Here is a 144,179-nt window from a genome sequence, read left to right as displayed (position 1 = left end):
ACTTTCTCAGACCTGCATCCCATAGAAAACCTATGGGATCAGCTGAGTCACCGTGTAGAGGCTCGGAGCTCTGTACCCCAGAACCTCAATGTTCTGAGGGCCGCCCTTCAAGAAGAGTGGGATGCCATGCCTCAGCAGACAATAAGTCGACTTGTGAACAGCAGGAGACGTCGTTGTCAAGCTGTAATTGATGCTCAAGGGCACATGACAAGTTATTGACACTGACATTTTTTGTTGTGGTATATCCACCACTGTTGTTGGCTTTTGTTTCAAGAAGTTTGAGATGAGGAAATCACCAGTGTATGCTTCTACTTAAATGCCCTACTTTCATGATATAATATCACGGTAGCATGAACTTTTTATATTTTCCATAAATTTCACCCAAAAGCCAAATATCCCTAACTTTTTGTGAGTAGTGTATAACAATTGGACTAAAAAAAAAAAAGAGAGAAAATGGAAAACTGAAAAGGAATGTTGCTGATTGGACTAAAGATGTCATAGCATATAATCAAAATACCTCAGTTTTCACATTTTTAATTTGGTTGAAACACCCACGTTATAATGCTCTGCTTATGCAGCTAAAGAAGTCATCACCATTCAGACCATGTGCTGTTTACTGAGTTGATTTCTGTGTGGAGCATGTTGGTTTAAATGAAACGCTGTCTGTCGCCACAAAGAAACAGATGCACAATAAGAAGATCAAGATCAGGAGCATCACAGGCATGCTATGAAAAAGAATATCTTTAGTTATTATGCGATACATAAAAAGTCAACCAATATGTGAGAAATAAAGCCCTTGAATTTAGCATTTCTGGAGGAAGACAGATCCTAGATCCTCAGTTTGGCGTTTGAAAATCTCCCTTCTGAACTGTCAAGGTTGGCAAGTGTGCCAAGTTACATCACCTGAGAGCCCTCTGTTCTTTGTGCATGTGATAGTGAGAGATGAGAGAGATCTATAGAGGCAAAGTGTGGGATATAGTGTCAGTGAACTTCAACAGAAGGAGTCACCAGGTTCTGGATTCGAAAACAGCACTTCGGTGTTGAACAACTTGGAAACGGATGAAAGCATGACACTTTGTACAGCATAAGATATTGCACTCATCAGACTTTCTTTTCAAGAGGCTAGAGCACTTTATATAATGAAAGGTGCACAATGTGCACTCACACTCTGGAACGCTAAGATGGGTGAGAAAGATGTGTGTGTTTGTGAAGAACAAGAGCCACCTGATATGGTGGATATTTGCAGTAACTGACATCCCTGGTCTGTTTGATCAAGTACAGACGCTGTCAGTGTGTGGGCTTTTTGGCTACAGATGATTTGTGGATTGTTTGTTTGCCTTCACAAGGCATGCATTTGATGGGCTTTACAGTTAGGATGGGTTTTGTGTGAAGGCATTGTGTCAGTCTGGTATAACACCATTGTTTTTGTACATTAAATATTTGCATTTATCGAAAAGTGTGAGACATTCTCAAACAGAAAAAAAGGAGTTCTCTCTCCCATACAATTTTCCATAATGTCTGCAATTAAATCATGTAGGAAGCTGATTTTTATATGCAGTCTGAGTAACATGCAGGATTTCTTTGGCTGGTGAAAGCTACATTTGTTCAGGTTCAGTGCTAAGTTAACTATTCAGTTGATATTGATTGTGGCCGTTTTTTGTAATAACAATAATAGTGCATTCCATTTGAACTGGGAAGTTGGAATTTCCGAGTTGGAAATTTCAACTGCAATGCCCTCGATATCAGATTTTTGACTTGGAAAGTTGGAGGAAGATGGCTGCACTGCACATCAACATTAGTGAAAGCTGTAATAATATACTGTTTATTAGAACTTCTGTCATATTTATGTCTTACTGAATCAGTTGTACACACAATACTGTCCAGCTCCTGTCTGTGGACAAGTTGCAACAATGTTTGTCTGAGCAAAATACCATGTAATGCATTGTTAGTAATTGGTATTGCTAACAATGGTTAACAGTGGCTAACCTGGGTAGGATCTAGCAAACCTAATGCTGCAATCCATTGCAAGTTGGAAGCCAATGGTTCCAAGTTTGTATTTACAATGTCCGATCTAAATGTACCCCAGTGCATCTGCTTGGGAAAACATGGACGCCCACAGCAAACCCCTGTTTATTTATACAGATTAGCAGGAGGAGTAGGCTAGTTCTGAATGCTCACAAAGACCTCTATCAAGCACAAAGCAACTGAATGGAGATGGCAACTACAGAGGTGTTACAGCACATTTCACAACACAAACACTATATAATGTGAAAAATAAATTAATAAATAAAACTGATGAAAAAGTAATTCTGCTTCTGGTTAGGGTTAGGGTTCACTATGTGTGCCGCCATATTACTGTGATGTCGTTTACTCGGGCTAGATGGATCTTGCCCAAATTTCTGAGTTGGAGTTCTGAATTGAAAGACTGTTCCATTACATTTTTCTGTGTTGGAGGAATTTTTTTTTTCCTGAGTTTTGAGTACCATGGATCATAGCATAATCTCTGCCTCGTTCCTGGAGACAAGCACCTTGGTTTTGCTTGGGTATGACATCATTCCCAGCTCCGACTTCTAACTTCTAACTCCTTCTAACTTTCTGATGTCAATGGAACGCGGCATAAGTTAAGTACATTGACCTTAATGACTCAGAGATAAATTGATACTTGATCTAGTCATCCAAAATAACCATGTATTTTGAACAAACAACCTAGGTAGATAGATATAAAAAGATTTCAGTCTGTTCAGTCAAACAGCCTTGACAGAAGTGAAGGTTTCCTTCTGGTGGCAACTGGCCATATGTTTTAAATCTTTCCTCTGTGTCCATGACAAAGTCTGTCACCACCAATACCACCTCCCTACCCTTGTTTGACCAACCACTCGCACATTCCATCCTTCACATGTCAACAGGCTGACACTTGATCCTAATTGGCCACTACTGCACCGAGGGTGTCTAGTCTCTCAGGCAGAAGTGTTTAAATGCCTGCTGTGAAACCTGAACCGGCCCATAGGCTCTTTTCTCCGTGGGTGGGAAATCAAAAAATGGCAAACGCAAACAACAAGAGTCCCTGTTTTGGCCCTGGCCATCAGGCATTGTGCTATTATGGTGGCCACATCGAACAGAATCACTGGTCTGTTCCTGCTGCACGCTCTATTCCTGATGGAGAGGCCTGCTCCACTTTGTCCAACGCCACCCCCTTCTAGCTTGTCAACAAATTTAGTGAACAAGGAACAGCGTGTGTGTCCTGACATAAACACTCACACTCATAAGACAAGGCTGCCCAAATTCTAACAGGCTCTCCTGATTCCAGTTGTCTGATGATATTGTTGATATTGATATTGATTGCTGCTGGCCTGGGTAATAAAAGTAAGCTCTGGGTCTATTGCTGGCATGTGTTAAGTGTCTTTAGCATTTAATACGTACAAAGACCAAGTTGATCTATTCAGATGTTCATCCATCCAACCAAGTTGCTTTGTTTACACAGTAATTTACTAGATTAAAGACATTTTCACTGTGATATGTAGCCTTTAGTTTAGATACAAGGACTACTGAGAGCAAGATGAAAGTTTAGTAAAACATTTGTATATGTTCTTGGGCTCTACATACATCTCTGAGCGACACTGTGGTTCCCCAGGAGTTCCACCATAGAACACCGAGCTCCTGTTTTCCTCTCAAAAACATAATTCCAGCTAAAATATGACTACTACATTAAGAGTATCAAATAAGGAAGTCGTGGTCTAATGTCTTGGATATAAATGCTTGAATAAGAAAGTAGATCCAACACACTGGTCTGTCACCTAGTCTACTTTGTCATTCAGTAAGTTAGATTATGAAACTTCCATTTCGCTTTAATATGAATTTAGTATTTGTTCAGGGCGCATAGAATTTTTTTTTTTTTTTACATCTGTAATGTTTGCAAACCCTTGAATTACAGTTTTTGAATATGAATTGATGACTAAAAATTGCCATCTACGTGTCAAACTGCTAATTCAATAGCATATGTAAAAATACCGCCAATTCAGTTCAAAACTAGGTCAGCTAAATTCAGCAGTGTGTCTCTGAAGCAGAGAAACAGCACTGGACGCAATGCTTGCTAGTCAGAGCATCATTCACTGTGTGATAAGACCTCTTTGTTTAAGAGCAGAGAAGAATAGCCTGTAAGTGGTGCCACAGGAAGTGCTAGTGACCTTGCAGCGGCCTACAATAACATGGGAGCAAATTGCCATAAATTACAGGTGGCAGCTGGTAATTTACGACTCAAAGGAAAAAAAAAAAAAAAAAAACAGGCCGGATCTGGACACAAACACAGAGGTTGTCGGAATTGCCATAAAGGCAAGCGTAGACGCCTTACATACAGTGTTTCTATATAACTGTTCTATCAGGACACAGGAGCAGCTACACCGTTATTATCAGCCATACTGTCCACGTAAATTATACTCTCGGCTCTGTCAGGTTACACGCAGTCTGGCCATTACATGATGGCAGATATGTGGGAATGCACATTCTTCCACTGGGAAAGGCATTTTTTCTTGTTTTTTTTTTAATTTAAGAACGATCTGCTGAGCATGCATGCTCTGTAACAGGAACATTCATTTGCACAGTAACGTGTTGACATGCACAGCCACATTCTTGTGCTGTCCACAGTGCACCTCCACTGCAGCTTCTGCTGATGGATGTCCTTTAATTGCTTAAGGTCTTAAGGCCTCAGCAGTACATTTTGAGGGAAGATGCACCATTATGGATTCTCTAACCTTTCAGTTTAATCTTGTAATGCTCTTTGTCACCTGGTTTTTGATACTGTACAGGAGGTCACATGTTAAAGGGGAAAAAAAAGGCAATAATAATAATAATAATAATAATAATAATAATAATGACAATAACGTCACTAAGCGAGCCAGCGGGCAACCAGAGTAACTTGATCATTAGGTTACACCCAATATGGGCTGCTGCGGACTCTTTTTATGGTGCATTAGGGAGGATAACCCTAACCCTAACCCTAATACAAGTCAGAAATGACCAAAAAATGGAGTATAAAAACCAAGGAAAGATAGTAAAAGATTGTTCTAAGAAAATTAACTCAAGTAGGAAAGGAAAGTATGTTTGAAGAAGGGACAGAAACACTGACTCAGCCGAGCTGATTTCCTCTGGCTTTTTCAAAATGACTTTACTCTATTTGGAACAAAAACTCTCAACTGGACAGCCCCTAATCTCTGTGAGTCCACAAAACAGCGCTTTCTGTCAGCATACAGAATGTTAAGTAATCGTAGACAACAGAAATACAAAATGAGATTGTAAGCAGCTCTAAGGCTGTATGGCTAGTTAATTTTAATGACACACATCTAAATCCACCAGGCTTGTTCAAGGGATTAGTCAAGTAGACATGAGAGGATGCACTGAAGATTTGTCTTCCTACCAGACTTCCAGTGCAACTTGAGTTTAATGGAATTCACTCTTGATGAAGACTGAAATGTTGTTTTCAGAAGTTCTAAATCTACGGACCTTGGAGTAAAAAGTGGCTCTAACCTTTCTTACTGAAAGGTTTATCCACACACTTAAGACAGTGCTAGTCGCCAAAAATTATTTATTAAGAGCTTAGCTGACATGTGTATCTGTAGTGATGCACAAGTTCACAGCTCAAAGCTCAGTTCACACAGTTCTGTTAAAATGAACTTTTTTTAATGAGTTCCACTGAGCTGTTCTTTTTCAGCAAAACCTCCTCCTACCATCCAGCCGCAACCACCAGTCACTGATATTATATGTTTTACCTCTTCAACAATGTGTCATATAATAGGACAACTCAAAACAGATCATGGTCTTACCCTTTGGTAATGATTTCTTTATTATCATTCACATGTAAAGTAAAGTAAATTTGCCAAGACCTGTCAGATGTTGTGTCTTTCGAAATTCAGTGCCAATGTGACTGACATTCTGATGTGTTTTTTCAGACCTGATGGGCACAGTTTTCACAAAAATCTGTGCTGATTTGTTAATGAAACGCATTCAAATATTCATATGGATGGGCTTCAGCAGTGCCTTTTGCTGCGCTGTCTGAACTTGAACTAGTTGAACTAGTTATGCTGCAGTGTTAAATGAACGGCATTCATTTAACACATTCATGCACAACATTGCATATCTGGAGCAACTTACAACTCATTGTTGCCTCATTTACCCCACCCCTGCCAACTGTCCCACAACTCTGCACCTTTCTGATGTCTGTGAGTGACAGCACAATCCCCGCATGCACTTCTAATGATCACCTCAGCACTCTGGCTGGCTCAGCTTAAATATTGTGTGTTGGGAGTGTCCACAACGTCAGTCACTCAACTGCAGTCACACTGACAAGGACGAATTAAACATTTATCCTAATGGAGAAGGAATAAAAACTGGACGATGGGTGACTGTACGGTAATGTATGTCACATCCAAGTAAATGTCTGATGGAAGGCTCTCATGCAAAGATGATTATGAGATGATGATGAGAATGTACCAAGAGTGTCAGTGGTTTTTGCCTGGGTAGAGGCCTTGAAAAAAGTCATGTCTGCCAACATCGGTCATTAGCTCCCTTTCTAAAAGCCTGGTGCGCAACATCAAAACACCTGACAACATGAGTAGTTACATGACAACAGTGCCCATTGAAGAAAATCTACCACTGATGAATAATGTAATGGGATGAATAATTAAATAATGTGTCCTGGTTTCAGGGCTTTTTGAAAGTATGTTTCCTTGCATCTCAGGAGTGCCTGGAGCCAGAGTGACTTTCAAGCACAGCTGGAATGTGTTGGTGAGCACATGCATGTGTCCTGTGATTGACTGCCCATCTATATTTTATCCTCACGACATTCCGAAGTATTGCTGCGGTGCATTTCTGCCGGCTTGTGCAAATCATTCTGAAACAGAAAGGACAAATGTTTGAGGTGGGCTGAGAGGCACGTTCTCTGTTAGTGTCCTCTTTAGGCCTGACCCTGCCTCCCCCACTTCATTCCTCTCTACTACCTCTCTCACTTACTCTCTCTCTCACCTTCTCTGTATGGCAGGGGGAGCTCTGAGTCAGAGGGGACTGAAGGCCACAGAACTAGAACAGTGAAATGGGTCACTTTCTCCACACTCGTCCACCTCATGAGTAATTCAGATGAGCTGTGCTCCGCTCTGCCGATTGACAAGCAAACAGACGACATGTTCTCCTCCAAGCAAGTCTTGGATACCAAAACACAAAAAAACATGTATTCAAATACTGCTGCCTTCCAAAGGCAAAAACACTCTGTCTGCCCCATCACCCGTGGATGACAAATTAGCATTCAGGCTGGCTAGACTTGTTGTAAGAGTGAAACGCTACGCCCATACTAATTCATCTGGAAAATGTTCAGCTTTCCTAAGTGGACCTCAAAATGTTAAAAAATAAATGTGGCGAATGAGCCTTCAATCGCACCCAGGCAAATCCATACTGCTGTCGTCAAGCATATTATGGGGTGTCTGAGACAGCTCATGTTTTGACACAGTTGCCTAACATGTTAAAAGGTGAAAATCAAAGTCTTCGCTATAGCAACATGGTCAACTGTCACCAGCCTGATTAAAATGCTCTGTTTACCTTGGAGAGCGGGGCGCATATATCAACTGCAATCATTAGTAGCGACAAAAGCGCTGAGGTGCCAAACAGTTTTGCAAGGCTCTCATATTTGTTCTGCTCTGCTTTAAGTCCCACAATCTGAATTAGTTCAGCCAAACTAAACTCTCGCAGGCCAACTTGTTCTCCTAACATCGAGCCTTTATTCAGGCGGCTGCAGCTGCATCATGACATCAGAATATTCAAAGAACCGCCTCATAATAAGTCACCGCAGGTGCAGTGTACACACTCATACAGAGACATTATACAGTAACATGGAAATGTTTAACTCTCAGAAACTATATGTTCTGGCAAGTGGAAGACGATTGATTGAATGATTGAGACACTTAAATGTCCAATGTCCAAAATGCACTACATTCCAAAAGAGGGAGCATTACTTCAGAGAATCACTAAAATAACTTTCAAGACTAGAATAAAACTCGTCCATTTTATGTAAGTAATAAGTGCTGGTGTCTTTTTGATAGTCATTAAATCTCAATGATATCAACTGAAAAGTCGTACTCTGGACCTCAAGCTAGAACCAAATGCTCACTTTCTGAGAATGTCATTAGTCTGCCTCCCTTCCTTGATGTCCCCATTTTATCTTAATGGTGCTTGGCACACTGATACTAAGAGCGTGATTGGATTATTAGCCACAATTAAGGACAGGGTAGCAAATGGCTTTCAATGAGGCATAAACTATCGGAGGAGAGCAGACAGTCTGTGTGAAAGGACGATGCCATCTTTAGAAGGATGACGACAGATGTGCCTGTCTGGAACATTTCTGGTTTGAGCCCTTACATATACTGTATGTGGCTCCACACGTGCCTGAGCGCACACCCTCACACGTACAGTACAAACACACCCGTACACACTCACACACACACACACACACACACACACACACACAAGTTCTCTGGTATCCACCTGAGTGTTCCAAGATGGATATTTAGAGAAGTTGATGATTAATGGCGACTGCAGATATCCATGCCAAATCTTCAAGACTTGACTTTCAGACAGGCTAGAATGCAACTTTGTGAAATGAACACACACATACACACAAAAAAAAAAAAAAAAATATATATATATATATATATATATATATATATATATATATATGAAACAATCTGCCTGTTTTCTCTGTAGTCCTGGTTCATAATCTTTAATACATTTCTTTTTTCCTCTGGAGAAGAACGTAGCTATTGTACAACATTCAGACATATTCAATCACATGGCTTACATTTGATATACAGCACACATCACGGTGACTTAAGTGAAGAAATAAAATGTTCCAGACCGTTAGCGAGCCAGCGGGCAACCAGAGTAACTTGATCATTAGGTTACACCCAATATGGGCTGCTGCGGACTCTTTTTATGGTGCATTAGGGAGGATATATTCGTGCTTATAAAGCATAGGAAGATATCACTGGTTGAGTCTTTCAATTGAAATCGAAGATCATATTCTGAGCGGAGAATAATTGGGTATAGCCTGACAAACACTGGATTTAAAACATACATGCTATAAAGACGATCAAATTAAGACTGACTTCATGTCATGCACACATAGATGTAGAGCATGTGTCCTTTTGACTGTTGGCGTATATCATCGCGGATAATCAAATTATGTCTGACAGATACTGTAAAGATTTCTGGTGAGGGTTTCCAATTCATCTGATAAAGGTCGGATTTTCTTAAAATACAGCACATAGCACACATTTTTCTGTGAGCCATGATACAGAATTATATCCATACATGTTTCTGTTATCTGTGTCTGTCAGATCACGTTGCATGGGATAATTGCATCCCATAATCCTTGCTGAACTATGATGTTGAATGCAGTAAGACATTGGCATTAGGATGCACAAACACTTGCACTTAACTGTTAATGGCAGCGGCGTTTTTCCATACAAGAGGGATAGCTTATAGCTTATGGAAGCAATTTGAGTACCACTGTACTGATCTGAAACACTTAAGTATTAAGAAAAAAGAAAAAGTGCAGTTTTACCTTGAGCATATTTTGAAATGAGGCAATCTTACTACCAGAACAAGAAGATTAAATATTTAAATATTTTTATAAACAAATTATCTCATCCTGCTGGGCTTTTTTTTTTTTTTTTACTTCTTTTAAGAAAAATAAGATAATAATAACTGCTTGTTGAAATAGATATTTCTTGTGGTATAGGTATCCAAAAGCAAGTCAAAAGTCCTAGTTTCAGGTTTAGATTTATGTAGCATATGTTACATGTCACTTACATCATTCTTTTGACAAGGTCAGATATCACCACACCTTTGTTAACGTTACTTTTATGAACCATCTTAGCATATACATACATTTCCATAAATATGCATAATGCATATCATACCAATGTTAAGGGGCACTGTGGCAGTGTTGCAAGGGATTAAACCAGCAAACTCCTTATAAGATGGAGCAAACATTATTGGAGAGAAACTAACAGACAACAGAATGTTACTGCCTCTACTGAAGCTTTCGAATTTCCTGTAATACAAAAATTCAGAGGATAAAAGTGAAAAAAAAAAAACAACAGCAACAATGAAAAATGAGACTGGCATAAGTGAAGATGAAATAAGATAATGTGCATGATCAATTAAGAAGCAATTGCCCGGAAAGCCACAGGAACTTCAGTCTTTCACATAGTGTGGAACTACTAGACATTCTCACCCACACTTTAGCAGATTAATAATGCATTTGGCAAAAAGAGGTCTGGCTAAAGTGATGATTTGGAAGATGCAACAAAGTTATACACCATTACAGATGGATGATCGACAAATGCGCCACGGTTTGATGCTCCACTGAAATGTACAATGCGGCTCATAAGCGTGTGGTGAGTCTGTCCGGGGAAAGGTTAAGTGTTTTCTGATGATGTTTTTTTCAGCATAGTCATTTGTGGCAGTGTGAGGCAGGGTCTCAAGTAGCCACTCAGCAGGCAAATGCCGTATTGTGAGACACACAATGAGGTCTTTGTATTGCGGGTGCCTTTGAGAGGAAGAGTGGCAGTGACACACAGAGCCCAGCAGAGGTGATAGGAAAGAGTGACACCTGAGGCTGTTATGTCTCCTGGGAGAAACAGGTACGGAGAGGGGTGGGGCGTGGGGAGGGCATTAAACCCCACTGATTGACAGACTAAAGACGGATGAAAACGGAGACAGCAGTTAGAGTCAGAATGGCAGAGCAGGACGAGGGAACTGCATTTACATTTGACATTTCAGGCACTTAGCTGTCGCTCGTATCCAGAGCAACTTGCAATGATTGCAGCAGTGGAGAAAGCTTAACCCTGCACAAGGCAAGGTTTTTATGAAAAAATATACCCATGTTACTAGACTAGAATCACAAACTGGGGCTGCAATTAAAGGAGAGCATCCCATCCCCCCAAATGAGATGTCATAGATTCCCTGTTTGCCCAAATTTATTTCAGTTGTCAGACGTGATCACTCAAAGGAAATCTTCATTGCATGCAGGAAGTGACAAATCAAAACTTCAGGACAAAACGCAAAACGAAATGCACGGCAAGCATGCACCCCACCCAGAGGGAACTGGATACAGCAGTGATGCATGCCCCTGTTGCAAAGAGAGTGTGTTAAGCAGTTTAGCAGTGCTTTGGTGTGTACTTTAGTGTGTACATCACATTACGCGACTCCTGGATGAAGTTCCTCACACATTCAAAAGTTCAAAGAGCCACCATTGGTGGCCACTTGGGGTCGCCAAAATGCAAAACTGCCTTGTGCAGCTTTAAATTCCCAGAGCGCTAGCATTATATGACGAAGTGCAAAGCCACAGAAAACAGATGTAACAAATGTACTGCAGCTATTAGACCTGCCTGCAGCGCCCGAAGGAACGGCTGAAAAGAAGGCACTGCATGTTAGTAAAGCAATGGATTATTAGAGCAACTATCAAACCTGGGTTTATAGTTTTTTTTTCAATCGCTTTACCTCCTCTGTCAACTCAGAAATGCTGGTATCAAAACAGTTAATCCATCGGCCTAATGAGAGGCGCACTTCCCAAAATAACACATTTTGTTTGCAAAAGGCTCTCACCATGACAAAACATATCAGACATGCAGCAAAATTTTACAGTTGAGAGTTGAGAAAAAAAAAATACAGAATACAATTTATAAGCCCCTTTTTTGTAGGTGCATACTGATTGATTGGTGAATGGTGATTTGTGGAAAGGGTAGTGATGCAGGTGCACTAGTGATTTCACAGTGATGCAGCTCATTTCTATCAGCTGTGAGCAGATGTTTTGCTTTTGACTACCACAGTGAAGTCAATGGAGTCAGGGCCGTGTAAATGACACATGTGAGAAGTGTTGTGCAAAAGAGAGTGAAAAATGTGTGAATCCAATGAAAAGGTATGAACACATTTGCAAAAGAAAAGTTCTGCTGTGGTTTGGAGGTGAAGATGACGACAAAGTGGATCCCAGTTTCATTATACTGGAAAAAGCGAATGAAAAAAACTGTAATAGTAATTTTAAAAAAATTCAAGGTTTGCTTGAGGTGCTGGATGAGCACAGTTTACAGCCATGGGATTATTCGGATGTCAGTTTTCGAGAAAAGTATATTAAATTGCTTTCAAAATAATGTCACTTAATATATTATCCTAACTAATCCCAGTGCTTCCGGGTAAGTAGACTGAAACAAAACATTAAATGTAATAGGAAACACAATTTGTGTCCGATCTGTAAAGTGCATTGTTTGGTCCATTTCTGATATCAGTGTCACATGTGCAGTTTATTGATTAGCATGCAGATTATGAATTATTTATCGCAGTTGTTTCTACCAAGCCCATGGATCATAGATCTAGCGTCAACAGAATCTGGACAATACTAACATTGTTGAGCTACCTTTCCAATTTACCACCATTTATGTTTGTTTCTCCAGAGAGGGGAGAGCAATCTTTTTGTTCTGTTCTCTAAGACTATCTTTGGTTATGAGGGTGTGTGTGTGTGTTTGAGAGAGAGAGAGAGAGAGAGAGAGAGAGAGAGAGAGTTAGAGAGAGAGAGAGAGCATGTCTGTTGAGTTTTCTTTTCTCCTCCTGGCTCTTGGTTGTTCTCCAGCCGTGTGTTGGCAGGAGGACGTGGCAGGAACCATTAGGATGAGAAATGACAGTGAAGCCTGGGCCAACCTTCAGGGCTTGCACAGAGGAGAGTCTTAACAACCACATGCATTCAAACACACACGTATATGCACACACACACACGCAATATAGACTCGCACAGAGTACATGCACACTTCCCATACGGCGCCCCGCAACTGCAGCCATCACCCTCTTCCCCACCACACACACATCACTACAAACATCCTCGCTGTCCTCGCGCTCTTTTGATGTAACCTTCACTGTACCTATGGCAGGTAAATTCATCCATGAACAGTAAGAAGAAAGGGTTGACCTTTATTTGTCTGGACCTCTGTCTGTGGCTCTCTGTGTGATACAATGAGAGCAGAGCTGTGCGGACAAAAAAAGAGCGAAGCACTTAGGGTAACAACCGCGGCAGACTCCCGACTTCACAGCTGTTTCACCGCTGTGATGAATTATTTCCAGCCCATGGTGATTCACCATAAAGCAGACAATGAATCCACCCTGACAGCCTCTTGCAGTCCCGTGCACTGTAAGCCCGCACGCCGCAGCGCTCCTCATGGAAACGCGGAGAGCATCATTACAAATGAGCGCTCAAATTGCAAATGGCCGCGCTGAAAAATCATTTGGAATATTTAACTAGGAGTAAAAGTTAAAGCAACATAGCATTCTTCCCCTGCGAAAGACATTTCACTAAAGGTATAAAAAATATGTGTGTGGCCAACAATATCACGTCAGTCTTCTGTGTTTCCTGGAATATGTGTGTGTGGATGTCACAGATGAGCTGGATTGATGTTATATTCTCTGAAACTTGCATTTTGTTCCACTTGAGCTGGCATAACACCATCAAATGGATGAAGGATTTTTTTTTATACGTGCAGCTCAGAGTGATCGGCAGCCAACTGACTTAATATCTATGGAATCTCTTACTCCTTTGCTGTGCACCGCTGCCAACTTTGTACCACTGTAATATCTCACAAAGTGGATGCTTTGACGGTTCACAAATCCATCACAATAGTTGGTAAGCACTGTGCAAACATTTTTTTTTTATTTTTTTTTATCTCTGTGGTAAGAGAGCTGTCCCGCTCCTGATGCCAGCTTCATGATATCGGGCTACAGATGCATGCTGCTTCCCTACAAGTCAGTGTGATATGTTTGGCCATCTGACGGCATGGTGTTCAGCAGGATTTTTTTTTTTTTTGTGGTTTTTGCACTCTGGGCACTGAAGCTCACTCAACTTCACATCATGAATAGGGCCTCAACCCACAAGCAGAGATGGGGTGTGTGTGTGGGGAGGTGACAGGGCCTCTGCTCTGTCAGCTGCAGCCCTGCAGGAGCTCCGTCCAGGGAATCTCCGAAAGCCACAGATGCAGAGAGAGGCAAGGTTCTGTGGCCGTTCACCCCACACGGTGCTGGGGCCGTGGGACTTGGGGCGTCTGTGCGTCCGGGATCAGAGGGCTTTGGCAGCTCCAGTGGGTAGAAGGTGTGAGGGTGTGATGGACTTAGTTCAGTTCATGCAGCTTTGCTGATACTTTGTCCAGACATAGTCACACACTGGTTCACACAGAGACACAGACAAACTCAGACTGCAGATTCGTTTTGCATGTTTGATCTTTACATCTGTAAGTACTAAACTTTCCAGGTCTGTGTGATTTGTCTCCCTCTTGTGGCAGAAAATTAAATACTGCTTGAAAAATAGACTTGCATGTCGCTCGGGGGGGTTGCCGCTCGATATTCAGGTGCAAAAAAAAAAAAAAAAAAAAAGACGAAATAAACCTTTGAGTGAGTCATGAAATCATCAGACGGGATAATTCACCATGTTACAATTGTAGTGGCACAACACCAGTAGAAATAAGATCACATAACATCAGCTGTGCACCAGCGCAAAGAATGTGAGCACAGAGAGCAGCTTTCCAATGTCGCTGATGAAGCAAAACGCAGTGAGTTTCTCCTTCACGTTACTGACCAGCTGTGAGCAGAGGGACAGCGTGTCCAAAACTGTCAACCCCTACAACAGTTGTCCTCAAATGCCCCTTTTCCACCAAAAAGCACCTGGTGCTAGTTCGGAGCTGGTGCTAGAGCCGGTGCTTAACTGGTGCCAACAAAGAACCGGTTTGCTTTTCCACCGGCCAAGAGCCAAGCGGAGCAAAGTCAGAGCCACGTCATGACATCATCGTAAAACGTGATCACGTGGCTGTGCAACACGCTCGCTCGGAATCACAACAACAAACATGGACGACCCACCGCAGCGATGCAAATACTGCTCGTGTCTTTACAAGCCTACATTGCGGTCCAGAGGCGAAAAACGCAATTATTGCCGGCCAACTGTTGTATTCGTGGTCGGAACAAACGGTGACTATGTTTAGCTTTACGTTTATAGCGTTCGCTGTTCCCGTTTGGGTCTGTAAGTCCGCCCACCAATGACGCGGTGGGCTGTGTCATCAGTTCTTTCTCTGGCTCTTGTTTAGCCCCTGCTTGCCGTTGGTGCTTGCTTAGAACCAATTTGGAACCAGTTTGGCCCGTGCTTGGGCGGTGGAAAACCAAAAAAATGGTGCTAAGTCAGGCACGGGCTCCGAACCAGCCCTGGAACCGCTTTGGTGGAAAAGGGGTAAGACAGGGATACACATGCCCCTAGAGGTATTTTGGAGTACTGCAGGCAGTACATGAGAATTTTAAAAGATGTTAATTTTTAAAAATCAGCCATGCACAATTCCTAAAATAACTGAACTGAAGGTGACAAATGTGTGTGTTTGTGGTTTAAATCTGCTGCCGTGGTGGCTGAGCAAGGACGTTTGTTCACTATGACCAGGAAGACAAGACAAAAATCAGGAAAATGGATCAGTGGTTGAAACGTAGCAGCGATACAGCCGAAAACAAGGAGGAAGAAGAGAAACAGAAACTGAGCCGACAAAATCTGCTCAGTATCATATTTCTATACCAAATTTTCTTGCACTGGTCAGGGAGTACCTGGCTGAAAAAATATTTCAAAGGGGGCTCATCATTGAAAAGAGTTCTAGAGGGCAGTGCAGCAGAGCTTTCGTGCCCTAGGTGGTTTAATGTTGAGTTACGCTGGAAGTGTAAGGGCCTTCTGACTTCCACTCCATAAACACACTGGGGGTATTTTGGGGACTTTTTGTGGGGGGATCATCTGGAATATGTTACAGTGGTCCCTCGTTAATCGTGGGAGTTACGCTCTAAAAATAACCCACAATAGGCGTAATCCGCGAAGTAGTCAGCTTTATTTTTTACAATTATTCTAGATGTTTTAAGGCTGTAAAACCCCTCACTACACACTTTATACACAGACAGGCATTAACATTTTCTCACTTTTCTCTCTTGTTTAAACACTCAAAGTTCAAACCTTCGTAGAAAAATAAGGACGCAGAACACAATGCGCTGTAAAAAAAAAAAAAAAAAAAAGCATGCAAAATGGCACTAAAAAAATCCGCGAAACTGCGAGGCCGCGAAAGGTGAAACGCATTATAGCGAGGGACCACTGTATATTCAACATTCATGCTTTTTTGTTGTTGTTCAATGAAAGAATTGATCAAAATACCTAACCTGTCATTTTTAAAATTTCTATTAGTTTGCACACATCTGCATATGACAAAACAAAATGTTTATATTTATGTTTGTATTTGACACAGTTTGTATAAATTAGCCCAAATTTCCATTTAATTCCCATAAATTCCTGTTAATTCCTGTAAAATCCCATTAATTCTCATATATTCCTCTTTGCAGCCCTACTTGTGTCGTTTCACAGTTTTTTGCTTATTTTAGCATAAATGAGAGTGAATTGGGCAATGGCAAAGTTGGCCTTAACCTCTAAGCTACCAAAGCAGATTCTGTACACACTGATATTTGTGGAGGACAGAATTCAAAATATGACTGATGCAGTCCTTTAACTGTCCACATTGGAAGTGACAAGCGAGCAGGCTGGGTTTGTGTACTCAGACAGCCATTTGCTGTCATCATGACATTGGCTCCTGCAGGCTTGTTGTCTGGTGCTGCAACACGCTACAAGCAGGAGAGTTCAACAAGTTATTCTGACTGTTTTTATGACTCCTATTTCAAGTCGCGGTGCAGAACATATTCATTATGAAACCTCATCATTTGTCAAGACACTGGTATTCTCCTGCTGGCTGTCCTCCATGTTTGTTGGTCTCTGCTCCCCTTGTCACAACATCTGATGTCAATTAAATGTCGCGTGGGGAATGACAGGAAAAAAAATAAATAAATATGTAGTTGGACCAAAGTGCAGTTGTGTAAATCGTACATGAAGAGGTTGCTTTCTGGAGGGGTTGTTTTTTTCTTGCTGCTCAGACTTAAGGAAAGAAATGATACAAAAAAATCAGATTTGAGCCACCTGTCTGAACAGAACCAGACACACACATACATGGTCTTGGGATGATTAACGGGCGAGACGCAGCTCCCCATCCATCTTTCCCTCTATGCAGTCTCTCTCTCTCTCTGTCTCACTCTGTCGCTCCATGGCTCATCTGTGACCTGTTGCTGACCCCGCTCCTCTCCTTGACCCCGCCTTCAGACCCTGTCCTCACTCTTTCCACAGCCTATAGTCAGGAATTCGCAATGATCTATGTTTCCGTGCATGTGTGGCTCTCTGTGTTGTGTGTATGTTATGGAGCTTTGCCATGAGCAGAGTCGGGTCTGGGAATGACATTGGCTAAGCTGCAGAGTCAAACGCAGCAGCCTCTTTCAAAGTGCCAGCATGACTGGAACTGGAGCACAGAAACTCGAAAATGGACTTTTCACTGGTGCTTGTGCTCAACAGTACTTTTACTGTGGCAGTCCTTGAAACAGTGAATGATGTAGGCATTTCACACAAGAGTCCATTCTATCCTGATGGATCTTTGATGTTTGCTTTTTGTTCACTCCTTCTCCTGCTTATATTTGGATTGTTGAAAAAAAAAATCTTGACAGTGATATTTATGGTGGGTTTATTGCACCACATAAGTGCTATTTTGGAATGTTATTTCACTACATGGCACTCTTTTGAGAGGACTGCAGGCTTTTGCATCTTCTCGTGTGTATCCCTACAGTGACCAGCTGTTTGTATAATGGATTGAGTGGAGACACTCACTCACTGTTCTTCCTGTTAGCTGACAGGCTTCTGTCAGTGCACTTCTTGAAAGCTTTATGGAAAGACATCGAATTTATGCTGATGTGGGTCTGAGAGCTGAGAAATCCACTTTACCTTTCTCCCATGTAAAGAAATCACTTTTATTCTTGCACTTGAAGAGCCTCCTTGTCTGCGTGTGGGCGTTTTTTCATGTACCTTAAACAATATCCATATACATAGGAGGGATAACATGAAGCCACACTGCTGTTTCTCAAACCTTTGGCATAACTAGGAGTCTCAAGTAGCTTCATCTGAGGGAGAGAAATTTCATTATTGTCCAAGCTTGTTAGAGTTGATTTGCAGTGATGCTTAGCATCCATTTATACTTCAGACATAATGTCATTTTGTAATATCCTTACCGGTAAGCCTAAGTAGAAAAAGTGCAGCAAGAAGTTAATTAAATCGAGAACATTCCAGATTTTAATCACTGACTTGAGAGGTAACAGACAAGAAAAAAGCTAAACAGTGATTTTCTGCTCATGTCTACCTAAATAGAAAGAGAGAAATGCATGTATTTAATTTCCTGGAAAGGTCTTCATACGAGAGGTTCAAAGTAAAAGCTGAGGCATTTTAAATTAGACACAGGGCCCTCTACCTCTTGAATAGTTTTATCAGTAATTACATTACTCATCTCTAAATCACACTCCCATCATGCTTAATCAACTGAAAATTGGCCACATAAGGAAAAATAATTAAGGTGCCCTTTTCCGTCAAATAAATTCATTTATAAACACGGGAGAAATGTTCTAGGATTCTTTCCCACTGAGAACACTGAGCACTGTTCATCTCAGGCAATTTTGAACATTCTTCCTCCAAGGACATATTATGCCCAAGAGCCAACTTTTATCAAGCTATAAGCTACTATTTGGTGACTAAATTTACTAGAGATGCTATACAGTGCATTAGAGGAAAATTGTCATTTACTTTTTCTGTGTAACCTTTGTCCGTGAGCCTGTCTCATCTACTTGTGCTTCAGTTAAAGGTATCATTCGTTTCCAAAAATGTGTTTCTGGACATCCCGTTGGGAGGCTGCCTGAAGCTGTTGCATCCAGCTGTTTTTTTGGAGGCGGAGAAAGAGCAGCAAATATGGTGATAGTGAGAGCTTGACAGTGAGGTTTTTCCACATGAGGAAAAGTGAGAGTGGCACCTCTTAACACAACATGTCTTGTGGCTGCATTGTGTTCTGGTCGATGGAGAAATTGGTGTTTCTGCCTCTTCTTATTTGATTTCTCCCAGCCTGACTTTTGAACACCAAAACTGTGGCTGCAGGAGGACGTCCCTGTTGAAAGTTGACTTTTACTGTTCGTATTTTAGATAGCTGAAACATTTTCTCCTATCCAACAGGATGTTATGCCACCACCATTCAACGAATTTGGCATGGGAATAAGACAAATGCGCAACCAAATGACAAAAAAGACAGAGAGAAAGCAACATATATAGAAATAGCTGTTATCTTTAACAGTGATGAGGGGTTAGGCTGGATTTTCCCTCTGCTGGAATACTCCAATGTTTTGGGCAAAATACCTTTTTACCAAGCTGTTCGATACCATTTTCACCTCTTGGCATCCAGTGGTTTGGTTCTTATGGGTAGCATGACATGTTAGCTTGGCATAAGTCAAGCCTAGCACGTATGCTTCCATCTAGCACAGTGATCTGTATCATGCAAGTACAGTGCAAGAACCTTTATAGTCTAGTCATTTTATGAACAAACCTAGGACAAATTGCAAGAGAAGCAAACTCAACTGATTTTTTATCCTCAGTTTGTCCTGAGTGAGAGAAAAAAAGTCCCAAGAAATCCCATTGGTGGAAAGAGCTAATAAGGAATATAAGGAATAAATGCCAGAACAGATATTTAAACAGTGAATTAAAAGGTTACTATATATATAGTAACCTTTTAATTCACTGTTATATAGTAACCTTTTAATTCACTGTTTAAATATCTGTTCTGGCATTTATTCCAATTAGCGTATATCAAGATAAGATAACATATTCCTTTATTAGTCCCACAATGGGGAAATTTCAATATGAATATGTAAACAGAATAATTCAAATAACTTGTAATTGAATGTTTTTCTTGTCTTTATGTGTGTAATCAACTTATGAATTTTTATAGTGATATCTGAAAGTAAAATTTTGGACCCCTTTCACCTGTGTGTTAAAAACAGTGTTTTTTGATATTATATATATATATATATATATAGGTGATTTTCAAAACTTTCCACCAATGGGATTTCTTGGGACTTTTTCCCCCTCACTCAGGACAAACTGAGGATACAAAATCAGTTGAGATTGCTTCTGTTACAATTTGTCCTAGGTTGACCCCAATTTTGGCCTAAAATTACTGGACTATTAGCAGTGTGTGGATCACTGCACTAGATGTGTTCAGTGGTTATAGTTCCACCATTGAACTTCTCCTAAAACAACTAAAATTAAAAAAAAAAAAAAAAAATCCAAGACTTTTATTTCAAATATACATGATACATTGTGTCAATAGGACAGCTTTGGAGTTGCTGTAAGGTTTATTTTTTCACTTGACGGAGTTAGGCTAACGACTCCCGACTTCAAGTCTTTATTCTAAACTAACACAAAATGCTACCCACAGGAACTGAACCCCTGGACGTATACAGGTGAAAATGGGGAAGGAACATCTTGTCTCAGTCTGGGTAAGTCACAAAAAAGGGGATTTTGCCCAAAACATTGGAATATTCCTTTAGAGAGAAAATCCAGCCTAACCTTTCACCACTGCTAAAAAACAAAACTAATTCCATATACCTTGCTTTCCTGGGTCCACTGTGTTATTTGGTTGTGCATTTGTCTTATTCTCATGTCCAGTTGAACGTTGGTGACATGACATGACATCATGTTGGATAGGAGAAAGTGTTTTGTCAGAAAAAGAGGATTTTACACAAAGTGTTGGAGTATTCCTTTAAAGGGAACACAAACTCCAGTCTGAACAGGCAAATCTCAAACCTCCTCCTTTTACAGTACCCATGCTGCACCTCTCCCACGGAGCTATATCACACATTACCGTATGTATTTGACCACATGCCACAGCTTGCCTCTTGCAAGTGTCGATCCCTGTCTGTTGAGGCACATCATCAAAAAAGGGAGAATGGTGGCGACCACGACTCAGCGGGCAGCATGTTTAGCCTTGCCTGTCTGTAAATAAACCAGGGGACAAGAGAGCATAGCTGTTTCCATGACAACAGATTATCAGAGGAAAAGGGGGGAAAAAAAGGAAAAAGACAAACTTGAGCCGAGCGCCGCGGCACACTTCCTGGGCAGAGCGACGGATGGAGTGGCTCGTTTAGCATCAAAGGCCATTCAACACAGCCCCAGCACCCCCTCCCAGGCACAGCAGAGAGGGGGGAAAGGCAACTTTAGCCGTCATTTCTCCCATATTTCAGCAAAATGTGGAAGGAGCAGAAAAACGGGGGGAAAAGGAAGTTTCAATTTAACAGCTTTTCTCGCCTCTAATAATTGCCTTTCTTTATACAAGCAGCATTAGTGTCTTTCATCTCTCAAACGCAGCCTGAGTGTGAGGTTTTTATCATCTTTTCTTTGTTTTGCTATTAATTAGCAGGCCTTCATCCACATACACTGAGGTTGGAGGAGCACAGTAGTCTATTAATTCAACCCTGACGTTAATTCATCCACTCCCCTCTGCCCTCAAAGCCACCGAATCCACTTCATTATTCTGCTCCTGCTTCGAGTAACGCTGGGTACAGTGTGGCTTCAAACCCAGCGGTCCTCTAATGGTGTCAAGAAAACTGTCTGCTCCTCCATTCAGCGAGGGGTTTGAAGCACTCTGTATGAGGAAAGCGAACAGGAAACGTACGCATATTTAAGTGCCTGGTGCATCAAACCAATTTCAACTCCATTACAGTGATTCTGCAATGACTTTTTGCATTTTTTTTTGTGTGTGTAATAGTTTCACATGCAGCCTTGCTTCCTCTGTGACTGCCTGGAGCCCCCACACTGATCGCAATAACTGATGCAAGGAAACCCCAGCAAGAGCTGCCCCACAACAAAAGAACAATTTGACTAGTCACCTCCGGGCCTCAGGAAGACAGGTAATTTCACAGAGGTTATTACTCCTGTATTTGCCAGATAAACCTGTGTTGTTTTACTGGGGTACATTATCAACAGACGCCCCAGCGCTGCAATCTTCTCCCTTGGTAAATTACAGCTTCCTATCGTCCGGCATCTGCATTCATCTGAGTGGGGTGTGCGGCATGAGCGGTGGATTTGCATGGCCAATGGTAGGCGCATGCAGGGACCTTGTCTCCTTCGCTCTCTCCCGCCCTCCAGTAATTCATCTCTGTAAACTTTCCTCAGCATTTTGGATTTAAACAGTCCAGAAACCATATGCCACATTACACCTGGATGCTCCTTTCAAAACTGACAGAGAATTGTTTCAGTGTAATCCAAATACAAATGTAACCAAGTCACATGTTTTTTGTACCTCCTTGCTGCAGCTGCAAGTGCGCTGTTGCCAACCTGCCAAAAGGAATTATTTGGAAAATCCTCAGGCTTCATGCAAGGTGGAGTGCTCTCTACAGTGTTGAACACTACATGAGCCCAGGAGAAAAAAACATTCTCAATATTTTGGTACAGATTCTAACAAACAGTAATAGACCATTAACAGAAAATCTATATTATTTTCTTTCATTAAGGTGTTCTACAGCTTTCTGTGTAATACAATGAGTGTGTTTAAATAATGCATTAGACAGTCTGTCTTAATTATTACTTAAGAGCAGTACCATCCTATCAATAATCAGGCAACTTTAATACAGGACTAACATTCCTAGTTTAATGTAATGAATTCTGACTTAGGTGACCCAAATTAAAAATGCAGTAAGGATAATTTAGTTCTACGAATGAAATAATTGACCAAATGTCATATGCCATGTTATATGAAATAACAAGGCATTTTCTTTTTTGCCTTGTCACACATCAAGCAAAATGTGACCTATTTTAATTTTTTCTTGGTGGCGAAATGATTAAAATATTTAAAACTGTTCCCCTCCTCCAACAGCACTGCACACTGACCTGCATAGCTCAGTAGATTACAGAGACTTGTAGTACACAGGAGGCTGGCTGGGCATTGACATGTATTAACGCATGAGCAATAAGTGTCACTTTTGTCTATATTTGTCTCCTTTTTCAGTCTAACTAACCTTTATGTAGCCAGGCTGCTGTGCTGAGCATGTCTGCTGGTTTTCAGCACCGTCCTGCTCCAGTTCAGTTCCACATCCACACCTGGGAGCTGCCCAGTACCGCCACAGTCTTCACTGCTGGCACTGGAGCACTTGGTCTGGGGTTAAGTGCCTTGCTCAAGGGCAAATAAGAGTGTTGAGGGAGGGGAGAGTGCTATCCATCCACTCTCCCCACAACCCACATTTTACTGCCGTTCTGGGAATCAAACCAGTGACCTTCAGGTCACAGGCTCACATCTCCGACCTTTAGACCAGAGATGTCAGAGATACAGCCCATGGGCCAAATCCAGCCCACAAGCTCGTCTCATCTGGCCCTCAAGATGTCTTGGACAGAAAGGGGAAAAAACAAACACACATAATATTAAATCAAATTTTTGTTTTGAATTTGAAATATTTGCCTCCAGTTATTATAAGCTATGTGTAATGAGCAAAATAAGAGGTTTCTATGATAAACTTATGAATTAATGTTATAATGATAAATTATGATACATTAATTCAGCCTCGCACTACAAACTATCCATCAGCTGAAGTAAAGGAAAAACCAGCAGGCGCTGGCCATTGCTCCGTTACGTTCAAAATCAAGAAAAGGTTGACACGGAATATAGAATTTTTCAAGACAGATGGAAGGAGCAGTTATTTTCTTCTGGGAGGGAAAATGGACAACCTGTTGCTGTGTATTTGTTCCATTTCTCTTCTGCTTGATATAATTCTACTGCATGTGTTAGTTTCATGGACTAACATAAAATTTCTCAATGATTGGTGGGCTACAAAAGTGACTGATTTAAAATAATAAATCAGAAAGTAGCCTGAAGTATCCATGTGTTGACATGAGCCATATTGAGAATAATCCGGCTCCCAGGAGGTCTAATGTGAGTCTGTCACCCCTGCTTTAGACCATGGCTGCCCCTCCATCTGTCTGCTGGAGTGTTACTTGCAGGTCTGTCTCTGCAATGCACGAAATGAATACTAACATGCTTGTGCTAACGTGCTCGCACCACTCTTGCATTGCACAATACCAGCAATATTTTTTCCATACACCTTTTTTTTTTTGGAGAGGGGGGTCAGTTGTCTGTACAGTTGGGAGCATTGTTGTGTGTTTGAGTTTGTTTGCCATGGTTCCACTGGGACAGACAAGCGCTCTGATTGGTTTGCTTGGGTCGTCGCGTCTGCACGTCATAGCACATTTGCAACATTTTTCATCCTGACTTTGCTGCCTCGCTTAGACTTGCCCTGCTGCTATTTGTAGCTGTTGCCTGTGTCTTCTTGTGTGACCGCCTGCCGCTGGAAACTGCTGATTTTCTGCGGCATGTGTCACTTTTGCAGAAATAGATGTGAACACGGGGTGAGGTGAACACGCGCTCAGTGAGAAGATGCATAAGTCTGAGACACGCTCTTTCATTCTCGCTCAATATCAGACAACATAATGACAAACACATAGAGAATTCACATTTTTTCTCGCTATTGTCGGTTCTGCATGGCTTGTAAATTGACAAGCAGGGTGTTTATAGTGTGATGGTGTAAAAAAAATATAATTAGTGTTTATTTTCTCTCAGCAGTGAACTCTTAGCCGTCTCCTTGGCTACAGCTTAGCAGTAGACAGTGATTAGAGAGCAAACTAGTTTGGTTCAAAGGCTGGTTTGACTCAATGTGCCACCAAATATACTGAAATTCAGGTACAGCCAGTTGATTGCGAGCACTGCTGCAGTACAGCTACTTGAGGTAAAACCTAACAAAGGCTTCCATGTATGACAACACACACACACACTCTCTGTTCCATTAAGCAAACCAACTTACACGCAGAGAACTAAGAACTCTACATAAGAAGTAGATGAGGAAAGACGAATATGGGCGTTAATTGGAGACAAACTCTAAAACCTCCAGCACAATTTGTGCCGTAGCAGATGGTACGTTCATGCCTTGGTTTCTGCTTTAGTTGATGTTAAATAAATATCAGCATGCACGCACCTCCTTATGCCATTAACTATCGTTACTGCTAGCTGCTAAAATATATTACCAGTACAGATTCTGATCAGAGTCACTAATTAGCACACAGTAGGCAAACTATGTGGCAGCCAAAACAAGCTCAGTTAGATTGATTTCTTTTCTTTAAATTTAACTTGCAGTAATCAGCACTTCACTATAAGCTTGACTGAAGTTAACGTTATCTGCTAACTTTCACAACAGTAGTTGAAAACAGTCTCATCATTGCCTCCCAAAATTAGGTTTGAAGAATTATCATTTAGAGTGAAAACACCCAATACATTAGCAAGTAAACCAAATGCAAACAAGAAGTGCTGACCTCTGCCAAGGTTGCAGCAGGACGTTATGGCCCTGATTTTGCTAAGTGCCGACACTTGTTGTCTGAGAACACACCACTTTGAGTCAATCAGCTTGGAAAGTTGGCCAGTGCCTCCTTAACCCATGACCAACCGCCACCCTAAGTTTTGTGATGTCAAGTGAATGCATGTTGAAACTATGGCCCTGTTTGTGCTAAGTCCCACCCATGGCCAGACCCCCTTCAGGCTAACAGGCCTATAAAGTCACTTCTTTTCTGGCCCATGACCAACCCTCCTACCAAATTACAAGCAAATCTACTCAATACTTTTTGAGTTATGCTGCTGATAGACAGTATGCTGGATGGACAGGAGCGATCAAACAACCCCTGCCTGAGGTTTCGCCTCCTTGGTGGAGTGATTATGGAAATTATTATTATGATTTGACGCTATATAAATAACGTTTGATTGATTGATTGACTGATTGATTATTGTGCCCCAATAGAATGCATTTGAGGCTCAAGCTGCAAAAACTAATGTTTGGACCTCCAATCTGCTGAACTGGGAGGATATAGATTTCTACACTAGACAGGAGGTCTATTCAGTGTCTATATGTAGAAGTAGTTGTTGTACTTAGATCTTATTCAGTTGTACTTAGATCTTATTCTTTATTTTTTATTTATTTAATCTGTAATCTGTGGATACTGCTGAAAAACTGCGACTTTCCTTCGGGATGAATAAAGTATCTATCTATCTATCTATCTATCTATCTAGTCTGTAGGTTATTGCAGTGTGCGGATTTTGACCAAGTGCTGATGTATTTATTACCACAGCTCTGAGAAAATACATTTTTATTGACACTTTATTTATTCACAATCAATTAATACCTTTTTTTGTTACTTTTTTGTCATGTGTTCCTCTGCTGGTCGAAATCTGCAACATTTGCCTCACCCAGACCTCACTGGTAAGAATCCCACCAATCACTGACAGTGGCCCACAGGGAACGGTAGTTGGTTTCACATGTGAATAATTGGTAAAGTAATGAAAAAAGTCACAAAGACGTCAAAATAAAAAAGAACTTCCTCATGTTTGACATACCTGCCCCCTCAGTTTTAATCTCACAAGTATTTTATGACCTCAGAAATGCACTTCTGTCCTGAGGCACCATCCAATTCTGACCCTGGCATGATCACACATACGTCTTCCTTTTCCCCACGCGTGCAAAACATCTCAAATAAACAGTCCTGCATTGTAGCAACTCTATGGTGACATACTATGATCTCTCACTCCTCTTGTAGCACTCAGAACTCTACATACCATAACCTATCCCTTTAAGAGTAGGCTTTCGTTGATACAAACCTTGTAAAGCCACGCAGTGTGCCAGACATTCTTTGCTGCCTGCGCTGTTCCCATTTCTCAACACCTGCAGCCTCCTCTCAGCGTCACCATTAAGATGAAGCTCTTGGTGCTGAGGAGAGGAGCGATGAGTGAGAGGGCTGGGAGAGGGCAGGGTTGGAGATGACGACAGGGTCCCTAGCCACACGCTGACTTGGACCCCCAGGGAAATAACCTCACAGAGACAGGGCCCTGGACCTCCTGAGGCCCCAGATGCTGGTGCTGATGGACATCCAGGTGGCTGACCGTGAGCAAAGCAGGGCCCCATTAGCAGAAGGACGATGGACCCCAAGGCCGACAAGGTTAGTATGAGACACAACACAGCTGAAAGGGGCAATGGGCACAGGAGCTGTCATCATCACTAGGAAGGCCTCAAATGGACCCCCATCCCCATGCTAATTACTATGAGACCATAGACAGAATTACAATTAAGAGATGTTGTTGACACTGTAGTCCTCTTTTGCTTTTCCTTGGCGGTCCATTGCTCCCATTATGTAGCAGGAGTGTGCATTTTGCATTCGCCCTTCTAATTTGGCTCAGTCAGTTCAATTATGTAAAGGAGTTGAATGTAAAGCTGGAACATTGGAAAATATGGCTTATTCTTCGTAGTATTAGCTGCCTTGACATCTTTGCTCCCAAAATAGCAACATTTTAGGAAATGCAATCATCTGTATATTTAAGATGTTTCTCCAAAATGGCCATATAGTGTAGGCAGAGGTGTTTTTCAGTGCCAAGCCGGCGTTTTTCAGAGATGAGTTGGTGCTGCCAATCCTGGAAATAAATCATCCTGGAAACTTTATAGAAGATCCAAGAAATCACATGGCATACTTAATGCATGCAGATAAAAGGCCAGCATTGAATTTTAACTATGTGTGGCAAGTTAATGCGCTCCATCTCACTTCTTGGATAGTATCTGAAGCTTCCAAGAAGACTTATTTGGATAAATCATCTTGGAATGAAAGCCCTCCAATATTTCCTAAGAGACACAACTGCACAGCTGGAGCAACTGTGGGACTTCCCTCTTTCTCACTGCTAAGTGCTGCTCAGCGGTGACAGGTCACAGAGTCTTGGCTGAATGTAAACATATTTGACTACAGCAGCTCCCATCAGTAAAATGATACCAGCAACAGGGGGAGTCTCAAAGCCCCTAAATCCCTCCACGGAGACAGTCTATTCACACCTGCAGGCCATGAGCAGCACCACCGTGGCAGCTATCCATCCACTCCACTCCACTCCGGGGCCAAGGTTAAAGATCTGAGAGGACGGGGAAGCCATCACTCAGTCCCAGGTCAGGCCTCCTGGGTTGAGACGACATGGGTTGGTTTGAATTTTCTCCTGAGGGCACTGGGCTCTTCCAGTTTGGCTAATGCTTTAAACACCTGCTTCCTTATTGTGAGGGGATGAACTAGGTTTTAGACAGTGTGTCTCAGGGCTGCTATAAAACAGACCTGGGTCTGACAGAATTTGCAAATAATTCTTTGTGTTTTGTTACAAACTGCTGGGAGAACAACACGGTTGGGATTTACTGCATTAGAATAATTCAGAGTTGTCAATCACTGGCTGGGTGTGCAAAATTGATTTGTCTGTGTTTTTGTATGTGGTGAACCTCTAGCCATCAGGTATTCCTACAAAGTTCCACAGATGCCATGTGGGACTTGCAAATAGTCTACTGAAGATGTAAGTTCACCATGATATATATATATATATATATATATGTGTGTGTGTGTGTGTGTGTGTGTGTTGTCCCTCAGGTTTTAGGTTATTTTCTTCTATTGTTTAAATTGTTCATATAGTATTTTTCTACATTCCTTGTTTATAATGTTTATATTGCTCTTTGGTACTTATTATCTGTTTATACTGTTTATAGTGTAAATTATGCTTCATATCTTGCTATCCACTTTGCTGCTGTAATACGTGAAATTTCCCCACCGCGGGACTAATAAAGGAATACCTTATCTTATCTTATATATATTCAAGTCTAATGTTTGCTTACAAACACTTTTGTTACAAATTTTAAACGATGCACAGCTGCAAAAGAGAATCCTAAATGCTGTACTGATCAAGTCTTTGTTTAAGAAGAAACAATAGACTCAAGACCCAAGACAACTGGCAATATTGATTCAGAAAACAAGCCTCAGCTCAAATGGTTCTAGTAAAGTACACACAATTATATCCACACTAAGCCCTGCATGTTACTCTCAAAGTGTCAGTTTAGCAACTTCCCCTTGAATTCCATGTGTTATGCTGCTTCTTAAGGGTTGCTTGCGAAAGTAGACAGTATTTCAATATTACTATTGCAGATGAAAATTATTGTTCAGATAAAATACTGGACAATTTTTAAGCTATTATTTTCTGTCACAAATAATCCCCAAGGCTGGTTTCCATAGGGATAGAATTAACTTTTTTTTTTTTTCTACGCATCATCACAAAAGGAAAACAAACAGTGAAAGAGCCTTCATCAGATATGGCTCCCTAGCCTCGGGTATGTTTCATTGTCACCCAAGTGCTCAGCAAAAGCTAAAAGAATCCAGAGGTCCTCCCATCACACAAAAAAGACATGCCAAACAACTTACTACAGATACAGAACAAGAGTGCATTTCATTTTGCCTCTAATTACACTAATGGAAGTCCCTTTGTAGGCCTCAGTGCTTCCAAACTGTGGAGCTAAAAGAGGATAGGCACTCTGCTAAAGGCCCCATTGTGCTAGGTAAGCCCTGGCTTAGACAGGGAGGGAGACGGGACCAGCTGTAATTAGTTTAGGCCCCTCTCTGCTTCACATCTTGCCAGGAGAGGGCTTTGCCCAGTGAAAGGTGTCTCCACAGGGCTCTCCAGCTAAAATAGAGGGTGTATCGCCAACTAAAGGTCCAACAGAAGGGGCAAGGGACCCCTAACCTACAACCAGACATGCAGCGAGTAAATTAGACAAGGGCGAGTCATAAAATATGGCTGGTTAGATGAGTAAAGGGACCTAATTACAAAGGTAGTGAGAGTGGACAGTGAGGCATTGACTCCCCACTGAGACCAGTAACCCACTTGTATAACCACTGAAAAAAAAAAAAAGGTCAAGAATCCCTTAATAGAAACTGCACTGTACTCAGGCCTGGGGCATATGGTATTTGAAAATAATTCTTGTTTTATAATCAGCACCAAGTACCAGATAGATGTGGATTACCGCATCAAGTTTTCAAAGAACAGTTCGCCACATGCATTTCAAATACTGTGATTGTGATATGAACTTTCTGCGGTAAACAAAATGCAGTGACAAATCCCACTCATCTGACACCAAAACAGACTAAAACTACCTCTAAAAGTATTTGCACATACTATTAGAGACAAGACAGACTGGAGTGTATCCCCACAGAAAACAGACAAGACTATAATCATGCAAAAAAAGAACTCTTGACAAGGCAAAGTATTCATGCCGTATAATTAGATGTCATGGGAAATAACCAAAATATCGCAACAGTTTTATAGCGTAGGTTAGTATTTCCCGTTATTCGCCTTAACCCTCACTATCAAAGTTGTTTTCCATTTTCATTAAGATTTTTTTTTCTGTCACTGTGGATGTTGTCTTTGGGAGGTGGGCTGTTCACGCATCAGTGAGCAGCCTCAATGGTTCCCAACCCAATGTCGGCCATTTTTCCCAGCCCTTTGCCCTGTTTGAAAGGATACCCTCTCCCCTTCCGTACCCTCGCCATGAAAGAGAGGGGTCTAAATAATCTCCCCTTGCTCTAATCAGGGGAGCTCAGGAGATTGTACGGAGCCAGGAGGTTCATGCCTTTGTGCCGGCCTTGACCATCTTGATTCCGTTGGTGTTTTCTGGCGAGGTCTAGCACCCAGGGGCTTTTTAATTTGCTCTCTATTGACTCCCTGTTAATTGGGTTGGGGAGAGATGCATCCAGATCTCAACCCCAAGTTCAGTCGTTTTAAACCCACATTGTGTTTCTCACACGCTCACAAAAGATGCCCATCCCGCTGGGACGCAAGCAGAGCAAGAGAAGGCGCTGGGTGGGAGAATGTTAAAAAAAAAAATTAAAAGGGAGGAGGGAGTTTTAGGAAGGGATTGAACTTTATGTTTGAGAAAGGGGTTGGTGGGGTTAGTGGCCCACTGGATCTCTTAGCAATTAATCAACACCCTCTTGCTTTTGGCATTATACTCAAAGAGTGATCTCATAGGTTAATAGGGGCAGAAGTAATAATGCCCTTTACCCCTATGGTAATGTTTAGCATTCACCCTTTGTCTCCACATAAGATGAAGAGGATCTATCTATCTATCTATCTAAAGTCCCAAAATTCCAGTTGACATCTTGTTCCTTGTCATAGAGTCCCTCTGTGCAAAAAGCTGTAAAGTTAATAATAAAATGAGAGCACACCATAGAGTATTACCGAGCCCATTTGGAGCAGAGCTGCCTGTATGTGCCTCTTGCTCTCTCTTTCCTTGGGTGGGGAGGTGGGGAGGGTGACTAGCACAAATGAAGTGTCCTGGTCTGAGCACTAGGGTGTTTAAGTGTGTAATCATTTGTTGCTTCTCTGGAGACCCATTGGCCAGACGGAGGGAAGTCGGCGCTAGCAAATTCATGAAATCCCAGCAATTCAAGAATGCGCCCCAAGGAATCTCATTAAAGAGCTCCACACGTCGATGGTGCTGTCTCACACCGCTGTTTTTCTAACAGAGCAGGAGCAGTCCATGGCGGATTTAACTGGATAATGGCATTGGTTTCACATCAAGTAGGGAGCAGGAAGACCACAGTGGATAAGCAAGGAGGACAGCCTCTCTTCCCTGTCTCCCTCTCCTCGACTGAGTAATTATTCCTTAAGCCCACCTACCCAGGCAACAAAAATAGAATTGATTTCCCATTATGTGAGGCATCACTCCTGCTGGGGAGGTCCTGTCAGGGTGACCAGGCAGCGAGCAGGCATGTCTAACCTGAGAGTCTGGGACTGACTGTGTGCTGCTGCATAGGGCTATCAATGAGATCCTGTGCTTCATTTCGCAAAACAAAGCAGACATGGCACTATTACACCTCTGTGCCCCAGAATGGTCACCAGGACAGAGTCAGAGGAGGCGGTTTAAGAGTGGGCCACATGCTTCTAGCCTACAATGGACAGTTTTCAAAAGTGATACTATCATGAAATTATGTTTAATGCATGGGTGCAGTCAAAGGGCAGTGAAAATTATGCAGTCAATGAATAATCTGTAGTCTATGATAAGTAAAGTATAATACAGAGTTTATGATGCTTACAATTTCAAAGGCATAGGCATAAATCACATGCAAACTATCACTGCACTGCAAAAAGTCAAAATCTTACCAGGATTATTTGTCTTATTTCAAGTAAAAATGTCTTATTTCTAGTCAAAATATCTCATTACACTTAAAATAAGACATGATCAGCTCAGAAATAACTTGTTTTTAGACAATTTTCACTTGTTTCAAGTGAAAATTTACTTGAAACAAGAAACAAATTCTGCCAATGGAACAAGCAAATTTTTACTAGTGACACAAGTGAACAAGTAAAAACTTGCTTGTTCATTTGGCAGAATTTGTTTTTTTGTTTCAAGCAAATTTTTACTTGTTTCAAGTAAATTTTCACTTAAAACAAGTGAAAATTGTCTAAAGACAAGTTACTTCTGAGGTGATCATGTCTTATTTTAAGTGTAATGAGATATTTTGACTAGAAATAAGACATTTTGACTTGAAATAAGACAAATAATCTTGGTAAGATTTGGACTTTTTGCAGTGTGGTCTCAAAACTGACCAGCTATATTTTTTACAGACAACTTGGTTACTGCAGATTCCGATGTGAGTTATATTACCATGTTGTAGAGAGCATAAAGATATCTGCCATATCAAATGCAGTCAGCAGGCAGCTTGCTGGCTAACTGTAGAGGTAGCTGCAGCCAGCGTGTTAGCGGTCTATGTAAACATGACCCGTAGGCCACAATGATATCCCCTGTGTCCCAAATGCAGGGCTGTAAATCCTCCACGCTGAGCTGGAAAATGTCCACAGTCTGCTGGAGGAGTAATAGAGAGGTCAGAGGTCAGCAAGGATGATTAACATAACCTTACCTAGCTTTAAGCTACAATCAGGGAGGATGTGTCTTCAGCCATGAACCCTTCTCTGCTCAGAGAAGTAAATCAAATCACTTGTGCTACTGTGTAACATTTTAACAGTCAGTTAGATATGACACTATTTCCCAAGATCCCCCTTGGTTTCTGGTCAGTTGCTGTAGAATGACATAGGCACTTGGAAAGCCCATGTGTAAATGAGTAGGAAAAACCAACCTGTGGCGACAACTGATAAACAAAGTCGATAAACAGACGAGGAAAGGCATGTGTTCCACCAGACTGAGCAGGTCAGTATCTACAGCTTATGTAAGGAACAAGCCACTTCAAGGCGGTCTTCTATCAAAAATGATGGCCGACGTGTGGGTGAAGAACCACCTGATGCAAAGAGGAGGGGTTTCCCTCCACAAAGGTCATTATTTTTCAATAGAAGACCACCTCGGAGTGGATTATGCCCTTTGTTGCATGGCTTAAAGAGCTGCCGCCATGCAAACACCAGTAGTGAAGGCAGAGAAAATTACAAGAAAAACACTGTTGAGAATGTGAAGTGCCACCTTGTGTATGTTTCAAGGTTGCAAAGTTGCACGAATTAGAGGAAAGCACCTCAACAGATTCAGCAGACTTCTTTCTGTATATGTAGCTAGCTTGCTAACCCACAACACTGCAAAAACGCAAAATCTTAACAAGATTATTTGTCTTATTTCAAGTCAAAAATGTCTTATTTCTAGTCAAAATATCTCATTACACTTAAAATAAGACATGATCACCTCATAAGCAAATTGTTTTTATACCATTTTCTCTTGTTTCAAGTGAAAATTCACTTGTTTCAAGTGAAAATTTGCCAGTGGAAAAAGTGAAAATTCACTTGAAATAAGTGAAAATGAGCTAGAAACAAGAAACAAATTTTGCCAATGAAACAAGCAAATTTTCACTTGTTTCAAGCAAATTTTCACTTGAAACAAGAGACAATTGTCTAAAAACAAGTTACTTCTGAGGTGATAATGTCTTATTTTAAGTGTAATGAGATATTTTGACTAGAAATAAGACATTTTTGACTTAAAATAAGACAAATAATCTTGGTAAGATTTTGAGTTTTTACAGTGAACACACAGCAGCAAGACTGCCTTTGTTGACCGCAGAATGCTTTAAATGACCAAGCAGAACCAAGTATTCAACATAGCTGTGCAATAAAGAATCTTAACATGTTGCTCAGTTGAAATGTGCAAGGATGTGTTTTATTGCCTATACAGTATTTTCAGTTTGATGGTCCAGGTTAAGCTTTTTATTCTAAAACATTACACACTTTAAAGATCAAGTGAGCAGCCTGTTCAGAGAAAGCTGGATTCTCCCATGTTAGATCTGTTGCCTGTCATTTCCTTGCTGTTCTTTGGTGTGAAGCACAGACCAGTTGGTAGACATGAGCATGCTGGGTGCAGTTTACTGATGTCATGTTACATGATCACTGAGTATTGACGTTTGGAACCACCAACTTGCAAAGGCCCCCATGGCCTCATGCAGCTTCAACTACATACATTTTGTAACATCAAAGTTTGTCTTTGCCAAAATTCTTGGCACTCAAACACAACCTCCACTCCAACTTGACTGTTGTGGGGTGTTCTCTCTGCTAAAGCTTGCATTCATTCCATCCCCTCGCCTCACTGTCCTCTTAAGCAGGTGCCAATCACAGCAGGCTGACTCGCCTAGAGCCCTGAGCGGCTGGAACTCATTAGAAAAAGCCAGGCATGTTTTGGTGCCGATGCAGCCCGTATTCATCCAGAACCCAATGTGAGACATTCCTCGGGGCAGGGAGAGGTTAATCAGCAGGGCGAAAACAATGGGCTCAGATCCTGGAGGTAGGGAGGGGAAAAGGAAGAAGAGGAAGAGGAAGAGGAGAAGGGATGATAGTTGGTGTCCGAGGGAGTACGAAGGACATGGTGGTGGGCCGACTGTGAAATGAGGAAATGCATCAGAAAATGCACAAGGACATCCAAGACGCTACGAGTTTCTGTGTATGCAGCAGATTTTTTTTGAACGCATGCAAAGTCAAAGCACATCAGGTTGAACCGTATTATGGACATGGAATTTCTAAGGACATGGAATTAGAATTCAGCATCTCTTACTCTTAAGGTTTCTGTGTTTCAGTGAAACAACACAAAATTCTATGGTGCAATCTGACCCTTTTACATGTATTTGCCACTATTCATTTTCATTCCTCCCCGTGTATTCCAAGGCTATCATTAGGCAAGGGAATGCATCTGTCGAGAGCAGCACACTCCTCATTATTGGCTGCCAAGTTGTAATGGCATAAAACAGAAATGTAGAAACTAAAGCTGCCTTTGCAGAAATAGAAATCACCATGCCCCGAGAAAAAAAAAAAAAAAAAAACTCAGAAAAGAAGTGAAATTGAGTGAAAACCCGAGGAAATCGAGGAAACATGCTTTAGCCACGCTTTGTTTTCTTGTTTGCTTTTAGAGCAATTTTATTTCTCTCCATTTCCAACGGGAGGCTCCATCCGTGTAATGTGGGAGCAAATCTAAAATATAATGGAGAGTGGATAGCTGCACGGTTGGATATGTGCACCACAGCCCATTTTAACCACTAATGGCGCGGGCCTAGTGTCGATTCAGGTCTGGTCCGGCTGTAAGACCCACTGCGGCCGGCGTGCGGTCGGCTTTTTATGAGATGGTCAGTGGACAAGCCTTTGGCCCTGGGCCTCGCCAGAGTCACCACATTTCCAAGCATTGCCACACATATGGGACAAAAATATATTGACCAGCAAACATGGTTATGGGAGTGAATGACTAAAATTGGACGCTGGAGACTGATCTCAGCGATTCTGACTCCATTTGACTACTAAAGGGAAGATCACATGCTTCCAAGGACTTAGGGATCATGTATTTATGTGCTATTTATTTATTTATCATCTGTTTATACTGTAAAGTTGCACATTGCCCTCATCTATGCACATTGTATACATCAGTGCACACTGGTTTTATTGGTTTTTTGCACATTGTTTTTTTTGCACATTGGGTACTTAGATCTTTAGAACTCGAGGGTCATCTTTTATTCTTTATTTTTGATTTACTTAATCTTGTACTCTGTGGATACTGCTGAAAATCTGTGAATTTCCTTCGGGATGAATAAAGTATCTATCTATCTATCTATCTATCTATCTATCTATCTATTTATCTATATGTAAGGGAGATGGCAATGAGAGATGCATCAAATGTCAGGGCAGTCTCGCTCAGACTCTCCCCTGAGGTTCTATAAAAGTTGGAGTTGTTGATAGCACCGTCCCTCTTCTCTGTCCTCCCCCCTCCACCTGCTGCTGGGGCTGCTGGACACTGTCGCCGCCATATCTGGTCACTTTCCCTATTAACATACACCCGTCTCATTCGTTTCTGTCTCAGTTATCGGTCTGGACCATATGCTGTGTAGGTGGTAGGAGTGCGACTGGGCAGCTCCTTTGGCAACTCTATCTATTCGCCCCCCCCCCCGAGACGTTCCTCTTAATTTGACTGCTTCGCGACATGAGTTTATTCATCTCCTTCTCTGTTTGATAACCCCACACACACCCGCACCCCCTCCTGGGCCCTCTGTATGCGTGTGTGTGTGTTACGTAGACACATTGAAACAGCTATTCAGACACAAATGCGGGCACCTTCATATGCACAGTGCACATGAAGGTGCCCGCATTTGTGTCTGAATAGGTTAGTGATGCACATTTCCCACTGCAGGTATTAATCATTCCGGGCCAGAGTGTGTGTGTGTGTGTGTGTGTGTGATGTCTGAACTACATTCAATTGTGTTCACAGGTCCTTTTATCTCCCCTCATGTAAGGCTGAATGAAAGTATTAAACCTTTGTCCACTGCTCCACCTGTACACCTCTGTCTTTGTTGCTGTGTAGTTTCTGGCTAATTTGACTCACAGGATCATATTTTTCCCTTGTGTTTCCATCTTTTTTTCTGTTTTTTTTTTTTTTTTTTTTCAGACACTTTCACTTCTCCACTTCTATCTCCTTCCGGCACAGCTTCTTTACGCTTCTCTTCATCTATACTGCAGGCAGATAAACATCTCTCCTTTTCTCGGTTTCCCTCTCTCTCTAACATACACACACACATACGCACACAGTTCTCTTCAGTGCTGGTGTTCAAATAATGAATATGAACTGCAGTGGAGTTTCAGCTGACACCGGGATGAGTAGTTTATGAATGAATGAATGAATATTTCGTTTTCACGTCTGGTCATTTACATGATCCATCCCCAGGGGGATTATTCAGTCACAAAAAAAAAAAAAAAAAAAAAAACTTGAGGTGTGTCCACTCACCATCAATTCACAGCACAATATGTAAATGTAATCCAAACATGAGCATAAGCATAAATCTCCTATAGATAGTGTTCTAGGAGATACAGTGGAACGACAACTCTTAATCAACAACATCAACAAGTCTTGATCTAATTTAGTGTCAGATTCAGTATTAAAATGTTGTTTTTCTGTGCGCATGGAAAAAAAAAAAATCTGCCAAGAAATTGGGAAATCCCACTTGTTTCCAACACGATTTAATTTGTTTCCAGAATTTCATTGAATCAAGTGTCATTTTCTTGATCCTAGAGGGCTGATCTGCCTTCCTCTGCCTTTTTTCAACCACACATTTTTTTAATTTGAATTACAGTGCTTTTAACGTATTTTGTACTTATTCCCAGGAAGAAGAAAAAAAAATCTTCAAACGTGTAAAACTGCATCAGAAAGGTGTTATTATCTCATCTCACTGGCAGATTTTTTTAATTTATTCATTGATTGATTGATTGATTTTAACTGTGTTTGGAGAAAAACATGATTTTAAGACATGTATATATACAAATGACTGGGTAAGATGGAGATTTTTTGCAGTTTCTTTTTGCAATGACCTATGGTGTACATAGGTATACTCTTTTTACATATGCTCAATTTCTTACTTCTGTATTAATTGTTGTAATATTTTGTACGATTAATGCACATATTTAGACTTAATGCACATACATTTGATACAATTTTATAAATAATGCACATACTTTTTTACATATTTGTAAGGCACATGTATTTTTTCTATTTCTTATTTCTGTTTCTGTTTCTTATAATTTATCTCTTGAGAAATGGGTAACTGCAATTGACCCGATTTCCCTGTGGGGATCAATAAAGTATTTCTGATTCTGATTCTGATGGTGATTCTGATTCCTAAGCATATGTCAAAGAAAGAACCAAATGGAACATGCAAGCATTAAAAAATAAATAAATAAATAAAAAACACTTACAGCTGGGTTATGATGACATTTTTTGTCAAAAATTTGCTCTGCAGCCGATTACATATCAACATCAAAGTCAACGTCAGCGACAAAGCACTCATAACACTGTGCGTGCCCATTCTTCACAGTCACACACTGCACACTCACTTCCGAGTAACTTCCTCTCCTTCCTCGCCTCTGGGGGGCAGCATCCTGACCTCACGCACTACCAGCCGAGAAGTTAACAACATGACGTCGGATCTCACCTGCAGGGGCTTCTCGGTCTCTGCTGAAGCCAGATTTCAGATGGAGGGGACGGGCTGCCCAGACAGGATGCTTGGACGCCGGCCAGCCTCACAAGCTGTGAAAAGGTCCTGTGGCCTCCCTCACATATCGCCAGCGTTACATTTGTTCCAGCTCCTCTCCGCTTCCCCCGCCATCTGTGGTCTTAATGAAGCTGTCAAGAAGCTGTCATTCACTCATGAGCGGCTACGCCTCACGCTACCATCGCTAACGTTTAGCCGGCAGGGACAGAGCAAACTCAGAAAGTTTCCAGAATGCTGCGGAAACAATTTTCGACGCCGTCATCGCTCGAGATTTGCTTTCCACCTGTGATGATGCAGAGAATCCTGAATTTACTTGATTCTGAGCAGCAAGCGGCGGGAACAAATGCACAGGGCATATTAACAGAATGAGTAATGACAAATCACAGCGTGCTCGAGTCTTTGACCAGAATGAGACGGCTGGTTGTGGAGAACAAAAGAGAAAGTCCCACTGTTGATGGCGGAGGAGTCATGGCAACGGCAGACTGCTGGGTAATTGATGAATGACAAGGGGGGATTTTGATCCACGTTCACATGGTGTGACACATGGCCGCTGCGGAACCGGAGGCTTTGTGGCTCTCCGTGTATCCACGCCCTCGTGTTTATTGACTCGCAAAGTCCATTGTTTCGCTGACGATTCGCTCCTTCCCTCCTCTGAAGCCAATTCACCAAAAAACAATCTGGAGCAAGTGTACGAGGGGGGGGGTCATGGGATCACGGTTTATTAGCTATAAATCTGCTTCTTTTCTGTGCTTTTAAGCAAGCACAGGGTTTGCCACTCGAGGGAAGAGAGGTGTTAATCCCCTACCCATGCACCGCAATTGCACAAGCTGAAATGAGACCATTATTTCACCAAGAAAATGGTATTGTGATTTTAGAGCAGGGTTTGAATGATTGGAACTGGGATCTGAGATGTGAGTGGAAAAAGAGCACCAGCTGAATGAGCGTGAGAGGTAGGCTCAGTAATACTGGATGCTAATTGCCTCCCCATTATGCCTTGTCTATCACGAGTTATAAATTCACCGCCGACTGCAATGTATGTCTGTGCATGTCCTCGTAAAAAGCCCTCAGTCTTAATTACAGTTCTTGGTTTTATCTCTTATGACCCTAATTTCCACGCTAATGTCATAATCAGCCTCAGGCTATAGTTTTTTCAACGATGAGCTGGGGAGGAAGGCGAAGAAATGACAAATACAGTTGGATGGTGGTTCAGAGGCTTTGAGAAGGGATTTTCACCGTGAAAAAGTGTTGCCGGTGTTGCTTTTTCCACTGGAGCTTGTTGGGAATGGGAGGGGAGGGGGGGTTGTTTTTTGTGGGGCGCACCTTGCCAAGTGGGGATGAGTAAGCAGTCCCAAGAGCGAGGGGTTGTTCTGGGCCATAAGAACCAGGAGTGTGGCCACAGTGACGTTAGCGAGCGCTCTCCTTTTATAGAGGAGGAGAAGGCGAGCGTCGAGCCAAAAGCGGCAGACTGAGCCAGCCAAAGCTAGCAGATCTTAGCGGCTGTGGCCCCTTCTCATCCACAGGCTGCTAAGCCTGGACAGACACCCGCAACCACAGAGCCTGGAGCGAACCGCTGCTCGCTCCCTTTCATTTAACCAGTCACTCTTTCATTTCTCTAAGTCCAATCTCGCTCGCTCTCTTTCTCTCCCCCTCTCTCTTTCTCCACATCCAAATCCGTCTCTGTCAGTTTCTCCCTCCACCTTTGGCTCCCTCTCTATCAGTCTCTCTCCTTCACGCTTTTTTTGGCTCCCCTACTTGTCAATCTGCTAAACCTATTAGGTATTACTAACGCAGCAAAAATGTAGAGTAATGAAATAACATGGGGAATTACACTCTTGCTCCCTGTCGTGGGTGAAGATGAAACTGGTCTATTTATGAGTGCAGAACAAATAAACCAGCTTTGAGGCTGTGCCTGGACTGTGTCTGCCACAGAGCAGTGACAGGGCCCCAGAAAGCCGTACCCTTCTATTCAATAGAGCTGGAGCGAAAATGCACTTCGCTCCCATAACCGAGGCCTTTATGAACAAAGAATATCATGGTTGGCTTTAACTTACTGGGCCTGGTGCGTTGATGTTTTTCAACTTTTATTTGTCCAGGCAAGGATTTTGCTCTCAAAACATGTTTTTGCTCAGCAAACACCCCGCCTCATACTCAGACCGTTACACATATTTGGATTTGGAAGCTGCACAGTGCAGCCACAATCATCTACTAGCTGACCATTAAATGAAAAATCCACTCTGAAACACTTAATTGCCATTAAAGAAGAGTTGGCGCTTGATCTTGCATCTCTATGCCAGTTTTGTTGTTTGATAGCCCAATTTTCTTCCTCCCATGCATAAATGGCCAAATGTAGACAATGTAACGCCATGTTGTGAGCACAGTGGAGTTTAATTGCAGAACGAAATTCAATTTTCTAAAGCATTAACAGTAAATGTCAGGTGTGGTGTCCCTTAGAATTGCAGAGCAATTACAGAACTTCTTTCAAGCGCTGCCATTTTGCACCGACATGTAACAGTCCAGGTGAAATCCACTGCAGAAGAGGCAGGAATAGAGGAGGCCCTGGCACTGGCACTGGCACTGGTGTTGCTGCACTGGCATCAGCCTCAACGGACCACAATGCACTGCAGCCACAAGACAAATTAAGCTTTCTCTGTCTATCACGTTCTTTATTGTTCTCATCACCTCCTCTCCATCACCGGTGCTGTCCACCTGCTGAAAGTTACTGAAAGCAGCAAGTTCAAATTGTGGTTGTCAAAAGGCATTCTGGGAAATGTAGTTAGGTCAACTTGGCAGGTTGAAGGAAAATAAGTACAGCAAAAAAAAAAAAAAAAAAAAAAAAAATGCTTAATCACAAAATAATTCCTGGAGCTCCCTGAATATCTCAAATTCATGATATGAACACGTTACTGTGTAAGGGCACCTCGACCGTGTTTTTGTGGGGAAGGGACAGCCTGACACCCACATTTCCCCGGCTCGTCAACGGATTGAAAGACACCGAAGAAACACTTTTTCATTCCTTCATTCAGGGAAACGTCTAACTCTCGAAAACCAGAGATGGTCTGGAATGCTCTGAAGTCCAAACAAGTGTGACGCTGTTGCTCTTTGGTGGGGAACACAAAAGTTCCAAAAAATAAAAAAGGAAAAAAGGAAAAAGGTCCAAGGCGCTCTTCTAGCAAAAAAGTTTAAAAGCCTTTATTCAGATGGCTATTGCATGATGAAATTCTTAAAAACATACACAATCCATGTGCTTGTTAAAACAGAACTGGGTTACAGCCCACGCGCGGCGGCACAAACAGCCTTCTTCAGGGTCTGTTTTAACAAGCGCATGGATTGTCAGTGTTTTTAAGAATTTCATCATGAAACGGCCATCTGAATAAAGGCTTTTAAACTTTTTGCTCGAAGAGTGTAAACCTTGAAATTCAAATTCTTGAGGGAGGGCAGAGCACAAGCCTGCTGCTGCCGTCGTGTTATTCCTCCAGAACTCCCTCTCTGACTTCTTTGTTTCATTCTTCCTCTGTCAGCTTATCCCCGCCCACGCCCATGCACTTTTCTTTGTCTCCTCCCTTCCAATCCCTTCTCGCCGCTCCCTGCATGGCATCTCCCTGCCTGAGCTTGTAGCGCAGTGTGCCAGGACAGGGCTCAGGAGATAATGGTTACAGCTACACAGCCCCGCCGATCAGGACAGATTTATTCCAACACGGCTGGCCGTGTCCCGGGCCAAAAAAGATCCCCATCATCTCCCGGAGCACCACTGTCCTCCGGAGCGACAAGGACAAAGAGATGGGAACGAGCCGCCGGGGCCTCAGCAAAAAATGTGTGCTCAGTGGCACGGCGTTTCCATGCAGAGTCCTCTTCCACCTCCGTTAAATAGCTCCCTCTTTCTCATTACACACCTCCCTCATTTTACTCTGAGGACTCTCTTCCTCTCTGTCTCTTTCTGCCTCACACGCACACACACAGACCTCACTCATCCATGCAGATTACAACACCCACTGAGGGGGCTGTGGATGGGCTCCTGCCTGACACTGAAAAGAGCTCTCACTATTGCACTGTTATTTTTGGAGCACCTTTGTCTGATCATAATCAGAGTGTCTGCTTGTACAGTATGTGCTGCCCTCGACTCGAGCCCACAGACTGTTTGAGTCAGGAGTTTGTCTGTATATACGACACTATAGCCAATAGAAGCGTTTGCCTGTTGCCATCAGATAGCTGGCAGTGATGTGCGGCTGTAATTCACGCTGGAAGACTAAACGGTTTTGGCCGGGCGTGATGCGACTTCGTCTGATCTGCTGAATCAATAAAGCCTGGAGTCCTTCTCTTCAATTACATCCGAAATCTGTGTTGTATTGAACCGAGCTAAAAAATACAATGTCACCAAGAAATTTGGTTGATATGGATACATATCAACCCAAGGCACGGGTGATTTCCAGAAACTTGAGTCTTAACCAGCAACATGCACGGCTGCAATAACAGAAAAACCTGTTTACATTAGAACATCAGTCTTTTCCTTATGATTAACCCTATAAAGCCATTTGTATCATATATGATACACATTTTCAATTCCGTTTTTCGTTTTCAGTTTAATCAATACTTGACCAAAATACTGTTGTATACCTTTGAACACTTCCCCTGTTCACCCTGGACCATACCATTGGCACTTCAAGTACATATCATATATCATACACCAGAAAGGTGGTGGAATAACATATTTATTGATTTTTTTTTATTTATTGATTGATTTTTTTTGTATATATATTTTGTTATAGGACTAAATAAAGGGTTCAGTTTCCCTCAAATGCAATTTTATGCCAATTCTTTCATAATTCAGGCTTTATAGGGTTAACAACTCCTATGTTCAATTCTGAGGCAGAAGGTAAGTGCCCATAACTATTCTACCAAGTATACTGATTGGATTTTAATTCATCACTACCTCTCTGAGTGTGTTACTTCTACTTTTACTTAGGAAAGCAGTATTCACAACACAACAATATCTGGTGTTTACAATGAAAACATGGCTGTTTTGAAGTGAACATACCATAACTGGTGCTAGCATCGGTAGCACTGTTGATAGGTTCAGACAAGGCTTCATGTGCAAAGCTTGGGCTGATAATGAGACATCAAATTATCTGCAAGAAGCAAGGCAGCATGAGAAAGCTTCTATTTTTCAGTGGGAAAGTTTTGCCTGGGATGTAGCTCACTTAACTTTTGGTTGGTTTTTTTTTTTGTGACTTTTTCTTTTTTGCTTGAATGACTTTCCAGACAATTTGCTTGATTTGAGAAACACGTGAAGCAAGAGTAGTAGCACTTCTTAAATCTTTTAAATCTCTTAATTTTCCTTTTTTATTCCAGTAATATCTCTCTTCTGGAAATAGGTCATCCCTGTCGTCAACACCAATTCCAAATCTTTACAACCTTTTTTGGCAGGCAGACCCCCGTGACTGAGGTTAGAAAATTCCTGCGGCCCCCAACATTTGAAATACATTAACAAACGTACGTCGGTTTACATTGTCCTGTAGTTTATGCTGGGGCCTGCAGGATGAGTGTGCTGTTTCATTTCTCAGAAGGTGAGAAACCCAGCTGCTCCAGCAGGCCGGTTAATAACAACACCGGGTGGTTTTGCAGCGGGCTTGTGTGCTGCCCGTAAGCCGTTGGAAACCATTTCAAAAGAAAGCTAAGCTATCATTAAAATCATTTCAGCTTGATAAAAGATTTTTTTTTTTTTTCAGCGGAGCCAGTATTAGTATCCAAGGATCCCACATGGGTCCTGACCCAAAGGTTGGAAAGGCCTCTAAATGTCGGCCTGGCTCAAGTTCTGTTATATAAACTCTAATATAAAAGTGAGCAAGAGAGATAGGGGTGAGAAATGTAGAGATGACTAAAAAAAAAAAAAAAAAAAAAAAAACAGGGGAAGAGAGGCTGAGTAACAAGATTTAGTTCTACCTCCTGTGTCTGGAGTCTCCCAAGACCTCTTGCAGAGCAACAGATGGTAAACTCTGAATGACTCAGCCGCAGCTCCCTCATACACGGTCCTCTACTGACACCTGCTGGTCACACGCGGAAGGAGTTCACTCGACTTTGAAATAAAAACAAGTGGAGGACCTCGACAGGCCCTCTTGTGTATTACCCAAAGGTCTTAGTGAAAGCAGCGATCACACGACGCTCTAATCACCCCAGCAGCCCGAGGATTGGCTTAATCAATCATTTGACGCCTTTGATATGAAAGTCGCACTGGACGTTTCGACATGCATTGTGAGCCATGATAAAGAGATCTCCACCTCAACACAAGCCGTAATGATAAACACATGTGAGCCTTCCCACTATTTGGGTGAGGGCCAATTATAGACAGCGGACCCTTAACAATCTATCACGGCCGTATAGAAAAATGAGCCCCCCTCACACAAAAGGAGGATGAAAAATTGGATGGAATGTGAAGAGGTGCGAGCAGATGGATTATGAACTATAAATGTATAACAAATGAACCGAGCGGGGGGCTCAGGACTGCCAGATCTCCTCAATCAATCACCGGCTTAACAAGACAGCGGGCAGCGCTTTGCCATTTCTGAGGGAAAGACACACTGGCAGCCGATTCGGCGCTGGGAGGAGAGTGGCACAGACACACACACACACACACACACTTCCACACAAAGATGTGGGGGCGAGAGAGAGTGCAGACTAATCAGACACAGTGCATCTCGCCGTGAACCCACTTGCTGAGAAAGAGCCTCCACGGGTTGTTTGTTGTTTGTCTTTTGCGGTTGTGAACTTATTGTGAACTGCCCTCGCTCTCCCTCTCTCTCTCCCTCTCTCTCCCTCTCCCTCCTCCCCTGTTTGCTCCTCTTTGGCCATCCTCTCCTATCTCCTGTCTGTCTCTGTCTTCCACTCTCTCTCTGCCTGTTTACCTCGGCTTACCTCTCTTAACACATCTCTCATCTTAATCCGCTTTGCTCCTGCAGATAAACTCTCCTTGGTCCGTCTAGCCCAGTGTCCACAGACAATGACCTCAGCCTCCCCGTACCGCCCCCCTCCCCTTCCCTTCCTCTTTCTCTCTAGCCTCGCCATCACCCCCATATAGATGACCTCACCCGTGCGGCCGGGCCCCCACCTGCCACCGCCACAGACGGGAAGCTCAGGGGCCTTGAGACCCACGGGTGGGGTGGGGTTAGGTGGGGAGGGCAAAGCACCACCCCAGCACACAGCCCGACCATGTCCATTAAACACATTGTGAGAGCGGGCCACACTGTCATCGGAGTCCACTGGGTCACAATGAATGAACAGCGTGTCTCCGGGCTGGCCTGGTGCAGCCAGGGGAGAGCGGGGGGCTCTTTTGTCACGGCCTTCGACCCTGAGAAAGAGAAAGAGAGAGAAAGAAAGAGCGGGTGGGGGTGGGGGTGGGGGTGGGGGTGGAGGAGGTACAGGTGGGAGGGGGGCCCTCAAAGAGTCACAGAGGTGTGAAGGAGTGAACGCCGGGCCTGCAAGTGCGCACACACACAAGTGCCTCGCTGATTCCAGTTTGATATTTTTAGACAGCGGCTGTCAATAATTGCAATTTTGTGCAAATGTTCAGTTTGAATCTGACGTTTTTCAATTGACTCTCGATGTAAATGAGCATTCTTGCTAACTCTGGCAGGTTTACATCTTGTATTTTAAATGGATGTTCATTAATGAGCTCTGATCCAATCAAATAAACAAATAATAATGGCAAAATCACCTTTTTCTCGCCCAAACCTAATATGGAGTTCAGATCAACTTGGAACACAAAAAGTCCCCCTGAAACACAAACTAATAGCTTTCTTGTTTCTTGTTGTCAATGATATTTGATTTCATTGCAGTCTGGGAGGAATTTCCAACATATTGGCAGCATAGGCGGTTCTAGGGGGTGGCAGGGGGTGGCAGCTGCCACCCTAGAAAAATGCCTTGCCACCCTAGTTGCCACCCCAATTTCAGACAATTTATTTATTTATTTTTTGATTGTGGCTGTTCGGAAACTCACTGTTACGAGACTCAAATGTCTGAGTATAAGTAAATGCAGCAAAAGATGGCACTCCCACTATTTATGGGGTTGATAGATAAATAAATAAATAAATAAATAAATATTTCTAATGCCACCTTTTGGTTTTCTATTCAATGCTTTACTCATGTACCACAATAATAGAATGTTTTTGAGTTAAAATATCCTCATTTGGGGGTTTTCCAAGCAAATACTGTTATATGTGATCGTTTGGTATTAAATCAGCATATATATTTCTGCCACCCCTTAAAGTCTCCATGCCACCCTCTTGCCACCCCATGAATATTTGTCTAGATCCGCCCCTGATTGGCAGTGAATAACACTGAATGATATCTGATATTTATAATAACTTCAAAATCAGCCCAGTATAGCGGGAATCTGATATATAAACCTGTATATATAATCATGCTTTTATACATAGGCTTGCACATGAGCAAATATTCACACAGACACACTCCCCACCCCTCTTCGCTTCCTTCTGGCACAGCTTTTATGAGAGGAGCAGTGTGAAACTGACACAGCCATTATCTTTGTGGTGGCTTCGCCCCCTCCACCGCTCTGCTCTCCCCTCGTCTCTCCCTCCACAGGGAGAGGAGGCTCATAGCTGAATGAAAGGACCCCGTTCGACATTGTTAAAGATTCTGGTCTGGGATCGCTGGTCGGGTCACGTCACCATGCAGACACCAGCATGACTGCATAGCTGAACTGGTCGTGGACCAGTTGTCTGGCGTGGTGCTCTGGGAATGCTATTGAACAAGAACCCTGGAGTCCCAAGACTTCCTCGCCATTTTCTCTTTTTTTTTCTTGCTTCATATAGGATTAGCCCCCTGCACTTCTACCCTTTGCTCTCTGTTATACAGAAAGTAAGCAGTCTTATCCATAGATTCTTTATGGATAAGAGCGTCACGGCCTTTGGATTCTCTCCTAAAGAATACCGCGCCACCCACCTCAATCTCCCTCTGTTTTTCTTGCTGTTCTGCTGGTAATCTGGAAAGGTTGCCAGTGACCTCCTACAGGCCATTATTTTCAGTTCTGTGAAACCGGAGCCCCAGGTTTCATTGTTTTTATGTTCTGCTACTTATATATCGTCTGGGGGTCAACCATGCATCTTCCTTAGACCCCTCACCACCGCGGTGGAAGCCTTCGCGCCTGCAGTCATGTCATCTCCCAAGGCTCTAACGTTATAACTCAGAGAGCTGCTGCGGAGGCCTCTGCCTCGCCGCATTGCCTTCATTAACCACCGCGCTGGAAACTTCTCTGTCATCCCCAGGTCGACAACTTGCCTCTCAACTCCGGTAGCTTCCCGAGTTTGTTTTTCCCTTTATCCGTTTTAAAGAATGAGTGAGAGCGAGAGAGAGAAAGAGAGAGAGAGAGAGAGGGAGAGAGACTCAGGGCTTTGGCTGTGCTTTTTAATCTGTTATTCTCCTGTATTGGCACGGGCGTCTCCAGTGTGGGGATTAAGACTCCAGACAGAGTGATGGAGCTCGGCACTGACCCCGAGGGCTGCCGAGGACTGGAGGAGGAGAGGGGAGAGACAAAATAAATCACCTCTGTGGAATGAAAGAAGGAAAGACAGAGACGGAAAGAGATGCAGTGGAGGATTGAGGATTGCGAATTGCATGTGTGTGTGTGTGTGTGTGTGTGTACGCGCGCGCGACAGAGAGGCGAGGTGAAATGATAGAGGGCAGAGAAAGAGAGGTGCTGGCAGTGGTAATGGTCTCGTTGGGGTGGGGAGCAGAGTAGATCCTAAAACATGACCTAATAAATCTGAAGGTTGCCGGCCCACAGTTGCACGCCGGAGCAGCGGCTGATAACCAGCAGAGGAGCGGCGTGGCAGGAGCACCGCTGTGCTTTCACACTTCATTTCCACATGGACGACTGCATCAGATGATTAAACAAGAGGATGGGTTTGCGGATGCGGGCCTATCAGCTCGGAAGCAATGTGCACTGCAAAAAGTCCAAATCTTACCAAGATTATTTGTCTTATTTCAAGTAAAAATGTCTTATTACTAGTCAAAATATCTCATTACACTTAAAATAAGACATGATCACCTCAGAAGTAACTTGTTTTTAGACAACTGTCTCTTGTTTCAAGTGAAAATTTGCTTGAAACAAGAAACAAATGTGACACAAGTGAACAAGTAAAAATTTGCTTGTTCCATTGGCAAAAATTTGTTTCTTGTTTCAAGCTAATTTTCACTTGAAACAAGAGAAAATTGTCTTAAAACAAGTTACTTCTGAGGTGATCATGTCTTATTTTCAGTGTAATGAGATATTTTGACTAGAAATAAGACATTTTTACTTGAAATAAGACAAATAATCTTGGTAAGATTTGGACTTTTTGCAGTGTGATATTCATGAGCAAGAACTTTTCTCCACCCGGCAGTCAAGAGTTTCAAGTGTTGCTTCCGAGCGAGGGTGTCCCGCAGCTTTTAATTGGTCTTGGATACATTTTCATATGTCCTGGTAAAAGAAAGGTCAAGCTTTGCGCCTGTTGTTTCAGGTGCTATTTATTCTTAAAAACATGTAAACATCAGTTGGACTCCGTTTCCCCTTGACCCGCGAGAGTCAGCGGCATCAACAAACTCTTTGAAATAAGCAGATTAAGCTGAAACGCCCCAGGAATCTGAACATGGAGTCAACCCCCGAGGAAGCGATTGCACGAGAAAAGGAGTAATGCTTTTCATGATGTTGCCTCACCCTTAGCTTTCCACTGCGCTGAAGATGCTCAGGTGTCCTCACTAAATGGAACACCGCTGCCAAATCAATAGCAATCGGAAGCGAAGGGGGATTGTTTCGAACATCAGCGAGCAAAGACTCCTCTGCAAATACATCACCTTGATCCCGTCTTACTGTCTTTCTGTAGACCGCACAGTGTCACCCCCAAGTTGCTGCAGCCTGACGTCTTCAGCGTTTGCCTCCCCCCCCCTCCCCTGCGCTGCATTTCCTTCCCGGGGCTTATTTTTCAAATTTGCTTCCTGGCTCAAGGTCATTCCTCTCATCCACCCTCATCTCCTCGACGTATCGATGCCAGTAGAGCCATGGCTCTTGGCAGCTAAAGCAAAATCGATATCCCCGAGCGCTTGGTGCTTGTGCTCTAATATCCTCCAAACACCACCTGCCAAAATATTTATGCTGTATTCATGGCAGATGCTTAGAGAAAGAGACACGAGAACAAGGAAAGACACGGCCGGCGGCTTGCTCACATCTTAAATAGAACTCTCCGCAGCCTCTGCGGCTCACATTAGCTCATGAGTTCTACTTTTTTTTTTTTTTTTTTTTTTTTTTTTTGCAGTTCCTATCAAATTCACGGCGCCGGCTCCGTTAAGTTCAGTTGATCTCAGCTCAGTTTTCCCTCAAGTTTGATGAGGAGGGTGAATATTATTGATTCGCTGGATGTAGCTGGGTAATTCACTCCACCTGAAACAGGGCTTGGGCAACAATTTCTCTTTTTTTTTTTTTCCAAAAAAAAGAGAGGGCAGCCATTCCTCGGATTCTTCTGTGTGCTTAACCAAAGGAGAATCATGTGAGGGATACGGGGAGGGGGCAAACACTGGGAAGAGCTTCCTGGCACGATCCAGTCCGATGATGATGCAGCATATGCTTTCAGAGGCAGAGATCTCAACTCGCGCGTTGCCAGTGGGTGTGTGTGAGAGAGAGCCTTCAAAGTGGACCCGGGCAGATTAAGACTGTTTGCTACAGGTGTTAGGCGTGACACCGCTTTCAGCCCCCTGACACCAGCCAGATGGAGAGACAGAGAAAATGCAACCCTGTGTTAATCTCTGGCTGTCTTCTCCCCTCGCGGCAAGTGTATGTGACAGGCGTCCGTGTTTGCAAGGGGCGAATTGATGGTTTGACCCCTGGACTTGATAAACTGCCGCGCACTTCATCCCCCTGGTCAAACAATAGTAGGGGATCCGGGAGGCTTTGGTATTCCGGTGGCGCATGTCCCATTGTGCCCCTGACACATCGAGGCAGGAGGTATCGGAGGCAGGGCTGCAAATGCAAAGGGGGATGGGATGCGCCTTGGTGGTTAGCATGCAAATGACTGTGGTAACGGGCCTGGCAGGGTCACCCGGGGTCAAACTCCGTGATAATTCAGTGTCAGATTAAAGCATCATCCGTTCTCAAAGAGAGTGCATGTCTGTTTGTGTGTGGGCGGCGGGGTCAGCCATTGCAGCTGGACTCTTCCCTTGCACCGCATTGTCAGAGACAATCACAGGCCTGGACGTGGCTGCTGCGGCGCGGCGGCCCGGAACACTGCCTGCCCTGTCTGTCGCACATCAATCAAACCCGGTGAAAGAATCGAGGCAGGCGGAGCGGGAGAGAGGGAAATAGGCAAAAATAGGCATCAGAAAAGGACAGATTGCAGGCAGGAAGTCGACAGAGAGGGAGGGAGTGGAAGAGAAGAGCCGACGATGAATTCGGGCAGGGCGAGGCTGATGGCGTGGGTGGGCACGCTGTTTGGGGACGATCCATTTTTTATGATTTCTTTTTTATTTTATTGATACGCACCCCGGGGAGTTAAATGCCATCATGGCTCGTGCTATAGATGTCTGCTCGCCGGACGATTGATTGGTCTGGCATTTGATCCTGTGACTCACAGTGAAGGATGGGGATGGGGCGACAGAGTCATGAGAGAGAGCCCCGGCCTCCCTCCCTTCATCCCCCCCGTCCGTCCCTCTTATCCCCTCCCCTCCTCTCTCCTTCTTTCATCATCCCATTCTGCTGCCATATATTCCTCACTGTCTTGTTTCCCCAGTAAGTGCCTCTTTAAAACCCTGGGAATGTGTACTTTTGGGAGGTGTAATGAATTCGCCCATTGCTCTATTGTATTAAAAGCCATATAAATGGCTGCCAGTCACTGTGTGGCTAATAACGTCCGTCTATAAAGCTCCCCATCAGCTGTCCCTTGTGGTAATTCCCTGTGGAATGTGATTTAGCGAGCGGTGGTCTCATCACCCGGTGAAATAATGAAATGTTGAAGTAATGCAGCTAACACCGTTTCATTTGTTAAGTCATTCAAGGAGTGCAGAATGAGTCCTGCTTTTACTTTTACTTCCGCAGAAGATAATCAATTAGATCTTGAATTAACTGCCGAACACGTGGAGCACTCATTTAATGATACACCAGATACACGTGTAATAAAAGAGAGAGGGAGAGAAATCTATCACACACTGAGCCATCCACTGAATGCACGCAACGCTCTTTTAATGATGTAGCCGCTACATATGTAATGCACGCGTTTCCATTCATCACCCTTAAATGGGTGATGAATGAAAAAGTGACAAGCATTACCGCATGGCATGTGAGAATAACAGACTTCAACTGTAAATGGATGGGGGGAATATGAGTGCTGTAAATGGAATATCTTTGAATTAATTTGTTCAGTGAGTGCACCATGAATTACATCAGTTCATAAAAACCACAAAGGAGCACGGAGAGATCTGCACAAGGTGGCGAGGGCAGATTTTTAATAAAATGCCCGGAGTGGAGAGAGGCATTTTCAGCAGTCTGCACTGCCTCCATGTGGACAGAAGAGGGCCACTAAATTTGGTGAGAGCCATGTGTCCATTATTATGATTCATTTTAAATAGCAGAAGTTAAAATGACACCCCCAAAGCATGTAAAATATTCTACTTTTTCTGTCTGCCTTTTTAAATTGCAGAGAAACAAAATATTAATCAGAGTGATTTCTTCTTCGCATATGAAGGAATGTTGAAACTATAGGGAAACTATGAGCCAATTTGTGTTCATAAACCTGTGAAACCTGACCACCACTTGCACATGACCATTAATGAAACTCCATTTCCTCCTGGGGGAGACTCAATGTAAAAGAATGCAGAGGGGAGAGAAGCCTGGAGTCTCTCTTATCACTGCCACCTCCCGTAACCAAATTTATGAAGACGTGTCTTTGGCTTGCTATACATAAACGTCACTATTATAATCCTCAATAATCCCCACCAAGAGGGTGATGGTGGATGAATGTGGCAGCTATAGCTGTACCTTGCCCAGTGAATAGGGGAAGTTTCCACCCAAGAGCAGGATCACAAGAATGTTTCTGTATCTTTGGGCAGCCATGCATCAATGTGAAGAATGTACTTGATTCCAAAAAAGGATTAGTGCTCATAAATTATGTCCCAGTGACCCATGAAACGTTAGACTAGCACAGAGATAGAGATGTAATTACGTTGCCCTCGCTTTAGCCCCCCTCTCCACTCACACACTCATTTCTGTTGAGCTGTGTCTTTGCATTGAGTTTAAAGTCAAAAGGAAACAGCATTTCCATGATGTCTTGCTTCCATAATGAGACACGTTTCCAGATGGAACAGGAGGCAGGGGAGGGCTCGCCTGTCAGGGTCTGCTCCAAACTGCTCAAAAGTTCAAGAATGTTTGAGCTTTCATGAATTTTGGATTCCTCAAAACAAATAACCTTGGTGTCTGATATGCAGCAGATTTTTTGGAGATTAACACCAAAAAATGTGCTGTGCTGCAGATGAATATGAACTATGGAGCAAATAAGAAGAAGAACAACAGTAATACTAATACTAATATACTGTTACTACTACTACTACTGCTGTTACTACTGCTACTACTACTACTACTACTACTACTACTACTCCTTCTACCAAGATTAAACTGAGATTTGGTCAGCTCTGTTTACCACATGTAACAATATCTTTTAACCTCCTTACAAGGCAGCAGAGTATTTTTTTTTTTTTTTTTTTCAGATCTACAGTGAAATATAACTAAAGATGCGAGAGCCTGCTCTATCAGGACCCCTAGATAAACTTCAAGAATTGATATTTTCCTAATTTTGTGTCTCTTAATTTATAGTCTTTGTACTCTTTGACTGATTGGTTGTCTACTCTCTATTGTGTATCAACAAACTTTTTCATGTTACGGACCCCCAAGCTTACCTTCATTAGGTTCAGGCTCATAATTGAAATGATTTCGCCCCACAGCGACCTGATATAAAAAGATAGTTTGCTTTGTGGTATATTGTGACTATTAACAATGAATTAAATTATAGTCACTTTGCTGAGGACCCCCTTGGAAGCTCCTGAAGGCCCCCTGGGGCTCTCTGCAGCCCACTTTGAAAACCACTGAGCTACTGCATTTGGCCAAAAATCCCCCTGTTCATCACTTTCCTCTTTTTTCAGGAGGAAACATGAAATAGTGAAAGTTGTCATCAGTGGATTAGGCATGTATATATTACATGTACCGTGGTAAGAAAAAAAAAAAAAAAAACTAGCGTTGTTAATAAAAGATAGACCGTTACTTATAAAATAATGGTAGGGCGGATCCATAGAAGGGTTCAGTTGATCCAGTGGGACGCTTTTGAGTGCTGCACCTCCAACATGGACGCGACTGTAACGGAACATGCCAAGTTGAAGTGAATAACGGCCGTTTGTAAGCGTATGACATCTCATTTACTCTTTAATATAAGATGCAATTGTTGGCACTTGTCTAAATTATAACATGACCGCGGAGGTAGCGGTGTGTGTCGTAGAGTTTAGTCGTAATGTTACTCTAATGGTCATGTGTTGTTAGCCCGCCTAGCCTCGCCTGTCTGTACCTCAGGATGCTAAGTCAGTGACAGCTCGGATTTGGAGCAGCGTAAGCTAATTGTTCGTTTACAAAGCGAGGGTAGTTGCGACAGTTATTTCCTTTAGTTAGATTCACGTTGCTGTTCTTTATTGTTTTAACAGCTCATATTAACATGTCAGTAAGTATAACTTGGAATAAAATAAAAACCAGTGGGTAGCAGTTTGCATGTTGGGGGGTTGCGGGTCATAGCTGGGTCTTGGGATACATGAAACTTCATTGTATTCAGTTCAGCCTTGCAGACAAAAATCAGGGAAATGGATTAGTGTTTGAAACGTAGCAGCCATACAGCTGTAAACAAGGAGGAGGAGGAGAAAAAGAAGCACAAAGAGAAACAACAAAATCTGCTCAGTATCAGCCTTTTGCTTCACACACTGATGAAGCTGAGCTGACTCTCTGCTTATTTGCTTTTTTTTCCACACATTATTGGAAAAAAAAAAAAGTTTGAGAAGCACTGGACGAGAGGCAGCTAGCCAGTTAATTTTGCATGCAGCTGGTGAGCAATTACACTTATCCACCATTCTTCCTCTATCAGGCGCAGGCAGCTCTGAAATCTGCAGGGGGAGAAGATGTTCTGCCAGAGGCTGCGACTGTGGCTGCAGCCTGGGACTTGGGTGTGCGTCATGTCCCAGAAGAGCGCCCATAAACTGGCCTCTATCCAGAAAGCCTCAGTGCTTCCTCAGAAGAAACTCCAAGCGTTACTTTACCCCTTCAGCGGCCTGGAGGCTTACCTGGACAGGTCTCGTACTTTGCCTTGCGATCTTTTGATTTATTTTTTTACTTGTTGTGCAGTCACGTCACATCCTTTCATGACCGGAACTGGGGATTTGAGTAGAGTGGATTCATCTTTGCAGGTCTGTGGACAGGACGCCATTCCAGCTGTTTCAGCCCAGTTTGGAGAACATGGTCAAAGCGGAGAAGCTCTTCTACACATCGCCGTCTCATAAGATCGATTACCACACCTCGGCAACGAGAACAGATCACGCACCCATGCTGAAACAGCCCGAGGTCAGTGAAATGTTGTGTGAAGGTGTGTTGAACTAATATCCAGGTCTGACCACAAAACTGTGTAAATCTTACCTGTCAATGGCAGTTCAGAATAAAAAAAAATGTCTGCTTGCTAGTAGGGTTGGGACAATATGTTTGTCTCCTGATTTGGTACAGTCATGATACCTGGGTGCCGATTCGATATGCATTCTGATTCTTAAGTACTGTGATTTTACAACTATTGCAATTTGATATTATAATTTATTGTAATTTTTGTTTTGGGTCATTTTATAAAGTGACGTCCAGTTTGAAAAAATGCTCTGCCTGCAGTGAAATGGCTGCTATGGGGGCCAACATCATCACACATTAATCAAATGTGGCTCATTGAATCCACAAGAGTCTCAGCTTTCCAGTCAAAGCCAATTGATGCAACTCCAAGACTGTTTAGGCCCCAGTCTGCACAAACACACCATGTTCCAACAGGCCACAAGAACACATGTGGACTGCAGGCTTTGTGGCCCACACTGCATGGAATGAGCATGAGATGGGCATGTCTGCAAAGGGGAGAGCCGTGGCTGCCCAGAGAACCCATTTTCATTCAGAGATCTGGAGGTCAGAGGTCAAGGGACCCTGCTGGAAATGGCCATAGCAGATTTTCCCTCCCCAAAACTTATCTTAACTTTGGAGAGATATTTTTGCCCCCTTGCCGACAACCTCGCATGACAAGCTTGGTGCCAACAGATTCCTTAGGTCATCTAGTTTCATATGGTACCATCTTATATCTTGCCATCTCATATCTTTACTTTAATTCAGTTCAATCATAAAAAAAAAAACTTGAATAGATTTTTTTTCCCCACCCCTTCTTGTTAGTCCTGTCACCGGGCAGGACAGAGTCTTCAGTCTTGGGCCTGTTCACACAATAGAAGCACAGGATAATATGACCAACCTTCAGGCTTGAGTGGCATGTGTGTGTGTGTGTGTGTGTGTGTGTGTGTGTGTGTGTGTGTGTGTGTGTGTGTGTGTGTGTGTGTGTGTGTGTGTTAGAGGGATTATATGAATGAGTGACAGAGCAAGCTTTTTGAGTATATAAACCAATAGACATTTCTCATATCATCCCTCCTTAGCCTGTAACATGAAGGCACAGTCAATGAAAAATTCCAAATAACATCTCTTGAGCGTCCTGCAGCCTCATACATAATTAAGTGCGAGTTGACACGTGGTAATAGATGAACAGATTTATAACCTTAGAGACAATAGCATTCGCCGGCGGGCTCAGAAGGGATCGTTGTGTTGATAGGACCGCGGGGTCTCTTTGGCATGCCGTGTTAGTTACTGCTCACCCTCTCCGCCGTGTCAGAAGATGATGTATTCGTAGCTTACTGGCAGCAAGAGCACCCATCCATCTGTCTTGTGTCTGAGTGATGGATGAGCCTAAACCGTGTCCCTTGAGACTTGGCAGTTGCCGGTACAGCAGCAGCAGCCAATCACAGCAACTTAAAACAGTCACAACACTGCAGCTACAGGACAGCATCCTGTCCTGTAGCTGCGGTGTTGCCTTCACTTGATTACCGCAAAGGAGTGGCCGTGTGTCACATCTGTTACCGCTCACTCATAAACACACTGTGTATGTTGTGTGTTGTTATTGTTAAGTACCTTTGTCCTTGTCCTTTAATATAAATGTAAATATATTAACTGGTGTATATTAATTAGAAATTATGATCGTAGTCATTACTATTGCTAATATTGTATTCTCATTATTATTATTATTATTATTATTATTATTACCATTATTACCATTATTATTATTATTATTATTATTACCATTATTATTATTATTGCTATTGTTATTGTATTATTATTATCATTATTATTGTTATTATTATTATTATTATTATTATTATATAATGGCTATTGATAGTAGTAATATTTAAGAAGCAGGATAAGTCCATCAGGTACTTGTACAGGTACTAGTGGAGGGGGTGGGATTACATAAGTTTCGACTTCTTCCCACTCCTTTTTGAACATAACTTCATTGTCTGTTGTTATTCATGTTGCTTTGTTTTATTGTTGTTCAAAATAAACTTTTCAAATCAAATCAAATCAAACACAGTCACAATACTATAATACTGCAGAATATAGGAACTTCTAGCCTGAATATCTGTTGATACTTTCCCTATGTGTATTCCCAGGTGTGTTTTATCGGCAGGAGCAATGTTGGCAAGTCGTCTCTCATCAAAGCTCTGTTCTCCCTGACTCCTGAGGTGGAAGTCCGAGTCTCCAAAACTCCAGTGAGTGGTGTCAGTCTTCCAGCTAATATTAATTTCTTAGTGTTTCACATGTACCAGCAACTGCATCCTCTATCAAGTAAAGTCCCAAAGTGAGAGCAGGTGTTTGTTTGGTCGTAACTGGGACTAAAACACTGCAGCTCCAGTTAGGCACAGGGCAGCTGTACTGATTATACACAACTCATGGTCTGGCTGATGAGTTATGGGGTTTATGAAGGCTCTTACTGATACCAGTATATGGACCCAGAAGCTCATATTTTGTGTCAGTATCTAATATCTTTAAATTTCACCCAATTCATGCAAAAAAGTAAGCTTTCAGTTTGCCCACCATTTTTTTCTTAGCATTTCTGCATCTCCATGAATTTTGTGCCACTCTTCCCATTTCCTCCTCAGGGTCACACGAAGAAGATGAACTTCTTCACAGTGGGCAAGGCTTTCACCATTGTGGACATGCCTGGATATGGACACAGAGCACCCAAAGACTTTGTGGACATGGTAGAACCCTACCTTTGCACCAGGAAAAAGTGAGTTTTTTTTTATGTTTAATTCCCTGGTTGGAGCAAGTCTTTGGAGGCAAGGAGTTTGATGGTATTGTTACAAGTAGTAATATTATTGTTGTAGTTACAAAGTATTCTGCATCTTTATTCCTTTTTGTTTATATGAGGGCTTTTATTTCTTGCAACAAATTGAGAGGAGCATTTTGATTAAAGTTAATACTTGTGTCAAAGCTTTAAAGTCCTTCAAAATAGGTCCTTTGTTTCTGAAACTGTCTTCAGATGCAGCAGGACTTCCACGTTTTTAGCCAACATGAAGAGAATTCTGTTTATTCTGGAAACCTGTTCCGCCTTCATGTTCATGTTCATGTTCTGTCTTCATGTTTCAAAGCTGTGGAAGTCCCTGAAAGCTCAAAGCAGTCACTTGTTGCTTTTCAGTCTGGTGAGGACATTCTTACTGGTTGATGGCAGTGTTGGTCTGCAGAAGGCTGACCTGATTGCCCTGGAAATGTGTGAGGAGATCAGCCGTCCTTATGTGGTAGGAGACACATCCCACCTTCCTCCCCTACTGTCTGTATAGCAGGGATAAAATGAGCTATCATCAGCTATCACACCACACCTTGTATTTCTCACGCAGAGAAATTACCAGGATAACGCCCACCAAGTTGCGCCGCTATTTTTTATAACAGTGGTAGGGCCCTATAATTTCCGCAATCACGGAATCGCGGAATTAGCCAAATAAAACGAAATATATTTTTAATGCAGAATATCGCGGAAGTCGACATAATTTGAATGAAATGCTGTTTTTGTGTGGAATATGAACGTATGTCTGGCAAAGGCAAAGAAGATTTCCAGACTACAGCAGCACTGACATAGATTGTGTAACAAAGCGAAGAGTTGCCACTCTGCTCTATTTTCACTGGCTAACAGCAGCACACTGGCTTAGCTTGTCTATTCAGAGAAGAGGTATCACCTCAGCTTATTTTTCAATCTATGTTATCACATGCATACTACAGCTCATTCATTGGAAGCTGAATTGTTAGGTCTGTTTGAATTTACATTGTTAAAATAATACTAATAATTTAACATATTGTTAAATTATTGGATCTTTCTTTTTTGAGCTCTTGCTGTTTGCATCCCTCTATCATTGACTTTTATTCTGAAATGTATTCTTTGTCCTGCTGTAACTAACTTGCGAAACACACCACGACATAAAGCACTGGCAATAGCAGTAACTTCTTTCCCTTACCCACTGAAACTGATATATTAGAGAAATCAACAACAGTCACGCAGCCCTAATGTTCTCCCACTGATGGGATGGTGGCCACTTTGTCAGGTCCACCTGCACAATGTAATGCAGTTCAGGTCAACAGCTCTGCCATAAATTCTACCTTTTAACAAAGTTGATAATGTTCAGTTTTTGTTGACATTGTGCAGAATGAATCATAAAGTTTCATCTGTATCAGACACGAAACAGGTTTCTTCTTACCTTACATGTTTTGGCGGTAAGCTTCCGCCTTCATCAGAGGTGTCACTAGGTGGTGTGTGACGTGTCTTTAGTGTAGACACTATGAATCTTCATGGACTATTGTGCAGAATGTGTCACTTTAATTATGTGTTTATTATTAAGGTTGTTGTTTGCACAAGTCTTGCACTGGACTGCATTATATATATGTTTCTAATTTTTTTGTCCACCCTATTTATATACATGAGGGAAGACAGAATATTAGAAACAGCTCTCAATAAAATAGAATAGAATAGAATAGAAGATACTTTATTCATCCCACAGGGAAATTCAGGTATCCAGCAGCTCAAAAAAACACAAACAGATAACATATAATAATAAAAAGATAAATATAAAAAAAATACATAATAAAAGAATCATAAAAGCAGCACAATTATTGCTTAAGTCCAGTCTAGATGTGGATGTGGGGGGTTGGTGGTGCAGTCCCGTCCAACAGCAGCACTAACTATGAGCTCAATGCCAAACATAGAAGTGAATGAACACCTCTGTTACCGTGACAACAAGAAAAGCTGAGCATTATAGCCATCAGACAAGGAAACTTTATTGCAGAGTAGTTGTCTTGGATTAGATTGTGCAGGTGGACCAAATAAAGTGGATATTAAGTGTATGTTCAGGTTCAGGTAGATTTGTCCTGCAGTAAGTTGTCCATACACACATACAACATTGCATCATACAAAGATAAGATAATAACCAGAATCCATGATAAAAGTTCCCCATAGCTCAAGGCTCCACCAATAAACACACAGATTTCCTAAAACACAAAATGACAAGGATAAAATGAGTTTAAAACAAGGATACAAAACTTGTTCAGCTCTGTAATGGCAGCAGGAACAGTCATCATTTAAAATAGAAAAGGCAATCCTCTAGCTGCCTGGCACACAGGGGTGCTGGGGGAAGCTGAAACTCACCAATCAGTCGAGAGGACCATTTGAATATTTGGTTTAAGGCATTCCTCTCTATTAAGGATATGTGACCAAACCATGACACCAAAGAAAATGATAAAACCGATTCAATAAACGCACGATAAAACATGGTCATAATAGTTCAGTCAATATGAAAGCACAAGAGCTTCCTTAAACAGTGCAAACGCTGTTGACCCTTCTTGCACGCAGCTTCACAGTTGGCTACAAAGTTCAATTTATCATCAGTGACAAACCAGATATTTCTAAGATTGCACCACCTCGATAGTGTGAATAATAAGAGTGTCTTCGTGCATTCACGTTCACACCAGTGCAAAAAAACCTCTACCACTGGACCATGGCTGGTTTCATTTTCCTGCAGTAGACTGACAATAACTGAATCATCTGCATATTTAATAATAAATCTGTTGTCATATCTGTTTTGACACATGTTTGTGTATAGAATGTATAATAGTGGTGACAAAACTTAGGGATGTCAGGATTATTTGATTTCACGAATATCCGCGATTTTAAACGCCACGGTTAATTATTCATGAAGGTTCCTAAACTCCGTCACTTTCCTAAGATCATGCCAGTGTTACGGATTAACTGGTTTCCGTGTTAACTGGTGAGCTTTGTTTGTAAACGTCGGGCGTTTCTCGTGGCAACAGCAGATGTTCTAATCACGGCGAGGGGACACAGCTGACCTCGCGAACGCCTGAATGACTATTATTAAATCTCTCTTATAATTTTCAAGACTTGGCTAACTATCTGCTCAACTTAGCTTGTTGGTGGTTCATGCAGTTTAGTGAAACGGTGGGATCAGAAATCTACTCCATATTTTGCTTTATATTCTTCAAAATAAAAAATTATCCACCTGGGGTTCGATACCGGGTGTGAAACTTAAAAGAAATATTGCAAGTCATTTAATTAGACCACTAGACTAGCGTACCCGTTGCGAGGTATATCTGACAATATAACACATGTCAGGCAATAACAACCACACGGCCTCCTCCAGGCTCCAAACTTTAAATAACGTCGGAAACCGGAGAAACGGAGCTTTGCGGGATGAATAAAGTATCTACCTACCTACCTATACAGTACCATTACGGTAACTCCGTAGGACTACTGACACTTCGACCGTCCCATCACAATTGCACAATTCTACAACCATAAAAAGTATGTAACATTGTAATTTATTTTCACTGTTACAGTGTTATTTATGTTTCAAAGGGCAGCTAAATATTATTTTTGTTATGTTGGCATGGAAATAAATGAAACATGAATATCTATAAGGAGTGTTCATGTGATTTTATGCATTTATAGTGTGAAATTAATTAATATATAATAATCGTAAAATCGTGATTATCTCTCTGACAATAATCGTACCAAGAAAATCTATAATCGTGACATCCCTAGACAAAACACAGCCTTGAGGTGAACCAGTGGATGAGCACTTTTGGTCAGAGAGGACACCATTTACTTTTACCCTCTGTGATCTGCTAGTTAAAAAGTTTAAAGTTCAACCAACCAAGTTGTTATTCAGTTCAAAGTGTTCTTGTAGCCTTTTGGTTAGAATGTGAGGTTGGATTGTATTACAAGCAGATGAAAAGTCCACAAAAGTCTGGCATGTGTCCCTATAAGATCCAAATTTTTAAAAAGCTTATTTAGCAGAGTGAGTGTTGCATCCTCCACTCCGCTGTGAGACCTGTATGCAAATTGCAAAGTGTCCAAGATGTGTTCAGTCTGCCTTAAAATCTCAGTCCTGACCAGTTTTTCAAAGATTTTCATGAGAACTGATGTCAGAGCGACTGGTCTGCGTATTTACATGGTGTAGGTTACCATGACCATCACTGTATTTTTATTCAGTGAATCACTATGCAATTAAGGTGTATTTTCTCAAGCTATTTCAGACTTGACAGCCAGCACACCCCAATCTCCCTCCTGCTCCAGCTTGCATACCCAGTCTTTTCATGAATTATAACATCAAAGTCTATTTTCTTTCAGCTGTGCGGTGAGTATTTTTCATTCCCCCTCCTCTCCTCACACATCCTCATCATTATGTCCACACCAAATTAATGCTGAACGCTCCCACTCAGCTATTTAAAAACTGCAGTCCCCTGTAAAACGCCACCGCCGTGACGTTATAATGAAGCACCCCCACTCCGAAGGCCGTCTGCAGTCAATTATTCATGCTCTTAGGTTATTAAACACTTTGACCACAGCAGAGACTGTGACAGTACAGCTTTTAACAAAGATGAACTTTCAGTGCTAAAAGGCAAAGAAAGCATGCCAGCTGAATACATGAATTGAAATGCATCTAATGTGTCAGACTTGAAATGGAAATGTTAAAATATTGTCATGCTGGACAAATGTCAGTATAAAAAGAAAGAAAAACGGCTCAGTACAGTTGAGTGACAGACAGGTTACACCTTTAGGCAACTGTTCAATTGCATGTGTTCATGTTCAGCATTCCCAGCACAGTAATGATCTTTGACAGAAGCACAGGTCCCCACACTGGTGTGAAAGATCTGGAAATGTATGGAAAAAAGGTAAAATTCAGGTTTTGATAAATGTATAGAATGTATGGAAAAATATGGAAAACAATAATAAAATTTACCATCCCAGTATAGATGCAATAAGGCATTTTGCTGTTGTTTTAAAACACTGTCTTTTCAAATATTTTGATAAATGCACTGTGAAGGAAATGTGTAGTTAAAGTGTCACGATCACTTTATGCGTAAGGCTACTAAGAATGAAAATCTTAAAATCAAATCCTTGATTTGATTTTAAAGACCATGAGATTCGTCTGCAGTAACCTCAACTAGCCTGTAGATGTCAGAATATATCTTTTTTTTCCCTTTTCTGCTTATTCAGAGTGTTGCAGCAATGCTCATCTGCTCTCAGCATCACATTATCAAAGAAATGTAATCGGACTGATGCAGTTGTAACTTCCACTGGCACTTCCAAAAAGAAGTCAGTGAATCAGTGTTGATGTTTAGTCAAATTGTAACAGCAATATTGCAAATATAGTTAGGCCCAGGGGAGTCGCAAGAGCAGAAATACACAAATTCTTTCCTATAAAGGCTCAAAAATTAATCTGGATTGATGTCCACGGGCCAAAAATAAATGTTCATTTGATGTGAAAATACATTACATTAAAATGTATACTTTGTAGATAAGACACACATAATTTAGAGAAGCTTAACAGCGCTATGCTATACATTACTGTAAAATTCAGTTTAGGCTCACTTTCCCTATAGAATGAAACAGAATAACAGTCTCTGAATCTGAATTGTGCTAACAACTGGTCAAGGAAAAAGCAAACACAAACTCATCTTATATTTATAAAGTAAAAGCCAGTTCAAATCAAGGATATTCAACATTTAAGTCATTGCAAATACATGGAATTTTATTCTGTGGACCAAAGGTTCTTCATTTATTGGGCTTGTCTGACCACAAGTTCAAAGGTTGGTGAGCTAAACAACATCACATCAGTGACCTCGTCTTCACAAGCCACCACATGTATGAAGCAGACAAGATAATGGCAAACACTGAATGAGGCTGACCACAAATTATTTGTATTTATTTGTTTATTCGTTGGTATGTGTTTGTGTCACACATTATCAGGGTACAGCAACATCCTAAAAATGACAAATAACTAACAGTTGTATCCTTTCAGGTAACTTGAGTCAAAACAATTTGCAAAATGCAAATGTTCAAAAATACAGACTGAAAAACTGTAGGGGAGTGGGGATTAAAATAATGTTGATGTGATGCCAGTTAAGTCAATGTTTTATTGTCCTGCTTTCTATTTTCCTATTTTCTTTATTTTGGCACAAATTGTAAAAGTGTGAATTCATGCTCTGTGCAGGTGGTGGTGACTAAGATTGATAAGTGCGGGCACGGCACGCTGTTGACGAACCTCCTGAATCTTCAGGAAGTCATGAAAACACAAACCACGACCTGCTTCCCCCAGCCGCTGCTGGTTAGGTGAGAAACACTTTTTTTTTTCTCAAATCTTTCATTGTTAATTCTTTGTATTCCCTTCTTCCCCTTTCTCTCTCCTTTTCTCCTTTGGCTCTCACCTCTTTGTCTTCCTCACCCTTTTCATTCACACTCATAAATACCTCCGCTTTTGTTTGAACATCCACCCAGAGGTCAGTCAAACATTATGGTTTTGGTTGACATACCAGGCACCAGATGAATGGATTGCCGCATGCACTGAGTGCCACAACGTTTAGTCACAAAAACATATTTGAAAGTCAATTTATTATACCTCTTAGTGACTGTTCCCCTACACAGTTGTTTTGAAGCTTGAATAGTCCATTCAGTCTGTGGTTCAAGCAAGTTCAAACAGTTGTCTTGTTGCTTTTAAATAGTAAGTTTACATGTGCCAGACACACAGTGCAGTTTGATAGCAATTTCTGTTATTATTCGGGGTGAAGTATTTATTTGGGACAGTCACAGTTTACTAATGTAATCCATTAATGGCTTTAATTTAATTGAATGAAGTCAGCAAAAGCTCAGGATGTGTTAGTTTTTGTGGATGACGAGCAGAAGGGATAGTGAAGTGCACATACGTTTGGCAAAACACGCATGTAGATATGTTGCTGTGGTGATGTTGTGTTGCATACAAAAATCATTACTTTTGCCGCTATTCTCTGCCGACCTGCACATATTTTACCTTCCTGCTCTCGTCCACTTGAATGACATCCAGGTTGCCGTCTACGGTCCGTCAGATTTCATGTGAACGCAGCATTACACTCGTGCGCTGCACATTGTTCAGTTATATGCAGACAATCATTCACACAGCATGTCAGCACTGTGGAAGTATTTCACAGTAAGTGGAGAAGATTACAAACTTGTCAGACTTATTGCATATCAGAATCAACTAAAAAAAAATTACAATTGGTGCATCTCTACTGTTACATAGTTGTCTTAAATGTTTGCCAAAGAGGCAATAAACATGATTTTACAGCACCATAGCACAAAATCAGCATAATGTATCTGCAGTGGCTTGATAAGGCTGCTGATTAGGATCAGTGACTCAGTGAATTCTTTGCCAGCTGCAGAGATTTTTTGCTTAAAAACTTCCAGCCTATAATCTGTTTTAGAATGTAAACTCCCCCCATAAACAATATTTTGCTGAAAATCGCTGAAAATTTTTATTTACTTAGCAAAGGAAGACTGAGCCACCAGTGGAACAATGCACTTCACCCACATAGGCTAAAAAGCCTCTCTCGCCAAAACAGAAAATGTCACAATACAGTTATTGTAGATAAATAAATAGATACACACAATATTTATTGTCGTCCAAATTCTTCCATAATTCCATTAATTTGTATGATGGATAGATGGATTACCTCTTCACTAAATGTTTCTGTTGGATCTCTGTATTCATTGGCTACCTTAGTCAACTCTATAGTAAAATGTGATTTTATTGTTCTGCCTGACAGAGGCTGTACAGGGCTCTCCGACACAGTTCTTGCACTGTAATTCCTGCTAGTTACTTAATGCCCCTTCAATACAATACTAATGTCGTGTTAAACTGGTAATCATTGGTGCTTGAAGTTGTTATGAAGTCATCTTCGTAAAGTCTTTGTTGTGCAGAAACATGCTACATGTAGACAAATATGTTAGTTGAATGCTGCATACATAACACAGACAAGAACTGATTAGTCACACATTGTAGAACACACTGACCTCCACACCCAAACCGAAGTCACATGTCAAGGTCAAGGATATGATGCTCATGTAACCTCATGATCCATAGAAATGTGTTTCATTTTAAAATCAAGAGATTTCCACCATTTAGGAACAATTGACCCTGTCTGAAATTCCCCAAAACACACGCAGCACAGTAACATTGCGGTCTCGGTAGCCCATACGTATGTCAAGAATAATGCTTAGTAAATAGCAGCAGCTTTGAAGATGGAATCATCTGTATTTTTTTAAATATGGAATGATTTTTTTCATGGACATGCAACATTTTGGAATGAAAGCTTTATATTAAGATACTATTGAAAGTCTCCCCATTCTTTGTCTGTGTAGAAATTGAGGCATGACCTTAAAGTGTTCTGCCTTAAAAATGTCTTGGGTCTCAACCTTTGCAGAAAGATTATGTAACTCAAGGTTGTTTGAGGAAGAGAAGTGCTTCTTTACCGAACGTTGCCTTGTCTTTACTTCCTTGTTACAGCAGCGAACAAGAACAGGGTGTGAAGTAGGCCAATCAGATCAGATGGTTATCTGCAATCAGATCAGATAAGATAATAGTCATGCACACACACACAGGCACACCCTCTCACATTTGCTCACACACCGGGAGCAAAAAGATACTTCAGATTTACTATGGCTTCAATAAAGGACAAGTAAGAGGCATAGATAAAGATAAAAGCTGATGGGCCAGATAACGACCGATATGACAGCCATTGAAGAGCTTCCATAGCCAATTCACCTCTCCCCTCCTTCATACCACTACACTGATTCACAAACGTCAGACCCAGGAGCTGCTTTAGGATGGAGGAAGCATTGCGCACATACATTTTTGCTTGCAAAACTTAAGTGCAATTTAGACTTTAAAGGTGCTGCACGTGTCAGTTTAACATAAGCAAATCATTACCACATAAATTGTGAGGCATTAGTATTAGGGGTGTAAAACCGAGCCGTGCAATACACAGTACATCCTACAAAGTTCTCATCAGTTCAGTTCAGTCCAGTCATGGTTGGACCTCAAGGGCAAGTAAGAGTTCCTTGTGTGTGACTCTTGATTATATTTTGAACTGGGAGATGAAAAGTGCAGTGTTGCAAACACATCCACTGCATGAGAACCATACAGCCACATAGTCAAAGTAGACTAATATTATTTTTGCAAATGAGACAAAATACAGAAAACATTGGAAATGGAACTTTCTCCCTAATGTAGAGAACAACCAAACCCAAACCAAAATGGGGACCCAAAAACAGAGAGAAGAGAAGAGTGGCAGCCTCAACTGGGCTCTAGAAACGGCAAATTCACAGCATGTTATCAGAGGGAGTCAAATTAATCATTAAACATGTCAGTATGTGTCACAAGAGTGTGCATGCCTTTTTTTTTGAGAAAAATACAAATGCCCTTCAGCAAGACATGATTTTAATGTATTTTATAAGTATAAAAACATAGAGCAAATGCACTTTCCGGACTCACTGTTGTCTCCTCTCTCTCCTTTCTCAGCTCCCTCCAGTTTTTGGGGATCTACCTTCTGAGATGCTTCATTGCCCATGTAACAGGCAGCATTCAGTTATCAGACACGTCTCAGAGATGACCAGAGGACAGCTTAGTCCCACTGAGTGGGACGAGCACATGGTGAAAGCAGTCATACATCACTTATTAAGATTGGACTTTTTTCAGAAAAGGAAGTCTCTGAAGACTCCACAGCACTCACGGACATTTCACACATTTTTATTTAGAATAATGTGGTGCACAACTTCCAAGTAGAAAAGCTTTAAAATATATGTACCAATATATGTACCAAGCAGGACTCAGATACTTTCTCATGTATTACATGGGGAGGAAACAAGAAAAAAAATAATAGAAAATGTTTTGGTTTTTTTTTTCACTTTTTTCTTCCCCTACATAATGAATATCAAAATGATCAGATTATTTGAATTCACTGTCACAGATGCTATTAATTTTGCAGAGAGCAAACTAAGCCTTATTTATGGACATTAAGGAGGATAGTAGTTTTGTTTATTTTAATAAAGCAGAACAAACACTGTTGTTTGCTTCATTTGGTTATCCTGTAACTTCATTGTTAAACATTTCCCCAGGAAAAAAGTAGAAAAAAGGTACCACAAAAGGAAGGTCGCACAGAAGTAAGTGTTAGACAGGGCTGCCTTGGAAAGAAGATAAGCATTCACTTCAAAAGGCTTGTAAATTTTTGTTGTTGGATAATAAAACATCGCACAAAAAGTAAGGAAATTTGTGTTTGATACATTATTTCTTTGTTGTAACAATGCGCCCATGAAATGTTTGCCAAATCTTCAAATTTTTCATGGGCGCAACCCGCATACTCAGGTCTGCTGCTCATCCCACAAATGCATGTTCCTTACAAATGTGGCACCATTTAAAAGGGAAATAAACTGGCTTTCCAACGGTATAAGATTTATTGCCAAGAAGCATTGTTACAACAAAGAAATAATCTACCAAACACAAATTTCCTTACTTTTTGTGCAATGTTTAGGTATTTTTTAATGAAATTCCAGTGTTACGTCCTTTGGATTCATGGAGAATTGTTACATAAGAGAACATATCATAGACTGTGTGACTGCTGAACTCTGATCCCGCAACTGTTACAATGGAGGAGGAGATCAAAAGAAACATTTTAGGTGAATTACAATTTAATGCTACATTTTTAAACCCAAATCCATTTTCATCCTCAGCTTTTTCTAGGCAGTAGACATGTACAAGCAAAATTCCTTTGTTCATTTTAACTTGTGCCCACTTAGCCTTTGGCCAACTTTGAAAGCAACAGAACATTTCAGTTAGCAATTTATAATTGTCCTAAATGACTAAACTTTATAACACGTTTCCTCTTTCAGTGTGACTTTTTTTTACTAACAGCATGCTTAGTGACGTGTACAGCAGGCATTGTTGCCTCTTAGTGGGAATTCAAGAGTGATGATGCTGCATAGCTGGGCCTGGAGAAGTCCTATAAAGTTTTAAGAGGCCAAAATGCAATAAAAAGCGACCATTGTGCAATCACATTTATTATACTCAAAGTTGAAATGACTTTCTTCTTTATATGCATGCGCTTTTGGACACTGACCTCATAAAAAACACTAAGTATTGGTTAATTTTTGATTTATTTACCTGAAGTTTTCCCTCCCAATTTTATTTGGCCATAACAGGGTAGGCATAAAGAGGGGCAAGAGAGACAGCTGCTCTCGTGGAGTCTCTTGGAACCAAAGATTTACCACAGCGAAGGACCGTCCCAGTCTTCTCTCAAATTGGGATCAGTTTCTTCTGTTCGTCCTTTCTCTGCTGTCTTCTCCACAGTGTCCACAGCCATGGCCACAGCCATGCCCACAGAAGTGGTCTGCCTTTCCAATGCCACCGTCTGCTCAGGCACAGACTGCCTCGTTCCCCCCAGTAACTTCAACGACATACTGAGCCTGGTGTTGAGCATCGTGCTCACCACTATGCTTGCCATGGTCATGTTTGCCATGGGTTGCACTGTGGATGCCAAGAAGCTATGGGGCCACATCAAGAGACCATGGGGAATCTTCATTGGCTTCCTCTGCCAGTTTGGAATTATGCCTTTCACAGCCTTTGCCCTGTCGCTGGCCTTTAACGTGCTGCCCGTCCAGGCCATCGTCATCATCATTATGGGCTGCTGTCCTGGGGGCTCCAGCTCTAACATCATCTGTTTCTGGCTGGATGGAGACATGGACCTCAGGTAAGAAAACTGGCTCAGAGACAGACCAGCTGTTGGGCTTGCCTGCTGGTTAGGGTTCTTATGCACATCTAGAACTGTGAAAACTTGCTGGATGACAGTTTTTTGGTACTTTCAATTGTGGGTAATTGTGGATTGGGTAATATGTTGGTTGATGATATCTAAGCTTTTTGCTGAGAGACATTGATATGATCTACTATTTTTCAAGTGTTTTATATTCTCTAGTTTTATATCATTAGATGCAAAGATTTACTTGTTCATTTATATATTTGAAATCAAACAAATATTTAACAGCTTTCATATGAGGGCATAGAACATACACTAATCTTTCAGAAAGATGACTAAATGTTCAATAAGTTGTGCTGTAGACTGAATAAGATACACATCTAATAACAAAAGTGACAATATTTTTCTTACTACTGAGAATTTTTCTTCAGTTTCTATGATCCTGCACCATATCATTTCTAGCATATTTATCTCTGTCTCTTATGAGTCTTTGCCTACAAGATTCTACAATATAGACAACTTACTAGCATGTGCTCCTAAAAATATTCATGATACATAATGGAAAAGAATGCATTTGCAACTTGAAACACAAAGCAGCGACAACACAGTTTTTAGTTTTTTTCAAGTATTATTTCCTCAGTGCATTTCATTTTGTGAGATAATACTTTGATCTAATAACTACATTGAACAAAAATGATCATTGTGGAGTGCTGTTTCAGCAACACTCTCCATGTTCTCCCCCTGTCAGTATCAGTATGACAGCCTGCTCCTCTATCCTTGCCTTGGGGATGATGCCTCTTTGTCTACTCATCTACACCTCCCTCTGGACTTCCGCTGACACCATCCAGATCCCATATGACAGTATTGGTAAGTAGACAAAATACAGTGGATTGCTAGAAAGTGTAGAAAGTGGACACACATCCAAAATTCCCAAATCCATAGCTTGAGGCATGAAAGCATCTGGAGCCATTTGAAACACTGACTTTCTGGAAAAAATCTTGGAATTTCAAAAAACTGTTCCAGACAGAAAACGTCATGGAATATAATGCAGTTTTATCAGTGTCAATTTTGAAAAAAATCAGTAGCTAGAAACCCCCTGGTAGCTCATTGTTTAGAGCATGTACCATGTAATACCAAGGCCAAGCCACAGTGGCCTGTGATTGAATCCTTTTCTGCATGTCATCCCCTCTCTCTGCTCTGTCCCTCTGTCTTTCCTGTCCCTCTCCATTATGACTGTCTAATAAAGCAGAAATGTCCAAAAAATAATCTTAAAAAATCTGTAGCTTGTTGTACATCGAACACCAAACCTTATTTTGCATTTTGTTTACAGTATGGTGTTTTTTCCCCAAAAACGTGTTTCTGTTAATATGGGTTATGAGAATTCAACATTTGACTTAAGGAGAGTAACTGAAAAGTCAGTCATTTTTACATTTGACAGAGTGGGAACCCTGTCAGTAGTATTTCAAAAACTGTGAAAATGTTGTTGTTGTTTTTTTATTCTTTGCATGTCCTATATCACCCACTGTATACCAACAATGATAATGAGTTATGTTTATTAATGCCCAACAATAAATGATGTATTTCTCTGGGTCCTAAAAGACATGCATGCTCTCTCTGAATAGGTATCACTCTAGTGTCCATCCTCATCCCAGTTGCACTGGGAATGTATCTCAAACACAAGAAGCCCCTCTTGGCAAAAAAGGTCCTCAAGGTAGGAATACTATGCAAACTTTTGCATCCATGAAGCAGTTTCTTACACACATACACACAGACTCCACTAAACCTTGCACGAATAAGTTTTGGGAAATAGATTCTAATAGTTAAATAGCTTTTAATGTCTACATGTCTTTATTTTATGAAAACGCTTGAATTGGGTTTTTCCACGTGTATTTACCTGTGTATTCATAATGTGGTTGCTTGTGGATAGGTGGGGTCCATTGTAGGCTTTGCTCTCATCATCATCATAGCAGTGGTTGGAGGGGTTCTCTACCAGTCCTCCTGGACCATCGCTCCTTCACTTTGGATTATTGGAACCATCTACCCTTTTATTGGCTTCGGCCTGGGCTTCGGCCTGGCTCGTTTTGTGGGGCAACCTTGGTACAGGTAGGATGAGACTATTTTATAAGCTACAATTGCACTACTTATAGCTTTGCTTAATGTTGTCATATTTGTGATAGGATGCTTTGTAGTGAGTTGGATATCAATAAATGTGTGAACAAATCATTGATTTAATCGTTAGTAAGGCCCTTGAGAACTCTGGATGCTATCTGATCATCTCTGGCTCCATCTAGTGGACAACTATGACTTGTGGTCAAGCTTTTGACAGATGCACTGTTGCCCAAAGCTCTAATGAGATTCAGTCTGCTACAGACAGCATTTTGTGTCACATTAGATACATTCGAACAGGTGGTTATTTAGTCAGTAATTTAACTATTTTCATCAAACAAACAAAGTTGACTTCAATACATAGGATGTCCTCTCCTTAAAGCAGACTAGTGGTATGATCAGAGATTAATATTTTGCAGAACTTCAAATAGCCTATATCTTCCAAGTTCTCAAAATGACAAACCAAAGTCAAAATCTGAGAAGGAAGCACCGAAGCAGCCATAGTGATTGTAGTTTTTGCTATAGGCCTACTGGTATTCTCATCAGTGCAATTGATTCATTGCAGTGTTGTCATATTAGCATTCTTGTGGGGTAGCAAAAATACTAGTGCGCTTGGGGAAGGACTTTTTGAGTTGTCAAAGATAGGATTCCAGCTGCACATTAAGGTGATGTTTGAGGAATGTCTCAAAATGAAAATCTTGTCTAGTCGTGTTATAAATGGTTTCACAAATCATGAAACACCTGCTGTCACCCCAAAGCACATATACCAATGAATCTACTAACTCATTATACCTGGCAACGTACATGAAGTCCTTGTTTACCTGTGATTGTTGTATTCAGGTGTCGCACCATAGCACTGGAGACGGGTTTCCAGAATGCCCAGCTGTGCAGCACTATCGTTCAGCTGTCCTTCTCCCCTGCTGAACTGGAGGTCATGTTTGCATTCCCCCTCATCTACAGCATCTTCCAGCTGGTGGTGGCACTCATGTCTGTGGGAGGTGAGAGTTTAACATGCAGGCATACCAACAGTCAAGGGTGGGCATTTCAGCAAATTTCTTTGCCAAGTAACCTGATGTTATCCAACAATCTGGGGTTAGACCAGTTAGATCACTTTGACCACCACCAGTATGATGGAGGTGAGGATATGAGTTTACTGAAGTGCTAAACCTGTCAGCCCTCCTTCACAAGCTTCTACAATACCTAAAAGAATGGCCTTCCATGGAGATTTAAAATAAAATTACAGGAGAAACACTAAATAATTGGCAAGAAATATTCTGATTTAAACATCCTGAATATCATTACGAAATGACAGCTATTGGCACTTTCAGTCCAGAAGTATGGGCAGTAGTATTGGCCTGCAAATACTCACATTCTCTATTAGTACTATTAGCATTAATTAGAAGGGCACAAAAGACATGATTAACAACAATTTTGTTTCTATCAAAACATTCAACCCCTGAACAGACCAGATGCACTCACATGAACATATAACATGAAGACCTCTATTTTGCCTTAAATTGTAAAGCTTTGGAAGTTTGGTGATTTGCTGTATGCAGGTTGAATTTAGTTTAACTAGCAAATATTTTTATCAACACCCAGTGACCCTAGAGGCAATACTGTTAATACTTAATCCTAATCCCTAACAAGACCAGTTTGAGCCACATCTTTGATAATGGTGAGTAAATTGACTTTGAGAGGAAAAACAAAAAAGTTTAGTGCGGCAACTTGATCCCTTCAGTAAACTCTGTTGTGCCCATGCGTTTCGGATGAAAATCTCCCTCCTCAGGGCAACTCCTCCAAAAAGGCTTTGGCACAATTTTAGTTCAAGGACCAAGCACCTCTTCAATGGTCACATTCAGATTTGTGGGACTCAAGCACCAGAACTTTCTTGAAGAATAAATTGACTGTCTTAGACGTGGTGCTATACTTGAAGCTCGTTGTTTAAGAAAAAAATCTCTACTAAAGACTGTAGTGATGCCTGCCTTGTGAGATTCCAAGTCATTATTAAGACAAGATTGAGCCTAATTTGAATCAAGACCATGCCCAAAGGGAGTCAAGACCAAGTTGAGGCCAGACCAGGGCAAATGGAGCACTATTCAAAACTAGAATAAACTATAAACAGTTTACACGTCTTCCAAATAATGCTGTAAAATAATTCACAAGGAGTTGCTCAAGGCATGTTCTTCACGCTTATGTAGATCTTTCTGCAGGAGCTCTGTGTTAATGAATAGAATTTAATCAAAGTGATAGAGATTTGAGGACCTTTTCATGTTACTGTATACATAGAGGCAGTTCCTGAAATCGTATTGCTGGGAAAAAATTATCAAAGGTGGACAATGTGGGAAAAAATGTATCTATAAATGTATAGATGGGCAGGAAGAAGTTGACTCAGCATTCATTGTTAGCCAAGGCCCAGAGAGGCACAATCAAAATAGACTCAAGACTGAGACAAGTCAAAGACGTCAGGAAGGAGGTGTGGATAAGAGCGTCAAGTACTGCAGTGCTGGCTTAGTTTATTAGCGACTTTTAAGAGTTACGTTGTGTTAAGTCAGCACCACTAATGATGCCATGCTTCCTTCCCTACAGCCTACCAGGGATACAAAAAGATGTGTCACCGGGGTTCATGTGAGGCAGACAGCGAGTGCCCATCGGTGGAGGCAGGCAATGCTGAACCAGCAAAAGAGAAGTGCTGTGCTGTAGACAACGCCAGCTTCCAATATGACGAAAACGGCAACACCGAAGAGAAGGGTAAGAGCAGGAATACCCAACTGTGAGACCCCCACCCCAAACAAACAACAGACTTTGGACTATCAGCAAGAACACACAGCGATCCTGGGCCACCACTCTACTGATGGCAGTCACATTCATCGTCAAACACTCACTGCACTCTGCAGGCCAGAGGTGTGCACTACAGGTCTTGGAATTACTCTGCATGGAGAAGTTTCCATCAAGTTGCTCCGTATGTTTTAGAAATGGGAAGTAGGAACCTATCTTAAGTTGTCAGCACTGTGCCCTTCCAGTATATTGTACCATGTCTTATGCTTGTACATAAAACATAAAGACCTGAGTGAGGAAAGGGCCCACAGTTTGTGTCAGGAGAATCTGAGATATAGATGAGATGCTCAGTTTTGCTCAATGCAACTGATGCTTTCCTTAACCCTATAAAGCCTGAACTATGAAAGAATTGGCAGAAAATTCCAATATTTTGAAATTGAACCCTTTATTTAGTCCTATAACAATATATATATATATATATATATATATATATATATATATATATATATATATATATATATATATATATATATTCAAAAAATATGTTATTACACAACCTTTCTGGTGTATGATATATGATATGCACTTGAAGTGCCAATGCTATGGTCCAGGGTGAACAGGGGAAGTGTTCAAAGGTATACAACAGTATTTTGGTCAAGTATTGATTAAACTGAAAATGAAAAACGGAATTGAAAATGTGTATCATATATGATACAAATGGCTTTATAGGGTTAACAAATGTTTCGACATTTATATTCAAACTCCAAAACAGGTGTTATTCCTTCTTATTTATGGTCCATATTAATTCCTTGTCTAATTTATTGGTCCATTGTATTGGACAAAAGTGACAAACAAAGAACACTGGTATGGCTTGTATATTTTAGTTAATTTATAAGAGTTTTTCATAATAATTTACATATGTCTCCACAGGACTATGCATTGAAGTGATTGCCTTCCGTCTAATTCACTATATTTATCTTTACTACTATTTACTACTATTAAGGTGTGCATTTTCTTTACATTTTCTCTCATTTCTGGACTGATGTACAGTAACATAAGCATAGAAATACTCTGATTATTTTTGTCTCTGGTTGAAGAACACATTATTGTTGCATTTACTGTAGCAATTAATATTTTGATGTGTACAGCCAAGTCAATAAAGTTTTTCACATTTTTCAATCTTGCCTTTTTGTTTTTTAGTTGTTGTTTTTTTTTTTTTTTTTAATATAAATAAAAAAAAATGTTACAGTCACTGCATCAAGTCAAAAGAGAGATATTGCTCACAGAAAGCATATAGTTGTTACAGGACATAGATAAGGTTTGTTGTGGTAAAATGTTAACGTTTACAGAGCTAGTACAATCATAAAATAATCACATGATTTTTTTTCTCTGCAGCTGTTTAAAGTCCAAATCATGCCAAAGGACATAGAAAGCTCATAGAAAGAAAATGATGAACATTGTGTTCTGCTGCAAGTGAAGTAACATGACTTGAGTGGAGGCTTTTGCTGCTGAGCCAACACACCCTTCCTTCCTCCTCAGTAAACCCCACTCACTTTTGCTCCTCCTATCTGATGTGTGTCCTAATGATGCCTTCACTTGCTTTTGAAAATTACACAACGCTAGTTGGGACTCAGACAGTGGACATTTTTCAGTTGGCACAACCATACAATAAGTGCACATGAAGTGTCCAAGTAACCACAAATCCACAAAACATATATTGTTTGCACATTAGCAAGTGTATTTTTGCGTATTTTGCCATGGTCCTTTCACATGAGAGCTCTTGCAAAACAAATATAGTCTACCATTTCAGCTACTGAGTCACAGAACGAGCAAGCATTATCCTTTTAGTAGTATAACATATTAATTAAAGCTGCAAGCAGCGTTGGTCGGCCCTCGCACCGGTGCCGGTCCGCCACGATGTTTGTGTCATCGAAGTGCAGACAATTCGTCCATTTTTCCCATTTGTAAGGGTATTTTTCGGTGCTTTCAGTTGGAAAGAGTTTTGGGCTTTTATTTTGAAAGGCCCAGGATGTCCTAGTGTGTAAGTGACATGAGTACAGCGCTAATACTTGAGCAGCTGTGTCATGATCAGACCAAAATGCAGGCAGACAGAGAAATCCTCATTCAATCCAATAGAGAAATCGATAAAAACCCACCCATGTTTGAGGTAACGCCGCTCGGACATCGTTTGAGTTACAGACGTGATTCGAAGTTTAAACGAGGCACAAGACTCGGCTCTATAAATCTCGTATTTAGATGATTTTGCTATCTTGTACCGTTTTTGAGTTATGGCAGTTTTAGTTTGACTGTTTTCTCTGCTCCCGCTGACGGTTTATAATGGGTGTGTATTGCGGAACTGTCCGTTACCTAGAGTGAGTCACATGACCGGGCAGAGTGCAGAGGAGAGGACGCCAGGGTCCAAAATGTTGGAAAAGTCTTCACAGCGGCCACAAAGTTGTTCCAATTTAAAAATTAATTTCATATTTTTGTAGGTATTTTCGTCCTCTTTCGTGTGGCATAATTTTCGAAGCCGTGCGATGTTTACTTTAGACGACAGGGGCCTCATTAGCGCCAAGTGTGCGCCTCTTCACGCCAAACTCCATGGAAAAAACGAAGCCCTCGAAGTCGGCAACGCCGACTTCGAGGGCTTATAAGTCCCAAACGGTTCAAATTAATAATAATTCCTTCAGAACTTTTGTTAAGCACGGTATCCTCTGTCATGTATTAGCGTTTCAAGCCGCCACGATTTACGGCCTCGGAGGAGATAAATTTTGTTCAACGCGCAATTTCGGGGCCTGACTTTTACTTTGAAAGGCAAATTGCGGACTTCCTGTTGATTTTAGGTGGGGGGGGCGAGCGCGTGAAATCTCGGCCTTGATGAGACCTACGTTTCGGCGCTGGTTTGGTCTTTCTATCACGTTCCTGTGGGCCGCAGCGGCCGATTTAGTGTGCCTAGGTGGCGCTAGAGAGTCCATTTTTGCACTTTGGGGGTCCGAGTTGCCATTTTATCGAATTTTTCGCCAGACCTGGAGTGCGTGCCAAATTTGGTGAGTTTTTGAGCATGTTTAGGGGGTCAAATTAAGCGTCAAAGAGGCGTATAAATAATAATTAAAGCTGCAAGCAGCGTTGGACGGGCCCTCGCCCCCCCGTGCACGTCGGGGATGGCGCGTGTGTCGAAGCACAGACAATTCGTCCATGTGTTCCAGTTTTAAGGGTATTTTTCGGTGCTTTTATTGTGAAAGAGTTTTGGGCTTTTATTTTGAAAGGCCGCGGAAGTCTTAGTGTGTGACCGACAGGACTACTGGCAGCTGCTGCATGATCACACCAAAATGCAGGCACACACACTCACTCACTCACTCAGTCACACAAACACACACACACACACATACGCACGTGCACACACACACACACACACACACACACACACACACACACACACACACACACACACACACACACAGACACACACACGACGCCAACAAAAACCCACTGGTAGTACATTCGCTGCTGGTGTCCCTCTGGCCACTAGCAGCGCCCCTCCAGCAGATGGCGCCCTTAGCATGTCCTAGTGTGTGACTGACTTGAGTAGTGGCAGCTGTGGCATGATCACACCAAAATGCAGGCAGACAGAGAAATCCTCATTCAATCCAGTGGAGAAATCCAGAAAACCCACCCCTGTTTGAGGTGTCACAGCTCGGTCACCGTTTAAGTGACAGACTTGATTCAAAGTTTAAACGAGGCACGAGACTTGGATCTATAAATCTCCCATTTACATGATTTTGCTATCTTTTACTGTTTTTGAGTTATGGCAGTTTTAGTTTGAGAGTGTTTTCTGCTCCCTCTGAGCTCTTACAATGGGTGTGTATTGCGCATTCCTGAGGCAGCTAGAGTGAGTCACATGTCCAGGCAGAGTGCAGAGCAGAGCACACCAGAGTCAAAAATGTTTGAAAACTCTTCATAGCTCCCACAAACTTGGTCCAATCCACATCAAAACTACATATTTTTGTAGGAATTTTTGTCCTCTTTCCATCTGCATAGTTTTCAAAGCCGTCAGACTTTTACTTTAGACTGCAGGGGCTTAATTAGTGCCAAGTGTCAGCCTCTTCACACCAAACTCCATGGGAAAAAATGAGGTTTTGGCTCTGGCCACTCCGACTTTGAGGGCTTATAAAATCCAAACGATTCGAATTAATATTAAATCCTTCAGAACTTTTGTTCAGCACTGTGTCCTCTGTCATCTGTTAAATTTTCAAGCCGCTGACATTTACGCCCTGGGAGGAGAAAGATTTTGTTCAAAGCGGAATTTTGGGCGAGAACGTGAACATTCCAACGCAAATTGCGGACTTCCTGTTGGTTTTAGGTCGGGGGTGTCAGCGCGTGATTTGTAGGGCTTGATGAGATCTACATTTCGGCATCAGTTTGGTGTTTCTATCACATTCCTGTGAGCCGCAGCGGCTGCCTTTGTGTGCCTAGGTGGCGCTACCGAGCCCATTTTTGCACTTAGGGGGTCTGTCTGTCCATTTTATCAAATTTTTCACCAGACCTGGCCTGTGTGCCGAATTTGGTGAGTTTTGGAGCATGTTTAGGGGGTCAAATTAAGGGTTACTTAGACGTAATAATAATAAGAAGAAGAAAGGAGAAGAAAAAACACTACAATAACAATAGGGCTTCGCACTGTTCCAGTGCTCGGGCCCTAATAAAAAACAGTACAATAACAATAGACCCTCTCTCCGTTGGAGGGCGAGGGCCTAATTAACGGGGTTGCACTTGTGCTTAATAATGGTGAATAAAACAACAATTGAAACAAGACAAGAATCATCATTCACTAAAATAATGTTTGGAAGGCAACGTAGGCAGTAGTTAGACCCATTTTTTCTGATAAAGATATAAATTAATGATATTAACCCCTGGCTCAAATCTGAACATAAAGAGACTGGAACAGGGCTTGAAATGTTTTGTTGTTGTTTTGGAAATAAATAAAATCTATGAATAATTTCATGATGTAGCAGTTGATGGCTATAATTACATTAAGTGAGCTGAATATTATTGCAAACTCTTCCAGTGCTGTTGTTATTTTAGCAAAACACATAAACCACAAAACCTTACACCAAACCCACAAAACATTATACATCTCTTGCAAAAGCAAGCATGTATTGCGGAACTCTTCAAACTGTTTTTAAAAACTGCATTTTTGCACTGATAGTATAAATGAAAAACACATGATGTAGACACACACACAGGTATCCAAATATGTAAAGGATGGATGTGTGTTCTGAACATAACACACTATCCCCCCCCCCCCCCCCCCCCCCCTTCCTATTTTCCTGCTCTAGTCCTCATCCCTTTTACCCTGTGTCCAGTATCGGCCTCCATTGTTGTCCAAACCAAATATTTATAGAGCTCAAGTTCTGATTTGCAGACAAACTCAATATTTATGTAAAAATGTTTTCACATTGTGGAGAGGCAACTGGCAAAACAGTGTGGCAATGCAGAGACCAGTGTTCTCAGCTGACTTGTAACATAAACTGAGTGTAAAAGAGTGAGTTGCGTTTACAGATTGACAAAAAAGTGGGTTATAAAATCGCAAACTGAGCGTGAAGCAGATACCGTGCATTCAGTTTGACACTCTTAGGAAATGCATTGCCTGCATGAATGGTGTCAGAGATAGCGCTTCAAGAATCACCGTTTGTCTTTAAGCATTCAGAATATACATACATGTACATGTAGAACGGCTTTTTTACGGCTTCCTTCGCGGGAAGTGGAATTTCCGTGGCGCACTTGAATGCAGCAAACCCCTAATTACAACGTAGACAGCGGAATCGGACATTGAGTAGCGGCAACTGATCCAAGTAAGTAACGTTCATCAGATCTTCTGTACACATTAATCGTGAGATTGACTCAAACTTCAGCCGTTTACCATACAGTAGGCTTGCATTTCAGGGCTTACAGATAGTTTGGGTCGGAGCTGATTTGTAAGAGGAGGTCTTTAAGTAAAAAAAAATAGTTTATCTTCCCTGCTTTCTAACCTATTGAGCAACTCGTCTAAAACTTCCTCTCGTTTGTGAGCGCTTTACCATCACAGTAAGTGACGCTACGTACGACATTATGCCAACTAGCCGAGACTATTTTGCTTTGTTGCAGAAAATAGTTGAAGCCCAGCTGTTGTTGTTGCCGTGGGAAGACCGAGCCATGAATTAAAATTCTTTGAAAGGGGATGTCATGACATTAACAGGCCACTGAGATAGCAGCGAGTGTGCCTCAGCCTCGACCGGTTCTCAGTTTGAGGCATGATGCTTCGAAATGAGCGGGGCTAATCTAAAACATGTCGACACACGACCATACTTTCAGAAATAAGAGGCCAAGCCTCCCTTTTGTTGACGTTTAAAAAATGTTTTATTCAAGCTCTGTCGTGTCGTTTGGGACTTGTGAGTAATAGTTCTTTACATAAGACATGCTAATTGAAATGCATGTGGAATAGTGACGCATCCTTTGGAAATACTTGAGTTGGTGTTGCTGTGATGGACAGAACTTCAGTGAACTGGGATAAAAAATAAAACCAGACCTTTTAAAAAAGACCTAAAAACTAACTGGAACCATGTTGTGCACTTACAAAACTAACTAAAACAAAATAAAGATGTATAGAAATGTCTTCAGTTCTAGTCTTTGTCAATTTAGTCAAATTTGTCACTACAACAAGCATGAGGAGGCATTGACATGTTTTATGTTTTATTGAGAGGTTTAGCCAGATGTTTATTGTAGTAATAATAATAACAAAAAAAACTTGTTCTGAAAGAAATAAAAATTACTCTGTACCAGGTTGAAACTCGTTACTTTAGTAATAACATCGGAGCAGGAAAAATAATGATGAATAAATAAAGTCCCACATTTGAAGTGCCATCATTCAGGTCCAGTGGAGAACGGGTTATGTGGCCTGCACAAATGGCTGTGAGTGAGAAGAGAGCTGCTGGATGATACACCCAGCAATCTCAGTTTTTCATCTCAAATAGCAAATAAGAGAAGATTCCTTGTTTGGACAGTGTAGGGCTAGGTGTGTGAAAGCTAGTTGTGACCTCGGTGCTGTTTGCTCATGTGACCAGCTGATAAGGTGTAGTGTAAAGGACACACACGTCAAGGTGAAGGGGGGGGGAAACTTATGAGCAACTGTATGTCATTCTGGAAAAGTATCCCTGTGGTGACAGACAGTACTTTGTGAGAATGAAGGCTTGGAGAAAAGGCCTTTTGAAAGAGAGAGCCAAAGTAATTGTGTCAAAGATTGCTGACCACTTATCTTTATGCATACGGTCAAAAGCATTTGAAGTGAGTCATCGGTTTCCACCACTCATGTTTCCATATCCATTTTCTGACAGCTCTGACTCAGTCCTCATAAATTATTTTATGTGTGTACAGTCCTTCTTTCAAGGTCAGATACAACTGAATTACAAGTATTTTGGTCCTAAAACTATTACTAGTCATTTTCACAAGCTGACCTTAGTATACAGGTTAGATTTCCACACTATTTTCAAACTCTGAACAGGTAAAGATTTTGAGGCTTGATTATTGGCTTTAAATACCCTGTATATAGCCATAAAACCACATCTCTAAAAGGGTCAGTGGCTGTGCTTTGCAGAAAGAAGACGTTGCGGTGGTGGTAGGGTAGTCCTTTTTTGTGTCAAAAAGTTTATGGGATGATAAACTATATTTTCATTGTAGTTTGCCGTATGATTAATTAAGGATTATATTAGAGAGAAAAGTAAAAAGTGATAGTTATTGTAAATTACATTGTCAGTTGAGTCACACACTTAATCGTACTATATATAATTGCAATATGTTTATAGTAATCAAACAAGGTTTTTGTTTTCACAGTCGTCATTGTGGAGTAGTGCAGCAATGAAACATTAAATTTTGTCCAGTGTAGTTGAAAGTATTCAAGATGTTTTTAAATGCCAGCCAAAATTGAAATTGCAGTGAAATAATTTTCCCTAGTTTTTGCCCGTCTGCCATATCAGTCTATCTGTGACTGCATGTTGCCCTCCTGAGTACAGCAGCAGTAATTTACACTGCGGCCAAGAGAGTCACAGCTCAACACCCAGAGGAGACAAGCTCTAAACCATAACAACTAGGCTGCGTCTTGTCCTGGCAACGCACAGAGGCTTAAAAATATCATGTGTTGCTGAGGAATCGACCGGTGTGCTTTGACATGAACGTGTAGCCGTGTCATTGTAAGAGGTGCAGCAGGGGAGATGCGAGGAGGGACGGGGGGTATCAGGTATCATCTCAGGTGATTAAAGGGCAGATCTTCTTCGGCCTGGGCAGGGAGGCTTTTCATATTTCCAGGAATCTTCCATTGTCTTGGAGGGATAACATCACAAAGCTGCTGGCTGGTTTTCTCAGACTGTTTGCGGTTTCTAAAGTACTGCTGCATTAACAATATACAGTAATTAGTTTCTCTTAAACCAACTCGTCATATGTCTAGATTTTAATTTTGAATGTGCTACTTGCAGGCCAGCCGTGCAAAGTAGAGCTCATCACAGATATATAGCATACAGTACTGTGCAAAAGTTTTAGGCAGGTGTTGAAAAACAACTTAGAGTTTAGAGTTAATTTTTATCAGTCAACAAAATGCAAAGTGAGTGAACAGAAGAGAAAGCTAAATGTGGCATGACCACGCTTTGCCTTCAGAACAACATCAGTTCTTCTAGGTACACTTGCACAAAGTAAGGGATGATGGGGGAAACAGGTGATAATGATCATCATTTTCATATGAAGGTTGAAACAGTCATTAATTGCAACAGAAACAGCTGTGTAGGAGGCCTAAAACTGGGTGAGGAACAGCCAAACTCTACTACAAAGGTGAGGTTGTGGAAGACAGTTTCATGACACAGGTCATACACCATGGCAAGACTGAGCACAGCAACAAGATACAAGGTAGTTATACTGCATCAGTAAGGTGTCTCCCAGGCAAAGATTTCAAAGCAGACTGGGGTTTCAAGATATGCTGTTCAAGCTCTTTTGAAGAAGCACAAAGAAACAGGCAGTGTTGAGGACCGTAGACGCAGCGGTCAGCCAAGGATACTTGGTGCAGCAGATGAAAGACACATCATGCTTGCTTCCCTTCAAAATCATAGGATGTCGAGCAGTGTCAACAAGGCCAAGCGACTCAGCTATGCATGAAAACATAGGAATTGGGGTGCCGAAAAATGGCAGCAGGTGCTCTTGTCTGATGAGTCAAAATGTGAAATATTTGGCTGTAGCAGAAGACACTGTTTGCTGAAGGGCTGGAGAGTGTCTGCAGGCAACAGTGAAGCATGGTGGAGGTTCCCTGCAAGTTTGGGGCTGCATTTCAGCAGGTGGAGTTAGGGATTTTGTCAGGATGGTGTCTTCAATGCTGAGAAGTACAGGGTTATTTATCATGCAATACCATCAGGAAGGCATCTGATTGGCTCCAAATTTATTCTGCAGCAGGACAACAACCTCAAACATACAACCAGTGTCATTAAGAACTATGTTCAGCATAAAAAAGAACAAGGGGTCCTGGAAGTGATGGTATGGCCCCCACAGAGCCCTGATCTCATCATCATCAAGTCTGCCTGGGATTACATGAAGAGACAGAAGGATTTGATTGGATTAGTTCTCCAAGATGTTTGGAACAACCTCCCTGCCGAGTTCCTTCAAAAACTGTGCAAGTGTAGAGGAATTGATGCTGTTTTGAAGGCAAAGGGTGGTCACACCAAATATTGACTTGATTTAGCTTTCTCTTCTGTTCATTCACTTTGTATTTTGTTAATTGATAAAAATAAACTCTTAACACTGTGTTAACATATAGCCACTGTATGTTGGCTCATATACGAAGACATATTGCACAAATTGCAATAAAGTGCATTTGAGTTATTTGAAAAACAGTATTATCATTAATTGCTATTAGTTATATGTCTAGAAGATGTTTCGCCCTAGACTAGACTGGCAGTCTAGACTGCTCGTCTAGTGACCAGCATGAACTGATGAAGCCACTTGGATAAGGGGCAAATGTCTTCTAGACATATAACTAAGTCCAGTTGACCTCATTTAGCCTAATTACCTTGAGGTTCAACTTTATTGTTCAACTGTAAAATATGAAGCCTCCTGTTCATATCTCTATTACAACGATTTGATCTCACAATTTGAGGGTTCTTTGTGTTTTTTTATGTATATGAAAATATTGGCCAGGACATTGTTATCATTATCAAATATTGATATCAATATCACTTCTGAAAATCCTATGTCAGTCAGGCTCTAATCTCAAGGCATATGAACTACTTAGATAGTAGCACATTAGCCACTGATACAGGTTGACAGGACTATACGTGCAGTGCAGGTACATTCTTTGGTCATTCATCTTCATGCTTTGGCTTTGCTTCTCTCAGAAAATAATCTCATGACAGTGGAGAATGCCCACAATGAGTCAGAAGAGTATCTGCCTGTGGACTCAGCTCCCCCAGAGCACCCAATCACCGTCTGACCGATTCAAGCATGCATGCTGTACCTATGATGGGCATGTCTATATCCTGGGAGGCAGGGACAACAACTCTCTGAGGGACTTCTGGAGGTATAGCGTGGGTAAGAGCCATGTGTACAACTCTTGTATAATACATTAATGGGCCTGAAATTAAGAAAGTGCCAGTGACTTAAGTGCCAGTGACTTATTATGTGGCCTAGTGATGACGTTTTGGGCTCTCAATTTCACTTTCAGGTCTGTGCCCTGTGTTGGAATAAACAGTGGAGAACTGTTTCAAGCAACCAACCACAGGGTTCCCTTTCATCCTGAAAAGCCTGGAAATCTTTGAAATTTATGGACTAGTTTTCTTTGACAGTGTTCACAGTAATCAAACAAACTGGACTTTGAAGCCAAGTGTGCTTGGATCCGGGCCCAAGTCCCTAATGTGAAAGCCCCCTTAGAGATTAATTCAGTTGTGTGGGAGCTTTTGCTATTCTGACAGCTGTGTGTTCATGATATTTTAGTGCGTAATGAGTGGACAGAGTTGGTCTGCACTAGTAAGGCGGCACCAGAAGAACTTGAGGAACACTCTATGGTGGCTCATGAGGTACAGACCCATCAAGATCCATTTATATAATGTTTTTGTGCCCATATTATACTGCTTGATCCAGTTTATCAAGAATATGTACAGACATAAATATTTGCCTTCTCAGGGTTTTCTGTATGTGTTTGGAGGATTACTGGATTCTGCATACACCGAATGGAGATGTCCTCTTTGGGTATTTGACATTGGTAAGTTTCACTGTGGGAAAATTTCTAGGTGTACAATATCTTCAGCAAATGTGAGGACTGTTCCATCCAGCCTACAAAACATGTCGCTGCATGTAGATAGCATTTCAACACGCATCAATATGAAAAGATAAGGTAACACAAGTCCCTGCTGCACTGAAAACTCAGGAAAGCTTGACCAAGAAATTTGAAAATAGTGTTGAAATGGAAACTGATATAGAGCCATTTTGAAAATACCACAGAAATGATGTTTGTCCAAACTGTTTAAAATCAAGCCTTGATGTTGCTTGATTTAGTGGCTTTTCTAGGAATAGTATCCCAAATTTCCTGATTGCATAGGTTCCAAATGGCAGCCAAATCAAGACTGGGGCATAAAGTTCAATAATTTAACAAAATATTTAACATTTAAACATTAATGCTGACCAATATTAGCTTAACATTGAGCTATATGGCATGGAATAACCATGGAAAACTTCTGTTATCTAAAAAGTATAGGAACCCTAAAATACTAACAGGATATGCTTCCTACTGTTACATTCCAGAAGTACTAGACATGTTGATGCCTGTTTTGCTTAGCCTTGGCAAACCTGGTTAGATTGGTTCACTAACTTGATTCATTCATTTATTTCATTTTGGCCTAACTTCTGTCTTGATTGTCCTTTGTTATGTGTCTTTCAGCAAAGCAGAAATGGGTGCACTGGCAGGGAAAGAAGCACTCCACCCAGGTACAGAATGACCTGGATAGCAAGTAAAAATAGATGTTTTGAAAGCATCCTGGTCTCTCACACTTCTGGCCAAGCCTCTGTTCAAATGATTGAATACTGATGTGCCTGCACAAACACACACGTCCAGAGATAAACATATATCCACGGACCATCATGGTCAGTATTAGAGCAATAATCTGTTATGTTAACAGAGAATAACGAAAGTCGGTTTTGCTGCTCTCGATCATAAACTGGTATAACTATTTCGACCTATGCAGTTCATGAAATCTTGTGCATTTGCTGTTCTAAACATTTGATAGTCCATATGTCTTTCCTGGAAAAAAAAATCTGGCCCAAAGATGTGACATTTCCAGCAGCACCAACAACTTGTTTGAAAGAACTGTGATTAATTAGCATGAGTGGTGATAGCCACCATATCTGAACAAAGAAGAGTGCGCCACCTACAGAAAGTAAAACGTCATCAAAATCAATCCAAGAAAAAGACATCCCAGTACCGCCCACATTGTTTGACTAACAGGTGAAGTTTAGTGGAAAACAGCCGCAGTGATGAGTGTTTAGTATAATATATAATAACATAATAAATATAAACAAATAAACAGATAGAATTCTTTGCTTCATACAAGATAAATAATAAGACATTTTAAACTTAGTGGAATATTAACACAAAGGAGAGGGTGACTTAAGATCTCCATCTGTGATTGTTCACAGATAGCCAATGAGGTGAACATGACAGCAGGGGTCTGAGCTCTGTTGACTGCTGGCTGCCAACTCTCATAGACATTTACTAGTGTGTGTGTGTGCATGTGTCTGTTTATACCCAGATGCCGACCAACAGAAAGGGACACAGTGGTGTGGTGTTTGGCTCTGAGATGTTCATTTATGGAGGATACATAGACATGAGAGGTTCCTCACAAGAATTTTGGAGTTTGAATTTTGGTGAGTTTGAAATGTATTATTATTTTGTGCATGTAAATGTGTCTACAAGTGCAGCACAGTTTACTGTCAGTCCGAGCTGTGCTCAAGCATGCCATACCCACTCGCAGGTACACACATACGCAGATTCTTGCAACATATCTGCTCTGTCTTTTTTTTTTAATGGAATTTTTGCACCCATAGGCCTGGCAGGCTTTTGTTATTTCAGGTTAACCCGAACCCTAATGTTTGTGGGAATTAATAAATTGACTGTTAACAACTGTTTTTGTATATCTAAATTACCCCAAATTTGCTCAAACATAGGTTTATTTTTTCTTCAAAACAGGCTTAAAGTTTTTGTGTCATACCTTGACATTTTCGACTGCCGTCTCTGCAGTCATCATCAAAATGGTCATGTGATGTTGCTGTGACGTCTGATAGGTGTGTTAATATCCAGGTTGTCATTCCACCTGAGTGGTGGAATGACTATGCCACTTATCAGACGTCACAGCAACATCATGTGAAAATAAACCTACGTTAAATGTGTAGGCAAAATGAACCTATTTAGTTTGCTCAAACATATTTAAATACAAACATGATAAAACTGATACAGTTTTAGAAGACGTGTATACAGTTTGAATCTCAAAAAATACACAAAAGTAAAGGGAAAATGTAGCATTTTAAATGTTGATGAACCTTTTTTTAATAATATATTTCATCATGGTTAAACATCCCAAAGATTGTGTTGATGAACTGTGTTGATTTCAAGAATTTATTTTTTAATAACTAATTCATGACAGTTTTTTTTTGTTTTGTTTTGTTTTGTTTTTTTAATTATGCCCTTACTGTTAAGCATTGCCTTCATTCAGTGGCTACTTTTAGCAAGCAGCCATAGCACAACATATCACACTTTACTGCCCTATACATGTATTGTCACTGTAGCAGCTAATCACCAGTGCCATTTTATTCTGCACTACAACAAACACTTCAGTCTCTGTTTTACATTATTACTCCAAGCTCTGTGGCAGTAACATTTACTGGCCACTGTTTATCATATGTCATATTTTTCTGGCTGGTTTTAGTGAGAGTCCGGAGACAGTTTAAAGGTACTATGTTGGCCTAACAGATTTAATTTTTTTCAGATTTGTTTTTTTCCTGACTAAATGCCAAAGCTTACCCTGGTTCCACATGATTCATACGCTCACTTTGAAAACTTTTGAGCGATTCTGCAGGTCTGGAGTTGCTCAGTTCAACTGTGATTTCTTGGTTGAAAAAACAGCCAAGCCAGTCAGCACTGTTGTAGGGCAGGACAAACGTTGTTGACATAATCAAGCTGTGCCAGAGACTGAGTACCATGTAGCGTATTAGCTAACATGAGAAAATGGATGCTAAAATACCCCTTTGATTACCAAATTTAAATTTCATGGCATGTCTTCTCCATATTGGCCGACATTGTAGTTTTTACTTCGCTCCACTCTACCCTTAAAACCCAGACAAAATCAGTATGTTGCCAGGGCTATGGATCAGTCAGCTTAAAATAATGTTAGATCCAGACAAGTAAGTTGGTGAGTGTCAGACTGAAGATGGAAACAGAGTGTAATGAGTTGACTTCAGTCTTGATATCAAGCCAAGAGTAAGCTATGCCCAGCTGTCATATTGCCGCTAAAAGCTATATTTATTCCTGTAATGACTGAATTTAGTGAAGGAGTTTGAGACTTTGTGCTTCATGTCTAAGTTTTACTTTTTGATAAATGAGATTGTGTTTTGACTTCAAAGGGGCACCACTGTGATCATTAAATGTGTCCCAGTGTCTGTGATCAAGTTGGCTAACTAGCTACATATATCCATATTGCCATGTACTGCACCTTTGATTGAAAACAACCAGTTCACATTCCTTCTCTGTAAGAAATGTAAGAAAGCACTAACTGAAATAAATGAGACAGGTTGAAGGAAATGTGGATAAACCAAAAACATGGATTTCAATACTTTACAAAATACATCATAAAATAACTCAGGTTAATCATATATGGCATAGCGGGCATCCTTACAGTAAATTTGCCACCCACCAGGAAAACTGTCAAGTTCACTGATATTTCAGTTAATCCGTACTTTCACAGGGTGCTGAAAATGTACCAGCATCATTAACGAAACCACTTCTCATGAAGACTAAATACGGGTGGGTAGAACAAGTTCTTTTTTCAGTCTTTCTCCTTTTTTTAGTCAGCCCTGTAATCCTATGTTGATTTTATCAGTCTTGTATTGAGGGTCTTTGTTTTTCTTTTATGTGCTGGTTTCCCGGCCTCCTGGTTAGAGACAGGAACAGTCTGATGAACAGTATTGTGAGAGATCAGCAGATCCTCCATGAGGCTCAACGCATTTTAGCTTCTTTTGCTCATGTTCTTTTAAGTGAATTTTCTCTGTTGCCATCAAGACATCGTTATGTTTTACCTGCCTGTAATTACTCAAAATCCTTCATCCCCTGTGCAATCAGATTGCTAAATGCTACTTAGGTCCTTTTATGTCTCTTTTTATGGACTTTGATTTACTTTTTTTACCAGTCTGGTCATTTTTATCCTTTTATTAGACTGATATTTTATTTGTTGTTAATCAGTCTATTAGTGGTGGGTGTGATTCATCGAAATTGCAATGCATTGCGATGTTTTCTTGCATCGATTTGCATCGATTTTTTCACATCGATTCTTTCCACCAAGCCCGGAAAAAAACGGGTACCCGGAACAAAAAGTAGGTAACGCGCGCGCCACCCAGACAGTTTAGGAGGTGGGACCATAGCAAACGATAAGCCGTTGTAAAATAAATGTAACTCACGGCTTCAAGGGACTTGCTTTTATAAAACGGTTACCCTACATATAGCCCATAAAATAAACACACAAGAAAGAAATCAATAATTTATTGGTAAAAATGCAACAATAAAATTGAGAACTATTCATTCTTCCACCAAGCAAGATAGAGTGGACAGAATGAACAGAGCGCCATCATCATGTCACATCAGGCTATTTGGGCTTGTTAATGTTGAACTGGATATTTCCATTAATAGTGCAACTGTTAAAATAGTGTTCAATTATGTTTGGACTCCTCTTTGCAGGGACGGTGGCGTGTGTTTCGCGACAGGTGTGTTTTTGCGCAGACGTAGGCTATGCCTAACGTCGGTTGTAACAATAATAATAAAAGTAAACTGTTAATTTACTATACATCGGCGCTGTCACACTGTGTCCACTTTGTGTGGAGATAAAAGGCAGGTGGATCAGGAGGCAGCAGGGAGAGGTAGGCTATTTCTCCAGGGAGGCCACCGGACACAGTGGGTTACCCGGCTGCTCATATATGAATCCGTGCAGGCTTTCTATGTTTTTTTCAGCAGCATCTTTGTGATTTTTTTTTGTGCATTCGTTGAAAGACACGGTGACATATTTTAGGCCATTTGGCGAATGCTGAAGGAGTCAGGCTTTAATTTGCGGTTGCCCTCGTTCGCCCTGCATCCCATATGAAGCTGCACGTCAAACCACACGTTACAGACAAGCCCCATCCTGATCCGCCGGCCTTTTATCTCCACCCACCAAACGAACGCCACCGTCAAGTACTTTCGCAACACGATAAATGTAAACTATAATACATACATACATACATAAAAGTCAGTGGTGTACTGTAGTGCCTGTGGACCAAATTTTTAATTACTTTGTTATGATGGAACTGGCTCATGCAGTTCTTTCACTGGCCCCTAGATGGGGCTGTGCTCCATGGCAATGTTGGGATAAATGTTGGGAGCTACTCCCAGATTACATAGTCAAAATATTTTTGAAAAATAATTCCTAGTCAAATGTTCAAAAAATCTTTATTTTGAGAGTGACATGAGTTAATTTATGGGCTATTTATTTACAAAGCTAGCCACAGATTAACACAAAATCAGTCTTGCATGGAAAATAGCTGTAAAAATCGCAATAATCGAAGAATCATGGCACCAATAATCGCATCGAATCGACAAACGCTGTAATCGCTATAATCGAAAAATCGAAGCTCCCATAATCGAAATCGCATCGAATTGTGCGGTACCCGCGATGGAGCACCCCTACAGTCTATATATATATTTCATGTCTGCTCGACCCTAGTATTTATTTTAGACTTCATTTCATTTTAGCTCTTATCTCTTTTCTCTCTCTCATTTTAGCTCTTAGTTCTTATGCATAATTTATTGGTCTGTATGTCACTATGTTTTATGTATGTACATGCTGCTCCATACAGTTGCCCCTAGAGGGATAAATAAAGATGTTTGTTTGTTGTTGTTGTTGTTGTTGTTGTGTTAGTAGTAGAACTAGTGTGGAGCTTTGTAAATCTGCCTCTGATGCTGTTCCCCCTCTCATCTTTCAGTTTAATCTATCTGGCTTTACAATGTCATACCAAATTCATACCAATGTCATACCAGAAGCTGTCTTGTGCAAAGTATATATCCCTAAATACATTGCTTCCATGACATTCTAGTAGCTGTCACCTGTATATCATGGGGTACACTAAGTGTACCCCATTTTGTCTTGACAACAATCTTGACAACAAGGACTATGCCGTGCTTGTGTTTCTTGTGTCTACATGCATGACAGATACCATGGATTGGTCTCAGGTGGATGAGTGCCATTTGGGCTCACTGGGTCCAGGCCCCAGACATAGCCATTCTGCCATGGCTCATAAGGACTGCATGTATGTGTTTGGGGGTTTGCAAGGCCTGCGGGAGCAGAGAGACTTCTGGAGGTGGAACTTTACCAGCCACACCTGGAGCTGCCTTAAAAGCATGTGAGTATCTCTTTCATTGCTGAGTTTGTCTTGTATAGGTATTACCAAGGGCTGACAGACTCATTTATAGGGTTGGGCAATATGTCAGTATTGTATCAATACTGTGATATGACACTAGGTCTCTGGGATTTTGTATGTCATAACATTTTGGCACATATATGCACAAGTTGCCAACCTTTTCAAAGCAAAGGTATGGAAATGACTAATTAGTTAGAGCCAAAGTATTATGCTCTCAAAGGTTCGCTATTCAAAATGGTTGGAAAAATGAAAGCTTATTCCTCCCACAATATTTATTTGTGCATTGCATGGCCAGAATTTTCATTTTTCAGTGTGAGGATACTGACTTCTTTTTCATTAAGCTGTCATTGTATCCTGCACCTTCACCCAATTTGAGTTGGATGTGCACTCCATTGTGTTATTCCTAACTTTGAATTGAAGTGAGGACCCTTCAGAGTGGACTGACAAAAAGAGGAATAAGTACGCAAATTTATGGTTGAGTCCACATGATTTTCATCGTCAGCCTGATTCACAGGTTATGTGCTTAATGCCATGTTTCTTTGCCAGTCTCAAGTATTCTCTGACCCTTGTCAGTTCTGCCTAGGGCACATTTTGATGATTGATTGATGTACAACAAAGTATAACATAAAAACACAGGAACAGAATACAGGGTCACTTCTTGCTTGGTCCTTGGTGAGAAGGCATTTCAGTAAGACCTGCCAGCAGGTAGTTATCTTGCCTGTCAAGGCCCCACCCCACTTCTTTTTTAGGTCCCATCTCTACCATATTCTTTAGGCAATGAAATGAGATATGATGGTGGAGACGAAAGAGTTTTTTGTGTGTTTGGTTTTTATTGAAGGAGCTCGAAGACGGTAACCAGAGGGGAGGGGACAAAATTCTTGATGTAGATATTTATTCACCAATTCAGTGAGACAGTGGGAGATCTCATAGACGACAGGCTAAAACACACAATAGGCATTGTGTGGCTTCCTTCCTCTTAATACCACCCATGGGTGTTTTCCACAGGTCAGGTCCCTCTAGACTAGTGGGCCATTCAGCCGTGGCCTACAAGGACAGCATGCTTCTTTTTGGTGGAGGTGAGAGCCAGGACTCCCCCAAGAACTGCCTATGGAGGTACAGCTTCACCACTCACACATGGGAGAGGTTAGCCATGCTGGCCGGCTCAAATCCTCCCCCCAGGATCCACCACTGCTGTGCTGGGCTGGGTCCCAGCTACAAGCCTGCAACCAGCGGCCTCTTCTCCAGCTCTCACCACTTGAGTTCAGGACTCATGCCCAAGCTGCTGGACAGCAAACTCAGGCCCTTCAAGAACAAGTGCTTCCCATCACCACTTACTTTTCTGGGGACAGAGGTTGCTATTGAGCTGGAAACATTCAGCCCGGGCAAAACACCTCCAACATTTGCAGTGGTGGAGTGCGGAAACAAGGGCTTGACAGACAAAGATGCCCAGCAGATTGGGAACTGTCTGACCTTTGAGAATCAGGCCCTGAGTACCCAATGGAGCTGTGAGGAGGAGGGCCTGGTTGATACAGAGGAGGACGATATATCCCAGCACCTGCCCGACTTGCTGCTGGTGCTTGGGGGAAAACCTCTGACCAGACACATGCCAATCTCTGTGTGGCAGGTGACCCTGACTGACTCATAAGACCCTACAAGGAGCCATGATAACTTGAAAGTAATACATTTTCCCCACTATGTGAAATAAACATTGCAATGATATTCTCAGTTCCACAAAAGCCTAGTTTACACTGTAATGGTTATCGTAGCAAAAAGACATGATCAAGACATATATATTTTATATCTACTAATTTATATGGAGTTTATGCTAAACACAGTTAGCTGTGTCCAGACTATGAGTACATTTTAATGCTCAGCCTTAATAGAATTCTGCCATTTATTTGTATGTAGTGTGCAGTTTTCCTGTAATTGCAATACAATAACCTAACCAACACAAGGAATACCCCAATGTTACATATATTGTATGTGAATGTTAACTTTTCTAAATAGGCCTCACAAATTTAAACGTATTACTAACATTCTGAAGTTCAGAAATTCTAGCCTGTTTGAACAATTTAAGCATGTTGTTGAAAAACATATAGCTCGAAGACATTATTTTTGATAATAATTACCTGTTTTTATATTTGAGTTTTTGTGTTTTATGTGTTTTTAAACTGCATTAACTGTTACTGAATGCTGCTTAAAGGGAAAACACCAGAACATCATTTGTAATGAAAGGACTGAACTTCTAGGTCTTCCTGAATGGAATCAACCACAGCTGAAATGTTCTACCTTTATTTAGTTGTAGCAGTTGTAGAATCTAACCATTTGATTAGCCATATGCTGGTTGTAAAATTACCATCAGAGAATACTTCCTAACATGAATTTTTGCACTCTGTTTACCTCACTTCACCGATGATGCCTTACTTGTCCACTGAATGGTGGCTGTTTACATAAAGGTTTTCTACATAAAAATATATGGAACAAAGGTTAAGCGCACCACAGTATTCTGAAGCAGATGTGTGGATGTGTGTGTGTGTGAATATGTGTGCATGCACGTGTGTAAATTTAAATAACTGCAAATCAAACCCAATCTCTAAACCTACTTCAAGTATCCTGTTATTAATCTATACCCATCAATAAATACATGAAAATATATGGTGTGTGTGTGTGTGTGTGTGTGTGTGTGTGCTGATTTAATAAAGCTCTGGTTAATATCTTAAATTCTTGCTAATGTCTGAAATACACTACTCACAAAAAGTTAGGGATATTTGGCTTTTGGGTGAAATTTATGGAAAACATAAAAAGTTCATGCTACAGTGATATTATATCATGAAAGTAGGGCATTTAAGTAGAAGCATACACTGGTGATTTCCTCATCTCTTGAAACAAAAGCCAACAACAGTGGTGGATATACCACAACAAAAAATGTCAGTGTCAATAACTTGTCATGTGCCCTTGAGCATCAATTACAGCTTGACAACGACGTCTCATGCTGTTCACAAGTCGACTTATTGTCTGCTGAGGCATGGCATCCCACTCTTCTTGAAGGGCGGCCCTCAGGACATTGAGGTTCTGGGGTACAGAGCTCCGAGCCTCTACACGGCGACTCAGCTGATCCCATAGGTTTTCTATGGGATTCAGGTCTGAGAAAGTGCAGGCCACTCCATCTGAGGTACCCCAGTCTCCAGCAGCCATTCCCTAATGATACGACCTCGATGAGCTGGAGCATCAAACACCTGATGTGAATTTTGCCGTTAAGCTCCTTGTTAGAGAACAGCAACTTGTGCAAAAAGTACTGAAACATTGAACAGTTGGACATGTGCATTCAAAAGTTTACAGAAGGTCACATTAAGTTCACCTGGAAAGGTTAGAATGTATTTTAGGTTCATCCTGAAATTTCACCCGAAAGCCGAATATCCCTAACTTTTTGTGAGTAGTGTATGTAAGCACCACACACAGACAAAACTGGGGAAGACACAAACAATAGCTTTCACAAAGTGGGGACACTTTGGAAGTTGCGATATGGCCAAGGTTCCACGTGGTGGCGCCAGAACTCAAGCTAAGTTTGTCCTTGTACACAGTTGTATTTCTTCTCTAATAATAAGGCTCCACCATTGGCTGAGGAGATGAGCAAGGCCCAGTATCACATGCTTGTGGTTGGCTAGGATCCCTCTGCTTTCTAGTCAACACGCCATGTGTCTGGACTAAGGAAACTGAGTTTATAAATTGGAAAGACCAAATTCCAATTCAATTCTGCCTAACAGAAATGTTCTGTTATCTTAAATTTCAATCATTCAAATTCAGGAAATGAATGGTAATGAGCTGCAGATTTCAGCACACTAGAACCCATCTTATTTTCCATCTCAGTTACACTTCCTTCCAAAAGTATTGGAACAGTGAGGCCAGTTCCTTTATTTTTGCTATAAACTGAACACGTTTGCATTTGGCATCAAAAGATGAATATGAGACAAGACAGGTATTTACATCTGGATGTGATATACAATTTAGAAGATAGCATTATTTGTAATGGAACACCAAATTTTTAGGTGAGCAAAAGTACTGGAACAGATAGACTTAAAATGGATTAAAGTGAATAAGACTTAATATTTAGTTGCAAATCCTTTGCTTGCAATAACTGCATCAAGCCTGTGACCCACTGACATCACCGAACTTTTGCATTCTTCTTTTGTGATGCTTTTCCAGGCTTTCACCACAGCCTCTTTCAGTTGTTGTTTGCTTTGGGGGGTTAACTCCCTTCAGTCTCCTCTTTAGCAGGTAAAATGCATGCTCCATTGGAATTTGCAACTAAATATTAAATCTTCACTTTAATCCATTTTACGTCTATCTGTTCCAATATTTTTGCTCACCTAAAAATTTGGTGTTCCTTTACAAATAATGCTATCTTCTAAGTTGTGTATCAGATCCAGATGTAAATATCTGGAAATAAAAGCTGAAATGTTGATCTCTTGTCTCATATTCATCTTTTGATGTCAAACCCAAATGTTTTCAGTTTATAGCAAAAATAAAGGAATTGGCCTCACTGTTCCAATACTTTTGGAGGGGAGTGTATGTCTTCCTAATCTACTCTTGCGTGTGTCTCCATGTGACTGTCTACCAGGAGGAAAGTAAACTAATTAGCCATTATGGAGCAGGTTACTCGGGCTGCCCTAATCCAGTTGCTGTGCGTCATTTCATTTGGCCTACTGACCTGTATCGCTCTTCCCCAACACTGTTGATGTTTGAAAGCCTTCTTCAATATAAACTGCTGCTGGGACTTGCAATGCATCTCTAGTATGGTGTGAGGTTATCGCGGCTGTATCGTTCTTTATTATGTTATTCTTTGTCTCCTATAAATTGCTATGAATTTCTTAATACATCTTCAATTGAAGGAAGTGTGTTCATAATGACCCAATATTGGACTATTTTCTTTTTTTTCCCTATGAATTTTCTTCTTTGGTGAACTCATTTCTGTATATTCCTATAGCATATCTTATATAGTTTATATAATTTAACTTTGGCATTCATGTGGTAGGCCTATCTCTCCAATGAATCACAAAATCCCCTAGGTTCCTTTTTAATAAGGGGCCGATATCAGACTTGTAGACTGCAAAATGGCACGTTAATTTGCATCAGTATTACCACTCAGCAACATAATAATGCAATATCATTCCGTACAGACAGAGTGAAACCTTATTTTAAACTACTGGTCCTGCTGAAATGACCATTTCCTTTGATGTAGGGCTAACAGTGTAATCATTCGGCTGTGTTGTGTAATGAATTGTGTCAGTCGCAAGATGGCGATATCCGTTCTCTTTTCTATCTGATCGGCAGTACAAGTGGCCTTGAAAGACTTAAGAGCTACCGCTGTGAGCACAAGTGAGTATTTACTAGTTTCTTTGTTGATTTGTACTTCTTTCACTGGAAACTGATTACTACATGGCAGAAGAATAGCAATTAAAAAGGCCTGTATCTTATTTTTATTATTATTATTATTCACCGCCTAAATTAATGGCTTCTAGGCCGTGTACTGAAAAGAAAAAAAAATCAATAATAAATAATAATAAATCACAACTTGAATATCAACATGAGTGTCAACAGCTATGATATCAATCATAGCTTTTTGGCAGAGCCTGACCAGTGCTGGCTGTGTGAACTTACACCTATCATCTTAAAACATGCTTTTTGAAGAACATGCTTTGGGATGATGTTTCGCGCAATAATTACACGCAAAAAATGATTATGCCACTTTTCCCGTTGCATATCCAGGACCGGGTGAGTGTTACCATAATACAGCCTTGTTCCATCAGCTATCGAGGGAGTCGTGGCTCCGGAGACGTAGTATTCTGCTAATCCCTTGCGTCCAGTTGGTGGAAATCCCCACGTGGTTTCGACTCCTGTATAAAAACTTTGGGTGTGCGGAGCCCCTGTTGTCGTGATTGCAAAGGGAGAAAAGGGTCTCAGTGAGCAGCATCTTCCAGGACGCACGGAGCTGTCCATCCACAGCCGGGCGCACCGGAGACTGTACCCAGACGCACAGACAAAAGGCACGGGAGTCGCCGAGCGCAGTTGTTCCACACTGGACTGCAGCTGACAAATTGGATTCCCCAATTCCCCAAGTGTGTGTTTTTTATTAACATTCTCTGTGTTTTTTTGAATGGGGAAAACCCATCTCAACGCCTTTTGGACATCGGAAGGGGCTTATTTAGACCCTGCCAAGTTTCGGTGAGGCATTTCGTCCTCGTTTGTTTTGGTAGATTACTTTTCGATCCATGGTATGACATGGTATGACATCGCGTCAACAATCAACACTTCTGGAAATACGTCTCGCAATCAAAGAGACGAACTTTTGTGTTCTTGTTTTTTTTTTTGGAGGGGAGAGGAGGACGTGAAAGCGGACAACAAGTTGAACGCATATTGGCTGGAATGATTTAGCCCTAAACTTGTTGTTAACCTCGCGTTCTTGGGAATACAGCGATTGCATGGACTTCTTGGATAACCCGAGGCGTATCACTTACGGAGCAAGGTCGGATGTTAACCAGGAACTTGTGAACTTGTACACTTTTAAATTAAACGTACCCTCGGCTTCACTCGTTTAATATAATCACTATTCCTCCCCAGAGAGTTTGGACTGTTGTCTCCAGCAAAGAAAAATGAGCAGGTACAGTCTGACATTGTCTTGTTTAGTTGCTTGCATTCTCTCAGTGCGCTGCATTTTGGCGACCGGGACAGAGACTCAAACCTTGTCCCAGGAGTCGTGCGCGTCCTGCGGCCTCAGGGCGCCGGATCAGTCGGAGCGACTGGACGTGGACTTCTTGGAGGCGGTTAAGAGACATATACTGAACAGGCTGCAGATGAGAGAGAGACCCAACATCACCCATCCCATCCCGAAGGCTGCGATGGTGACAGCCCTGAGGAGACTGCACGCCGGCAAAGTGCGAGAGGACGGCCGAGTTGAGATCCCCAACTTTGAGGGACATGCCGCCTACAGCAACGAAGTCCAAGAAGAGACCTCGGAGATCATCAGTTTCGCCGAATCAGGTAATAATCAATAATTAATTGCACCCATTTCAATCGACCTCTCCATGAACCCATTCACCTTTTGACTTCACCTAATATGGAGCGCCTGGAAACGTGAACCTCCAAGCCAGTATCTTACAAAGAATTTCATTCATGGATGAAAATTCTTTTTTTTTTTTGGAGCTTATCACATGCAAAAAGCATGCATATTCAAAAATAGAAACAGCACTAGTTACGAAACCAAGCGAAACAAATTGGATGCGTTGTAGGCATCATTTTCACTGTCCTGAGATATCAATCATCTTATTACATCACATTTCTATTCTGCCCTGGGCGAGTGGTGTGGCTTGGGGTGCGTGCTAATTACTCTTGTTTGCCCCGTTGAAAATCAGAAAGAAATGAAATTGAAAGACAGAGTCCTTGAATTACCCCTATGTGTTGTCTAGGGGATAAAAAGAACCTCTGAATCCAATTTCATCACTAAAGCTGTGCTCACACTCAATACTCCAATGTATAAAGCCCTCTTTTAAGAAAGGACAAAGTCCCTCAATTGGCCATTTATCCCTTCCTCTAAGAATGTGTATCTAACTAATTCTCAGAAGTCCAAAGAGAACACCCTTTTCCTCTCTCTCTCTCTCTCTCTCTCTCTCTCTCTCTCTCTCTCCCTCTCTCTCTCCCCAACACACAGGCCTACACACACCTAAAATCATCTGCTCTTGACAGAATCCAATAATTGTCAGTTAGCACTGTGAGAACCGAGTGTTTGACACGAATTGTTAGTTTAACAAAAGGAAAACATACAATTAAAGGCACCAAAATAGGATGTCTTTAAAAAAAACTCCTGTCCGCTCCCATTGGCCCTGCCGGTACAATTAGCCTGAATGGGCTGCTAGCTCTTGCCATCCAATGGGAATGATCTGAGCACCCTCATGACAAGGGAACAAAAGCCGGGCAATTATTATGAGAGCACTATGCGCTCCAGCTAAACCCAACATGTCAACATTAAGAACAAAAACAGCAGAGAAAACAAAAGAAATCGCCCAGAATAATGCATGAGACATTTGAGTCCTTGCGGGTTTTGGGTGGGGTGGGGTGGGGGGGTTGTGTGTGTGAGGGGGTGGCGGGGGATGATATTGTGTGCATGTATGTGTATGTATGTGTCTTTGTGTGTGTGTGTGTGTGTGTGTTTCTCCGTGTATCTGTGCGCATGCTGGTGTGCCTGTGCCCATATCGCAGATTTCTAAAGAATGCTTTTGTCATTATAAAGGTTCGCTGGGCTTCTTTGCTGCTTCTTCTTCTTCTTCTTCTTTTTTTTTTTTTTTTTTTTTTTTTTTTTTTTACTTCCATTCTTTCCAACACCTTTGAGCCTTTGTGCTGCATTGTACCATGGAGCTGGCTTGGGTCCCTGCTCCCTAGACCCCCTCTGCCTCCTGGCCAGCTGGCTCACGCCCCCCAGATCGGAGGCTGCCAGCCGGGGCATGGCTCGGCGACAAGGCCCTCAGAAAGCTCTGAAGCCAGGGGAGGTTGTCCCCAAGCTGGAGGGAACCTGAATTGTTGTTATCACCATCTAGGAGGGGAGTGGCATGGCTGTCGGGGGTGGTAGTGGGTATATGTTTATCCAGCAGCAAGCCAAGCCAAGGGGATGTAGATGTAGATGGGGTGGTGTTGTGTCCAACCCCCTCCTCTCCTCGCCCCTCCGCCTGAGGGTTAACTGTGTGCTTGTCAGCCAGGCAGCCAGCCCTCTCTTATCTCCGGTTGCGGTGGCGCAGAGGGGAGAGGTCTGCCAAGCGGCCCCGGGCAGGTGAGGGAACGGTGCCAATCTCCCTTCTCCCCTGACATGGTCCCGTGGGTCCTTGCCGAGGGATTCGGTGTCCCGTATCCACAGGAGCGAAGCGGAGAACAGGGTCAGTAAAGGAGAGGGAGCCGGGGGGGGGGGGTTGGACGGTGGACGGGTGTGTGTGCGTGTGTGTGGCGGCGGCGGGAGGGGGGGGGGGGGTCGAAGGAGAAGTGTAGATCCGCGCATCTCCATTGCCGCCGTAGCCGTTCGGACCCGGTGAACTTGCGGTGCGTGGTCCAAGACACGGAATTAAGACTTCATTATTGGATGTCATTAACTCCAGCCCCGTCCCTCCAGAGGATCGGGTTGGCAGGTTTACTTGAGGACACAAGTCTTTCATGAGGAGCTGTCAGTCATGGCACTCCTGGGTCCACTCCAGACATTTTCCGCATTCACTCACAAGTGTGTGTTTCAGTCCTCAATGGGCCTGGCTGCCTCTGTATAGCTCATGATCCTATAAATGTTTTATAAAAGCGTTATTAAAAAAAAAAAAAAAAAACACCCGGCGGTGAAGCTTTAAGCACAACAGCAAACACAGCGCCTTCCACTGGAGCAGCTTTTCCTCCTGGCCAAAAGTCCAGCGTCTCAACCTTGCCTGGTCTCTGCCCTCTATCCCCCCCCCCCCCCCCCCCCCGCTCCCTGCTCTCCACCTCCCTCTCTCACCTCCTAACCCTATGTGGAATTCCTGGAGCGCTCAGCCTCGAGGGCTGAGGGATTGCCTGCTGTGTGCACACACACAGCTCCGCTCATGTCGGAGCAGCCGAACGCCCCGGCCTGTACCTTGCCGCGCCCTTGCCCCCCTCCACAGCGTGTGGTCTTGTCGACAGCGGCTTTGAGTAATGAGCTCTGGAGCTGCCTCCCATGCGTGCCTGCTTCCACGGCCGCTCCGCTGACTCGTTCACTGTGTTGGTGGCGCAGGTGGGGACACGCTGAAGCAGCCCTTTATCCGCGCAGCAGCCCACCCAGGTGTCCCGCTCGCCGGCGCTCACTCAGTCGCTGCTTTTCCACTGCCGGGTCAGGCAGGGCGTGTCAGGGCCGGCTGAACATTGTGTGTAACATGCCATCAGAAAGACAGCATGTTCGGAAAAGACCATCGTGGAAATTTTGTCATGTGGATTGTTATATTTTCTCTATACAAAGCAAACTCTATTTGGCTATACCAAACCAATGACCAGACAGTCAATTGGGAATTTAAAGCATATCAATACACTGCAAAAAGTCAAAATCTTACCAAGATTATTTGTCTTATTTCAAGTCAAAATGTCTTATTCCTAGTCAAAATATCTCATTACACTTAAAATAAGACATGATCACCTCAGAAGTAACTTGTTTTTAGACAATTTTCACCTGTTTCAAGTGAAAATTTACTTGAAACAAGAAACAAATTCTGCCAATGGAACAAGCAAATTTTTACTTGTTCACTTGTGTCACAAGGAAAAATTTGCTTGTTCCATTGGCAGAATATGTTTCTTGTTTCTAGCAAATTTTCACTTGAAACAGGTGAAAATTGTCTAAAAACAAGTTACTTCTGAGGTGATCATGTCTTATTTTAAGTGTAAGGAGATATTTTGACTAGAAATAAGACATTTTGACTTGAAATAAGACAAATACTCTTGGTAAGATTTTGACGTTTTGCAGTGTATACTAACTAATCGTTCCTTAGCCATGTTCAGCCCTGTAGTGGATGCCAGGCTAGAGTGTCAGTTCAGCAACAAAGCCCAAAATAACATCAGATTCCTTGCCTTATAACTGCAGATTTTAGCTTTATAGTGAGTCTGCAGTCTGACCCTACAACTTGTCAGTCTTTATCCACTCTGCTGTTAGGAGGCAGCCTGCAGCAGGCTTCACAATTCCTTATCACTGCTGCTTCATTTTATCCGCCCCTGTTTCCATTTAGTGCTACACTTTGGAAAAATGCACATACATGTTCAAATGCCTGTCATCAGGCGTTATCACCGCTTTCTGAGTTATCAGTTCCATTACTGAGCGGTTCACAAAAATATGTCAGAAACCGGAGAAAGAGGCCAAATGGGTCTTTGGAGAGGCTTTACATTGCGAGAAGCGGTCGTGACAGCGGTAATGGCGTTTCTGAAGAAGATTTCCAGTCTGTTAAAATGCCAAAACTGTCAACCCCGAATTTGATCCTCTAGCTCTCCAAATCAAGCCACATTAGCTGGACATGATTTGGTTTGACAGATGTCTGGAAGGGGGGGGAGTGCCTATTAAAGAGCGTTTAGATTCAGTGTGAAACTCAAGCTCAGACTTCACTCGCTTTATCACACTGTAACCTTGAGCATGCTGGTGTGTGATCCCCCCTTTTTTTTTTTGTAAGTCTTGAGCTGTTGAGGCAAGCAGGAAGGCCGGGTGGTGAGCGAGGCGAGGTGAGGTACTTGTTGCCCTGGGCCCTAACAGCAGCCCCACTCAGCTGATGCCTTCATGCCGTTCACCTCAGATGGGGTTCAGTATCTACTGCCTGCACACTTGATACTTTACCCCGCAGGTTTTGGTATTGGGAGAGCTGATATTTGGTGTATTGGTTACCGCGGCGATGTGTGTGGGTGTGTGTACACGGACGGATGCAAACGTGTGCATGTGTGAGCGCCCAGCCGACATACTATAGAGAGGAGAGCTGGTCTGAACAGGTCTGCGTGTGAATGCAAAGCCACGGTTTACAGGAGGAAGAGGTGTGAGGCGCCTTCAAGAGATGGGGTGGAGGGTTGGGGGGGCGGAGGAGGGGTGGGCGTCTTTGGTGGCCAGCTGTTGACACTGACACACACTAATCAGTCGGCAAACAAAGTAATTTAGCTGCTTTCAAAAGCGCTGCTCTGCTGGAGCACATCGCACTAAATCTCCTGGCATAGAAACCTTTCAAGTTACCTCGGGGTAATTTGGAAGACATCATTAGGCTTAAAAAAAAAAAAAAAAAAAAAAAAAAAGATACAGCCAAGGAGAGCCCATTGCCGCCTTTAGACGCCCGGGATCTCTTCATTGTGCCGTTTTAGAAAGTGGCCAGTGTCATGTAAATGGCTTTTATTTTTGCCTCATCATGCTTCTCGCTGGAAGGCCACGCGTTTCAATGCCGGGCTGCAGCGCGGCTGTCTCCCAGTGCCTCACAGGGGGCTTTGTGCTGTCACTCTCAGGGTGCTCAGGGTGGATGGAGGGGGGGGTGGTGGGGGTGGGGGGGTTCGCAGCCCTAACAGTGAACTCAATGAACCCCCCAGGGCCTCGGCTGTGTCCGCCACCCTCCCACCTTTTCCACCACCTTCCTTCCTCCTTTCTATCCCTCTTTCTCCCTCTCTCTCTCCCTCTCTCTCTCTCTTTGGCCTTGTCACTTCAAAACTGGACCGAAGGCCAACTGGGCCCAATCCCAGAACTGGCCCGTCACCGTCAGCCTATCAGGAGCTGCCGGAGAGGTCACCTGACACAGTGGTTGAGGCAGAAGGGAGAATAGAGGGGGAAAACAACTCTTTAAAAAGCTCTTTTCGGAGTGTGTGTAGCTATTTTTGTGTGTACGCATGTGTATGCATGGAAGTGAAAGAGAGACAAAAAAATTTGTTTTGAGCAGTTTCTCTGAAAACAAATACGCCCTCAAAATGATCAAACAGCATCTGTTTGTCTGGCGTCGGTCCCTGTTTCACACGGACTTCTTGGAGGACTTTAGCTTTTCAAAATCCACGACTTACCTCTTCCCATTTCATCTTCCTCCCTGTTTATACACTCACTGGGCAATGCTACAATACCATCAAAATTAACGTTTCCTCTGTGTGTTTTTGTTCTGTCTCCAACAGATGAGCAAGTGTCATCCAGGTCCAGCATGTACTTCCTCATCTCCAATGAGGGCAACCAGAACCTGTACGTGGCCCAGGCCAACCTGTGGCTCTACTTCCGTGTGCTGCCCGCTGGCCCCGAGAAAGGGCCCCGCCGGAAGGTGACAGTCAAGGTCCACTACCAGGAGGCCGGAGCCGCCGGCGGTGCAGAGGGAGGCCCGGGCGGCGGCGGTGGCGGTGGCGGGGGCGCAGGCCGCTGGGCCCTGGTGGAGAAGCGGGTGGATCTGAAGCGCAGCGGCTGGCACACCTTCCCCTTGTCAGAGGCGGTTCGGGCTGTGTTCGGGAAAGGCAGCCGGCGGCAGGACCTGGAGGTCCGCTGCGAGGGCTGCGAGACGGCTGGCGTGGCGCCGGTGTTGGTGGACCCGGGCGACCCGTCCCACCGGCCCTTCCTGGTGGTGCGGGCACGACAGGCCGAGGGGAAGCACCGCATCCGCAAGAGGGGGCTGGAGTGTGACGGCAGCAGCGGGGGCCTGTGCTGCCGGCAGCAGTTTTACATAGACTTCCGCCTCATCGGCTGGAATGACTGGATCATTGCACCAGCCGGCTACTATGGCAACTACTGCGAGGGCAGCTGCCCGGCCTACATGGCGGGTGTGCCGGGCTCAGCCTCGTCCTTCCACACGGCGGTGGTCAACCAGTACCGCGTGAGGGGGATGAGCCCCGGCTCCGTCAACTCCTGCTGCATCCCCACCAAGCTCAGCACCATGTCCATGCTCTACTTTGACAATGAGTACAACATTGTCAAGAGGGACGTGCCCAACATGATTGTGGAGGAGTGCGGCTGCGCCTGAGGGGCCCCGTTGACTTCAGCAACTTTGAACTTGGAACAGTCAAAAAGGCCTTCTGTAGCAACGGGCCGTTTTTTGTACGGTACGCATATCCGATATATCTATACCTACGTGACAAGAACACAAAACCGGTACAATCCAGCAAACACATGCGTACATGTTGCGTATGTACGTGCGCGTGTGTTTACACGTGTGTGTGTGTGCGAGTGTGTGTATTTATCAGAGTGAGCGGCCTGCTTGCTCTCCCAGTTTTGTCCATTCCACATGACGACGCTTAACTGGTCGGGAGCTCGGGGAAGAGAAGGGAATGGTTATCACCAAATGATCCTTTTGCTCTAGTTTGCCATTTCTAGTCAAAAAAAAAAATAATGGCACATCATCTCTTGAATGAAGATTAAAAGCGCTTAAGGAAAGTGACAGGATCAGCCAATGACATTATTGGTTTTCACCCCACACTCCCCACCTCCGCTCCTCCAACCCCTCTTAAGTACTTTAGCACATGACAGACTTTTGTTTTATCAAGCACTGACAATTCATCAGCTTATACAATTCAGAACACCAGCACTTCCCTACCGTCCCGACAGACACTGTCTGCGACTGTCCTCTCTGGTGGAATTAGATCAGCGGCGCTTAATGCCTTGCAGGATTATTTTCTCCGCGGTTGCAGCAGCAGGAACAAAGTCAGCCGCCGAGCTGCTGCTGCTGCTGCTGCTGTTGTCATCATCATTCTTGCTGTTGACTCTGGGCCTTGACCTCAACTTCCTGTCTGTCAAGAGTACTGCAGGCCCAGTAACCATGACAACCAGGTGAAGATGGACCTTCTAAGTGTACTTCACTTGTGCACTTCGCTTATCCTGGGAACAACAGAGAGAGAACTGCTTCCTCCTCCCCTCAAGGCCGCTCCTCTCTCTCGGGGAGGGCCGGGGAGCCTCCTGTCCCGGCCCGGCCCGGCGGGTCGCCACAGTGCGGTGCAGCACTTGCAGAAACTGTTGAAATGCACACCCTGAATAGCACTTGCATAATGAAATGCCTTCAAAGGGGTACTGAGTGTCCTGTCCTATCACTAAATAAGTGCCACACGAGCTATGCAATGTATAGTAACCTATATCCATACTCTACATGCTCTGTCAGACTGAACTCTCTCTCTCTCCCTTCTCTCTCTCTCTCTCTCCCTTTCTCTCTTTAGCCCTCGACTCTTTATCAATACTTGAAATGTGATCTTTCGCTTCCTTTCCAAAGCGAATGATTGTTGTGATGTTTGCACTGAAAAGTTGCGGGATTAGTGAAACAAAAACTGCCATTGAAAAGTTATTTTTATAGAAGTAAATTGAATTTTGTTTCAAATGTATTTTACCTAATTAATGGAACCAAAGAGGCCAAGATTTTAGCTATTATACTAAGATGGCAAGGCCATCATGTTATTGTGTACAATACTGTTTGATCATTTGCAAAAGGCCTACCACTGTATCAGGGTACGATATACAATTCCATTTCTTAGCTCTATTTTCTTTCTCTGTTTTGTACAATACGCAAGTGGAACACTTCATTTTTTCATCTTTAATTCTATTTTTTTTTTTTTTTCAGTTTTCTATTTAATAAGAAAGTTATTTTTAGTTCCTGTTCCAGAATCATTTAGTCAAATAAAAGTCATCTGTACAGTTTATGTAAAATAAGATGTTTTCTTAAATATTTTGTAACTTTAAAATAAATTCTTACTCTGCATGGTGTTGTTTCACTGTTGTCTGTGTTACTAATGCAAAACATTTGGAGTTGAGATCTCTTTCTAAAGAAAGAGGTGGGGCTGACATAGTTACCAGGTACTAAAACAAAGGTGCACACACACACACACACACACACGCGCTTCAGACTCCGTCTATACTGGTTCAAACATAAAACATCTCTCGCTGTCTGTCAGGACTGTCTCTGCTGAGCTGGAGCAGGAGCACAGTAATTACAAGTATGATTAACAGCTCCACTGGCATCCATAGTGACTGCCAACATACAAACCTACACATACCAACTTGATTCCTCTTGGCTGCAGTGGCTGCTGACACTGCCTCTTTGTGTGTGTGCATGTGTTTGTGTGTGCATGCTGGTGCCCATGTGCACATGTAAATGCACGTATATTGGTATGCATGGCTTCATGCATGTATGTGCATGTGCGTGTGTGTGTATGCGTGTGTATAAGAATGTGTTGGGAAACCAGTGGCGCTCCTGCGGTGCATGTGTGCAGCCACACAGCCCCTATTACATCAGAGCAGTTTCCCCCGGCAAACGTTATCACAGTGTTGCTGTTTCTCAAGGTAGGATTAGAGTTGCCAAAATGTCAGGAGCAATGTGTCAATACTTTGTGCAAACAGTGCGAGGCCTGCCCGGCTGAAGGCCTGCCTGTGCTGACACCTACCAACAGCTGGGGACGCGCGGCGCTTCTGCGAAATCGCCATGCAACAGGGATCAAAACACGCCACGTGTTCATGGAAGGAAAAAAATAACACATCACCCACATAATTGCTCTAAATGTATCTATTAGGAACTGCCAAGGAGTGCAATGAGATGTGTTTGCCTGCTGGGGAAATAGCATGTTAGGGAGGGACGACTGCGAATAACACTTTCCTTCAGCTGGATGGATGAGTCAGCAGCGGCAGAAGAACTCCCCTCTGAGGAGAACAGAGGAGCAAAACAAATCAATATAGAATTGTGCTTGTTTGTGTGCATGTGTGCACTCAGGGCAGAGCTGCAGAGTGACACACAGACAGTTTGGCTGACAGGCGGGCAGACACGAAGACAGCCAATGTGTCACGATTAATGTGACGGGTGAATGGGGCACTTTGCAGTTGTTTTGGCTCCTCGGTGGAGCCGATGCCTTTGTACGCAAATGACAGTGTGTGCAGAGGCAGAGTGGCAGGGAGAGATGTGTAGCTGTCTTGTCATGCTTCACGATGCTGGCCAAGTCTCCACAGCTGGAATGTTAATGACTCTCAGCGAGCGCTTCAGGCCATCCAGTACGGGTGTCCTGCACGGCTGCACACACAGCCGCACGCTCGCACGCTTGTGCAAAAGCACATGCATAGAGGTGTGTGTGTGTGTGTGTGTATTTGCACACAATCTTTTGCACAAACTAATACTCAGCCACTCTTAAAATCTCTGCTGCTGTTACAGGTTCAACCACACACACATCCACTTCTGTTTGCTTGCATGCAGCGTTATCTTACGTCGATACACTCGTGCTCTGTTACACATGCAGATACAAACGCATCTTCACACACACACATGCACACCCCTCTCACGTACTATAAACAACATGAATACACACACAAACAACCTCTGCAACCCCTAGTTATCAGCTTAAACAAATATTGTCCCTCAGCCCTCCCTGCTCCAATAGCGCCACAGGTTGAGGTCATGACAGCTGCCAAGTTGACGGGGTCAGCTGGTTTATCGCCGCAATAACATTCATTCTTCCAAATCAGGCTGGCCTGCGTTCGCTAATGAATTTATGACTATTCATCGCCTGAGGCCAGGCATTCCTCTGCCTCAGATAGCTTGCATGAGCTCTCTGGCCTGGAGGAATGTGCTGCACGTTTCGATGATGGATCGCCCGATGATCGCTTCTTTCAGTCTGTCATTCAGGTATCCACCACCGGCTTCCATGGCTTCTGCAGAGATAATCTCCTAGATATGAATAGACTGGCACAAATGCAAAAAAAAAAAAAAAAGCAAACAAACAAAAAAATCTTAGTATCTGACCCCTCCAATGCTGTTTTGTGTTTTTAACCAGTGATCCCAGGCATTAGCCAACGACTGAGTTGACTTAACTAAGACAACAGGATCTCTATTAAGCGTAACTTACGCTGACCTTTTGTTTCAGCTTCTTGAGATCATGTACTGTATGGAGGCACTCTTATTCTAAGGAGGCTTATTCCGCCCCTGTTTACTTCTCTCTACAAGCCAAAGTGACATTTTGACCTTTGGAGCAACGTGTGCCGAGGTCCCTGCAAGCCCTCTCTCACAATCTCAGGGGGATTACTGCAGGAGTAAAAGGGCTTTGCAACTTGAAAGCATATTTGTGAGCCCTAATGAGCAGAAACTTCATTAATCCAATCATTCTTAATGGCTGCGCTCTGTATCCCTGCACTTTGTTTTCTCTTTCTTTCATTCTTTTTGTCGTGCTGCTCGGTTGAAGCAGAGAGTGAGGAAACGCCGGTCAGACCCTGGCACATGTTTGCACCTCCTGCAACAGCCGTTGTTGAAGAATTCTACATTTAGCTAGAGTTACAGCTAATAGTGGAGTAGCAGTAGTGGAGTTATTGATTTCTCAGCACAGGAATAAGCTTTAGAAATGTGTCTGCACTGCAAAAAGTCAAAATCTTACCAAGATTATTTGTCTTATTTCAAGTCAAAAATGTCTTATTCCTAGTCAAAATATCTCATTACACTTAAAATAAGACATGATCAGCTCAGAAATAACTTGTTTTTAGACAATTTTCACCTGTTTCAAGTGAAAATTTACTTGAAACAAGTTAAAATTTGCTTGAAACAAGAAACAAATTCTACCAATGGAACAAGCAAATTTTTACTTGTTCACTTGTGTCACTAGTAAAAATTTGCTTATTCCATTGGCAGAATTTGTTTCTTGTTTCAAGTAAATTTTCACTTGAACCAGGTGAAAATTGTCTAAAAACAAGTTATTTCTTAGGTGATCATCTTATTTTAAGTGTAATGAGATATTTTGACTAGAAATAAGACATTTTTACTTGAAATAAGACAAATAATCTTGGTAAGATTTTGACTTTTTGCAGTGAACCCTTGAACAAACTGGGAAATGACAGGTATGTTGAGTATTGCCTCAGCAGCAACAGCTCGCTTATTATTACTGGGAGCTGACAGACAGATTCAAGTTGATAGATGCTTGCACCAACACTGACTCTGGGCTTTACAAATGACCAGCATCATGAAAACAGCACTAGCAGCACTTCTGAGTGTTGTTACCTGATCAATAACCCTATTTTCAATATGGCTTTTCCCCCTAAACCCAGGGGGAGGGGACGGGGGTCAAGACGGTGCGGCGCGTGGTATGTGTGCGTTTGTGTGTGTCCACAATGCCATAATGTGGGGGTTGTCCCCCCCCCCCCCGCCTGGCAAAACAACTGGAGCCTTGTCGCCAAACCTGGTCGCCACCCCTCCCACCTCCCCGCAGTACCTAAACCTCCTCACCCCCTCACCCCGCCTTCCACCATCTTGACCTCCTGACTCCCGGAGCACTGAGGCACACTCAGGGGCCACAAAGCCCTCGTTTGTGTGAACCCGGCGGTGGCTAGTGCTGGCCCAAGGATCACCTCCAGTCATGGAGCCCCCCCTCCACCCCCCACTCGTCAGATCGTCATGACCCTGGCTGTGAAAGAGCCATAGACAGTCCGATGTAAACTAGCAGCAATGCACAGAGGTAAGGCGAGCTGGCCGCTGAGGCTGCACTCACACCTACAGTGCATTTTCTTCCAACCCATAACAGATAAAGTTATATTTGCCTTTTTTAAATTTGGTTACATGTGAGCAGTGTTAGGAGTAATGTGCTACTGCAATCACATTAAAATACATTTGTCTATTTTGTAATCTAACATGTTACTGTTCTGAAATTCAGTAATTAAATTACACTTACTAATCAAACAATTACATTATTATGTGCAAAGCTGCTTCACCTCTTGTGACTGTGGCTATAGTTTGTGCTGGACAAAGGACAAAGATGGCAGAGTGGCAGAGTTTTGAGGTCTAGAGGAGATGCGCACATACGCCATATGTGCCTATTTCCAGATACATATGCCAGAAACAACTATCCACTGCTGTGAACACGACATCAAAGCTTTCCAAGCACCTCAGAGTAAGCAATATGCTAACACGAAGCAAATAGTGAAAGACCCGCGGACCCACAGAGCGATGCTCAAGCTGAGTGGATCCCCACCATGACCCAGCAGCTGAACCTTGATTTTTAACAGGTAAGAAAAGGAGAGATGAACAGGCTGGTAGCATTGTACGTACAAGAGGACATGTTGCCAGTTTCTGCAGTGGAATGGTTAATTGTTATATTGCTGACTAGCAAATACACAACAATGCCTCCCAGGTGATATTATGTTGTAGTACTGCTACTACACTGCAAAAAGTCCAAATCTTACCAAGATTATTTGTCGTATTTCAAGTCAAAATATGTCATTACACTTAAAATAAGACATGATCACCTCAGAAGTAACTTGTTTTTAGACAATTGTCTCTTGTTTCAAGTGAAAATTTGCTTGAAACAAGTGAAAATTTGCTTGTTTCATTGTCAAAATTTGTTTCTTATTTCAAGTGAATTTGCACTTTTTCCACTGGCAAATTTTGCCAATGAAACAAGCAAATTTTCACTTGTTTCAGGTAAATTTTCACTTGAAACAAGTGAAAATTGTCTAAAAACAAGTTACTTCTGAGGTGATCATGTCTTATTTTAAGTGTAATGAGATATTTTGACTAGAAATAAGACATTTTGACTTGAAATAAGACAAATAATCTTGGTAAGATTTGGACTTTTTGCAGTGTGGTTGTGCAACACATGACTTTCCACTGAGTGAATAAGTCAAGTAATTCAATTCTTAATTCAGAGTAACGAGTGATGTGTGATACATTACTTTTTCTGAGTAACACTGCAAGTGAGTCAGGGCTTGTGGACAAAAGTCTCACAAGTCGCTCACAGGAGAGGCTGCTATTTTCAGGTGACTTGGTGGCACTCGGGTGCCGCCCGGCTCTGAGTGGCAGCGCTCTCTCTCTCCTGCTGCGGGACAAAACACTCCAGAGCTCAAGGAAACTGCTGTACATGTGCTCGGTGTGAACTCCTCTTGTGCATCACACACACACACACACACACACACACACACACACACACACACACTCCCTCCTGACAATATGCTTCAGGTTAGCTGCAGCTTTGGACATCTTGTTGTTGTTACCCACCCCCATCCACCCACCCACCACCTCCTCAGACCTGTTGACCGACCATGGCTAATTTTAGCTCAATGGCGGTATTCTGGAACCATGAGGGACTTTTTTTTTGTGTGTGTGCAACCTTTAAAAGGGAAAGGCATCCTGGTGACTAATGTCCTGTGCACTCTTGGGAGTTCAATGTAGAACCAGAATGTAAACAGTCTGTCTTTTGTTTCCAAGGAGCATAGTTTCTGTCCACATTCAAATGACGTGGTGCATGCGATAGCTGGCCAACTGATAGCCTGGCATTGACAACGCCAGCTTGTGTGAATATCCTACAGGACGCCCCCCCTCAACACACACACACACACACACACACACACAACCTCATGGAAAGACAAACACAAGTTGTCCTCTTTGTGAAACACATGACGGAAACCAAAAAACAACAAAAAAAGAAATGAAGGCAACATTGTGTCCTTGTGCAGTATATGAGTATGTGCAACTGCTTTGTGAATGTACGTGGTGCATGTGTGTGTGTGTGTGTGTGTGTGTCACTGGGGGAATTCCAGCCAGGGGAATATAAGGTGTAGCTGAGGATCATCTCTGACCACTTTAAAGCAGGGCCGTCATGAGCGTTCCTGTGTGACTCTCCGCCCCAGCTGCATTCTCTCTCTGAGGGCTCATTATTCTGGCAGGTGCCCCATTGTCCCGTCTTTGTGGGCCTTTTCATGAGCATACCAAAAACACAACATCAAAATATGCAGGGGAAGGGAGGAGCTCAGCTGGGTGGCGACGGTGGTGGAGGTGGTGGGGGGGTCAAAGTGAAGAAGACTCAGAAACCCACTCATCAAAAGATGAGAAGGACCTTTGTTTGGAGGGGGAAAAACATATTTGGAGGGGACGAGGAACTGATTAGACGGCTGATGGTTGGAGTGATAGTGGCCACTACAAAGGAGACCAACTCAGAGACACTGTACAGAAGACTGATTTTTTTTGTTGTTTAACCCTTTATAGGGCAAGTGACTATTTTTGGTAATTTCAGAAATTTTACATATCAGGCCCATCCCCTGTCTCAGTTAGTTCAATAATCATTTGGTCTTCACCCAGCCAATCAGCAAAGATCGCTCTACATCCCAGGTCACATGATTGTGGCATTTGACCAATCTCACTGGCTTTGATTTTCTATAGGAAAATGAAAATTTTAGAAAAATTTTATTAAAGTAATGAAGTCCTGTCATGTTCACTAATAACAGTCTAGGGTTGTTTTTTTTTTTTTTTTTTTATTTCAAAGTATTTCAACGAGTGCCCTATAAAGGGTTAAGACACTACACTGCAAAAACGCAAAATCTTACCAAGATTATTTGTCTTATTTCAAGTCAAAAATTTCTTATTTCTAGTCAAAATATCTCATTACACTTAAAATAAGACATGATCAGCTCAGAAGTAACTTGTTTTTAGACAATTGTCTCTTGTTTCAAGTGAAAATTTGCTTGAAACAAGTGAAAATTTGCTTGTTTCATTGGCAAAATTTGCCAGTGGAAAAAGTGAAAATTCACTTGAAACAAGTGAAAATTAGCTAGAAACAAGAAACAAATTTTGCCAATGAAACAAGCAAATTTTCACTTGTTTCAAGCAAATTTTCACTTGAAACAAGAGACAACTGTCTAAAAACAAGTTACTTCTGAGGTGATCATGTCTTATTTTAAGTGTAATGAGATATTTTGACTAGTAATAAGACATTTTTGACTTGAAATAAGACAAATAATCTTGGTAAGATTTTGACTTTTTGCAGTGTATGGGTGCATTACTGCATTGTATTTGACTGAACTTACTGAAAATAAAAAAAAAAAAAAACACAAAACACCAGATAATTTCCCGCCACATTGTCGATGGGCAGCAGCTGAGGACATCACTGACTTGTCAGGGCACCATAACAACCCCTGCTGTGGATGCGTGCCTGTCTGTGTTTGTGTCTGAATGAAGTCATGGGAAAGTCCTATTGGTCTGGAATATATATATATATAGCAGAGGAGCTGACGACAGATGATTAAATAAAGAGAAAACTGTCAGATGCTCCCTTGGCAATGCCAGTGTGTTTCAGTGTGTGTGTTTATGTGTGATTATATGTGATTATGTGTCTTGTTTGTGTATACCTGAACGTATCGAATGAGCTCCTTAATGCTAAAACACTTTAAACAGCCTCCTGAAAGAAAACAATGCCCCGCTCTATTCCAAACACATACCTGGCGCCGGCTGCCAGGAGGGGAGGGAGGAGAGGTGCAGAAAAAAAAAAAAAAAAAAAACAAATCCCTCGTATCTCTCGGTGATGAACAATGACTGAGGAACGTTTACTTTTGACTGCTATCAGATGGGGCAAGTTCAAATAGCTTCCCAGTGAGAGGAGCATTACATAGAGCGAGATTTATCAGCATTCTCGCTCATTTAGCTGCCATTGTGAGCCACTGCAGATGGCACCGAGTCAAAAGCAGCAACGGCCACACTGCAAAAAGTCCAAATCTTACCAAGATTATTTGTCTTATTTCAAGTCAAAATGTCTTATTCCTAGTCAAAATATCTCATTACACTTAAAATAAGACATGATCACCTCAGAAGTAACTTGTTTTTTTTACTAGTGACACAAGTGAACAAGTAAAAATTTGCTTGTTCCATTGGCAGAATTTGTTTCTTGTTTCAAGCAAATTTTAACTTATTTCAAGTAAATTTTCACTTGAAACAAGTGAATATTGTCTAAAGACAAGTTATTTCTGAGGTGATCATGTCTTATTTTAAGTGTAATGAGATATTTTGACTAGAAATAAGACATTTTGACTTGAAATAAGACAAATAATCTTGGTAAGATTTTGACTTTTTGCAGTGCAGGGGTGGTAGATGGCTGGGAGGGAGAAGGTGTGCGGGTGTGTGTGTGTGTGTGTGTGTGTGTGTGTGTGTGTGGTGGGGGGGGGGGGTTCCCCCTTTGGGTGTGGATACATGGCCCGGGCTTGTGGATATCGCTCCGATCGAGATTAATTTTTGCAGCGCCTTGGCTCGCGATCAGGGCGAGCGGAGTCTGCCACACACAGCCTTTGATGCTCTCTGATGGCTGGGATGATGCAGAGGTCGAGATACCATCTGGAGCTATCCACCCTCAAAAGTATTTTTTTTTTTCTCCTATGTTTCTTTTTTTTAATTTATTTATTTATTTATTTTAATCTAGGATTACAGGAGCGGGAGCGGGATCCTTGCCCATGAGCGCACACACACACACACACACACACACACACACACACACACAAAGGCATCTGTTGTACTGGGCCGCCATTGTGAGCAATTTAATGTCTCCTAAATGCTTTTATTGTTGATATTTTCAGGTGCATTCTGAACATTCCTTGTGGCCGTGCCAGGGATCGCGCAGGTTACTGTTTAAGAAAAAAAAATGTTGCCTTTGAGGGGATAACAGGGTGAGCCGGAGCACCAAGAGACATATACAAAAAGTTGTTGTTGTTGCTGCCGCCCATTTTCTCAACTGAATCTATTTCAGCTCGTAGACAAACCCAATGTGAAGTCACTTTACAAAATGACACACTCTCTGAATGAACAAGAACAGGCATGGGCCTTAATTACCTGTGAAACTTTCCAGCCTCATACTGCATTATTATCATCACACGGAGTTTTCTCCCACCACAACAGACAATGACAAGGATGATGAACCGGGGACGGCGGCCTAAAATAGGTGCCACCTCCAGAGTGTGGGTTTTTTTTTGTGTGTTTTGTTGTTCCCAGACAGCCCGCCACAGCAGCCCTTCATAGGCTCGCGAGCTGAGGTAATGCCCTGCGAGAGATTCCTGCTGCCTTACCTCATGCCTGTCTCACTGAGCAACGCCTCAATTATCTCAGCCACTTCCTTCTCTTGACCACATGCGTATCAGCTGAGGTAAGGCTGGAGTGGGCCCGGCCCCGGTGTGCGAAGCTTAGTTGGAGTGACCTGATTAGATTGGGGCCTTTAGAGTCGGGTGGCGCAAAGGGGTGAAGTGGACCACTTGTGCAGAGTCACCGTTCTATTTTAATAAGAATTCGCTCATTTGGTCCCCGTCTCGAGTGCTCTATACGATGTGAGTGGGTGAGGCGGGCAATGCAATCATCTCAGGAATGGCTTTCAGGAAAAAACAGGTGGTCACGGTGAAACATGCTGTCCCTGTCTCTCTCATTTAGCGGGTGAAGAGCAGGTCAAACACCCTGCTATCGCTTTTGGCTGATACACGTTTCTGCTGCTGAAGTTGAAAAACCCAGATATCTGCTCTCCACCTGCACACAGAATCTGCTTATCATTAATTTGAGTCTCTCAAGTGCTGGTTCAGAAGTCACAGAACCAAAATACAGAGAAGGCCAAATACCTCATCTTATTAGCACTCATCTTCTTCTTTCCTGTCTCTTTGCCCATCCTTTCAATGTGCGCTCCCTCTTCACTGTGTCTTGCCTTTTCCTTTCTCTCCCTTCCCTTTCCTCTCCTCCCTTCCCCTTTCCCCCCCGCTCCTTCATTATGTCCTCTACTGTCCTTCCTGTCCTGTCCTCTCTCCTCTCCTCTCTTCCCCTCTGTTTTCTGGGTGTGTTTCATCTGGATGTTCCTTATAGGACCGGCAGGATTATCGACCATGAGTAATAGTGCTCTCGCCGGGACGGAGCCAGATGCTTTGCATGCTTTCCCAACACCAGCGGGATCAGTGGTAACTGTAGCTCTATCCGTGGGTCGGCTTGATCGAGAATCCCTTCCAATAACAGGGAAGGGTTATGTTTAAGTCAAACCAAGTGAGTGTAAAGCCGTGGGGATTAAATAGAAAATCCACACATAGTAACACGGGTATCATTAATATATTTAGCAGCAGCAATGAGTTAACACCCTCTCCTTTTTACACCATGTCGGTGGACCTGTACAGACTGTACTGAGCTATCTTGATACTGAGGGTTTCCTTTCAACATTCCACTCCTCTCACGCAAAACTAGTGCAGCTAAGCACACGCAGACTGTGTGCCCATTTTCCTGAAGGCACTGAGACTATCTTTATTCATGGGCTTACTGTTTAATGGAACCAAGCTCATCCCGACATTAAGGGAAAATCCTGCCTACAACACTACAATTGTCAGAGGAGGAGGACTCAAGTCACATGACTGGACTCAGGTCAGAGTCTCTCAAGACTTGAGACTTGTTTGACCAACGCTGATGAAAGACTCAGCTTGACTTTGACTTGGTATTCATGACTTGAGACTTGACGTAGATTTGGACAGATGACTCGAAAGGACTTGACTGTGTTTTTTTAGATACACTGCAAAAACGCAAAATCTAACCAAGATTATTTGTCTTATTTCAAGTCAAAAATGTCTTATTCCTAGTCAAAATATCTCATTACACTTAAAATAAGACATGATCACCTCAGAAGTAACTTGTTTTTAGACAATTTTCACTAGTTTCAAGTGAAAATTCACTTGAAACAAGTGAAAATTTGCTTGTTTCATTGGCAAAATTTGCCAGTGGAAAAAGTGAAAATTCACTTGAAATAAGTGAAAATTAGCTAGAAACAAGAAACAAATTTTGCCAATGATGACTGATGATTTCTACCAAGACGCAATAGCTTTGTAAGTGCTGCTGTCTGTGCATGACAATGGATGGCAAACACAACTACTAGGTAAGTGAGGAGCTATGGGAGTCTGCCTGCACCAGCTCCGCCCTGGATGGTACATCTCTTGATGCAACTGGAAACAAGTCCTCCAAGTCACCCGGAAACCAGCATCACCCAGACCTGGACCCCACCAGGACAGCCACCGTTTATAATACTGAATGGTTCTATCGCTGATGAACACTTTTTGTGATCTGCACGGCTCCAAATATTGGTCTCTGTTGTGTTTTGTGTTGCATTTACTTTGAATTGCTTTGGCAAGAAAGCTGTGTATGTAGTTGCATTCAGTAGAACAATGGCTCTGATTAGAAAATCAGTCTGTGTGTATCACTATCATCAGTAATGGTGTGACCCTCCTGAGGGGTATCCAGGGCAGGAGGCTTAATATTGTGATGTAATTTTTTTTTTCTGTTTTCCCTTTAGAGCCTTTTAGAGCTATAGGGCTACCCCTATATAATAATATAGGCTAAGCCCTCTCCATTGTTGTTAATTTAGGAGGTTTGCTGTTTATTGCCACAACATATTAACTAGTAATGTCAAATATAGCTGCAACCAATGAGCAGGATATGCGTAGAAATCCATCAAGCTGTTTACGTGATACAAACTTTTCACATTTGTAGCACCCCATCGTGATGAAATGCAACACACTTGGATACAGGAGCTTTGTGAACGCTCTTGAACAGGTGTCTCAGACACCTTAATGCATCCATGAGTTATGTCAAGTTTTGTAAAATTAGCCTCACCTTCAAATTTTTGAAACTAGATTTTGGGGAAACAGTTTCGCATATCAAAAATCTGTAGATGATGTCTTTCTAGACTCACTATTCATACCAGCCAGCTTTCAATAATCATACAGAGAGAAATCCATTGTTAAAAAAGGCAAAGAACTGGAAAATCTTTCTCTCTGCTATCACCACTGCTGTCTCCATTTACAGCTAAATACAACAGATGGAGAGTTGCCAACAGTCTGCAAAATATAGGAAATCATTAACTGCAGCTGAAGTAAACAAAATTTTAAAAGTGAAAAAAAAAATATATAAAGATATATATCTATATCTATATCTCTCTATATATATCTATATCTATCTATATATAGATATAGATATAGATATATAGATCCTATATCTATATCTATATCTATATTTATATAGATATAGATATAGATATATAGATATAGATATAGATATATATAGATATAGATATATATTACAGCCCATCATCACTCCTGAAACACATCGGTCAACTACTGATATCTAACTGTGTAAGATTATCTGAGGGTGGGTTTTTTCCATTAAATGTTTTTAGGATAGCCCAGGTCAGGTCTGGTAAACTTCCTGTGGTTAAGCACATTGTAAGATCTGTGTTGACTCATTCTTGATTCTGTCTCTGATAGAATGTGACAGCTATTTCACAGACACTTATTCTGACAATACATCACAAACCCACAGTGTAACTCCTGATTTTCAGATAATTCCAACAAGACAGCCAGTTGTAATCCCAAGGCCAGACAATCTAGTGTGTGTTTGTGTGTGTGCATGAGTCAGTGTACAGGTGCTCCACCTCGTCTCTCGGCCCAGCTGGCTGAGGCAAGGACGCATTTGTCTAGCAGCAGACACACACACACCCACACACACACACACACACACAGCATGGGTAAAACTGCGATGTGGAAACTACTTTCAGATGGACTCGAGTAAAAAGTCACCAGAGAGGAAAGGGAGGGGTCTAGCAGGGATGAATAAAAACCACAGCAGCGACTCACAGACACACAGTCATTTCATAACTCACGCATGCAGGGGGCGGCTGGACCTTACGTCTCATAACCAGGAGGCCACAAGCCAAGTGGCCCATATAAGGTTATAGTCTGTAGCAGACGCAAGACTGACACACGCCTGACACAGGACGCAGGTGTGCCCCCTTTGGCATCAGCTGGATGCTCATAACCCAGACAGCTGTGGCTTAATCACACCTGTGGGACATATTGGTGGTAGCTTCATCAGTGGATTTCCACTATAGTGACTGTGCACTGTCCCTGCGTGTGAGCAGATTTCAGTGGCTATGATTACCCGCTGATGTAACCTTGCGTGAGTTCTGCAAACTTTGGCTGATCACCATGGGTGCTTCTCTTTCTGTTGCAGGCAAAGTACAAAACATCATACTTGTATTTCCACTCCATTATGCGTTGTACATGATGTTCCTTAAATGCTAATCAGCAAACAATACAAAAGAATTGCTCTAGAGCAAGGCGCTAACACCTGTCAGCTCCTGTGGCGCTCACAGACCTGGTGGAGAGGACAGGCAAATTAGATTTGATGCAGTTTCCAAGGTAAAAAAACATGAGAAATGTACATAAGCCTCCTCCCAAAGTGCCAGCAGACAGTTTATTTCAGCGCCTGTCCACAGACTGTTGTTCTCTGTGTTGTCCTCCAGCAGCAGGGATTCTGCTCAGCCGCTCTGATGCACTTCTGTCAGTCTCCTTGTAGTAAAAGTGATGCAAGAGACAGTTTGAAATATGATTTCAGTGGCCAGAGCGCATGAGGCACATCCGTAGAAATCTGATTGGAGTCACATTGGAAACCACCTCAAAATGTGATTTGGATCTGATTTGCCAAAACTGCATTTCATGTGGTTTTGGTTTGAATTGAATTTGAATGATCTTATTGTCATTGAGCACGTTTACATACACACCTTATTCCTGTATTAACCGGAATATTCGCAATATTCCGGTTGCGCACGTGTCATGTAAACACGCACCGAACCCGATTAAGGTCATATTCCGGTTGGAGAGAATTCCGAATAAGCCCCCTGGCATATGCCTGTTCCAACCGGAATATTGGGGCATGTAACCACCTTAGTCGGAAAACTCCCCGAACCGGAATATTCAGTCACGACTGCGCATGCTCGACTCACAAGGAATTCTGTGGCGTCTTTGTTGCTATGGTTACCTGCAAGCGGGGAAAACGGCATGGCGAACAGCAGCAAGAGCCAGGAGACTGCAGTCCACCTTCAGCTAATGAAAGACTTAAATATCACGGAGGATATCGATGGGAGAAAACATAGAAATAGTAACAGAAGAAGAAGAAAAAGAAGAAGAAGACGAGGAAGAAGACTTCTTCGTCTGTTTTTCCGGCAGACCAGACGCCTATACGCGTACTGCTGCCCCCCGCGGCTGAGTGTCGCATTACATCAGAGAGTGGAATATGCCGAAACACGGGGGCATGCCAAGTAACATGTAAACGGAATATTCCAGTTGCCGCGGCGCAGTTACCTTAGCCGGAATATTGAGCCGAACCGGAATATGGTGTGCATGTAAACGTACTCATTGCATGTTCACATACAACAAAATTCGCTGGCTCTCAGAAAAGAAAACTGTCTCCGTTCACTCTGCTCAAACACACACTCACAAGCACACAACCTTGTCATGCTCCTGTGCTGAGGGTCAGACTTGGCCAAGTCTCACTGTCTGTGGACTGTTCCTGAGAAAGTCCTTGATCCACAGACACACACACACAGTTACTGAGACCAAGGTCCTGCAGTTTCCTGATGAGCTTGCTAGGGACAATAGTGTTAAAAGCAGAGCTGTAATCCACAAACAGCATCCTAACATATGTCCCCTTCTGCTCCAGGTGTGTCAAAGCAATATGGAGGTTGCGTTTATGCTGTGTTTATGGCGTGCTCAGTGGATGTGTTGAGAGGGTGGATTTGATGTGCTAGTTTTTCAAAGGACTTTGAAATGATGGTGCAACTAGTCTGTAGTCATTCAGCTAATGTTGGCCTGGTTGGGCACTGGGATGATAGTGGCAGTTTTTAGGGTTAGGGTTAGGGTTAGGGTTAGGGTTAGGGTTAGGCTGGAAGAGCAGTATACACCAGGGAGAGATTGAAGATGTCAGTGAAAACCTCAGTCCTTGAGAACTCTGCCTGGGATCCCATCCAGGCCTGCTGCCTTCTTGACTTTAGCAGCTTTCAGGACTCGTTTGACACAAGAGGTCAAAAAAGATTTTCTCAAAATAAGTCTGGTTACAATCTGGATATGCCAAAAAACGGATTTGGGCTGGCAGTCTGGACAAGGCCTTAGGTGACCTTATACTCCGACCTCTGGAAGGGGGAATGAGAATTTCAGTACATGGATCAATCAAATACAGCATCATTATTTAAAGCTACACTGGGCAACTTCACATATACAAAACACCCAGAAATCTTCTCACAGATCATCAGTGCACTACATGCAGCAGTGGTCTGTGATCGCTTTATACCAAAAGATGCCAACTAACCAACACTGACGATGAGAAAGCACTCACTCACTGCATTAGGACACAGTTTGCATTTTCATCACATGTTTTTTCAAACAAGCATTCATATCTAACTCTAGAATATTATTTGTGCAAACTTGGGCAGCTGTGTATATTGTGTATTTGTATGTTTACAGTATTTCAGTATGGCTTATGACAATGTTTCAGTGGCGAATATGGAAATTCTTCTGTTTTCAGCTGTATGTGCACCAAGGTTTGGGTTTTGCCCCACACACCCATATGATATTGAGATCTTGTCTAGACGTGGAGGATATGTTACAAAGATGAGAAAATCAAGTGAATGTGCAGCATATCGTTGGCATTTCAAATAATTTAACGGTAGAACATGAAACAATTAATATATTAGTGAGTGTCATAATCCGGCAGATGATTGGAAAGCCTCCAGAAAGCAATTTCACGGTAATTACTGACATGTGCCCTGAAAAACAGTTGCTTCATTGTTACATAATTGCCATGTAACTGTCAAGTGATCAGTCAATAGGCCTCAACAGAATTTCTCAAACTTCTGCCACACATCGGCAGTGAGCTTTGGTCTGTACGCGCAGCAAAGGTCAAGCTAAGCCTTTACACTAAGTCTGTTTGTGGAGTTGGTATGTGTGTAAGTAGCAGGGTTGTTTGTGCCTTAGCGGTGGAGCGCACTGAGCGCCTTTGGGCTTTAGGAGGGTAGCATTACGTTCGCCCGGGAGCTGTGTTTTCCTAGCGCGACATGTATTAGCTGGAGAGGTCAGCAAGTCAGCCCTGGGAGCGGGCCGGTGTTTGCACCAGCCACCTGAAGATTATCTCAACATTCTTGTTGCTACAAGGGGAGGGAGTAGAGAGGGGGGTATGGGGGCGGGGGGTGGGAGATAGAGGCCTCCCACCTGATTTGCACCACTCGACAAAGATGTGGCAGGTTTTGGAGAGAAGAGGGGAGGTAAGCGTGGAGGGGAACAGAGAGGCTGAGGGCAGCACAGGGCTCCAGCTCTCTGCTACATGCCACAGAATGTCCATCACAGGCACATTACCCGCTCCTCCTGCCATTTTGGAGGTGGAGGGCCCCCGTGCAGCTGACTAATCCACTGGTATGAGTGACTCCGTCAGTCAAAGAGGCAGGCACAGGGGCCAGACTGTACGGCGCATTATCATTAAGGGGCTTATGCAAACCCGTGGTGGTGGGAATGCCTTCGTAGGGCTTACAATGCCGCCTTTCCACTCTCTGATCCCCAGCAGCTTGTTTAAATGTGTGTGTTTTTAAAACTTCCTGTAAGTCACTCACTAAAACCAGGCGCTTAAGAGACCTTTTAGATAAGGCTGTCAGAGTGCGCTCCCCAGAAAGGCACACTGCCACATCTTGTAAAAAGTTTGCAGAGGGAGTAACATGTCCTGACACCCGTGGCTTTAAAAGGACTGGGAGGGAATTAGGCAATGAGGCAAACACCAAGTTTGCATTTTCTCCCTACAGAGAACATCCCCGGCTATAAGCTGGCCTTCCTCAGAGTCTCTGAGGCTGCCAGTCTTGTGCAATGTCAGGGCCAGGATCTTCTGGTCCCCCTTGCCTTGTCCAAATGTCACATCAAATGTGATACTATATTTATATCTATATCTATATCTATATATATCTACACACATATATCTATATGTGTGTGTGTGTGTGTGTGTGTGTGTGTGTGTGTGTGTGTGTGTGTGTGTGTGCGTGTGTGTAGATATAAATATTTATGGTCACTTATCTTGTAAGTTTCAATATCCCTGGATCTTTAAAACTTGTCAGAACCCAATTCAATAATTCCAAAAATGCTCGCATGCCAATGGGAATATAAACATCCGTTTCTTTATTCCTGGAAAACGTAGTTCTCGCAGATATGTGCTTTTTTTCTGACTATCGCCCTTTCAAACTAAATCAGAGTGAACAAAGGCAACACAACCTGGAAGAAATCCCTGGGCAGGAGAACCTCTTTGATTCTCGGTGGGGTAACAGCATGGTCAAAACACTTCAGTTTTGATGTTGAACTGCGGTCCATCACACTAACTCAGAATGATTTGCACCAGATGACAGTTATCGCTTTCAGGAAGCTAATTTATCTCAGCTTTTGGACTGGAGCTCTTGGACTCTCACAATCAGTGAAATGTATGCTTGTGGTTATGATGCAGTGGAGAAAACCCTCAAACTGTGAGTGTGAATCACAGGAGGCTGGGACAGACAAAGATGAAGGCTTGTCGGCACGACTAGCTGCAACAAGGGAACTGAGACAATTAAAGGTGTCTCCTGTAATCTGTGGCGTCGCTGGTCTCATTAGAAGAGGCCAGCCAGGGAGAGCCAGTAGACCGGGACGGGGAAATGCATGGCTGGGCAGCTCTTGCTGACACATACCAGTTCCAGCCTCAGACCACGATGCCAACTAAATAAACACGGAACCACACAGAGACAGCTGATGGCGGACAGGGCTCAGCCAAGATGCTGGAATTGGTTGCTAGCTTTGAATCTACATGAGGGAATACATTTCCCCTTGGGGATCAGTAAAGTATTTCTGATTCTGATTCTGAAGTTATCTTCATGCATCCTTTATTCTGTTGTATGCAGATACAAAGACAAATGTGTGTGTTTACATGTGTGTCCATCGGGTGGTTGGATTACTATGCTTATACCACGAATTATGAGTACTTTATTGATCCTTCACAGGAAATTACAATACATTGTTGCAGCAGTACACATTCATACGTAAATAAATAAATAGATCTAAAAAAAAAAAAAAAAAAAACGCCCATGCAGACTTTAAAAGAAAGAAAGTGCTTATGCATAGAAGACAAATATAGTCCTGAGGTCTGGTTGGTCTTTTTGTTGTCCTTAACTCATCTTGATCACATACCTATTTTTACTCAGATTTATCAGGGCCTCAAACTAGATGTTGCGTTAATTTTACTGCCTTAAACAAATAAAAAGTTTTGAAAATGGGTATATTTTTGTGTTTATTTTCTTTCAAGCACGACAGTGTAAGGCATGTCGCTCACAGAAACCTGTGAAGATAACTGTCCTCTTTATGCTTTAATGCGGTGATTAAGCAATCTCTGTTTATTGTTTGTGCTAAGGAAGATTTGCTCTTCTTTAGGAAGGTCCTTAATCATTATTTGGAACTGCATGCACACAGTTTATTACCTATGTGTCCCCAGTGATTCAAGACTGAAGAGGGGACCATGGATTGAGCTCTGTCTGTCCGTCACACAGGATTTCTGAGCCTCTACTGGGGGAATGATGTACTTTTAATATTGAGGTTGGGCATTTTGAATATGAACCTGACTGGCCCAGTACAGTGCCACCACCAGGACACCAGGGCCCAAAGCTTTACATTCAATATAAATACACTGCAGGACTGAATTCGATGACTGAAGTTGGTCTTGAAATTGGCTTGGACTTAACTAACATGATCCTGATTACAGCCTTGGATGATGCAATGTGGAATCACTCCAGTCACACACATACTATACTCATGGCTTGCAACATGTAATCATTCATTGAAATACCAGTTCAAGAGTATGGTCCCTAATTTCTGAAGTACACTGAAAGGTTCCCTGGTGGTGAGAGTGTGTGTGTGCGTGTGTGTGTTGTGTGTGTGTGTGTCGTCATCTGGATATAAAGAACAGCTCTATTGTCTCCTTTCAAAGGTGAGGGGGGACGAAGACCTGAAAAGCACCTCTCATCCAAACCCCTTCTTTCTAATGGCTACACTTGACATGCAGGGGACAATTCCCCAGGCGGAGAGTGAAAAGGTGCTGGCCAGTTGAGCGGGACACACAGGGGAAAAAAAGGAAGGGGGAGAGAGAGAGAGAAACAGAGGCGACAGAGAGAGAGAGAGAGAGAGTGGTCTGAGAGAGGGAGGGTGAAATAGAGAGGGTAAGAGTGAGATATATAGAGAGGAGGGGGGTTGGAGACGGCAAAGGAGGATTAAAAGCAATACAGCGTGAACAATGAGCTATGAAAAATATGCTTGTTTTCGTCGATGATCCTTGTCCCTTTTCTTTGCCTTTATGAATAGACTCACCTACCATTCAGAGGTAAAAGATGGAGAGATGAGGCTGAAGGGGTGTGTTTGTGTGTGTGTTTGCCGGACAAGGGGATGGGGGGGTGGGGGTTGGTGGTGGGGTGGGGGTGCAGCAGGAGGGCCTGGGATCTTTAAAAGCACATCCTCTAGAACCCAGGGCATGCTATGAGGGGAATACCAAGCTCTTAGAACAATGGGGAGAGGGCCAAGTCACCCCTGGCCACCAGCTTTTCACTGCACTGACTGGCCGCTCAAAGGGCAACCTGCAACACTGCAGCCGGGACACAGCTATCTCCCAGGCTCTCTGCATTACTGCCATTTAAATCAACAATCACATTCTAACGTTGACCGCTTTAAAATACGGAATAAGTAACCTTTTTTTTTACATTTAAATAACAATAAATAAATATGCTGTGTGCACATGCTTACTTTTGGTATGTCCTTGCAGTGAGCCATTTGTGGCTATCAAGGTGAACAGTAAGAAATGAAAGCAAATGCGCAGGCCCATTCAAAACACTGAAGCATTGTGCAATACAGATTGGCTGCTTCTTCACTGCCTGTGGGGACATTATAGATGCCAGTTGAGCCAAGCTGTTCAAGGTAGACAGCTCATCAAGATGAGTGACAAATGCTGGGGCAGGAAAGTCACATAGGCTGTGTCTGAAATCACTCCCTCCCTCCCCCCTCCCTACTCACTAAATAGGAAATTCAATGCAGTGGACTATATAGTGAATTCAATAGCGGACCGTTTCGGACACTACTTCGCTCGTTGTTCGGTGCCGTTCCGCAATGCATGATGGGATATATTGCCTGGTTAGTGACCATCGGATGTCCACTACATTTCACGGTGGATTGTGGGATACATCCAGTGGACTATATAGTGAACATTAATAATCACTAAACATTCGGACACTCCTACAAAATAGTGCACTATGTAGTGGTTAGGGAGTGATTTCGGACACAGCCATAGTGTAACTTTAAAGCTACTGGCACCTTCAGTCACTTTGGGCATGCAATGGAAATTAAAAACATAAAAAAGTAAAGATGATAAAACATGGAATATAGGACCTGATGAAACAAAGTGTACAATAAATACAGTAAAAAAATAAAACAACTTCATCCGGGTTAGGGTTAGAAGATCAAAAACAAGCGCTCTGCCACAAGTATTGTGCCACTGTGCCACTAGTAGGAAACCGAACAAACATTAGACTAAATATAAAGGGCGATTGATTACCTAGAGTCAAAACTATAGCTAATCAGATATTTCCTTAAAATATAAGACTGTTTACGAGTATTTTTACTAGTATGGAGGGAAGCATTCAGCCTATTGCAAAGTAATTGCTATCAAGCAATTCAGCTCCTGATTATAAACTGTACATGTGTTTTTCTCTTATTTTCACCCTCATTTAGCTGACAGCAGTGTTACTCTTAAAGCGCCATGCTTGTCACTCCGTCTATAAAATTTTTTCTCTTGCTTGCTTTTGATTTTCCCTTTATCTCTCTCAACCTCTCTCGCTCCTTCCCTTTCACTCTAGACCGGTGGAACCATTTCCGTAAATTTGATCAATCCCATGCTGCCGGGAAGGATAAGACTCCGCAGGCGAGCTCTCTGCACTGCTTACCAGTCTAAAGGGCTCATATTTACATACGACCCTCTTTATCTCCAGCTACAGGCTTGTTTTTTTGATTTGTGGTTAACTCCTCAAAGCCTCTGTCAAGATCCAAGGCTTGTACAGCTTGTTCTTAATTACTGTAATTGCTTCCCAACATTAAAAGCTTATGGGCTGTCACTGCAATAAGAAAAAGCGTGCATTGTCAGTCAAGCCTTTTGATCTTGACACTTTTAAAAACCAGTTCCTTAGGATGTTGACAATGAGGCCAATTGACTGCATGTTTGTAGGCTGCGGAGAAAAGAAGATTATTGCTCTTTGTAGACATGACCCCATTCGTCTTTTTGGGGGGGTTTGAACCGCCTTATAGGAATTTGGGGATGTAACATTTTAGTCATGTTTGAGATGCCAAATGGTGAAATAACAAGCTTTTAAGAGGAGTGAAAAGCCACATGAAACAACATGGTTTCTTTATACTGCCATGTCAAACTGTCTGGTTCGAAACACAAGGATCAAAGTGGAAACAACTCAACCAAATGTCATATCCATTTCACAAGCACTAATATAAATGTCAAAAAAAGATTTCTAACACATTCAAATCATGTTGGTTTGATTTATGAGTTAACAAATTCTAGGCTTGTATGCTCTGGGCATTGAGGAGTCATAACATCTCTCAGCATTGGTCTTCACAAGAAGAAGAGCAGCATTTGCGACATCCAGAGTACAGCCACCTTTCAGCAAATGTCTCAGCTAAGCAGCTGTCATTTTACTCGTTGACATTATGCATGCAAGATATTTGCCATGCTATTTTTTCCCCTCTCCTTGGGGGTAATTTTGGGGACAATAAAGCACTCCAGAGGGTAACAGAACTCTCTTTGTGGCACGGGCCCCCGGGGGCCTCTAATCTCTGCCAAGGCAAACAATGGCTCACCGCTGCACCAGAGCCCGCTCCTGTCAGTAATGCATGAGGTTCAAACACACGCGCAAGCATACACACATGCACACACACAGCTGACATGGTACCCACCCATCCCTGTCCTACCAGCTACACTACAAAAGCACCTGGCTTACAACCTGACTGTCTGGCAGATAATCAAGACATTGTTTTAGACTGGATTCTCAACAAAGGAGTAAGAGATGTAGCAATATATTTTCCCCAGCTACCAAATACATTGTATTCATTTGCCAGCGCGGTTGATTCCCTCACTAGAAGAAACTTATGCAACTCATCACTTTTGTTATTCAGCAAATTACGTTGGATAGATAGACAGATTGATATGATCACCTACAACGGCACTGAAAACCTGTGTAAATAATACAGAGTGCCAAAGCTGTGACGACATAGTCACCCATGACACAGTCGCCATGCATCATTTTCTGACATCTGCGCTGAAATATTTTTCAGATGTCAGTTTGAAACAGTTTCCAAAGCTGTTATGATATGAGTTCTTACTGTGCCACGATTTCAAGGGTTGACGGTGGTGTGCTTGTTCAGGCTGACGTTCAACATGAAGTCTCCTGCATGTCACGATGTGTCAAAGGCTTGCTAGATAACTTTTTTGCTGAGAAGATTCAGGTGAAGGAAAAAGATTCATTTACCTCCTCAATTTACTTCAAAACTGCAAAAAAAAAAAAAATCTAGCTATCAGTTATTGATGTAGAGCTCTCACCATAATGATGAGAGAGAGACCTTCTCCCACGGACAGCAGACTCCAGTGGCTGAAAGTTATGAATACAAAGCCCATGTGGCAGGCAAGAATTCCCTTCATTTTTCGTCTGCAGAACGACACTTCCAAACACCTATGTAGCCTGGTTTATGGTCTCATTTCACAGCTTTTTGCACCATTGGGGTAGGCAGCCAGCAGAAGCAGAAACAGTCAAAAATACCCTGACTGTTAATCTCCCTCTTTCCAAGCTTAGGCAGGAGGAACACACCACGTTGTTACATTTTTTTTCCCTTTCGTTTTCTTTTCGGCTCTTTTTTTTTCACTGTCAGACAGGATTCATCAGTCATGGCTATGTCCATCATGGAATATTCCTGAGGTCAGGCCCTTCTCCCGGCCCTCTCTGACACAGCCTTGACCACAGAAGGTGGTGATAAACAGGGCCAAAGCCGAGGACTGACCCATGTCAACACAGGTCAAAGATAAACACCATTAGCTCATTCCCATTTTCAGTTAAAAAGTCACATGGCGGAGTTGGTTTGGTAAGAGTGCACTGTTATATTTTAAGGGAGATAGGCATGTAAAAGAAAAAAAATATTTGTTGCACAGACCTGAGTAAATCAGTTGTGTTAAAACAAGCAGTTGTGGTTGTGTGAGGTAATTTGTCAAAAGAGGCGATTCAGGAGCTAAGTGGGAAAAATTGGAGCAATCCTCCAAAACTAGGTCACTAGGGCTGATGTCATACAACCATAATGGATTCCCCAACATGAGGCTGAGTGTCTAAATGAGTTTCTCTTCTCTTAACAGCTGTGGTCAGTCTTGTTGTGGTATCCTGTGAGACTGGCGTTAAGTGGCTGTGAACCATATTATTCCTCGCTCGTCACACCAAGATAAAGTTACGACATCAAATTTAGCACGTACACGGAACAGAGGCACCTTTTGATGCATTGTGCCTAGAGAGAAAAAAAAAACACTGTGTTTATGCATTGAGCAGTTAGACCCTAAAGGCGAACACAATGGTCGACCGCTGATTTGGATTCACCTGCACACAAGTAGCTCTAAACAACAAAAGGGCTTCTGTTCTGAGGTCAAGATGTCAGTCAAAGTACAAGTATTCAGCCATCAAAAGTGACAGGCCAAAACTAGGCTCTTCAAATAAGTCAAATTCCATCACTTTGCATATCTGCAAGCAGGTCTCATACTTGACTATAAGGGAAGAGAAACAGCCCCTAAATTGCAGAATATTAATGGATAGTGCCATCAGACCATTAGAGCTTAAGCCCATTATGCATGGCTTATCTAATCAGATACTCAGTTATAAAATACAAAATTCACACTGTCAGCACAGCTTGAAATTAAGCAGTAGTGTAAAAGAGACAGCTGACATATACTTGGCACAATTACCAGTATCATATTCTGAGATGTTACCTATCTCATGGCTAGAGGCATACTGCATCTGTATTCCACATGAATATACACTTAGCTATATTGCTAATGGGATCTGAACAGGGCAGCATGACGTAGCAATCCCAGGCCTGTATTTAAAAACCTTAGGGGTACAATAATGACAGGTTGGAAAATATAAATGTCCTTTGGAGTCCTTTTGCTGGCGGATGACAATGTAGTGAGTTGAATTAGAACAGGAACCTAAGCCTGTAATCTACTTGTCCTCTTTGCATCTAACCTAGATCTGTTCTTTATTGGTTAACCACATGTGATACAATGGCCAAACCACATGTGAGGGATTGTACCAATGAGAGAGGGTCATTAATCAAGCTCCAACGCTCAACATAGTGTTTGCTGAGGTTTCACTGCCTTCAAATGAAAGGCAGGATCACTGTCTGCTGAGCCAGGGATAGCTTGAAAAACATCTGAGCCTTTCACAAAGCTGAAAGGCATGGATAAGTAGCCAACTGTGGCTTGCTATGCAAACAAAATCCATTTTTTTATATTTGTTTCTTCAGTGTCAAAAAGAGGTCTGCCAGGATCTAATTAGGTGTGTTTGTATCTCTCTGCAAGTTCTTTTAACAAATCCACTGACATATCAGTCAATAAATATGACAGGAATATGGCATAATGCTGTCTCATGTTCTGTCTCTCAAAGTGCAGCGCAACTGGAAAGAGACAGAGACAAATTATAATAAAGAATCTATCTATCTATCTATCTATCTATCTATGTATCTATCTATCTATCTGTCTATCCATCTGTCTATCTACCTATCTGTCTGTCTGTCTATCTGTCTATCTATCAAAGACAGTGTGAGGGACTGAGAGAAAGACAGTGATCAAAGCCATCTTTGAAAAAGTATTCTACTGTACTGGAAATATTATTTTAAAATGATTTTTTGGGGAACTGATGAACTAACCATGGCCTAATCAATACCATGCTTTACCCCCTCTGAGCTACACTGGTCATTTTAAGACATATTATCTCCATCCCTTGCTATTCTAATCCTACTGGTGTATGTCCATGGACTATGCTGGTTAGATCATGCGGGTGGGTGGAAGACAGCTCAGGTAGGAGGCAAAATAATCTACCCTCATTGCCCACATACAACACACACTTTAGCCCCTTCTGTGGGTTATCATCTAAAATTCAACGAAAGGAACTGAAATACTTTCATCCCCTTCTTGTGGATTTAGTGTTGATTCCTTCCGTTGTCAGATCCAGCTGTGAGTCTGCGCTTGACCCAGAATGCTTCCCTGTGTTGTGACACAGCCACTGATCTTCAAAGTGCCTCCACAGTTCGACCTTTTCATCTGTGTTTTACCTAGTGTTCTTGAAGTACCTTCATTGTTCAGTGCTTTAAATGGTGCACCTGAATCCACTTATTTGGTTCTTAGTTTGAGGCACACAAGGGCTGTGACATGGTCCAGTGGACCTGTGTTCTCATGATGTTGTGAATTTGAATCTCATTCATGACCTACACTGCATGTCAGTCCCTCCACTCCCCTACCAGAGGCTCCCTCCACTCCTCTACCTGAGGGCTCTGTGCAGTATCTTTGCTGTTCTGAGGATTGCACTCTTCTGGACAGAGATCTCAGGTGTTGTTCCTGGAATCTGCTGGAGCCACTTTCCCAGTTTGGGGGTCACAGCCCTGAGTTGCGATTACCACTGGCACCACTGTTGCCTCCATTCCCCACATCTTCTCTAGCTCTCCTCTAAGCCCTTGGTATTTTTCGAGCTTCTCTTGTTCTTTGTTCCTTGTTCCTGATGTTGCTGTCACTCAGGATCGCTACATCTATCACTCCTGCCTTCTGCTGTTTGTTGACCACCACGATGTCTAGTTGATTAGCCACCACCAGTTTTTCAGTCTGGATCTGGAAGTCTTGGCTCTGTCGTTCTCAACCACCTTTATACCCCTTTTCCACCAGGGCTGGTTCGGAGCCCGTGCCTGACTTAGCACCAGTTTTTTTGGTTTTCCACCGCCCAAGCAGGGGCCAAACTGGTTCCAAATCGGTTCCAAGCAAGCACCAACGGCGAGCAGGGGCTAAACAGGAGCCAGAGAAAGAACCGATGACGTGGCCCACCGTGTCATTGGTGGGCGGACTTAACGGGAGCAGCGATCGCTATAAACGTAAAGCTAAACATAGCCACTGTTCGTTCAAACCACGAATACGACGGGTAGCCAGCAATAATTGTGTTTTTCGCCTCTGGACCGCAATGTAGGCTTGTAAACACACGAGCAGTATTTGCATCGCTACGGTGGGTCGTCCATGTTTGTTGTTGTGATTCCGAGTGAGCGTCTCGCACACCCACGTGATCACGTTTTACGATGACATAATGACGTGGCTCTGACTTTGCTCCGCTTGGCTCTTGGCTGGTGGAAAAGCAAACCGGTTCTTTGTTGGCACCAGTTAAGCAGCGGCTCTAGCACCAGCTCTGAACTAGCACCAGGTGTTTTTTGGTGGAAAAGGGCTATTAGAGGTGTCTTCCATTTTGACTCTGGGACTTACTTGGTGCACAGCCTGCACCAGGGGTCCTGCCTGGTGTGGTAGACCCTGACCTCTATGGATCTTGAGCTTGGGGCCTGTTCTTGTGCTGCCATGATCAGTGCCTCTGTGCTGTCTTTCAGTCCAGCCTCTTCCAGCCATTAGCATGTTTTCTCAATATCACCCACTTCTGCTATTTATGGTACATGCCATGCAGGGGCTTGTCCTTCCATGATAGTGCCTCTTCCTCTTCCTGCTCCTCCTCATTCACGTATTATTCACTTACTATTCACTTAGCAAGTCATCACTGGGGGCCACCTTCCTGATGTATTCCTGGATATTTGTTGTTTCATCCTGGATGGTGGCTTTGGCACACACCAGTCCTTAGCCTTCCTCCTTTTCCGCTTACAATGTGTACAATGGACAGAGAACATCCAACTTGAATATATATATATATATATATATATATATTCATGCATTAAGCAGTGTTATGTCTTTCGAACAGCTGAAGACCAAGCATGAAAGATCTGCCACACATCTGTAAAAGCTACCAACCCACGTACTGTGCACCGTTCACTCCACTAACTGCTCTAAATCATCCATATTCACGCAAATAGATGGCTGAAATCTAATCGGCGCAGGAGGAAGGAATGGCAGATTTCCCTCAGCTACATAAATGCTGTGACAGCTGTCCCTTTGAAGCACCGTCCTGAGGCGTCTGTGGCCGGACAGTGGGCAGCAGCCAGTAAAGGCTTTACAGGGATCGGCAGCCTGGACTCTTAAGACTCACAGTGAGTAATGGACGGTGACAAAATCTATTACACAAAGATGTGATGAGGAAAGAGAGAACACAAGAGAGACATAGACGGGGGGTGGGGGGACATGGATAAATGATGTGATGACTTGAGATGCAGGAGATTTGCCCACACACCTGCACCGTGGCTGGACCGTGGTTAAGTGAGGGGGCCTGTTGCACATGATTCCTCCTTAGGGGACGATGAATAAACCCCAGCCCTGGACAGGCTCACTCTGCCTGGAGGAAAGGAGCTGGGAGGTCTGAGGAGGTGGCGGAGGTGATAAACTGCGTCATGCTCTTATACAATGATGAGGGCTCTTATGAGATTTCAGGGGCATGGGAAAGAAGGTCGGACAAGTTACCCAAAGCTTCTTGGTATTTAAACTCTCACTCTACTTTGCTATACATGCTCTGTAAAATATGTGACATTTGTCCTTTTAGTCATCTCTCCATAGCTGTGAAAGTGGGGTCTGGATATCTCAAGGAATCCTTGAGGGGCTTGCAGGAAGTCCTCAGCAAGAGGAAGAATAGTTTAACAGAGAAATTGTTTAATTTGACTATAATTCACCAGAAATTGTATGATACAAAAAAGGAAAGAAAAACAACAATTTTGAGTGGTTATTTTAACATTTGGCATTTTTTTGATCTTACAACTTTGATTATAATTGTCAATTATAATATCCTTTTTTTTTTTTCCATGTCAGAGTCCCTTAGGCAAAGTCACTTTGGTGATCCAGAAAATGATTGATAACAAATGCTTATATATCATACAACACAAGCTGGACGGAGTCATTTTGTTGTCATTTTTTCCCATTTTGAAATTCTAAAAAGTCGTACCCATTGACTATCTACCTCCCACTGTGCTGTATGGACAAAAGACCCTTCACATGTGCATCAACTGGTCTGGGGATGAGTAGATAATGGGGTCATTTCACCAAATTTTCAGGACATTCCACGCACTTGGGTCTCAAAAAATTCTGAAAAATTCACCAGTTATTCCTTATGTATCCAATAGGCACACTGTAAAATTTTAGTTTGCTCGGATGGATCCTTTTTGAGATATGGCCAATTTAGTGAGGGGTTATGTGTCGATTTTGGTGCGTCCTTATTTTTCCTCCACTTTTAGGTGTCAATATCTCAGGAACTACACCACATGGGAAATTGAAATTTGGTACGATAATACACCTCCACCAACTCTCTCAGAATACACAAAAACATCTGTCATACATCATAACTGGTAGGCATGCCAGCACCTCAAAAATGGAAAAAAAATTACATGGGTTTTGTGGTCGACCATGTTTGGGCCTTCAGAAAACAACTTTGTATATGCCCCAGCTTCTTAATTTTTTCAGAGCTTTTCAGAGGGAAAATAAGGATGCGCCAAAATCGCACCAAAATCGACACATACTCCCCTCACTAAATTGGCCGTATCTCAAAAAGTATCCATCCAAGCAAACTAAAATTTTACAGTGTGCCTATTGGATACATAAGGAACAACGGTTGAATTTTTCAGAATTGTTTGAGACCCAAGTGTGTGGGCCATTTGGTGAAATCACATGGAATGACCCAATGACAAAATTGAACTGTTCCTAAAGCTGGTTCTTGATTGTGAAGACGCAGTTTTAGTTTTATCAAAATCAGACCTGAGGTGCCAAGAGTCTCGCAGATTATTTGTTGAGTGTCAGACAGTGAATGAATGTGGGATGTTTGAGTGATGCATGTGCTTCAACCTGCAAGTCCTGCACCAACCTCAAAGCCATTTCAGGTCACAGAATCCCCTTAATTCTGTTTACATGCATGTATACAAATCATTGTTCCATCATGAAAAGATGATTGTTTCAACATTTGATTGGATATGGGGAAAAAATGCATCATTGCCTCCTAACTTCTTGGATTAATCATCCAAACAGTGTAATCAGCTGCCTGACTCACACCTAAAAATGACAGGTGGCAGATTAGTTTATCTTTACATCATCCGCCAGACTATTTTGTAATATTAAATCATGAAATAAGTTGGTGTTACACGTCAGGCACAAAGCCAGTCTATGAATCATATTTCCTGTCTGGCAATGACACGTTGTTTGTAAGCTCATGTTGAGGATCAGAAACTGTTTTGCCCCAAAGGAAACCCGAGACACAGTCATCTTTGTTCTATATAGAACAGTCTCGGTTATGTCTGACAAAACAACCATAGTGAGCTACTTTGACTTACAATGCATACAATAAACAGCCAGGAGAGGTAAACCAAGATACAAAGAATAGATTGTTTATTCATTTCTTGTGAGATGATGCAGAACAAGAAAAACTCTTGCTCCAAGACTGTGTGATATGCTCTGCGAAAGGGTAATCTCTCAAAGTAACATTTTCATTTAGGGATTAGCCTTAATTTGAGGTTCTCCCCTGGGCACACAGCAAATGTCTATCATCACAGGCTGGCCAAGCATCAGCCTGAATGCATGTTCACATGATCTACTCTGTCATTAAATGATGAAAACATGTCTGACTGTAGATACTCTCCTCAAACTGCCCCTGCCTGGTTGCTTCAGCATATGATAAATTCACCTTGATAAAATAATGATGAGTTCTTAATTCAGCTATGTCTTTGCTTGTTTGTGTGTTCTGGGGTGAATTTTTTCTCTCACTAATACAAACCTGTATTTTTCATTTCTGTATTTGTAGTCTAATGTAGTCTAAGGTTTTAGTTTGTGTGTGAGGAAAAAAAGGATTTCCTACCATACTTGTTTTTGTAAGCCGGTATTGGTATAAGTGCATGTGAAATTTGATCTAGCAAGGACTTTCTCTCTTACGTTGTGTCTTGAAAGTAAGGCAATAAGTGTTGGAGGAATGATCATTTAAAATGTAATGGCTACATTATTTGTGTAGTTCTGAAAAGTCAGGGCATTAGAATGTGAGAGTGCAGTGCAGCAGTTAGTCCAAAGATGAAGTTAGCTCTTGGATTAGCCTTAGCTCTATTTTCTAGTTTTGCTATTGGTTCAGTGGTTTCCTTTTTGGTGAGGGACCAAATTGGGAGACAGTAGGATATTGTTTAAAGAATAATTGCATATAGATATGTTTCTGAGACAGTATGGCTCTGATTTTGTTATAAAAATACAATTTCTAGTTAGGGTTAGGGTTAGGGTTAAATTACTAATGTGCTTTTGATAAGAGAGGTGTGAATCGAGAAATAGGGGAATGTAGAGGAATGGAAATACATACATTCAGTTTTCTTGACACTGACAGTTAGAGGATTAGATTTCAACTAGTCACTAGTAAATAGTGAAGCTCAGAGGTGAGTTTTGAGTTTATGGCATTAGGGTTTGGATCAGAAAGACAAATTACAGTGTTATCACCATATACTATACAATTGGAATATTTACACAAATTTAATAATATTAATATTAATAATAATAGATTTTATTTATATAGCGCTTTTCAAAGAACTCAAAGACACTTTACAAAGAAATATAAAATCAAAGAAGCAGTACACAGGAATATAAAAATAAGAAATATAAAAATCAAAGAAGCAGTACACTGGAATATAAAAATAAGAAATATAAAAATCAAAGAAGCAGTACACAGGAATATAAAAATAAGAAATATAAGAATCAAAGAAGCAGTACACAGGACAATTAGATGAACAGCACCTTACAGAGCACAGGACATTAATCACACACTAAAAGCAGTTCTAAAAAGGTGAGTTTTGAGATGTGATTTGAATTTTGGGAGGTCTGTGCAGTCACGGATGTGTTTGGGGAGAGAGTTCCAGAGGGTGGGAGCAGCAATGGAGAAGGCTCTGTCACCCCACGAAAGAAAGAGTAAAGGACCCAAAATGCTGTCTTGTGGAACTTCAATATTATGAGCTATAGGAGGCATGTTACATGACTGAGTTTAACCACTTGAGACCTGTTTGAGCATCATTCACTGTATAAAAGGCTTTATAAAATCAATAAAAATGCCTCCTGTATCATGACCTTTATGGGGTAATTATGTATTTATTCAGTAAATAGTAATAATACAGACATGGTTGATTGTGTGGAGCAGAAAGCATACTGAAATTCACTGAGGAGGTTATTGCTTTTATTGCTTTATTGCTTGTTGTATTTTTTTCTCCAATAAATTTGACATTACTGGGAGAATGGATACTGGCCTGTAGCTCAAAACAAAAGTTGGATCCTCAGATTTAAAAATAGGAGTGTTTTGAGCAATTTTCCAGCCGGAGACAAAGATAGAGAGCCTGATACAGAGATTGATCAGATGGTGGAAACGAGGCATAAATCTATCAGTATGTGTCTTAAAGAAATACACATTAAAACCATAAATATCACAAGCATGTGAATGAGTTCAAAGCATCAAACAGCGAAATCTGTGTAATCTCAGAGAAAGACAGCTGGTGGGATGTGGAGGAAAAGACAAGTGGGCGAGAGCAGGGAGTATCAAAGTTAGATGCTAGTTCTTAATTAACAAAATCATTGAAGGGGCTTTCAGTCTTTTCAAGCAATTCAATCACAAGCACTTATAGAGGCATTTTGAATAATATGGTTTTGGAAATAGACAGCCTTAGCTTTGGGAAGTTCATTAGTGCATTTGTTTGTGAACTCTGTGAGGTGTGCATTCTCTATACAATTTGAGAGAAAGAGCTGCCTGTTTGAGTAATCGCAGAAAATCAGAAGTTATGTTAATTTAGTCTGTCAAGCCTGTACTTTGTAGGCAGTGGTATATTTATTGCATGTTGTCCCCACTCTGTCACTGAACTGAGCCACAATTTGAAGTGACAGTTAATTACTCCAATCAATATCTTTCATTCCATTATTAAACTGAACCAGTTTTCAATTTGGTATTTTAGGGGGTTTGACAGTTTCTTAGACTAATAATACATTTATTACAATCTGAAAACCAGCAGAGCTCAGATACATTTGAATGAATTGCTAAATGCATAGATGAATGTGTACACTATTTCATCCAGCAAAGGGGTAGTATGTGAACTATTTCAACCCTTTCTCTGTGTGTCTGTGTGCCAGTGCTAAGACTATGTAAACAGTCATTACAAAATTACAATCTCTAACCCAAACAATAGGGCCTGTGATTTAAACAAACAGAGAAATGGATTGGAACAAACTCAAGTACCATGCTTGCGTTCGTGATAACGCCACTTCCCCGCCGACAGCTGAGAGTGAGAAAATTTTTCCGCAAGTATAAACATATTCAGTCATAACAGAAAAACAATAACTTGAATGCTGTCCAAAGCTCAGGTTCATGAGAACTGTTGAGCTCTAACATTTGACACCCAGCACAAAATGGATGACTAAGTTCAATAATGAACTCCATTACATGTAAAAGAGTGGTGTGAGAAAGACGAGGGCTTCACCCTCTAATGGGACTCTGTCGGTGTTACTCATCTTGTGGAATCAGTGCACTACATTTTGTGCACTTCTCAGCCCATCAGAATGAAACTACTCACTCTATGGCTTCTTGTAATGTATACAAGACAAGATTAATTCTGTAATGCGTCCATTTTTTCTCAGCACCTGAAAGTGACAACAGTGCTGAGGACAGCATCATCTGACACTCCACTAGTGAAGTATTGCCTGATGTGCCCAATGTTGAGGTTACTGCTGTCGTTCCCTCTTAGTGGATTGCAGTGATCCACTAAGAGGGATTCACATGAGAGGCAGGTATGAGCAGTAGGCCACACTGCCTTTCTTGCAGTCCACACTCCACATCAGTCAGACAGGTCTAAGTGCTGAGTGTAGTGAGCTCCCACAAACGTACCACCTTCATGTCATAGCCAGTGCCCAGCTGTCCCTTTGTAAGAGGGACATGAGGCAGGCATGAGCAGCAGGTTAGTCTCCACTGTCTGTGGACATGTTACAGACTACTTGGTTGTATAAGTAAAATCTATACCATTTTATGTTCTAAAGTAAAAAGGTTGGGTTTCCAAAAGTGGTGTAAAGAAAGTGATTTTGACCCATCAGATTGTTCAGTTGGGACAACAGTTTCTTTTCTACAGCACCTGTATGACAGGGGGCTGACATATTCTACACTAAGGGCCCTATTTTTGGGACTGTTGCACACAATGCCATGGTGAATTAGTGTTTTGGAGACCTTGTTAACACAATTTGCTAGTTCATGAGGTATTTTCATGCTTGTGCACCTGGCTTGGCACAAGGGTAGATGGGATGGTATGCCAAAAGAAGGAAGGTGTATTTGAATGAGGAAGCGTAACATGAGATATTACTATTTTTGTGAGTTATTGCAATAAGAGCCACATGGATCACATCTAAAATCTCAGCACAATGACGATTAATTTAACAAATTGTGCCATTCTTGCAGCACTGGGTGGGTGGCTGCTGGGAGACAATGGATATCTATTACACCATAACTTGTGCCAACAACGAAGATTTAACGATGCATTGTCAACAGCAAGAACCATAGTGGAGCACTCATTTATCATGCTGAAAATGCATTTTAGATGCTTGGACAAGGCAGCTGGGACACTCCAAACTCTGCTGGTCATGGAGGTCAGTGATTGGTAACCCTTTCCCAAAACATATCCTGCAGGGGGCAGGAGTAAATGTTCAATGATACCTCCTCCTGCCTTCCTTAATTGTGAATTACCTTTGATTCTTGAAGGTCTCCCCAAGAAGCTGTTGGAGCCCATAGCATTGGCATGCTATGTGAAGCCTCTCTCTATGATGAAACACACACACAGCATGGAGTTTCTACATGGAGTGCAGCAGTGTCAACAGCCTTCTTCATTGGGATAAAGGGTATTATAACGGGGAAATCAATATAGCATTGTTATGGTCGACAGCCTGTCCGTTCTTCAGACTTGTTGGACATGTCTGGATCTTTCTCTGGGACTGTCTCACCTCTGGGACACATAACCTGGCTTGAGGGGAACTACGAGTATCTTACAGAGTAGTGCAACACTGAAGAGACTCATCATTAAGATGGTCATGCTATTAGACTGAGTGCTAGGCACTGACTGGATGCAGCATGAAGTTTCCTTTCTGCTGCTAGTGGTTGTGAGGAACACTGACCTATGTCTTTGCAATCATTAAGGTCTGCGTGTTGTACATTGTTGAGATACCATGTAGTAGCAAGAGGTGTAGTCATTAGGTTTTGCATCCTAAGCCAACAGAACCCCACCAGGACCAAAGCCTCTGTGAAACAGAGTTCTGTGATCACATGCAGAGCCATCCAAGATGTTGCTGAAGGTTTAATGGGTACAGAATACAGATAAATTGTGGTGGTAATACACCAATTCCGCAGGATGCTAAACATGACTCATATGTACAGTGAGAAACCATAGAGTGAGTAAGTTTTGTGTGTGGAGCAAGTAGATGGCTAAGCCAACAGAGCCCCTTTAGACACAGCTCCACCTGTGATCAAAGAACTATAGGTACCATACAAAACTACTGATTAATTTGAAGGAAAGTTGAGTTTATGACATTTCCATTCCTCAGGTTTGGTAAATTGACTTTATGAACCATTTTCCCCAAAATACATCTCACACATTTTGTAATTAAGCTTTTTGGGCTCAGCTGAAAGCACCAACTACTCTGTCTTTAAAAAAAAAAAAAAAAAAAAATGTGAGCACCCTGATCTCAATTACAGCCCATGGTGGTACTCATTTGTTTTCAGTAAACACAAATAAATGGGGCTGATTTCCTTGCTTCCCGTGTGGGCAGTGTAACGTGACCTTGATCCTGGCATGAGCATCTAAGAGAGATTGCTCACTAAGAAGAGGCCCGGCCCTGCATGCTTCCTCTACTTTAGCATTCAGCATTAAATGTGCACAGGAACTGCTGAGCAAGGCGAGTGGAGGCGGCGGAAATGAAGAGTTAAAACAAACTTGGGATAAACATTTTGATAGCTCTTTCCCGTCTGTATACTCCCCCCAGACACACACACACACACACACACGCACACACACACAAACATATACACACAAAACTCTGCTTTCCATCTGCAGTGGCACTTACATGGAGGGTACTGTAATCTATGGCTGTTGTAATGTGTGGCTGAGCCAGGTCAGTTAAATCCCTCTTCGACAAATTCAAACATTAACCAAGGGCATGCTCATACCTGCACTTAACAAAGTAGCTATTGTTAAACACCTCAGGCTGATGAATATGCAAGATGATTTGTAATAAATTAAGGCATTTAATCATCTTAAACTTCAGAAGCGTCCTATGTAGGATTTTACTTTTCCATTGACTGCTTCAGCACCCATGAACTGGCCATCTAGTAAAATATTCATGACTGGCAAGCCTCCACTCTGCCTTTGTTTGTTGTGTTCAGGCGTTTCAGGGTGGTAACTATTTTCTGTCAGTGTGTATGGGGGCTATGGTAAAGTCAAGACTTTTTTTTTTTTTTGTTTGTTTGTTTTTTTTTGTTAGAAGATGATGTTTTTGTGAATTTCTGCCTCATTAGACAGTCACAGTGGCGAGAGACAGGACAGACAGCGCAGAGAGAGGGGATGACATCCAGCAAAGGATCTGAGCTAGATTCATTTAGGCTGCTGCAGCTTAGCCTTAGTGTTACGTGATACACCCTCTATACGATGAGCCACCCAGACACCTGTATTCAAGGCTTTTAACGGTTATCTTTTGTTCTCACCATTCACTAAAAACATCATCATGTTAATTTATATTTACAGTTATCACAGAACTATATACTGGGAAACTTGGACCTGAAAACAGGGTTCTGAGAAGACTCCAAGCTTGTCATAAGGAATTATGAGTTGGAGAGCCATTAAAATGGTTTTTTGTTTTTTTTTTTTCCTGTTCAGAAGAAGGAAGGATCCATGTACATTTTGGCAATTCAATTGTTGATTCGGTGGCCAGACACTGGAAAACAAGAATTGACCTAAACGGACTAAATGGATTTTTTAAGGCTGTCAGCAAAGCAAAATAAACCAAAGTCATCCCGATTTCCGTTCTTTGTTTAGTGAAATTAGAAATGGAGAAAGACAGCAGACCCCTTTCCATTTGGTCTAGTCCACTTGGGTCATTTCTTCTTTTCCAATGACCGGCAGATGAATAAAAAAATCATATGGTCAAAATGTACATGGATCAAGGAAGTTTCCAAATGTTGTGAATTGCCCCTTAGGGACAAATAAAGGTTTTTGAATTGAATTTCTTCAAAATGATATAGTGTGCTGCACTCCATGCACCTTTTTTTTGCCAGACAATCGAATCAGTCAAGAAAAAAATACAGACGAGCAAAAAATGGCTTCCAGAAAGGCTCATTCAAACCCACAATCTGAATAAACACACAGTATGTAGTGGAAAGAAAACCCTGTGTAGTATGGCCTAATTCTGGTTCTTGCTGATCTTGAGTGGTTGATCAAAACCCATTTGAAGCACACTGTTGTTTTTTTAAAAATTGAATTAAAAAAAAAAAAATCCAGCACAAAGACATGCCAGTTTCTCTGCTGTTGTGGATGGAGTAGCATATCATTTCAAGTGGAATTAGTGAGCAACAGACAGTGCTATGGGGAGAAGTTCCCACTGGAAACATAGCCTAAGGGATGCCGTCATCTAGCTTGGGCCAAGT

General features: G+C 42.2%; 4 protein-coding genes across 7 annotated transcripts; all 4 read left to right on the top strand.

Moving 5' to 3' along the window:
- The first annotated feature begins 53,686 nt into the window (after nt 1–53,686).
- gtpbp8 (GTP binding protein 8) lies at nt 53,687–67,808 on the top strand. Of its 3 annotated transcripts, none has more exons than XM_030081652.1 (8): nt 53,687–53,786; nt 54,517–54,720; nt 54,836–54,989; nt 57,158–57,256; nt 57,647–57,777; nt 58,186–58,285; nt 64,046–64,164; nt 67,385–67,808. In XM_030081652.1, exons 2-8 carry the CDS (start codon nt 54,551–54,553, stop codon nt 67,473–67,475), a joined length of 864 nt encoding a protein of 287 aa, XP_029937512.1. In that variant the 5' UTR covers nt 53,687–53,786; nt 54,517–54,550; the 3' UTR covers nt 67,476–67,808. The 3 variants fall into 3 exon arrangements, with proteins under 3 accessions (XP_029937512.1, XP_029937511.1, XP_029937513.1); XM_030081651.1 differs by having other exon boundaries at nt 53,694–53,792; XM_030081653.1 differs by having other exon boundaries at nt 53,713–53,769.
- Nucleotides 67,809–68,324: 516 nt separating this feature from the next.
- On the top strand, nt 68,325–74,937 carry slc10a2 (solute carrier family 10 member 2). Its single transcript, XM_030081701.1, has 6 exons — nt 68,325–69,608; nt 70,360–70,478; nt 71,234–71,322; nt 71,539–71,714; nt 72,558–72,715; nt 74,304–74,937. The coding sequence occupies exons 1-6, from the start codon at nt 69,220–69,222 to the stop codon at nt 74,489–74,491; spliced, it is 1,119 nt and encodes a 372-aa protein (XP_029937561.1). The 5' UTR covers nt 68,325–69,219; the 3' UTR covers nt 74,492–74,937.
- Nucleotides 74,938–80,279: 5,342 nt separating this feature from the next.
- klhdc3l (kelch domain containing 3-like) lies at nt 80,280–94,828 on the top strand. 2 transcript variants are annotated; one of them, XM_030081677.1, is made up of 8 exons: nt 80,280–80,341; nt 84,893–85,085; nt 85,488–85,570; nt 85,677–85,755; nt 86,431–86,477; nt 87,299–87,413; nt 91,997–92,186; nt 93,210–94,828. In XM_030081677.1, exons 2-8 carry the CDS (start codon nt 84,917–84,919, stop codon nt 93,847–93,849), a joined length of 1,323 nt encoding a protein of 440 aa, XP_029937537.1. In that variant the 5' UTR covers nt 80,280–80,341; nt 84,893–84,916; the 3' UTR covers nt 93,850–94,828. The 2 variants fall into 2 exon arrangements, with proteins under 2 accessions (XP_029937537.1, XP_029937538.1); XM_030081678.1 differs by lacking the exon at nt 80,280–80,341 and adding an exon at nt 83,318–83,342.
- Nucleotides 94,829–98,074: 3,246 nt separating this feature from the next.
- Nucleotides 98,075–106,078, top strand: LOC115380334 (inhibin beta B chain-like). Its single transcript, XM_030081466.1, has 2 exons — nt 98,075–99,242; nt 104,847–106,078. The coding sequence occupies exons 1-2, from the start codon at nt 98,855–98,857 to the stop codon at nt 105,674–105,676; spliced, it is 1,218 nt and encodes a 405-aa protein (XP_029937326.1). The 5' UTR covers nt 98,075–98,854; the 3' UTR covers nt 105,677–106,078.
- Nucleotides 106,079–144,179: the final 38,101 nt, after the last annotated feature.

The sequence above is a fragment of the Myripristis murdjan genome, chromosome 21, assembly GCF_902150065.1.
Source record: "Myripristis murdjan chromosome 21, fMyrMur1.1, whole genome shotgun sequence".
Lineage (NCBI taxonomy): Eukaryota > Metazoa > Chordata > Actinopteri > Holocentriformes > Holocentridae > Myripristis > Myripristis murdjan.
Note: the sequence above shows the minus strand (reverse complement) of the source record. Positions and strands in the feature narration are given on the sequence as shown.

Excerpts from the sequence above, each read along its gene's own strand:
- slc10a2 (XM_030081701.1), top strand. The coding sequence starts at position 69,220 with ATGGCCACAGCCATGCCCACAGAAGTGGTCTGCCTTTCCAATGCCACC. Across the intron at positions 70,479-71,233 it reads GATCCCATATGACAGTATTG|GTATCACTCTAGTGTCCATC; the intron begins GTAAGTAGACAA and ends CTCTCTGAATAG. Across the intron at positions 71,323-71,538 it reads TGGCAAAAAAGGTCCTCAAG|GTGGGGTCCATTGTAGGCTT; the intron begins GTAGGAATACTA and ends GCTTGTGGATAG.
- klhdc3l (XM_030081677.1), top strand. The coding sequence starts at position 84,917 with ATGCCCACAATGAGTCAGAAGAGTATCTGCCTGTGGACTCAGCTCCCC. Across the intron at positions 85,571-85,676 it reads ACTCTATGGTGGCTCATGAG|GGTTTTCTGTATGTGTTTGG; the intron begins GTACAGACCCAT and ends TTGCCTTCTCAG. Across the intron at positions 86,478-87,298 it reads GAAAGAAGCACTCCACCCAG|ATGCCGACCAACAGAAAGGG; the intron begins GTACAGAATGAC and ends GTTTATACCCAG.
- LOC115380334 (XM_030081466.1), top strand. The coding sequence starts at position 98,855 with ATGAGCAGGTACAGTCTGACATTGTCTTGTTTAGTTGCTTGCATTCTC. Across the intron at positions 99,243-104,846 it reads CATCAGTTTCGCCGAATCAG|ATGAGCAAGTGTCATCCAGG; the intron begins GTAATAATCAAT and ends TGTCTCCAACAG.
- gtpbp8 (XM_030081652.1), top strand. The coding sequence starts at position 54,551 with ATGTTCTGCCAGAGGCTGCGACTGTGGCTGCAGCCTGGGACTTGGGTG. Across the intron at positions 57,257-57,646 it reads TCCGAGTCTCCAAAACTCCA|GGTCACACGAAGAAGATGAA; the intron begins GTGAGTGGTGTC and ends TTTCCTCCTCAG. Across the intron at positions 58,286-64,045 it reads AGATCAGCCGTCCTTATGTG|GTGGTGGTGACTAAGATTGA; the intron begins GTAGGAGACACA and ends TGCTCTGTGCAG.